This window comes from Narcine bancroftii, chromosome 2 (genome assembly GCF_036971445.1).
Source record: "Narcine bancroftii isolate sNarBan1 chromosome 2, sNarBan1.hap1, whole genome shotgun sequence".
Classification (NCBI taxonomy): domain Eukaryota; kingdom Metazoa; phylum Chordata; class Chondrichthyes; order Torpediniformes; family Narcinidae; genus Narcine; species Narcine bancroftii.
The window spans coordinates 145,624,734-145,768,912 of NC_091470.1; the positions used below are offsets into that span (position 1 = coordinate 145,624,734).

At 43.7% G+C, this 144,179-nt stretch overlaps 1 protein-coding gene and 6 long non-coding RNA genes across 15 annotated transcripts in view; 5 read left to right on the forward strand and 2 right to left on the reverse strand.

Moving 5' to 3' along the window:
* Window positions 1-35,115: 35,115 nt before the first annotated feature.
* On the forward strand, window positions 35,116-50,950 carry LOC138754316 (uncharacterized). Its single transcript, XR_011351648.1, has 4 exons — window positions 35,116-35,210; window positions 36,766-36,960; window positions 38,344-38,495; window positions 50,346-50,950. It is a non-coding gene; the product is annotated as an uncharacterized lncRNA (long non-coding RNA).
* A 103-nt stretch (window positions 50,951-51,053) lies between these two features.
* LOC138754318 (uncharacterized) lies at window positions 51,054-62,321 on the forward strand. Of its 2 annotated transcripts, none has more exons than XR_011351653.1 (3): window positions 51,054-51,685; window positions 54,206-60,793; window positions 60,911-62,321. It is a non-coding gene; the product is annotated as an uncharacterized lncRNA (long non-coding RNA). The 2 variants fall into 2 exon arrangements; XR_011351654.1 differs by having other exon boundaries at window positions 60,736-60,793.
* Window positions 61,949-68,606, reverse strand: LOC138754317 (uncharacterized). 4 transcript variants are annotated; one of them, XR_011351651.1, is made up of 4 exons: window positions 68,518-68,606; window positions 67,225-68,123; window positions 66,030-66,183; window positions 61,949-63,064 (listed from the first exon to the last, which is right to left on the reverse strand). It is a non-coding gene; the product is annotated as an uncharacterized lncRNA (long non-coding RNA). The 4 variants fall into 4 exon arrangements; XR_011351650.1 differs by having other exon boundaries at window positions 68,437-68,554; XR_011351652.1 differs by having other exon boundaries at window positions 67,225-67,328; window positions 68,427-68,554.
* Window positions 68,607-70,915: 2,309 nt separating this feature from the next.
* On the forward strand, window positions 70,916-78,357 carry LOC138754320 (uncharacterized). The gene is made up of 3 exons (XR_011351656.1): window positions 70,916-71,261; window positions 73,610-73,760; window positions 73,885-78,357. It is a non-coding gene; the product is annotated as an uncharacterized lncRNA (long non-coding RNA).
* On the reverse strand, window positions 77,206-81,415 carry LOC138754319 (uncharacterized). Its single transcript, XR_011351655.1, has 3 exons — window positions 80,872-81,415; window positions 78,759-79,641; window positions 77,206-77,771 (listed from the first exon to the last, which is right to left on the reverse strand). It is a non-coding gene; the product is annotated as an uncharacterized lncRNA (long non-coding RNA).
* An 8,434-nt stretch (window positions 81,416-89,849) lies between these two features.
* Window positions 89,850-116,967, forward strand: LOC138754322 (uncharacterized). Of its 5 annotated transcripts, XR_011351658.1 has the most exons (7): window positions 89,850-90,146; window positions 91,802-91,865; window positions 95,659-95,924; window positions 96,009-96,103; window positions 101,668-101,864; window positions 112,773-112,991; window positions 113,835-116,967. It is a non-coding gene; the product is annotated as an uncharacterized lncRNA (long non-coding RNA). The 5 variants fall into 5 exon arrangements; XR_011351659.1 differs by lacking the exon at window positions 96,009-96,103; XR_011351661.1 differs by lacking the exon at window positions 91,802-91,865.
* A 17,972-nt stretch (window positions 116,968-134,939) lies between these two features.
* The window catches only part of slc25a33 (solute carrier family 25 member 33), a 26,878-nt gene continuing 17,638 nt past the window's right edge, over window positions 134,940-144,179 (forward strand). Inside the window, exon 1 of the mRNA XM_069915561.1 lies at window positions 134,940-135,082. Within this exon, the coding sequence (XP_069771662.1) occupies window positions 135,042-135,082 (41 nt within the window). The 5' untranslated portion in view covers window positions 134,940-135,041. The remainder of the gene's footprint in view (window positions 135,083-144,179) is intronic.

Here is a 144,179-nt window from a genome sequence, read left to right on the forward strand (position 1 = left end):
ATTGTCTATTATTACTAAAATTAGAGGTGATTTCTCCAGGGTTTGGAGGGAAAGGTGGGCACTACCTGTACTGACTCCAAGTATGCTTTTGTTCTGGAATATACACCTTGGCCGATCAGGATCGGTCTTCCTTGCATGGGATTTTGCGCCGATTCCCCTGCCCCTGAGGTGAATGACCAATGTGTATCTGGATGTTTGCAGGGACTTTCCACTTCTTTATATGACTTAAAACAGAAGGGGTTATTAGCTCAAAACCCACCCCTGGACTATCCCATTCATTCCATTAAAGCTGGTGATTGGGTATATGTAAAAGCGCGGCAAGACCATAAACTAGAACCTATATGGGACGGCCCTTATTGTGTACTTTTGATTACAGACACTGCAGTACGAACAAAAGAAAAGGGATGGAGTCACGTACAACGCATTAAGCGCGCTAATCCCCAGACTAAAGACTTTGATAATATCCCCTCCACCTGGCATGCAGTTTCGCATCCTTCTGGTCTGAAAGTCACGCTCCACCAACAAAAATTGTTGTAATGTTATTTTTATTATTTGGGGTATTGTTTTCCTGCTGGTTCCCAATTTTTTGGGAAACCACCCAATTGTACACAATGTATTAAGTCCTCCTGGAATAGGGGCAGCAGAGGTGATAATTACTTTGAGGAATGGACAAGTTTACCTTTAGAATGCAGACGGGGCACAGGTATAAAGTGTATTCACAGTGGGGTACCTTATTTATTATGGTTTAATTTAGGATCCCAACATAGACCAGGGAAGCAGAACTGTCCTAGGAGAGTGGATTGGGATTGCGTCCCGGCCTCTACAGGTATTAAAAAGACAAGTGCCAAGAATATGGTACAAAGAAGATGGTGGGAGGATTATAAGCAAAATATTAGTCAGGGCTATACCTGGAGTAGGAATAAAGGGGATATATATGCTAATGCTCGCAGACAAGCTGCTACTCACTGGTTAGGTGACAATAAATGGGTAGATTTAAATCAGTGAACAGCTGACTTGCTGGGGCTGAAGAATTGTTTGATTTGCGGAGGGCCAACTAAAGATGGTACCTGGCCCTGGCAAGGTGAGCCTTTGGATATATGTGAACTATGCTTTAATGCTACAACAAATAAAATTGAACCCCCCCCCCCCCCCGCCACCCCCGCAAACTTGGCATCTTGTAAATCATCCATTGGGTCACGAATGCTAAAGGCCGTCACTATAAGGGGGATTCCAGTTGTAAACGGCTTAAGCAGCTCAAGAATACTACAGCTGTTTGGCATCCTGCATCCCCTACCTGGTATTTCTCTATGGAAAAATATTCGGATTGTGTGCTTTATGAGAGTATCAATGACACCGGTGACATATGGAACTGTTCAGGTAAAAATCCTTACTGGGGCATCCCCTCAGTTCGGCAGATCTGGAACCAGACTATCCCACATGGATATGCACCAGAGGGTTTATATTGGATTTGTGGGAATATGGCTTATACCTTTTTAGAACCTAATTCGAGCGGCACTTGTGATATTGGAATCATTCAACCTCAATTTGTCTTACTACCTTTGCATGCCGACCATCACCTTTCCACCAAGCTATATATGCGCCTAATCCCACAATCTCCTCAGGATACTCATCCAAAGAGAGAACTTAAAATTGGAAATTGGGGTGAAGATTGGCCCCCTGAACTTATTATTTCATATTATGGCCCTGCTACTTGAGCTCAGGATGGATCATGGGGATATCGAAGCCCCATTTATACACTAAATCGTTTGATCAGACTCCAGGCAGTTTTGGAAATTATCACCAATCAGACAGCGACGGCCTTCGATTTATTGGCTGAAGAACAGCGACAGATACGTGCTACAGCTTATCAAAATTGCCTGGCCCTCGATTTCTTGTTGCCTGTTGAGGGCGGCGTTTGTGGAAAATTGAACCTTACCAATTGTTGCTTGAAGATTGATGACAATGGCCAGGCGGTAAAAAAAATATTTCTTCAAGAATTCGAAAGCTTTCCCATGTCCCGGTCCAGACTTGGCATCCTTGGTCCGATGTATGGTGGACTAAAATTTTTACTGGTGACTGGAGCTGGATACATACGGCCCTTATAGCGGTTGGACTTTTTATTCTAGTCCTTATAATAATTCCCTGTTTAATGCCTTGTGTGCATTGTTTAATTTAATGGGCCCTTCGTCAGGTCACTGCAACCAAATGATGTATGCTTCCCAAACTCCGGTCGATGATGTTGAGGTCGCAGTTCATTTACTGACTCGCTGGGAAAAAGACCAAGCTTAAAATAATACTTCCCGATTGAGGGTTTACTAAGCGTAGCTAAAGAAAAATGGTGGATTGTGAGAGATAATGGAATGTGGGAAGTCAAGCAAGTGCTAAATAGGAATGAAGATGGGGGGAAGGGATAATGAAATATGGGAAGTCAAGCAAGTGCTAAATAGGAATGAATTATGATGGGTTGAATAAGGGTGGAGTAAGAATGGAATGTGAGGAAGGGTTAAGCAAGTATAAGTAGATAGATTTAGCAAGTCCTGGGGGTTGAGATTTGTGAATAAGAACCAAGACATGACACTTCCTGGTAAACAAGTTTACAAGAAAGGCACATACTGCATGTAGGCAGAATTACCTAATGCTAACCAATCCAGGAGGCAGAAGAATGTTAAGGGGGGAGGTACCTCTGTACTGAAATAGAATGTATAAAATAAGAAATATATGGGTTGGCACAACATTGAGGGCTAAAGGGCCTGTTCTGTACTGTTGTGTTCTATGAATGCTCTGGTTTCCTCCCACATCTCAGAAATGTGGGTTAATTAACCAATGAAAATTGCTCCAAGTGTGTGGGTGAGTGACGGAATGCAGGGAAAGTTGATGAAAATGTGCAGGGAATTTTTTAAAAAATGGATAAAGATGGGATGAGACTCAATGGGCTGAAAGGTCTGTTTCCATGCCACAGAAATGCAGCATTCTTTCCTGATGTTGACAGAATGTCTGCGAAGACTGTATTAACCAAGTCTCTGGAGTAAGGCTGGAACAGGCAGCCTGTCCAGGTCCAGCGAGGCAGGAGTGCTGGTGCTGAGGTGCTGTTTGGTGGAAGAGTGCTTTGTCAGGCAGTCTGGCGATAACTCCTGGCCATCTGCTCAACGCAATCGTTTCATAATTTGGGGAACTGATGGCCATTGGGAAAGTGAGTTTGGGGAACAAGCAGCAGAAAATATTTTTAAAATGTCATTGCTCCAAAGTGGGTTGAGGAAGTTCTCATGAATGCTGAGTCACCAAGGAAAACCACAGGCTGATTGAATTGGACAAATCATTGCCTGAAAACTCTGAGGGATGCTGCATGTTTTTGGGAAAGTTACCAGAATTTTATGTGCTTAAAGAAAGAAACAAACAAACAAAATGTCCAAGGGGTTGTAGGTCAATTGGGTGTAATTGCGCAGCATGGGCTCGTGGGCTGAAAGGTCCTGTTACCATGCTACATGTCAAAATTAAAACATTACAGGCCCTTCAGCCCTCAATGTTGTGTATTACAACCAAAAAAACCCTTCCTACCCAAAAACCCTCTATTTTACTTTCATCCATGATTTGAAGAGTCTCTCAAATGCCCCTCATGTTTCATTCTCCACCACCACACCCAGCACTCTGTGTGTCGAAAAAAGAACGTTCTTAACCCTTGATGTCTCCCGAAACTCCCTTCACTTTGTACAGATGTCGCCTGGTGTTTGCTTCTCCCACGCTGGGAAAAAAGTTCTGGCTGTCTATCTGCCTCTCAGAATCTTGTATTAATTCACCTCTCATCTTCTTCCTGCCAGAGAAGAAAGTTAAACTCTGCTCACCTTGCTTTATAAGACTTATTTTGCAATCCAAGCCACATCCTGGTATATCTCCTCTCCGCCCTCTCCACGTCCTTCCATAATGAGGTGACCAGAACAGAAAAGAATTTATGGAGCAACTCTGGCATCCAAGCAAAGAAGCACTGTGACTGAAAAACTGATCAAATGTTCCACGGTTCTCAAACACCAACTAAGTTCCTTTGAGAAAAAAAACCTTTACATTCAGGTGGTGAGATGTGGATATCTGCGATTAATGCTTGATCTGAAAGTTTCAAAATTCAGCATTCAATTATTGTCATGTCTCCAAGGTACTCAACACCTTTCCTTGGTCTGTCAGGGAGGGTATGGCAAAGAGGAGCAGATTGGAAGGATCAGAGGTGGATCAGAGAGGAGAGGTGGGGAGACGCAGGAGATGAGGGACACCTGAAACTGGAAGATTCAATGTTCATACCGCTGGGTTCTGGACTGCTGAGGCAAAATATGAGATGATGTTCCTCCAGTTTCTCTTGGGCATTCCCCTGATAGTGGAGAAGGCAATGGATGTGGGTGGGTGGGAATTGGAATGGGTGATAAAATAGCATGCACTCAGAGCCCGAGATGGTCATTGCTCCAACAACTCACCACTCCCTCATACACTACACAGATGTGATGGAGAAACTCAGCCGGTCATGGACGTTTCAGGCCTGGGCCCTTCGTTAAGGTATGAGCAAAAAAAAAAACAGACAGTGCCTGAAGAAAAAGGGAAGTAGGGGGTGGGGGAAAAAAGGGCAGGAAAAGGAAAGTGGGTTAGTAGGTGAGAGGTGGATGGGCTGACAGGCCATTTTACTCTTTGCCTGTGCTCCTTTCCTCCTCCGTCACCTTTCCAAACCCCCACCTTTCTATTCACGTGCCTGCCTGTTTTTCACTTTTAACCTGGATGAAAGGCTCAGGCCCAAATTGTTGGTTGTCCATTTGGTGATATGTAATCCCGGTGACCTTGTATATAAAGCAGTCCAGAGCTACAGTCTCACTTTTCAGGTTTGTCTTGCAGAGAGACAAGACCTCTTAGTGTACATGTTAGTTTATTAAAGCTGTCTTATACTCACACTGCTGTTGTGGTTACTGTCAGTACAATTTAATAAACTAATATGATAGCTACTAGGATGGAAGCTGCTTCAGCTCCAACGCGCATTCCCGACCACCTGGAGACTCTTCCTGGGGAATGGAATCCAGGGACGACTAGCACGCACATGCTTCCGAGGACAGAGACGGTGAGGAACCGCTGGACTGGAATTGTGCTTGTGAGAGGTAATGGAATATGGGAAGTCAACCAAATGCTAAGCAGGAATGAATTAGGATGGGGTGAATAAGGGTGGAGTAAGAATGGAATGTGAGGAAGGGTTAAGCAAGTATAAGTAGATAGATTTAACAAGTCCTGGGGGGTTGAGATTTATGAATAAGAACAAAGACATGATAAACAAGTTTACAGAAAGGCACATAAACTGCATGTAGGCAGAATTACCTAATGCTAAACCAATCCAGGAGGCAGAAGAATGTTAAGGGGGGAGGTACCTCTGTACTGAAATAGAATGTATAAAAAGTTGGGTAAGCCCCAGTATGTGTGTGTATTCCCAGGGTAAGGGGAAGCACCCAACTTTGCACTGTTGTAAAATAAATGTTCTTTGTTCTCAATTTTTGTCTCGAGTGAAATCTGTGAAGGCGCTTCTGCTTCTCACAACTTGGGGTCTCGTCCGGGATCGCACTCCCTCCACTGACAGAGCGCCTGACGACGGATTAGGTGCACCCCAGCTGAATCAGCTGGACTCCCAGACAACGGGTAGCTGGTCAGTGGACGAAGCGAGTGATATCCGAGAAGAGGCATTGAGAACAAACGACGGGAGGACGTTAAGGAAGCGTGCTAGGAATAGCTACTGGATTCCGCTAAGAGGAATTTTATTTTCTTGCCAATATGGGAGGAGGAAGTAGCAAGGGAAAAAGTCCTAAAGAAGGATGGGAGGATAAAATACCGAAACATATTCCGTTAGGACTAATGTTATCCATTTGTAGTGCAGGGAAAACCCGTGAGAAGGATAAGCAGACTATGGTCAGGTATTGTTGTCAGGAATGGGTTAAGAATCCGATAAAAGGGAATTCGGTATATTGGCCAAAGTTCGGATCTGACGAGGACTGGATGTGTCAGGCATTGAACACCTGGCTCTACCAAAATCAAGGAGACAATACTGGGAGTAGGGAATATGCAGCCTGTTGGCTTAGTGGATCATCTAATCAGATGATTTTGGATGAGAAGAAACTTACAAATAAGAAGGATGAGGAACCTTTTGCCCCCAAAATAAAGGGATGGGATGTGCTACATTCCCTTCCTCCACCTTATGTTTCCCTTGTGCCAGCTCCCATTCCCCTTTTTCCCCTATGTTTTACCCTTCTTTACCTTCCCCTCCTCCTCCACAGTTAAAGAAAGGAGAAAGTAGGAGTGGTATGAGGACTCGCTCACAGAGTGCAAGATTACCGCCTCAATCGACACGAGAGGGAGGAGACTTTGATTGTGAGGGTCATTCAGAAGAACAGTGTGAGGCCCTTCGGGAGGAAGGGGCTGGACTCTTTGATTTATCTCCCAGAGGGCAGGAATCTAACCATCATAGAAGAGGAGATAAGCCAGAAACTAACTGGATGAGACCTTTACGGGAGGTTCCCTTGGGAGGGGATGGAGGGGGTCTCGGATTCGTAAACGTGCCTCTGACTAGTACTGAGGTGTGCAATTTTAAAAAGGAAATGACCTCTCTGGGATGTGCAGAACAAATAGATCAATTTTTGGGGCCTAATATATATATACCTGGGATGAATTAATGTCTATAATAGACTACTAATGATGGTCGCACGCAAATGGATGAGTACAGGGTTAATCTAGGGGAGGGAATGAAGGAGTCTGTTCCAGGGGGACAGAGCTTTGAGAAGGGATTTGAGGTTCCCCAAGGTCCCGAGGAGACCCCCTCTGCATTTCTGACTAGATTACGTTCGGCCATACAGCAATATGAGGGGTTGGATATAGAATCCCAGCAGGTGAACAGTTGGTATTGACGGGGTTTGTTACTAATTTAGCTCCAGATATCAGGAAGAAATTACAAAAGATGGAGAATTGACATGAACAGGGACTATCACAGCTTTTGCAGATCGCACAAAGGGCATATGTCCAGAGGTCTGAAGAAAAAAAAACAAAGGAAAGGCTAAGATTTTGATGCAGGCAGTAAAGAAAGTTGTGGATGTAAAGCAAGGAAGTGTTAGGAACCGTGTGTCGGCTCCTGGATGTTGGGAGGAACGCCGGGAGTGGGGAAGTGGAGACCAGGACAGAGGTAAGGGTAGAGGAGGATTCCGGGGATGGCGACCGTTCCCGGGACCCCATGGAGACCCTGGCAGAAATTGGGAAACAGGAGCATTAGTATGCTAATATTGTAAAAAGGAGGGACACTTTAAGAGGGAATGCCTGATGCGGGCCAGGGAAATGCGATCTTGCGCATTGATGGAGGCAGATTATGAATGGGGGGGGGTTACAATTCTCAGCTGATGCATGCTGTGGGGCTGCACGGAGAACCATTGGTAGGTTTGGGCGTGGGTCCCCACGGTGACAGAATGACTTTTCTGGTGGATTCCGGGGCAGCCCGGTCTAATGTTTTGCGACGGCCCGGGGGTGTTGGAACAGAGGAGACGGAGATGATTTCGGGGGTGGGGAGGGAGAGATTTTGCAGTCCCCAAATTAAAGAGTGTAAAGATACAAATGGGAGGAGGGATAGTGACAGAGGATGTTTTGCGAGTTCCCCAACCTGGGGTTTGCTTGCTGGGACGTGATTTGCAGGACCAGTTGGCTGTCGGTGCCGGACCGCGGGGATCGGGTATCGGGGTTGAATTTTGTGTGCTGACGGAGGAGGATCGGGGACTGGTGGGTCCTGGGGAATGGGCGAGGGGAGGCAGTGGAGGAGGGCTGGATGTTCCTCCCCTGCAAGTTGCTCTGGAGGACCCCGACCAGGTAGCTCGACGAAAACAGTGTCCGATTCCTGTGGCTGGCCGAAGGAGTCTGCAGCCAGTGGTTGACCGGTTGGTGGAAGACGGTGTGCTCGAACCCTGCATGTCACCCTTTGGTGCTCCGGTTCTACCTGTCCAAGGGATAGGCGGCACATGTTGATTGGTGCGGGATTTAAGAGAGTTAAACAAAGTTGTTCTCACCCGTTGTCCGGTTGTGCCTGCCCTTGTGCGTTGATGGGTGGGATTGACCCCCATGGTGGGTGGTTTGGTGTGGTTGGTCTCGGGGATGCCTTCTGGACCTCCCCTTTGGCAGTGGACAGTGGGGACGTGTTTGCATTTGGGTAGGAGGGTCCCTTTACAGGACGGAAGGGTCGGTGCCGGTGGTTTTGCGGAGTCACCGAATTTGTTTGGCCGGGTTTTGGAACGGGTGTTAGATGAGGCCCCTCGGAGAGAGGATTGTCTATTATTACTAAAATTAGAGGTGATTTCTCCAGGGTTTGGAGGGAAAGTTGGGCACGGTCTGTACTGACTCCAAGTATGCTTTTGTTCTGGAATATACACCTTGGCCGATCAGGATCGGTCTTCCTTGCATGGGATTTTGCGCCGATTCCCCTGCCCCTGAGGTGAATGACCAATGTGTATCTGGATGTTTGCAGGGACTTTCCACTTCTTTATAAAACGGTCAACCAGTTTACCTATCTCGGCTGCACCATTTCATCAGATGCAAGGATCGACAATGAGATAGACAACAGACTCGCCAAGGCAAATAGCGCCTTTGGAAGACTACACAAAAGAGTCTGGAAAAACAACCAACTGAAAAACCTCACAAAGATAAGCGTATACAGAGCCGTTGTCATACCCACACTCCTGTTCGGCTCCGAATCATGGGTCCTCTACCGGCACCACCTACGGCTCCTAGAACGCTTCCACCAGCGTTGTCTCCGCTCCATCCTCAACATCCATTGGAGCGCTCACACCCCTAACGTCGAGGTACTCGAGATGGCAGAGGTCGACAGCATCGAGTCCACGCTGCTGAAGATCCAGCTGCGCTGGATGGGTCACGTCTCCAGAATGGAGGACCATCGCCTTCCCAAGATCGTATTATATGGCGAGCTCTCCACTGGCCACCGTGACAGAGGTGCACCAAAGAAAAGGTACAAGGACTGCCTAAAGAAATCTCTTGGTGCCTGCCACATTGACCACCGCCAGTGGGCTGATAACGCCTCAAACCGTGCATCTTGGCGCCTCACAGTTTGGCGGGCAGCAGCCTCCTTTGAAGAAGACCGCAGAGCCCACCTCACTGACAAAAGGCAAAGGAGGAAAAACCCAACACCCAACCCCAACCAACCAATTTTCCCTTGCAACCGCTGCAATCGTGTCTGCTTGTCCCGCATCGGACTGGTCAGCCACAAACGAGCCTGCAGCTGACGTGGACTTTTTACCCCCTCCATAAATCTTCGTCCGCGAAGCCAAGCCAAAGAAGAAAGAAAGATGACTTAAAACAGAAGGGGTTATTAGCTCAAAACCCACCCCTGGACTATCCCATTCATTCCATTAAAGCTGGTGATTGGGTATATGTAAAAGCGCAGCAAGACCATAAACTAGAACCTATATGGGACGGCCCTTATTGTGTACTTTTGATTACAGACACTGCAGTACGAACAAAAGAAAAGGGATGGAGTCACGTACAACGCATTAAGCGCGCTAATCCCCAGACTAAAGACTTTGATAATATCCCCTCCACCTGGCATGCAGTTTCGCATCCTTCTGGTCTGAAAGTCACGCTCCACCAACAAAAATTGTTGTAATGTTATTTTTATTATTTGGGGTATTGTTTTCCTGCTGGTTCCCAATTTTTGGGAAACCACCCAATTGTACACAATGTATTAAGTCCTCCTGGAATAGGGGCAGCAGAGGTGATAATTACTTTGAGGAATGGACAAGTTTACCTTTAGAATGCAGACGGGGCACAGGTATAAAGTGTATTCACAGTGGGGTACCTTATTTATTATGGTTTAATTTAGGATCCAAACATGGACCAGGGAAGCAGAACTGTCCTAGGAGAGTGGATTGGGATTGCGTCCCGGCCTCTACAGGTATTAAAAAGACAAGTGCCAAGAATATGGTACAAAGAAGATGGTGGGAGGATTATAAGCAAAATATTAGTCAGGGCTATACCTGGAGTAGGAATAAAGGGGATATATATGCTAATGCTCGCAGACAAGCTGCTACTCACTGGTTAGGTGACAATAAATGGGTAGATTTAAATCAGTGAACAGCTGACTTGCTGGGGCTGAAGAATTGTTTGATTTGCGGAGGGCCAACTAAAGATGGTACCTGGCCCTGGCAAGGTGAGCCTTTGGATATATGTGAACTACGCTTTAATGCTACAACAAATAAAATTGAACCCCCCCCCCCACCCCCCCGCCACCCCCGCAAACTTGGCATCTTGTAAATCATCCATTGGGTCACGAATGCTAAAGGCCGTCACTATAAGGGGGATTCCAGTTGTAAACGGCTTAAGCAGCTCAAGAATACTACAGCTGTTTGGCATCCTGCATCCCCTACCTGGTATTTCTCTATGGAAAAATATTCGGATTGTGTGCTTTGAGAGTATCAATGACACCAGTGACATATAGAACTGTTCAGGTAAAAATCCTTACTGGGGCATCCCCTTAGTTCGGCAGATCTGGAACCAGACTATCCCACATGGATATGCACCGGAGGGTTTATATTGGATTTGTGGGAATATGGCTTATACCTTTTTAGAACCTGATTGGAGTGGCACTTGTGATATTGGAATCATTCAACCTCAATTTGTCTTACTACCTTTGCATGCCGACCATCACCTTTCCACCAAGCTATATATGCGCCTAATCCCACAATCTCCTCAGGATACTAATATAAAGAGAGAACTTAAAATTGGAAATTGGGGTGAAGATTGGCCCCCTGAACTTATTATTTCATATTATGGCCCTGCTACTTGAGCTCAGGATGGATCATGGGGATATCGAAGCCCCATTTATACACTAAATCGTTTGATCAGACTCCAGGCAGTTTTGGAAATTATCACCAATCAGACAGCGACGGCCTTCGATTTATTGGCTGAAGAACAGCGACAGATACGTGCTACAGCTTATCAGAATCGCCTGGCCCTCGATATCTTGTTGCCTGTTGAGGGCGGCGTTTGTGGAAAATTGAACCTTACCAATTGTTGCTTGAAGATTGATGACAATGGCCAGGCGGTAAAAAAAATATTTCTTCAAGAATTCGAAAGCTTTCCCATGTCCCGGTCCAGACTTGGCATCCTTGGTCCGATGTATGGTGGACTAAAATTTTTACTGGTGACTGGAGCTGGATACATACGGCCCTTATAGCGGTTGGACTTTTTATTCTAGTCCTTATAATAATTCCCTGTTTAATGCCTTGTGTGCATTGTTTAATTTAATGGGCCCTTCGTCAGGTCACTGCAACCAAATGATGTATGCTTCCCAAACTCCGGTCGATGATGTTGAGGTCGCAGTTCATTTACTGACTCGCTGGGAAAAAGACCAAGCTTAAAATAATACTTCCCGATTGAGGGTTTACTAAGCGTAGCTAAAGAAAAATGGTGGATTGTGAGAGATAATGGAATGTGGGAAGTCAAGCAAGTGCTAAATAGGAATGAAGATGGGGGGAAGGGATAATGAAATATGGGAAGTCAAGCAAGTGCTAAATAGGAATGAATTATGATGGGTTGAATAAAGGTGGAGTAAGAATGGAATGTGAGGAAGGGTTAAGCAAGTATAAGTAGATAGATTTAGCAAGTCCTGGGGGTTGAGATTTGTGAATAAGAACCAAGACATGACACTTCCTGGTAAACAAGTTTACAAGAAAGGCACATACTGCATGTAGGCAGAATTACCTAATGCTAACCAATCCAGGAGGCAGAAGAATGTTAAGGGGGGAGGTACCTCTGTACTGAAATAGAATGTATAAAAAGTTGGGTCAGCCCCAGTATGTGTGTGTATTCCCAGGGTAAGGGGAAGCACCCAACTTTGCTCTGTTGTAAAATAAATGTTCTTCTCAATTTTTGTCTCGAGTGAAATCTGTGAAGGCAACTCTGCTTCTCACATGCTGGAATGAAGGGAAGACCACAGAAGTACGATAGGGCAGGTAAGAAATAGCCAAGAGTTCTGCCTGTCCGTGGGTTTGCCAGTACAGGCGCCGCCAACTCTGAACCCCGGTCTGATCAGAAAGGGGCCACTACAAGTGCGGGTGGAAGGATCTCCACAAGTCATGCTCCTGATCGCCACGTATGTGCAGAATTCCCAACCACTTCAGAGCCAGGGAAAGCAGACACGGCTACCCCAGCAGCAGTTTCCCCAGTACCACGGAGACCTAACGCTACTGCTGGGATCCCCCCTAAGACCCGCTGCAAATGTCCCAAAGCCAGAGACTCAGCCAATAGCCCCAAGTACCCAGGTTACTCCTCCAGCAGACACAAGCCCCACAGAGGCTCTACCAGCAGCTCCCAGTACTGCAGGGTCCACTCTGGCTACACCTAAGGGACCAAAGACTGCAGCTTAGCCATGTGCTGCAACCAGACAGGCTGGTGCTCGACCCCAGAAATCGATTGCTGGAGAAAGGAATGGTGGGGCTAGATGAGGCAGAGACTATTGCAGAAGCTTTAGAAAGCACCAGGCAAGAATTGGAGGAGTACTCACAGGACCCTGGGACTGGGACAAACGTCACACTGCTGGACTCTCGCCCCATGAAATTAAAGTACTGCCTCACAGGAATTCACAGCAGCAGCACACCTTGAGGGTCCCAAGTGTTTTTTCTGTGGACAAAGAAAGCACCCCAGAGCCCTTTGCCCTGCCAGAGAAAATGTCTGTTCCAACTGTGGAAAACGTGGGCATTATGCAAAAGTCCTCAACATTCATCGGAATGACTTCATCACCAACATCGAAGTACTCGAGCTGGCAGAGTCCGCAAGCATCAAATCCATGCTGTTGAAGACCCAACTGCGCTGGGTGGGTCACGTCTCCAGAATGGAGGACCATCGGTTTCCCAAGATCGTGTTCTATGGCGAGATCTCCACTGGCCACCGAGACAGAGGTGCACTAAAGAAGAGGTACAAGGACTGCTTAAAGAAATCTCTTGGTGCCTGCCACATTGACCACCGCCAGTGGGCTATTATCGCCTCCAACCATGCATCTTGGCGCCTCACAGTTCGGCGGGCAGCAACCTCCTTTGAAGAAGATCACAGAGCCAACCTCACTGACAAAAGACAAAGGAGGAAAAACCCAACACCCAACCCCAACCAACCAATTTTCCCTTGCAACCGCTGCCACCGTGCCTGCCTGTCCCGCATTGGACTTGTCAGTCACCAACGAGCCTGCAGCAGACGTGGACATACCCCTCCATAAATCTTCGTCCGCGAAGCCAAGCCAAAGAAGATGCAAAAGTCTGCAGAAGCCCGAAGGCCACAGCCAAGGCCCATTCTCATGCAAATGAGAGGCAGGAAAGCATTTCTTTCTCCTCAGACAAACAGAAGAAGAAGAATGCCATGTGCAGCCAGCCATCTTGGACAAATGCTATGAAGCAGAGGACACAGTCTTCAGGAGATGAATATGATGCCAAGGACTATTGGATGGAAGGACATGAAGGACATGCCAGACTTGCTTCCCGACGCATGAATCAGGCGAGTCCACACAATTTATCTGATGCCACTGTGTGCATCAAAATTAATGATGTGAAGGTAAATTGCTTAATAGATAGTGGAAGCACTGAAATTTTATTGACATGGGGTTAGTCAACCGCCTTGCCCTCCCCACACGCCCGAGTGAGCACCAGATCCTGTTAGCAGCCAACAGCCTTGGGGCTGAGGTAAAACAGTTTTGCAGGGTTACTCTAGAAATCCAAATACGAAGGGTTCAAATTACTAGTACTCCCTCACCTCTGTGCCCCGGTACTATTGGGGTTAGATTTTCAGTGCCAGTTAGAAAGTATTACAATAGTACACAACGGGCCTCATCCCTCCCCCACCCACTAAGCCATATGAATAAAACAACACTGCAGCCTGTCTGCCCTAAACATAGAACCCCCTCCACTGTTCACACACCTGACCCTAGAATGCACACCAATAGCCACAAAGAGCAGGAGGTACAGCCCGAGGGACAGAGCCTTCATTAGGACAAAGGTCCGCAGGCTACTACAGGAGGACATCATAGAGCAGAGCACCAGCCCCTGGAGAGCCCAGGTGGTTGTAGGAAAGTCAGGAGAAAAACTGCACATGGTAGTGGATTACAGCCAGGCAATCAACAAATTTACACAACTAGATGCCTACCCCCTGCCACGCATAGCAGACATGGTCAACAACATTACGCAGTATAAGGTGTTCTCCACCATAGACCTGAAGGCAGCATACCACCAACTGCCCATTAGAAACAGCAATCACATTTACACGGCATTTGAGGCAGACGGCAGGCTGTATCAATTTCTGTGACTTCCCTTCGGTGTCACCAATGGAGTGTCCCTGTTTCAGAGAGAAATGGACCGAATAGTAGATGAGTTCTAACTGAATGCGGTGTTCCCCTACTTGGACAACGTGACAATCTGTGGCCACACTCAGGAGGATCATGACACAAATTTAAAATGCTTCTTCCAGGCAGCCGAGGAAAGGAACCTAACGTACAACAGGGACAAATGCGTCTTTAGTGCCAGGAAGTTGCCAATCCTGGACTACATTGTGCAGAACGGGGAAATCAGCCCAGACCCAGTCCATATGCGCCCTCTCCTTGACCTCCCAGTGCCATACATGCTGAAAGCACTAAAAAGGTGTTTGGGGCTCATGAATGCAGCACCCCTGTCTGTATGTATGTAGTTCGGGTTCCCAAATATGCTGAAGATGGGTTAGAGGCATTTTATAACAGTGGCTACTGATACATCAGAACATGGGATTGTTAATAGTTCGCTTACTACGCCCAATGGGTCCCCAACTACGCCGAAAGGGCCCGCCCACTTATAAAAGCCTCATTTTTCCCACTGTGCCCAGCAGCCACCAGAGCATTCAGGGACATTAGAGACCATATTGCTAAAGCTACCATGCGGTCCATAAATGAGTCGATTCCGTTTCAAGTAGAAACGGATGCTTCCGATGTGGCTCTGACAGCCATCCTAAACCAAGATGGATGACCGGTGACCTTTTTCTCGCGAACCCTACAGGGGTCTGAAGTAAGACACTCAGCAGTAGATAAGGAGGCCCTAGCCATTGTGGAAGCAGTAAGGCACTGGTGACATTTTCTGGCGTGCAAACACTTCACCCTCGTCACAGACCGTTGGTCTGTGGCTTTTATGTTCAATAACCAGAACAGAGGGAGAATTAAGAACGACAAAATCCTGCGCTGGCGGATAGAATTGTCTACATTTTACTACAACATTCTATACCACCCCAGGAGACTCAACGAGTCCCCGGACGCGCTGTCCAGAGGCACTTGTGCCATCATTAACCACACATCCCAGTTGCAGAACTTGCACAATGAGCTGGGCCACCTGGAGGTCACTTCATTAAAACCCAAAACCTCCCATTTTCAGTCGAGGAAGTGAGGTCAGTGAACAAGAGCGGCCCCATCTGTACGGAATGCAAACCGCAATCTTACCAGCCAGACAAAGCCATCCTGAACACTTTTGAGCACCTCAGCTTTGATTTTAAAGACCCGCTCCCGTCCAATAATAGAAATATCTATTTCCTAAATGTAAGAGATGAATATTCCTATTTCCCCTTCGCAATCCCGTGTTCTGATGTATCAGCAGCCACTGTTATAAAATGCCTCCAACCCATCTTCAGCATATTTGGGAACCCGAGCTACACAGACACAGACAGGGGAGCTGCTCATGAGCACAGGAGTACAGAAGTACAGCAGTAGCTGCACAAGTGAGGGATTGCTACCAGCCACACTACAAGTTACAATCCCAGGGTGAATGGACAAGTCAAAAGGGAAAATGCCACTATCTGGAAAACGGTCCTCTTGACCTTAAAAGCAAAAGACCTAGATGGCAAGAAGTGTTGCCAGAAGCCCTACACTCTATACGTTCTTTGTTGTGAACTGCCACTAACATGACCCCCCATGACCGTATCTTTTCTTTCAGAAGGAAAGCCACGATGGACCCAGTGCTGCCTAAATGGATGATGACACCGGGACCTGTTCTCCTCCGGAAGCACTGCAGACCCCACAAAGTGGACCCGCTGGTGGATCAAGTGGAGTTGAGGCACGCGAACCCTCAGTACGCCTTAGTCACATTTCCAGATGGAAGAGAAGACTCGGTGGCCACCAGGGATCTCGCGCCGGCCGGATGTGTGAACTACATGGAGGAAACACAGATGTCTACGGATCAACAAGGAGCACAGCAGCAGTCACTAGAACAGTCGTCCATCGAGTCACCCCAGAGGACTCTACCACCCACCCCGGAAATCAGGACCCTGGGTATCCCCGCCCCACAAAATATCACCACCCTAGACTTGATGGCAGGACCTAATCCCAGACAAGAGGATCCCCAGCCCATACGGCCACATGTCCATCTAGAACTTGCCACTCCCATAGCTCCACCAAGAAAGGCCGAAAGGCAGACCGCACTCCCCCACCCCTATACCACTACCGAGGAGGTCCAGAAGGCAACTGAAGCCATGAAAAATTTTGGACATGAACTTACAAACAAGGGAAGGAGGACAGGGGTGGGTGGGTGGGGGAATAACTATTTTTTAAGGGGGGGGGTGAATGTGGTGATATGTAATTACACCACTAGGTCACCAGGGGTCATCCCAGTGACCTTGTATATAAAGCAGTCCAGAGCTACAGTCTCAACTTCCAGGTTTGTCTTGCAGAGAGACAAGACCTCTTAGTGTACATATTAGTTTATTAAAGCTGTTTTATACTCGCACTGCTGGTGTGGTTATTGTCAGTACAGTCCTTTTCTCCCGAATGATGCTGCATGGCCTGCAGAGTTTCTTCAACACTTCTGTGTGTTACACTCGACCCTCAGCATCTGCGGGCTTTTCTTGTTCCCCCCCCCCCCCCCCCCCGTCATGTCATAGAACCAGAGAACCAATGAACATTCCAGCACAGAGCCTTCTAGTCTGAGCCAAACTACAGAATTATTCTACCTCTTCTCACTGATCTGCACCCAGTCCATAACCCTCCATACCTCTCCCATCCATGAACCTGTCCAAATTTTAATTAAATGTTAAATTTGAGCCCGCTGGCAGAACGTTCCGCACTCCCATCACTCTCTGTGTTGTTCTGTCAGTCCTGAAGCAGGGTCATCAACTGAAAACATGGGCTCTCGTTCCTTTTCTGCAGAAGCTGCCTAGCCCGCTGAATAGATCGAACATCTTCTGTTATTATTTTAACTTTACAAAGTCTTGTTTCACTGGTTTTTGACAGCTTGAAATAGATTAAATTTTAAAAAATTACTCTTAAAAATACGAAGTTTATTTATTTTAAAATGATCATGAATTAAACTTGAGGAGTTTCTCATGAAATAAACTAACTTGAATTTATCTACCAGGATCATTGTCTGAAGAGCGTGCATGAAATCATTGAGGACCCTTTCCACCCCGCACACAGCATCTTTCAGCTGCTCCCATCGGGGAAGAGATACAGGAGGATCAGAGCCAGCACCACCAGGCTGAGGAACAGCTTCTTCCCATGGGAGGTGAAAATGCGGAACGACAAAGGAACTGCTCACACTGACCCTCTGAGACTCATACATACAAAACAATATTTATTTGTATGTATGAATACTTGTCCTGTATATGTATTGTTTGTCTGTTTGTGTGTAATGTCTGGTTGTGTGCCTGCATGTTTTGCACTGAGGACCGGGGAACGCTGTTTTGTTGGGTTGTTCTTGTACAATCAGATGACAATTAACGACCATTTTGTTACCAGCACACGGTGCATCAGTTCACACTTCCAGCACATGTGAAGGGTTGGAACTCCCACACCGTGTTCTTTTACTCAGCAAGTCTGATCATGAAGGTTTATGAAGAGTGGGGAAATCAAGTAGGTGAAAACCCATTGCCTTTTGTTCTCATATTTTACTGGAAGCTTGGCTGTTTGATTCTGTGGTCGATGTCATCACCTTGTTTCTGGAAGCTTTTAAGTACTGCAGACAAGAGAGATGATGCAATGAGATTTACTTGAATATAGATTCTAATTTAGGATGAAGCAAAGGTTTATCTAATCTCTTGCAGAGTTTAATTGTTCACTTGCCTGAATTTCTCCCTTAATATTTTTTCCTTGTCATCTCTTTCTCTCATGTAGAATTCACCGGACATTCAGGAACAGGCAATCTCCCTTCCATTACATGCAAGGGTGACACTGTTAACGTGCTGTTACAGCACCAATGACTTGGGTTTGAATCTGCCGCTGTCTGAAAGGAGTTTGTACGCTGTCCCTTCGTGGGTTTCCTCTTGGCTCTCCAGTTTCCTCCCACCTTTCAAAACGTGGGTTGTTGGTTCATTGGGTATAATTGGGCAGCACCGGCATGTGGGCCGGAGGGGCCTGTTACCATGTTGTATGGCTAAATTTAAAATACCTGTTTATCCCTGACTCAAAGATTTAAACCAAAATCTATCCAGTGGCTTCATCACAGAAAAAAAAGGGACAACAATGGGAGCAGGGGGAGGCCATTTGACCCCCTGCACCCATCCTACCATTCAGTATGACCATGATGTGATTTGTCCCAACCATCCACTCTTTTTTCTGCACCTGATCCCAAAATCCCCACCATTTCAAAAATGTATCCACCAGAAATGTGCAACAAGATGCTTCATAAAACCATGAACAATCACGAGAAGTGAGCCAGGTCAAAATATTGAGCTCAAAGGTCATGGAGTCATGCAGCAGGAAATCCCCTTCTGCCTATTGTGGTCTCATCGAATTTTTGCTTGTATGAGGATTGTATCTATGTCAGAGATATCTCTTGGCGAATTACCCGAGGAAATTTGATCCTTGCTCCAGCTCAACAACCTTTCACTGGTTGCTTTTTGGAGGGAGTGTGGATGGTGCAATTGTTAGAAATTAAAGTACCTTTAAAGAAATTGCTCGAGACAAAAATTGAGAACAAAGAACATTTATTACTACAACAATGCAAAGTTGGGTGCTTCCCCTTACCCTGGGAATACACACATACACTGGGGCTCACCCAACTTTTATACAGTTGATTTCAGTATAGGAATACCCTCCCCCTTACATTCTTCTGCCTCCTGCTGGAGAGGTTTGGCATTAGGCAATCCTGCCTGCCTACGTGCAATTTCAGTATACTTGGAGGACCAGGGGGTATCCTGTCGGTGTCCCTTCATGTTATTGTCCTTATTCACACCTTCCTGATTCTCGGGGCTACAATCTCTTGATATGCAGAGTTGGCTCATCCTGTCTAGGGTTGGCTAATTTAATATGTATAAATCTGTGTAAGGTTAGCTAATTAGATATGTAGGACTTGGCCCCCCAGAAGTCTGGAAGGCTGGCGGCAAAACTCTGCATGCCAAACTGCATGAGTTTTTCAAGCTTTGTTGGGACCAAGGTAAACTGCCTCAGGATCTTCGTGATGCCACCATCATCACCCTGTACAAAAACAAAGGCGAGAAATCAGACTGCTCAAACTACAGGGGAATCACGTTGCTCTCCATTGCAGGCAAAATCTTCGCTAGGATTCTACTAAATAGAATAATACCTAGTGTCGCTGAGAATATTCTCCCAGAATCACAGTGCGGCTTTCGCGCAAACAGAGGAACCACTGACATGGTCTTTGCCCTCAGACAGCTCCAAGAAAAGTGCAGAGAACAAAACAAAGGACTCTACATCACCTTTGTTGACCTCACCAAAGCCTTCGACACCGTGAGCAGGAAAGGGCTTTGGCAAATACTAGAGCGCATCGGATGTCCCCCAAAGTTCCTCAACATGATTATCCAACTGCACGAAAACCAACAAGGTCGGGTCAGATACAGCAATGAGCTCTCTGAACCCTTCTCCATTAACAATGGCGTGAAGCAAGGCTGTGTTCTCGCACCAACCCTCTTTTCAATCTTCTTCAGCATGATGCTGAACCAAGCCATGAAAGACCCCAACAATGAAGACGCTGTTTACATCCGGTACCGCACGGATGGCAGTCTCTTCAATCTGAGGCGCCTGCAAGCTCACACCAAGACACAAGAGAAACTTGTCCGTGAACTACTCTTTGCAGATGATGCCGCTTTAGTTGCCCATTCAGAGCCAGCTCTTCAGCGCTTGATGTCCTGCTTTGCGGAAACTGCCAAAATGTTTGGCCTGGAAGTCAGCCTGAAGAAAACTGAGGTCCTCCATCAGCCAGCTCCCCACCATGACTACCAGCCCCCCCACATCTCCATCGGGCACACAAAACTCAAAACGGTCAACCAGTTTACCTATCTCGGCTGCACCATTTCATCAGATGCAAGGATCGACAATGAGATAGACAACAGACTCGCCAAGGCAAATAGCGCCTTTGGAAGACTACACAAAAGAGTCTGGAAAAACAACCAACTGAAAAACCTCACAAAGATAAGCGTATACAGAGCCGTTGTCATACCCACACTCCTGTTCGGCTCCGAATCATGGGTCCTCTACCGGCACCACCTACGGCTCCTAGAACGCTTCCACCAGCGTTGTCTCCGCTCCATCCTCAACATCCATTGGAGCGCTCACACCCCTAACGTCGAGGTACTCGAGATGGCAGAGGTCGACAGCATCGAGTCCACGCTGCTGAAGATCCAGCTGCGCTGGATGGGTCACGTCTCCAGAATGGAGGACCATCGCCTTCCCAAGATCGTATTATATGGCGAGCTCTCCACTGGCCACCGTGACAGAGGTGCACCAAAGAAAAGGTACAAGGACTGCCTAAAGAAATCTCTTGGTGCCTGCCACATTGACCACCGCCAGTGGGCTGATAACGCCTCAAACCGTGCATCTTGGCGCCTCACAGTTTGGCGGGCAGCAGCCTCCTTTGAAGAAGACCGCAGAGCCCACCTCACTGACAAAAGGCAAAGGAGGAAAAACCCAACACCCAACCCCAACCAACCAATTTTCCCTTGCAACCGCTGCAATCGTGTCTGCCTGTCCCGCATCGGACTGGTCAGCCACAAACGAGCCTGCAGCTGACGTGGACTTTTTACCCCCTCCATAAATCTTCGTCCGCGAAGCCAAGCCAAAGAAGAAAGAAGACTTGGTACTTCTATCCAGGGCTAGGAGACCCTTATCTGATCCAGACTACCTCAACTTCCTACATTCTATTGTTCCTTATCACTCCTTATCTTAGTCTTATGGTCTTGTCACAAAGACTAGAAGATTCTTATGTTAATCGTGCTGACTCTGCTTTCCTGCATCCTAACCCCCAAGCTTATCCTGTTTGTACTGGTTGCAGCCATTTACTGATGAACTTTAGTTTCTTCCATGTTCATAATTTTAGATCAATTTTCCCATCTCTCACACAATGATTGACACCCCTTTCCATTTCCAGGATGATTTTGGTTTAAAAACATAGAAACATAGAAAATAGGTGCAGGAGTAGGCCATTTGGCCCTTCAAACCTTCACCGCCATTCAGTATGATCATGGCTGATCAGTACCCGGTTCCTGCCTTCTCCCCATACCCCCTGATCCCCTTTGCCACAAGGGCCAAATCTAACCTATTCTTAAATATTGACAAGGAACCGGCCTCAATGACTTCCTGTGGCAAAGAATTCCACAGATCCACCACTCTCTGAAAGAAGAACATTTTCCTCATCTCGGTCCTTAAAAACTTCCCCCTTATCCTTAAACTATGACCCCCCTGGTTCTAGTTTTTCCCAGCATTGGAAACAATCTTTCTGTGTCTAGTCTGTCCAAATCCTTCGGTTGCAATGTTGGGTCAGCAGTCTTAATGACTCCCTGTGGAACGGGACACTGTTGGCATTCTCGTATCCAGAGAGGGGAGATTTCAGAGCAGGTGGTGATACGGGCTGGTTGAGGAGTGATTCCATTTTGAGTCGCAGTCAGGCACCAGAGGATAATTGTTCTGACTTTATTTACTCCTCTGACTGATCTGAACTCCTGGTTCATTGGTTTCCACAACATGTATTTTGGCAACAATAGATTCATGGCATCAGCGACATATCCAAAAGCATATGGGTCGCTCTCCTGGTCAGAAATTGTGATCCTGCCTCCTTAAAGTGGACACCAGAGAAAGCAGAGTCGAACATTGGAAAAGCAGAGTCGAACATTGGAAAAGCAGAGTCGAACATTGGAAAAGCAGAGTCGAACATTGGAAAAGCAGAGTCGAACATTGGAAAAGCATGGTCTGTTCACTTGGATGCAACTTGCCTCACAACTGTCCACTGTGAAGCCCTGATCTCTGCAGTGCCCTACTGGTCATTTCCTCTGCTCTGGGAACAATTGATCTGAGTTGGTGAAGCATAATGAAGCCCATACAGGTATTTACTTATCCTGATGATAAAAATCTACGTATTTTGATTCATTGGTGCGATTTTTTTCATATTGACACTGATAAAGCTTAAAACAAATCTAGTGTTTCTGACTGTAAAATGATCTATGCAACCTCCCTCCCTCCCTCCCCTCTCTCTCTCTCTCTCTCTCTCTCTCTCTCTCTCTCTCTCTCTCTCTCTCTCTCCCTACTCAATGAAGTCGTTCTTCTGCATCCAAAGAATTGCTGGAGGAACTCAGCAGGTCAGAGACCTTATCCACAGGTAGAAGTGGTCAGTCAATATTTCGGTAATGGTGTTGGAGATTCCTCAGATGCTGCTCGAGCCAATGAGTTCCTCCAGCAGATTGTGTTGAGCTGCAGATTCCAGCGTCTGCAGTCCCTTGTGTGTCTCTGGTCTTAACCAAATCTCCCCACTCATTCAGAACTGAATAATCCTTGGGGTGAGGGGTGGGATGGTGATTTGAAACACCCCAGTGCTTTGGCAAACAAAGATTATTGGCCCATTGCTGCACTTAGCCAGACACACATTTCCCTCCATGAGAGAGAAAGAGCAGTTGATTGGTGAAAGCAGGGTGTGAGATCCAATCAGAATGCAGCCTGCTTGGATAATTGTTTTCCAAAGACTGTAACTCACTAGCACTAATGAGCCTCTGGGATCTCCAACCAGCCCAAAGTCTCCTCACAGGGAGCACAGCAAGTTCATGGATCCAATGCTGGACTCAAAAATGTATTGCTAAATTCTTCTTGTCTTGATTGGTGCTTTGTAAATGCAAGTCTTATCTTTCCTTTGATGTGACCACTGAGTTTCTTTTGTGGGAGAGAGAAGTGGTATCATGAGGTCAAATCAGGCAGTGTGCAAGATGCAAGGTACCCTGTAGCTTTGATGAGCTTTACTGCTCTGAGGTCCGGTTTAACCCCAACCTCCAGTGCAGTCTGTGCAGATTTTGCACCTTCTCTGCATGACCCTGGCGCTTTGATTTCCTCCCACAGCCCAAAGCCGTGCGGGATGGTGAATGGGCTATTGCAAAGCAAGGTACCTCAGTGAAGGTGAACAGTGAGAGGAATCGATGGGGAGTTGATGGGGGTGTGAGCAAGAACAAGTTGTAGAGGTGGAGGAGAAAAAGGAGGAGGAATATTAAGTGAAACATAAAAATCTGTAGACCACAAAGCTGGAGAAACCAATGATAAAACAGTGTCCTTTTGGACAGCAAAGGTACAAATACAAAACGGACGATTTAGGCTTGATCAAGGTATGGAAAATTGTCGGCAGGTGTCCAAGTAAAAGAGTGGGGGGTGGGATGGGGTGGCTGCAAAGGAGAAGGGATGGAGAGGACAGTAGTAAGCAAGGGAAGGAGGGGTGGTTAGGTGAATAGAACTGGAAGGGGGCAGGGGAGAGAAGAGCAGGTTAGCAGAAACCAGAGAAGTTCATGTTAATGCCATCTGGCTGTACGGTGCCCAGATGGAAAATCGGGTGTTGTTCCTTCAATTTACCAGTGGTCTTGGTGGGAAAGTACATCTGGTCACGGGCAGATGCAGGCAGAGCCAAGGTGCTCAGTGAAGCGATCTCCCAATCTGCAATGGAGAGAAGGCCACAAAGGGAGCACCGGAGTGGAGGGGGGGAAATATAACTGGGATTGTTTCCTCAGAGCTGGCATCGAACCAATGGGATGAATGGCCTCTTGTGTTGCTATAAAGCGCAATGTTTAAAGAAATGTAACACTGCTTTACCTTCACTGTGATTGGCCTTCCTCAAGGGATGGAAGCAGATGGCCAACAGCACAAAGTGGAGACAGTGGGGATCTCTGAGGACAAGATGTGTGATGTATCCAATGTTCATCCCACTCTGCTAGCCTCTGGCTCCAGTCTGTGGCATGCGTTCTCTGAGTCCAAGTCGATGTGCCTTTGCAAAATTTACACAAACACATTCCGACCCAGTTTTGAAGGGTAGTTTTTATGTGGATTTTGTTATCCTTTGGAAACTCCCAGAGTACTTTCTAAAGAATATTCTTCAAGTGCTGTCATTTTTGTCACACAAGAAATTACTTGCAGTGGGGGAGAGCAAGCAGCGGTGGAGGGGGTTTTGAAAAGATGAATCACAGAAAATGTTGTTCTGCTTCAAGTAGAATCCGGGAGAGGATAAATCAGGCAAACTCTCTGGATCTCAGCTGAGACGGGTGCCAGGAATTAAAACATTTTCTTTCAAACAGATCTGGGTTACAATTTACACATTGGCAAAACGGAGAACAAATCCTTGTTTAAAACCAGTTAAACCAGTGGAGCAGACAGCAGTAACCAATCAGGTAGAACAGTCGACATCTGCACCTGACATTGACAAGCCATTAAAAATTTGGGTCAAACTCTTCTGAGAATAATACAGCCCAGTACAGGGCCTTTGCCTCACAAAGTTGGGCCAACCGAAACCCTCCTGACCTCCATAACCCTCTATTTTTCTTTCATCCATGGGTTGGTTGAAGAGTCTCTGAAATGCCCTGAGCGATTCACCCTCCACCACCGCGCCTGGTAATGCATTCCAGGCACCCACAACTCTCAGGGTATATATTGAAAAAACATAGTGAGCCCTGTTGCCTCCCCTGAACTTTCCTCCCTTCACTTTGTCCTGACCTGCGAAAAGGCATCACTCAAAATGGAGGAGGGGCCCGTGGGATGCCACTGAAGGAACTGGCTCAAATTATCTCTTGTTTCCTTTTGTTTCCTCCTCTCTGATAATCAACATGGGCACACCTCAAGGATGCGTGCTTCGCCCACTGTTCGACTCCACGCTGGTCAGGAGAATCATGGATGGCAAAGAGGAAACCTACAGGAGTGTGATGAGCTGGTTGAGTGGGGTCGTCACAATCATCTTGCACTCTACAGCAGCAAAACTAAGGATCAGGAGGGGGAAATCAGAAGAAGACGAAACAGTCCTCAGAGTGGTCCGCAGTCAAAAGGGTGAAGAATTCCAATTCCTGGGTGTTGTCTTCGCTAAAGATCTATCCTGGGCGTCGATGCAATCACAAAGCTTGCCAGCAGCGAAACTGAAGGGGCTTGGTATTTTGCAAATTTCTACAGGTGTACCGTGGAAAACATTGGATCACTGCCTGGTATGGAGCTGCCAATGCACAGGACTGTAAAAGGCTACAGAGAGTCATGAACTCAGCCAGCACCATTAATGACATCTTTTGGAAACGGTGAGACAAGAAATCAGCCTCTATCCTCAGGGACCCTCACCACCCAGGCCATGCTCTCTTCACCCTGCTACCATCAGGAAGGAGGTGCTGGAGCCTGAAGACGAGCACCCAGCGGCACAAGGACAGCTTCTTCCCCTCTGCCATCAGATTTCTACATGAACAATGAACCATAGGAGGAGTCACGTGATGGAGTAGTGGCCGGACGGTGAACTCCAGCCCTCTCCAGAAAAGTCGGAAAAAACAAAGGAAAACACAAAGGCACAGAAATAAAAGTTAAAGAAAAGTGAGTATAAAGGTGGAAAGAAGATGGCGAAAAAAAAAGAAAAATCAAAATCAACGATAAGAAGAGAGGAAGAGAAGACAACGGAGGAAGAAGGAGAAGGCCTTACCTGTTCGAAGAGGCCCGCTGTGGAGAGAGAAACCCGCTTCCTCAGGTCGGTAGAAATTGGACTACAAAAATGGCTCGCTGAGCCGAGTAAAAGTGCGCAACCGCGCATGAAAAAAAACACACCGACGGGAGGGGGGACCAGCTGGGGAGTCGATCTCCACAGCCGGCAACGACAGCTGCAGAACACCTGCAGCAAGAAGAGAACACAGAAGACAATGGAAACAAGAAAGAAGAGAAGAAAAGGGCAACAAAGAAACAACAGATGGCCAACCCAGAGGAAGAAGAAGAGGAAGAGTACAGTGAAATAGAAGAAGAAGGGAAAGGCAAGATAAAAGATATACTTTCTCTTGTTAGAGGATACATGGAGACATTTAAAGAATGGCAGACACAGGAATTTAATGATTTAAGAAGAAGAATAAATAACACAGAAGAGAAAATGAACAAAATAGATATGACCTTAACAGAAATGGGAAAGAAAATGGACAAGATGGAAGAGCGGGCAGTAGCAGCAGAAATGGAGGTAGAGGACTTAAAAAAGAAATTAGAGGAATCTAATAAAAAAGCTATAGAGACACAAGAACTGTTAGCTCAGAAAATAGATATAATGGAAAATTATAACAGAAGAAATAACATAAAGATAGTGGGCCTTAAGGAAGATGAAGAAGGCAAGAATATGAGGGAGTTTATAAAAGATTGGATCCCTAGGATCCTAGGATGTCCAGAACTACAGCAAGAAATGGAAATAGAAATGGCACATAGAGCATTGGCCTTTAAACCACAACCACAACAAAAACCAAGATCTATTGTAGTAAAATTCCTAAGATATACTACAAGAGAAAAGATACTGGAGAAGACAATGGAAAAAGTAAGAGAGGGCAACAAGCCACTGGAGTATAAAGGGCAAAAAATCTTCATTTATCCAGATATAAGTTTTGAACTCCTAAAGAAGAGAAAGGAGTTCAATACAGCAAAGGCGATTTTATGGAAGAAAGGGTATAAATTTATACTAAAGCATCCAGCGGTATTGAAAATATTTATTCCAGGAAAACAAAACAGACTATTCTCGGATCCAGAAGAAGCACGAAAATTTGCAGAACAACTACAAAATAGACGGAGAGATAAAGACGTGTAATGAGAGTAAAAATGATCACGATTGATATGTATGTGGGTAAAGAGGTATAAGAGTGTATAGGTATAATGTGCATACGTGAATGTATCGGTACTTAGAGGAAAATATAGATAGTATAGACAAGAATTAATAAGGGAAGGTAATGGAATAGAGAGAATAAGGAGGGAATTAAAAGAGTGACCTTTGTTACATATGAAAAGTGAAATCTTTTCTGGGGGGGGCTGGGTGGGGGGGAATAGCAGTCACTGCAAAATCAGTTGATGCTTGCGAGTGAATTCGCAAACCCAAATGGAGAGGGGAGATGTGGTTGTCCGACAAGGGATAAAGGACAACTCAGGAGGGGAAGGGGAGATTGGGGATAAAGAAGATATAAATAGGAGAATAAGGAAAATGTTTGATGTTTTAGGAATGTTGTCTTATAAAGGGTTTAAAATAAGAAAACAGAAATGGAAAAGGAGGAAAGGTAATGATGGAAAAACGGAAAGGGAAGATAAACAAAGTATAAAATGGCTACGTTGAACTATATGACTTTAAATATTAATGGAATACATAACCAAATTAAAAGGAAGAAACTGCTAAATTTACTGAAAAAAGAAAAAATTGATATAGCATTTGTCCAAGAAACACACTTAACTGAATTGGAGCACAAGAAATTAAAGAGAGATTGGGTAGGACATGTAACAGCAGCATCGTATAATTCAAAAGCAAGAGGAGTGGCTATATTAATTAGTAAAAATGTGCCATTTAAAATAGAAGAGGAAATAATAGATCCAGCAGGGAGATATGTAATGATAAAATGTCAGATATATTCGGAGTTTTGGAATCTACTTAATGTATATTCACCTAACGAAGAAGATCAAAAGTTTATGCAAGATATCTTTTTGAAGGTAGCTAATACGCAAGGGAACATACTAATAGGAGGGGATTTCAACCTGAATTTGGATTCAAATATGGATAAAACTGGGAAAAAAATTAACAGAAAGAACAAAGTAACCAAATTCATAATTAAATCAATGCAAGAAATGCAACTTTTGGATATATGGAGGAAACAAAACCCAAATGAAAAGGAATATTCATATTACTCGGCTAGACATAAAACATACTCAAGAATAGACCTATTTTTGTTATCAGCTAGTATGCAAGATAGAGTAAGAAAAACAGAATATAAAGCTAGAATACTATCGAGCCATTCACCCTTAATATTGACAGTAAAGCAAGAGGACATCCCTCCAAGAATGTATAGATGGAGATTAAACCCCATGCTACTTAAAAGGCAGGATTTTAGAGAATTTATAGAAAAACAATTAAAAATGTATTTTGAAATAAATACGGAATCAGTGGAAGATAAGTTTATACTATGGGATGCAATGAAAGCATTCATTAGAGGGCAAATAATAAGTTATGTAACCAAGATGAAGAAGGACTATAATCAGGAAACAGAGCAGTTGGAAAGGGAAATAGTAAATATAGAAAAAAAATTAGCAATGAAGGAAGATACAACTAAAAGAAGAGAATTGGCGGATAAAAAAATAAAATATGAAACATTACAAACATATAAGGTAGAGAAGAATATAATGAAGACAAAACAGAAATATTATGAACTGGGTGAAAAAACGCACAAAATCCTAGCATGGCAGCTTAAGACAGAACAAGCTAAGAAATGGTATTGGCATCAAGGAAAAAAGACAAACAAATTACATATAATCCAAAAGAAATTAAGGAAAACTTTAGAGAATTCTATGAACAATTATACCGAACTGAAAACGAAGGGAAAGAAGGGAAAATAGATGAATTTTTGACTAAAATTGAACTACCAAAACTACAAATAGAGGAACAAAATAAATTAACAGAACCATTTGGAACAGTAGAAATACAAGAGATAATAAAAAAATTACCAAATAATAAGACACCAGGAGAGGATGGACTCCCAATAGAATTCTACAAAACATTTAAAGACTTATTAATTCCGCCCCTCCTGGATGTAATCAACCAGATTAATGAAACACAAAGCTTACCAGATTCATGTAAAACAGCAATAATTACAGTAATACTAAAACAAGGGAAAGATCCACTCTCACCAGCGTCATATAGACCAATATCTTTACTAAACACAGATTATAAGATAATAGCTAAACTATTAGCAAACAGATTAGCAGAGCAGGTACCGAAAATGGTAAATTTAGACCAAACTGGATTTATCAAAAAAAGACGCACAACAGACAATATTTGTAAATTTATTAACTTAATTCATGCTGTAGAAGGAAATAAAGCACCTGCAGTAGCAGTTGCTTTAGACGCAGAGAAGGCCTTCGACAGAGTAGAATGGAATTATTTGTTCAAAGTATTGCAAAAATTCAGTTTACCGGAGAAGTATATTAATTGGATTAAAGCATTATATAAGGGACCGTGAGCGAAAGTGACAGTAAATGGACATGTATCAAAACAATTTAACTTAAGCAGGTCAACGCGGCAGGGATGCCCACTATCACCTTTATTGTTTGCGTTAGCTATAGAACCACTAGCAGAATTGATAAGAATAGATAATAATATAAAAGGAATAAAAATAAAAGACAAGGAATATAAAATCAGTCTATTTGCGGACGATGTTATAGTGTACTTAACAGAACCAGAACTATCAATAAAAGAATTATATAAGAAATTGAAGGAATATGGAGAAGTGTCTGGTTACAAGATAAACGTAAATAAAAGTGAAGCAATGCCTATGAATAATGCGGATTTCTCAAAATTTAAGAAGGAATCCCCATTTAGATGGCAAATGCAGGCAATAAGATACCTAGGTGTACAAATAAACAAAAATCTCGGCCAATTATACAAACTCAATTATTATCCACTAATGAAAAAATTACAGGACGATTTAGAGCATTGGAAAGATCTACCACTAACACTAATAGGAAGGATAAACTGTCTTAAAATGAACATTTTTCCAAGGATATTATACTTATTTCAGGCATTGCCAATACAACTGACAGAAAAATTCTTCAAAGAGTTAAAGAAAATAATAAGGAAATTTTTATGGAGAGGAGGGAAACCGAGGATAGCACTGGATAAATTAACAGAAGGGTTTCAACAAGGAGGTTTACAATTGCCAAACTTTAAAAATTATTATAGAGCCGCACAATTAAGATACCTATCAGATTTTTATCAAACAAGGGAAAAACCAGACTGGACGAGATTAGAATTAGATAAAATAGGGGAAAAGATACCTGAACACATATTAAATAAATAGGATGAAAAATTGGTACAACATAGAACTTCTCCAGTATTACATCATCTCCTCAATATTTGGAAGAAGATTCATGTAGAAAGAAATAAAACAAATTATCAATTACCAAAACTAATATTGACGCAAAACAAGTTACTCCCTTTTACAATAGATAACCTTTCCTTTAGAGAATGGGAAAAAAAAGGGATTAAAAGAATAGAGAACTGTTTTTCAGGAAGTAGATTCTTATCCTTTGAACAAATGAGAGATAAGTACAATATAACTGGAGATACAGCGCTGGCATATTACCAACTGAGATCCTACTTGAAAGATAAATTAGGAAGCAATTTGAGTTTGTCAGAGGGAAGTAACCTTGAATATGTGATTACAGATACAATGTTAATCAAAAGATTTATAACAAATATGTATATTAAACTGCAAGAAAAAGAGAATGAGGAAACAAATGGTAAAACTAAACAAAAATGGGAACAAGATTTAAATATAAAGATAAAAAAGGAAACATGGGAGAAATTATGTTCTGGAACGATGAGAAATGCAATAAATACGAGGCTACGTATGATTCAATATAACTGGCTACACAGACTATACATTACACCTCAAAAGTTAAATAAATGGGACCCAACAGTATCTGATAGATGTTTTCGATGTAAAAAAGAAATGGGAACAACAATTCATGCAATCTGGACATGTGAGAAAGTAGAAAAATTTTGGGAAGATCTCAATCAGATATTAAATAAAATAACAGAAAACAATATACCAAAGAATCCAGAGATCTTCCTCCTAAGTAACATAAAAAACAAAGAATTTGGAATTGATTTGGAGGATGCACAAAAAAGATTTGTTAAGATAGCCCTAGCCGTAGCAAAAAAATGTATTATGTCAACCTGGAAATTGGAAGATAATCTGAAAATACAACAATGGTATATAGAAATGAATAAATGTATTCCATTAGAAAAAATTACATATAGTTTAAGAAATAATATTGAAATATTCGAACAAATATGGGAGCCTTACATTAAATACAATAGCGAAAACCTACCGGGGACAATCATTACCTAAGTTGATGGAAGGAGAAGGAAAGAAAAGAATGGACTCAGTAGAATTTCTGGTGTATTTTTGTTGAATGACAACATTGTCTGACTGGTTTAATTTAACCTAGATTGTATACCTAAAATGGATGAGAGGGGGGGGGGTGGGGGCTGGCTTGGGAGGAGGGGGGTGGGAGAAAAAGTCACTGTATATGTGTGAAAAAGAAAAAGTGTGTAGCATGACTAATGTGATTTATGGTGTGAAAAATAAAAAATTAAAAAAAAACAAAAAAAACAATGAACCATAGACACTGCCTTATTTTCTATTCTTTTGCACCAGTTTATTTTGGTCTTTTCAATGTAAATTTTAGCAATATTTTTTTAAACACCTGTGACGCTGCTGCAAAACAATGAATTTTGTATCATGTTAATGAGAATAAATTCTGATTCAGGTGTTGCCTGGCTGGCCTACAATTGATTGTGAGTCTGTGCTTAGCTCTGTGTGAACTTGACTTCTGAAGGCAGCGGTTTCCAAACCACAGCCTGTCAGTTGATCGACTGCTTCTGTGGATCCCTACATGATATTCTGTTTGCCTTTTCCATGAAAACTTTCAAATTAGACCTGGTACAGAGAGAAGGGTTCTTCTGCGAGCAGTCTAACAGATTCACTGTAACATGGAGAGCACAATTTTACGGTATGGAGTTGGACATAATTTCTTCTTTGGCTTGGCTTCGCTGACGAAGATTTATGGAGGGGGTAAATGTCCATGTCATCTGCAGGCTCGTTTGTGGCTGACAAGTCCGATGCGGGACAGGCAGACACGGTTGCAGCGGTTGCAGGGGAAAATTGGTTGGTTGGGGTTGGGTGTTGGGTTTTTCCTCCTTTGCCTTTTGTCAGTGAGGTGGGCTCTGCGGTCTTCAAAGGAGGTTGCTGCCCGCCGAACTGTGAGGCGCCAAGATGCACGGTTTGAGGCGATATCAATGTGGCAGGCACCAAGAGATTTCTTTAGGCAGTCCTTGTACCTTTTCTTTGGTGCACCTCTGTCTCGGTGGCCAGTGGAGAGCTCGCCATATAACACGATCTTGGGAAGGCGATGGTCCTCCATTCTGGAGACATGACCCACCCAGCACAGCTGGATCTTCAGCAGCGTGGACTCAATGCTGTCGACCTCTGCCATCTCGAGTACTTCGACGTTAGGGATGAAAGCGCTCCAATGAATGTTGAGGATGGAGTGGAGACAACGCTAGTGGAAGCGTTCTAGGAGCCGTAGGTGATGCCGGTAGAGGACCCATGATTCGGAGCCGAACAGGAGTGTGGGTATGACATCGGCTCTGTATACGCTTATCTTTGTGAGGTTTTTCAGTTGGTTGTTTTTCCAGACTCTTTTGTGTAGTCTTCCAAAGGCGCTATTTGCCTTGGCGAGTCTGTTGTCTATCTCGTTGTCGATCCTTGCATCTGATGAAATGGTGCAGCCGAGATAGGTAAACTGGTTGACCGTTTTGAGTTTTGTGTGCACGATGGAGATGTGGGGGGGTTGGTAGTTATGGTGGGGAGCTGGCTGATGGAGGACCTCAGTTTTCTTCAGGCTGACTTCCAGGCCAAATATAGAGCAGGTGTAACAGCAGCACTGGTGTGGACTCGGGGACAGCAGGAATCGGAGTCTCTGTGCTCCCCTACCTACACAGTCCAACTGCCATCAGCTCCATTCGGCTTGAAACAGACTGTAAATGGACATCAGACAGCAACACCTATGATCAGCAACAGACTCGGGGTTGTAGTCTCCAGTGGAGCGAAGGTGTGGTGCGGAGGGCCAAAAAATGGGGAGAACACCACACCCCCCACCCCGTCCCCACCCAGTTTGAGAAGAAGGAGCCAAAGGGTCGACCCACAGGACAGTGACCACAGCGACAGACCTATCTGCGACTGAAGAAGCGTACAGGAGGCGGGCTGTTGGTGACCCGAGGCGAGGAACACAAACAGGCCGTGGCCTGCTAGTGACTGGGGTTGAGGGGTTTCCACCAGGCTGCTGGAGACTGGCTGAACTGGGATGTGAGAGGGTCCCAAGGGCACTGAGCGTGTTGGAGCTTTGGATCCGAAGTTTGGGCTGCTGATGGTTTGGACTGGACTCTGTGTGGCTGTGGAAACACCAGAGGTGAATCTGTGGACACTCAGTGGCTCTGAGGGGATTCTCTTATGCTTCTCTTTCTCTGACTGGAAGGAGCGCTTCAGGAAATTTCTGCTGATGGTGAATCGATCTGTCTGACAGCAGATGAAAGCAAATTTCATGTCCTATTGCAGTCTTTTTATTACATGGCAATAAATTTAATTTTGAACAATAAACAGACCAGTTACAAAGTAAGGGATGAGAGCATTAAAAACTCAGAAATGCTGGAGCAACTTAGTCTTTGGACGCTGCGAGACTTGTTGAGTTCCTCCAGCATTTGAGTTTTTCCTTCAGTCACAGCATCTGCTTCACACTGTGAGAACACTGCTGTGAGGTTCGTTCCAGAGCTCACTGGAAACTGTCTTGAAGCCTGTCGGTGCACAGTTTCTCACTTTTGAGCCTTCTCCCCGATGGGAGGTGGGACAAGGGAGTGTGTCTGGGGTGTGACATAGAAAATAGGTGTAGGAGTAGGCCATTTGGCCCTTCAAGCCTACACCGCCATTCATTATGATCATGGCTGATCAGTACCCGGTTCCTGCTTTCTCCCCATACCCCCGAATCCCCTTGGCCACAAGGGCCAAATCTTACCTACACTTAAATATTGACAGGGAACTGGCCTTGACTACTTCCTGTGGCAAAGAATTCCACACATTTACCAACACTCTCTGAGAGAAGAAATTTTTCCTCAACTCAGTCCTAAAAAACTTCCCCCTTATCCTTAAACTATGGCCCCTGGTTCTGGTTTTTCCCAGCATTGGAAACAATCTTTCTGGATCTAGTCTGTCTAAATCCTTAAGAATTTTATGTTTCTATAAGATTCCCCCCCCCCCCCCAATCTTCTAAATTCCAGAGAATACAAGCCTAGTCCATCCAACCTTTCTTCATGTGCAAGTCCTTCCATCCCTGGTATCAATCTAGTGAACCTTCTCTGCACCAAAGGCAAGGATATCCTTCCTCAGATAAGGTGACCAAAACTGCACGCAGTACTCCAGGTGTGGTCTCACCAAGGCCCTGTACAGGTGTAGCAGGATCTCCCTACTCCTGGACTCAAATCCTCTCACTATGAATGCCAACATACCCTTCGCTCTCCTCACCGCCTGCTGCACCTGCACGCCCACTTTCAATGACTGATGCACAGCAACCCCCAAGTCTCGCTGCATCTCCCCTTTTCCTAAACAGATACCATTCAAATAATAATCCTCTCCTGTTCTTACCTCCAAAGTGATGATTCCTTCATTATGTTGGCTGCCTTTCTCTACAGATGGAATCAAGGGATGGGGGGAGTGAGTTTGCATTAATCGACTGAGCTGTTTTCATCATGTTCTGCATCTTCTTCTGATCTTGAGCAGACCAGCCTGGTCCCGTGCAGAGATGCTTTCAATCGTGCAACTGTGGAAGCTGTTGATGAACAAGGGGAACATGCCAAACTTCCTTAGTGTTTGAAGAATTTTAACAGTGGATATACTTTAAAAGATTATTTAATTAAAATGTGCTTGGTAAATATTTGATGGTGCGGAAGTGAGTGATAGGGCAGAACATGAACCTGCATTGCATCACAATCAGGTCACAGATCATTCAATCATGACGTACTTCTGTAGAATCGGAAGGGTCAATTCAACAATGTTGGACCCACCGGGGCAGCAGGTGCTGAATGGGTTAAAGTTTACGTGTTTGTGTATTTCCTCCACCACCGTGCAACACTCACAGCGCATGCAACCCGGGTTTGAATCCGCCACTGTCTGTAAGTTGTTTGGACATTCTCCCTGTGTCTGCATGGGTTTCCTCTGGGTCAATGTTAAGGCCAACCAGTTGGAGGGTGCCCAGACGGAAGATGAGATGTTGTTCCTCAAACTTGTGGGTGGTCTCAGTCTGGCCATGCATGAGACCGTGGACAGACATGTCAGGAAGGGAATGGGATGGGGAGTTGAAATGGGTGGTCACTGGGAGATCCACGCTATTGTGGAGGACAGAGCCGAGGTGCTCAACAAAGCAATCTCCCAGTTTGTCCAGTCTCTACAATGTAGAGGAGACCACAATGGGAGTGCTGGATGCAGTAGAGGACCCCTATTGCTTCACTTGGAAGGACTGTTTGTGGCCCTGAATGGTGGTGAGGAAGAACCTTCTGCAGTCTCTGGAGTAGGCGCCAAGGGCATGATTGGTGGGGAGGGTGGAGTGGATGAGGGTGTCATGGAGGGACCATGTTTCAGGAGCATGGCATTCGGGTGAGGATGGTCATTTCCCAGGCGACCACTTGCCTTGCAAAATCTCTGACCATTGTACAAATGGCTAGAGATGTGTACGATCCCAATCAAGGCATTGTATCACTCCTGACACGGGTACAATACTGAAGCCAGAAAATATAGAGGTGTGGCCCATAGAACACTGAGCTGCAGATGTAGGTCTCAGTTGCAAGTAGGTTGAGAAATACTGGTTTAAAGGAAGTAGGTGTGTTTCATGGGCTCACCTGGAACTCTCCATAGGCAAGCACACAAAATCCTGCTCCATTTTTAACGCTCAAATCTATGCTTCAAATCTCTTGCATCAGATTTTTTCCTCTTTGAATCATTTTTATTCAAACATCTACTTTCAATTGACTGTTCTGTTGGCAAACGGAGGGGATCATCTGTGTACATTTTTGAGTAAAGTTTGAATCTGTGAGGAAAGTTGAACCCTCGTGTCCCATACCAGGAAAGTCACAAACTCCCTGCAAAAAGGATCGCGCTCTCTCTCTCTCTCTCTCTCTCTCTCTCTCTCTCTCTCTCTCTCTCTCTCTCTCTCTCTCTCTCTCTCTCTCTCTCGATAGGCCTTGACCAGTCTGTGATCTGTTCTCAAACTGTATGCTTGCTCTGCACACCTGGATTTCAAATTTTTATTTCAGAGAGGGATTTCTCACTTCCCAATTTTGCAGACGCAGAGAGTGAGGACAGCGGTTTGTATGTTACATCTGGAGGGCGATGGACACACGCCAAACATGAAACTGTTTTGTGTTGATCTGTGATATTTAACACAAGAGGCAGAAACTGGGGACCTGTTAACCTGTCAATATAATGTCAGCTGAGGGGAAGTATTAAACCGACCACAATGAGTGTTTGAACATGTGTGAATTTATTAAAGAAAGGCAGGCACAATCTGTGTGACTGAGATGTGTCCAACACAGATGATTTTGAGGAGATTAAATGATCGGAAAGGAATTTGGACACTGCTCTCTCTCTTCTCTCACAATGCTGCCTTTCCTCCTGAGTATTCCAAGCATTTTTTTTTTGTTTTTGTTTCAAATTTCAACTTTTTAATTTCAGAGTGTGGGGACAGCAATACTCTTGAGTATAAAGTCTTCTAAAAAGTAGTGGACACATCCCAGGACATCACAGGCAAAACCCTCCCCAACATCGAGAACATCTACAGGGACCGTTGTCGTCAGAGAGCAGCAGCAATCATCAGGGATCCACATCACCCAGCGCACCCTCTGTTGTCACTGCTACCATAGGAAAGAGGTATGGCCACCACCGTGTTAGAAACAGAATTTACCTTTAAAGAAATTGCTCGAGACAAAAATTGAGAACAAAGAACATTTATTATAACAACAATGCAAAGTTGGGTGCTTCCCCTTACCTTGGGAATACACACATACACTGGGACTCACCCAACTTTTATACAGTCAATTTCAGTATCAGAATACCCTCCCCCTTATATTCTTCTGCCCCCTGGATGGGTTTGGCATAGGCAATCCTTCCTGCTTACGTGCAGTTTCAGTATACTTGGAGGACCAGGGGGTATCCTGTCGGTGTCCCTTCATGTTATTGACCTTATTCACACCTTCCTGATTCTCGGGGCTACAGTCTCTTGGTATGTAGAGTTGGCTCATCCTATCTAGGGTTGGCTAATTTAATATGTATAAATCTGTGAAAGGTTAACTAATTAGATATGTAGGACTTGGTACTTCTGTCTAGGGCTAGGAGACCCTTATCTGATCCAGACTACCTCAACTTCCTACATTCTATTTTTCCTTACCACTCCTTATCTTAGTCTTATGTCTTATGGTGGCTTTTGTCACAAAGACTAGAAGATTCTTATGTTAATCATGCTGACTCTGCTTTCCTGCATCCTAGTTCTCAAGCTCATCCTGCTTGTACTGGTTACAGTCATTAACTGATGTATGAATTTTAGTTTCCTTCATGTTCATAATTTTAGATCAGTTTTCCCATCTCTCACAACTGGGTTCAGGAACAGCTGCTCCCCCTCCACCATCAGACTCCTCAACAACAAACTCAATCAGGGACTCGTTTAAGGACTCTTACTTTTGCATTTTATTGATTTTTTTTTCTCTCTGTATTGTACAGTCAGTTTGTTTACATTTCTTTATTTGTTTACGTGTATGTTGCATACAGTATTTTTTTTGCATTACCAATTAGTGCACCACGGTTGGAGTAATGATTAGCACAATGCCTTTACAGCACCAACAATCGGGACCGGGGTTCAAATCCTGCGCTGTCTGAAAGGAGTTTCTATGGTCTCCCCGTGTCTATGTGGGTTTTCTCCGGGGGGGGCTCTGATTTCTACCCACTGTTCAAAATATACTGGGGATTGTAGGTTAATTGGGTGGCATGGGCTCGTGGGCCAAAATGGCCTGTTACCGTGCTGTATGACTAAATATTTTTAAAAAAATTAAAAATACAAAAATTTAATTAAAAAAAAAGTAGTAATTCTGCTTTGCCCGCAGGAGAAAGAATCTCTGGGTTGTATGTGATATCATGTATGTACTCTGACAATAAATCTGAAATTTCCTGTAGGTTTTGCTCTTTGAAGAAAGCCTACAAATTGCATTTGAAATGACCTTCCATGATGTTGTAAAGTTATAATTTATCTGATATGTTTAGGAGAGTGAGAGGGAACTTGATTCAAATACGTGATCGACAGGTCTTGACAATGTGGATCTGGAGGGAGCATATCCCTCTTGAGCCCATCTGGAGCCAAGAATGATGGGTCGTTCTGTAAATTCGAAAGGTTGCCCGGTTCAGACCAACATGAGGTAAATTTCTTTCTCTCAAGTGGGTCTTTATGTGTTGGAAGCAAAGTTTGTGGATATTTTTAAGACAGATGTTTCATTGGGAGGAGCGATGCTGGAACCTGGAACAAAAAACAGGCTGCTGGAAGAATACAGCAGGTCGTGCAGCAACAGGGGGGAGACCAGGGGTTCGTCTGGCACATTTTTAAAATTCAATTAGCAAGTGGATGAAAGGTGTAGCAGAGAATTGGTGAAGACCTTATTAATTGTTATAATTTTACTGAATGGTGGAGTTGAATGACGTCTTATTGTTTGCAGTAAAATCACAAGGTTGCAGAAATTCAGCAGGTCAAACTATCTACTTTGTGTCGCAAAGATAAAGACGTAACCAATGTTTTGGGCTTGAGCCCTTCATCAAGGTGTGGACAAAATGTGGGCAGGTGCCTGGGTTGGTCAAATTCCCAACATCCGTGCATGATAAAGGCTTTCCCTCAAGCCCTCCTCCGTGACAAGGGAGAACTTTCTCTCGGCTGGGAGTAGCAGGTATAAAAAACACAGCATTCACGTGCCAGGACTTAGTTCAGACGCTTGTGAGGGAACCATTGGTGAGGTCGGATGACAACGGGTGGCCTGAATTTGTGCATTCTTGAAGACAACCTCTTACCACTGCGCAAAATATTGGTGGGACTGACTGTGGATAATGGTATAAAAGCAGAGAAATGCTGGAGAAACTCAGCAGTCTTGCAGCATCCAGAGGAGGGAAAGATATACAGCTAGAAGGAAAACACAAAGTCTGCAGACACTGGGGTTGAAGTAAAAACACAACACTGGAGCAACTCAGCAGGTCGAACAATGTCCTTTTTATAGCAAAGATATATAACGGGCTTGAGCCCTTCATCAAGGTATGAGCAAATGTAGGCAGGTGTTAGGAATTAAAGTACCTTTAAAGAAATTGCTCGAGACAAAAATTGAGAACAAAGAACATTTATTACTACAACAATGCAAAGTTGGGTGCTTCCCCTTACCCTGGGAATACACACACATACTGGGGCTCACCCAACTTTTATACAGTCAATTTCAGTATCAGAATGCCCTCCCCCTTACATTCTTCTGCCCCCTGGATGGGTTTGGCATAGGTAATTCTTCCTGCCTACGTGCAGTTTCAGTACACTTGGAGGACCAGGGGGTATCCTGTGGGTGCCCCATCATGTCATTGTCCTTATTCACACCTTCCTGATTCTCTGGGCTACAGTCTCTTAATATGCAGAGTTGACTCATTCTATCTAGGGTTGGCTAATTTCATATGTATAAATCTGTGTATGGTTAGCTAATTAGAAATGTATGACTTGGTACTTCTGTCCAGGGCTAGGAGACCCTTATCTGATCCAGACTACCTCAACTTCCTACATTCTATTGTACCTTACCATTCCTTATCTTAGTCCTATGGTCTTGTCACAAAGGATAGAAGATTCTTATGTTAATCGTGCTGACTCTGCTTTCCTGCATCCTAAGCCCCAAACTTATCCTGTTTGAACTGGTTTCAGCCATTTTACTGATGAACTTTAGTTTCTTCCATGTTCATAATTTTAGGTCAATTTTCCCATCTCTCACACAGGCATCCATTTTTCTCCATAAAGGATGTTGTTTGACCAGCTGAGATTCTCCAGCATTGTTTTTACTACAACCACGGTGTTTGCAGACATTCATGTTTTGCTCCAATTGTTTCCAACTTGTGATGTACTGTTATGCTACCAATCAACCACAATCAGACAGAGAATTGTGATTAATTGGCTTTAATCACCTTAAAGTATCAACACAGTTTGCATGTGGCTGGTCCAGTGCCAAGGCAGGTACTGAGGGCGGGGTTTGGGCGTAAGAGCCTTAATGGGGATATCTGGGAGGGAGGAGTCATAGGTTCAGGGGGTGGGCCAGCCCATACAGTACATACATCAATACATAGTGGTAGCACCACAATGGTTTGATCATAGGAACAGCGAGGGGAGAACTCACTGACGTGTTTCAATGAAGGTTTGTCAATTTTTTTTTTCCCTCTGGTGAACTGTTCCAGAACTACAAGAGTCATTCTTGGAGCTTCAGCTACAGTATTGAGAGACTTTATTTGATACAAAATGGAAATCCCCTCCCCCAACAAAGATGAACTAATGACTTTTCAAAGGGAATCAATAAAGACATCAAAGGGAGTGAAAAGGAATTGACCAGTGACCGGGTTCGAATCCAGCCCTGTCTTTAAGGAGTTTGTTTGTATTCCCCTGACCTTCATGGGTTTTTTCTGGGTGCACTGGTTTCCTCCCGCCTTCCAAAGTGCACGGGGCTAGTGGGTTAATTGGGGAGCACAGGTCTCATGGGCTGGAATGTCCTTCCACTGTGCTGTATGATTGAGTTGGTGGTGAAGTCGGCCAACGAGTTCCGTAATTGAGAAAAGACATGTTGGCCTTGGAGGGGATTCAGGGAAGATACCAGGAATTTAAGGGTTATTACTTGAGGAACAACTGTCAGTTCTTGGACTGTACTTTTTGGACTTTAGAAGGATGAGGGAGACCTCCTAGAAATATTTTGAATGTTGAAAGGGCTGGACAGAGTAGATGTCACAAGGATGTTTCCCATGGTTGGGGATATTGGGACAAGAGGGCATAATTTCAGAACAATTTAAAACTGAGGGGCAGAAAAATGTCTTTAGTCAGAGGGTCATGAGTCTGTGGAACTTGTTGCCACAGGTGGCTGTGGAAGTGAGGTCATTGGGTTTATTTAAGGCAGAGATTTGATTAGGGTTAGGGTTAGGGTTAGGGTTAGTCAGGGCATCAAAGGTTACAAGGAAAAAGCCAGGGAGTGGGGCTCAGTGAGTGGATGGATCAGCTCATGATTAGAATGGTGGAGCAGACTTGATGTTCGTATAGATTGTGGTCTTGTGATGAATAGAAGTAAAATCAGCCAGCATCTGACTAATGGCAGAACATGCTTTGAAAGGTGGGCAGGGACCTACAAAATCTGGTTGGTTTCTAAATAAGTTTGGGTCATTCAGGATTTAACAGTGATTTGGTTTCACTTGAAGTGGTCACACTTGTTTCAATTAGTCGACTGGAGGCAGCTTCTGTGAGATGAATGTGGTTCTTTGGCTCATGTGACAGACACTGAGATGAATAAGGCACATATGCACACAATTGCATTAGAATTGCAAAGTCCTCCAGCGAGAGAATGATTCAGCACATGTGACCAACTTTGCCACACAGAGTGCTGTGTGCATGAGCTCCACACATGCCTGTGTATCATTATGGCAAGTTTCCACAGGGAAACTGGTAAATTGAAAAAATGTGCAATAGCTTTGTGCAAACTAGCATCATAAAAATGTAATTACAGAGAGGAATTGTTCAGTTTCTGATCATTATTGCGCTTGACAGTGCAGGAAATAAGACTGGCTTGAACAGTGTATGTCTTACGATCTAACAGGATCTGCACTCCCTTATTCCCCCTTGTCTGAAGCTCAAAGTTGCGTAATGAAGTTATCAATGGATTTATTCTGAAGGTGAAAGGCCCAGACTTCAACTACTTTTTTCTGACAGGCCTATTGTTTTGGGACAAGAATCTCCCTCGAAGTGACTGTTGTCAGACTCTGGCTTTACCTTACTCTTAATTTAGTCTATGTGTAGTCTGAGTCCAGCGTGTCCTTTGAATGAAGTGATAGGAGAAGGTATTCGGTTCAACAGTCAATTTATTACACAGCACAAGAATAAAACTTAACAGAGCTCTGGGTCACTCATTAGTTCATAGGTCACCTGCACAGTGAACTACTCCCCAAGACTGACCCCTATTGTCCAGTTGGTTCAGTTTATATAGGTCAACCTTATCATACAGAACAAAAGTTGGCTTCCTTTGCTAGATTTCATTATCATACAGAACAAAAGTTGTCTTCCTTTGCTAGATCTTTTTGCATAAGGGTTATCACAAGTCATCTCCTGTTTTGCAGATATCTGGGGTGTAGCACTCCCATCTTAATCCTCCAGGCCAGACTATCCTGTTGTGTTGATCAGAAATTAATTCATCCCCAGATATTTCTAATCACCATTCTGTTCTTGTCTGGCCAATTTCTGCTGTTCTCTTTAACACCTCCTCCTGCCTTAATCTTCCTCCTAGACTGGTTTTCCATTCCCTTTGTTTCTTGCAGGCCATTCTTTGTTCTGATCTGGCCTGTGTCTCCTGTGCTACTCACCACCTCCTTTAGTTTGAGCATTCCTCCTAAATCGTTTTATGCATTTCCTCTCCCTGTATTTTGGAGAGACAATTTTGCTCAGCCAACTTTGTTCCATGCTGTGATTGCCACTTAATCACATTCCTTTTTCCCTGAACCATGCAGTAAATATACACTGATTAATTAATCATTTATTTCATACTGTTTTAACCCCTAGATTCCAACACTGTCAGCCATTGTGCAAACTTCACATTGTTAACTCGATAATCCTCATACGACACTGTGTTGCCCTCTCCAGGCTCCCGACTTAAAAAGTCAAGAAAGTCAAGGTGACTGAGTGGTGAAGACAGGAAGATCTAAAAAGCTACTTTGGAATTGGTGTAATCTCACTTCAGAGGGACTTTTGCTGGCAGATTTGTTTCAACCAAATGTTCCTGTGCTTCTGTTTTGAAATCTCCTTTCTTGTTCCCATTCTTCCCCCTTCATCTCGAGTCTTGAATTAAGATGCCTGCCTGCATTTTGCTTATACCTTGAAGAAGGGTTTAGGTTCGAAACGTCGGTCATATATGATGGACGTGTGAGAAACAGAAGTACCTTCACAGATTTCGCTCGAGACAAAAATTGAGAACAAAGAACATTTATTGTACAACAGTGCAAAGTTGGGTGCTTCTTCTTACCATGGGAATACACACACATACTGGGGCTCACCCAACTTTTATACAGTTCATTTCAGTGTAGAGATACCCCCACCCCCCCCCCCCCCCACCCCCTTAACATTCTTCTGCCTCCTGGATTGGTTTGGCATTTGGTAATTCTGTCTGCCTACATGCAGTTTCTGTAAACTTGAAAGACCATGGGGTATCCTGTCTGGTTCCCATCATGTCATTGTCCTTATTCATGAATATGCCTTTGTCCTTATTCACACATCTCAACCCCCACTATAAGACCTTTCTTCTATTGTACTTGCCTAACCCTTCCTCACACTCTTATCTCAGAATTCATCCCTATTCAGCACTTACTTAACTTCCTCTAGTCTAGTCTATTATTCTTTATTTTATTCATACTAACTTTACTTCCTATAATCTTTTATCTCTCACAGATGCTTCGAGACTGGCTGAGTCCCTCCAGCATTTCTGTGTGTTTTTACCATCTCAACATCTGGAGCTTTTGATATTTCACTCAAATCCGCCCCCAGTCTTCACTTCTTTATCTTCCTGTTCCCTCTTCAACTTTTCATTCTCTTTCCCTTTTTCTCTAAATGATCTTTGTGTTTACCTTTTTTTGACCATTTTCCCTTCCCCTCTCCCTCTCTGATCTCTACATCCTCGAAATTTCCCTCGTTTGCCTTCATCTTTTGAACTCTGAAAATCTTTCGCTTCAAGTCTCCAACTCCTTCTCTCTCTCTCTCTCTCTCTCTCTCTCTCTCTCTCTCTCTCTCTCTCTCTCTCTCTCTCCTCTGCTTTTAGATTCTATGGGGAATCTTCTTCTCTGGGCAGGGTCGGCCCCAAAGAGGCATCCGCAGGCATTGTCCCCATCCCACCCCCAAACAAGGAGCTGTGCCCCTCATTTGGTCACTACTATTGCTCACTGTCAGACCCACGTCCCACCCCCTCTGGCATCACTAGTGTCTAGCTTTTTTTTGTAAATTGTTTATTTCTTTTCTTTGGCTTGGCTTCGCGGACGAAGATTTAAGGAGGGGGTAAAAGTCCACGTCAGCTGCAGGCTCGTTTGTGGCTGACAAGTCCGATGCGGGACAGGCAGACACGGTTGCAGTGGCTGCAGGGGAAAATTGGTTGGTTGGGGTTGGGAGTTGGGTTTTTCCTCCTTTGCCTTTTGTCAGTGAGATGGGCTCTGCGGTCTTCTTCAAAGGAGGTTGCTGCCCGCCAAACTGTGAGGCGCCAAGATGCACGGTTTGAGGCGATATCAGCCCACTGGCGGTGGTCAATGTGGCAGGCACCAAGAGATTTCTTTAGGCAGTCCTTGTACCTTTTCTTTGGTGCACCTCTGTCACGGTGGCCAGTGGAGAGCTCGCCATATAACACGATCTTGGGAAGGCGATGGTCCTCCATTCTGGAGACGTGACCCATCCAGCGCAGCTGGATCTTCAGCAGCGTGGACTCGATGCTGTCGACCTCTGCCATCTCAAGTACTTCGACGTTAGGGATGAAAGCGCTCCAATGGATGTTGAGGATGGAGCGGAGACAACGCTGGTGGAAGCGTTCTAGGAGCCGTAGGTGATGCCGGTAGAGGACCCATGATTCGGAGCCGAACAGGAGTGTGGGTATGACAACGGCTCTGTATACGCTTATCTTTGTGAGGTTTTTCAGTTGGTTGTTTTTCCAGACTCTTTTGTGTAGTCTACCAAAGGCGCTATTTGCCTTGGCGAGTCTGTTGTCTATCTCATTGTCGATCCTTGCATCTGATGAAATGGTGCAGCCGAGATAGGTAAACTGGTTGACCATTTTGAGTTTTGTGTGCCCGATGGAGATGTGGGGGGGCTGGTAGTCATGGTGGGGAGCTGGCTGATGGATGGATGGAGTCAGCCAAATTCTTTATTTATTGCACTATGAACCATATCAACCAATATATTTACAGATGCATCTCTTTAAATATTCACAGTGACATTTGCTCTTTTTTTTCCTCCCTTCCCACCCCCCTCCAAAAACAGTAAATATTGGACATATAAAATACAATAAAACAATATCTTGATACAAAAGGAATACAAACAAAAAAGATGTATCATCTACTTATTCACATTAAATCTGATCGTGTTTATCTTCTTATCATTTTAGGTGGTGGTGGTCCGAGGCCTGCTCTTACTGTTATGTTCTATATACGGTTCCCAGGTTTTTAAAAACATTGTAACTTTGTCTTTTAAATTATATGTGATTTTATTTTTTTCCAATGGATTTAACTTAAACTTGGTTATATATTCCATCAATGTTTATAGTCACATAGTCCAACGTGGCCATCTTACATCTTTATTTTCACTTCATTTCTGCCTCTTTACCACCTCCATCCCTTTTTTCCCATTACTGTTTTTTTAAGTTTTCCTTTTTAATCTCAATATATGACAATGCATTTAAGACATGAAATACCCCAACAATCCTACAAGCAATAACCCTTTACCCAAAATGAACCTCCCCTCCTTGGATTGCCCCTTGACGGCAACCACAACTCCCCTTTCCATTTGGTTTGCGAACTTGCTCGCAAGCGTCAACCAATTTCGCAGTGACCATTATTCTCCAACCCCCAGCCCACCCCAGAGAACACTATTTTCCAATACTTATAAGCTCTCTTTTTTTTCCATCCTTTCCCCTTCTCTTATCCATCTTTAAATCTTTATTATACATTATCTTTACTTTATATTTTTACATATTTTTGTATATTTTCTTGCCGGTCATCCTTCTTTTCACTCCTCCTCCTCTCTTTTCATGTCCTGCAAGTGTTCAGCAAATTCTTGGGCTTTCTTTGGGTCTGAGAACAGTCTACTCCGTTCCCCAGGAATAAATACTTTGAGTACTGCTGGATGTCTTAATATAAAGTTGTAACCTTTCTTCCATAAGGTTGTTTTTGCCATGTTGAATTCCTTCCTCTTTAAAAGTTTAAGCTTATATGTCTTTTCCCTGTTTCAGTCATAACCAACTCTAAGCTTTGCATTCTGTCTTCAACTCTTTTCATTTTTCTTTTGATTGAACTAATGATAGCCATTCTTTTAATGACCTCATTTGTTCTTCAAAAAAAGCTTTATCGGGAGGAGTCACGTGATGGAGTAGTGGCCGGACGGTGAACTCCAGCCCTCTCCAGAAAAGTCGGGAAAAACAAAGGAAAACACAAAGGCACAGAAATAAAAGTTACAGAAAAGTGAGTATAAAGGTGGAAAGAAGATGGCGACAAAAAAAGAAAAATCGAAAGCAACGGTAAGAAGAGAGGAAGAGAAGACAAAGGAGGAAAAAGGTGAAGGCCTTACCTGTCCGAAGAGGCCCGATGCGGAGAGAGAAACCCGCTCCCTCAGGTCGGTAAATAATGGACTACAAAAATGGCTCGCTGAGCCGAGTAAAAGTGCGCAACCGCGCATGAAAAAAAACACACCGACGGGAGGGGGGACCAGCTGGGGAGTCGATCTCCACAGACGGCAACGACAGCTGCAGAACACCTGCAGCAAGAAGAGAACACAGAAGACAATAGAAACAAGAAGGAAGAGAAGAAAAGGGCAACAAAGAAACAACAGATGGCCAACCCAGAGGAAGAAGAAGAGGAAGAGGAAGAGTACAGTGAAATAGAAGAAGAAAAGAAAGGCAAGATAAAGGAGGTACTTTCTCTTATTAAAGGATACATGGAGTCATTTAAAGAATGGCAAACACAGGAATTTAAGGATTTAAGAAAAAGAATAAACAACACAGAAGAGAAAATGAATAAAATAGAGATGACCTTAACAGAAATGGGAAAGAAAATGGACAAGATGGAAGAGCGGGCAGTAGCAGCAGAAATGGAGGTAGAAGACTTAAAAAAGAAATTGGAGGAATCTAATAAAAAAACTAAAGAGACACAAGAACTACTAGCTCAAAAAATAGATACAATGGAAAATTATAACAGAAGAGATAACATAAAGATAGTGGGCCTTAAGGAAGATGAAGAAGGCAAGAATATGAAGGAGTTTATAAAAGAGTGGATCCCTAAGACCCTAGGATGTCCAGAACTACAGCAAGAAATGGAAATAGAAAGGGCACATAGAGTATTGGCCTCTAAACCACAACCACAACAAAAACCAAGATCTATTGTAGTAAAATTCCTAAGATATACTACAAGAGAAAAGGTACTGGAGAAGACAATGGAAAAAGTAAGAGAGGGCAACAAACCACTGGAGTATAAAGGGCAAAAAATCTTCATTTATCCAGATATAAGTTTTGAACTCCTAAAGAAGAGAAAAGAGTTCAATACAGCAAAGGCGATTTTATGGAAGAAAGGGTATAAATTTATACTAAAGCATCCAGCGGTATTGAAAATATTTATTCCAGGACAACAAAACAGACTATTCTCGGATCCAGAAGAAGCACAAAAATTTGCAGAACAATTACAAAAATAGACTGAGGGAGGAAGACGGGTAATGAGAGTAAAAATGATCACGATTGATATGTATGTGGGTAGAGACAAAAATAGACTGAGGGATGAAGACGGGTAATGAGAGTAAAAATGATCACGATTGATATGTATGCGGGTAAAGAGGTATAAGAGTGAATAGAGACAACGTGCATACGTGAATGTATCTGTACTTAGAGGAAAATATAGATAGTATAGACAAGAATTAATAAGGGAAGGTAATGGAATAGAGAGAATAAGGAGGGAATTAAAAGAGTGACCTTTGTGACATATGAAAAGTGAAATCTTTTCTGGGGGGGGCGGGGTGGGGGGAAATAGCGGTCACTGCAAAATCAGTTGACACTTGCGAGTGGATTCGCAAATCCAAATGGCGAGGGGAGATGTGGTTGTCCGACAAGGGATAAAGGACAACTCAGGAGGGGAAGGGGAGATTGGGGATAAATAAGATAGAAATAGGAGAATAAGGAAAATGTTGGATGTTGTAGGAATGTTGTCTTATAAAGAGTTGAAAATAAGAAAACAGAAATGGAAAAGGAGGAAAGGTAATGATGGAAAAACGGAAAGAGAAGATAAACAAAATATAAAAGGGCTACGCTGAACTATATGACTTTAAATATTAATGGAATACATAACCAAATTAAAAGTAAGAAACTACTAAATTTAAATGAATAAATGTATTCCATTAGAAAAAATAACATATAGGTTAAGAAATAATATTGAAATATTCGAACAAGTATGGGAGCCTTACATTAAATACAATAGCGAAAACCTACCGGGGACAAACATTACCTAAGTTGATGGAAGGAGAAGGAAAGAAAAGAATGGACTCAGTAGAATTTCTGGTGTATTTTTGTTGAATGACAACATTGTCTGACTGGCTTAATGCAAGCTAGATTGTATACCTAAAATGGATGAGAGGGGGTGGGGGTGGGGGGTGGCTTGGGAGGAGGGGGGGGGGGGGGAGAAAAAGTCACTGTATATGTGTGAAAAAGAAATAGTGTATATCATGGCTAATGTGATTTATGGTGTGAAAAATAAAAAATTTAAAAAAAAAGAAAAAAGCTTTATCTAAACTTTGTCCTTCTGTTTACCTTCTTCTTTCCTTTGAAATTCTTGGTCTTCTTCCACCTCTTCTTCTGTGTCTGTATCTATATCTGTGTTGTCTTCTTCTCTTCTCTGTATCTGTGTATCTTCATCCTTCTCTGGTGAGCTGCTTCTGTATCCATCTGCTGTGTCTCCTGTTGTTGGGCCTCCCGCCGCAGGTCAATCCGCCGCTGGGCCTGCCGCCGCAGGTTGTTCCCCCTGCCAGTCGCCCCATTGCCGCTCACCCTCTTCCAGCCCTTCATTCTCTTTCGCTTTCTTGCTTACTTTCCCCTGCCGAATGCCCCGATACTGGGTGTCTCTCAGCCGGCCGCTCCTCAGCTTAGTCTCCCTCCTGCCGGCGTTAACCTTTCCTTTTACTTGCGCACTGCGCATGCGCACCTCTTCTTGGCTCTGAGAGCCATTTTTGAAGTCCGCCGGTCGGGAGGACACCGCTCCTCTGGGGACTCACCAACACTGGAGATCGGCCGCTCCTCTCCATGGTGGCTCTCTGCTCCGACGTGCAGGTAAGACCTTCTTCTTTATTCTCCAGTGATTTTCCTTCTTCCCTTTTCTCTGTTATTTTTTACTTTTTCTCTTTTGGGTGCCATCTTCTGTCTCTTCTCTGTAACTTTATCCTGTATTTTATGTTTATTGAGCTCTGTTTTTTCACACTTTTTTAATCTTTTCTCTGGAGAGGGCTGGTTCCACTCGACCAGCCACTACTCCATTACGTGACTCCTGTTCCTTGCGTCTAGCTTGACGCACACCAGTGACTCTCCACCCACCTCAGGCAGCGTTACTCACTTAATAAAAGCAGCACTTTCATTACCTACATCGGAGGGGTGGATGATGTTAACTGCACCACCCTCCCCTCTGCTGAGCAAGTTTATGAGCCTTGCACTGTGCCCCCCTCTAACACATTAATGCCCCAATCTCACATTTGTTCTGGTGCCGACACTGTTTCTTGGAACCTTTTGGGTCACTTTTCAGAATTTAACAGACCATTTTGGCCCACAGTCCATGCCACCCAATTACACCCAATTAACTTAAACCCTTGGTACCGTTTCAAACAGGGACTTGGGGACAGTTTGGTTTGGTCACCCTCTTGTGACAGACTTGGAATGGTTTAATTTGATATGTCAGTTGTCTGTCTTGAATCTTCCTGTAGTGTGTATCTTGGAGAGTTGAGTGACAGGGACAGCTGCTTAGAATAGATATGAAGTGAAATTTCTTCAGGCAGAGGGAGGTGAATTTGTGGAATTTGTTGCCACAGGCCGTTGTGGAGGCCAAGTCGTTGGGTGTATTTAAGAAAGAGATTGTAGGTGCTTGATTAGTCATGGCATCAAAGGTTATGGGGAGAAGGCTGGGATGGGGGGGTGGCAGTGGGACTGAGTGGGAACGTGGATCAGCCCGTGACAATTAGTGGGGCAGACTAGATGGACTGAATGGCCTGTTTCTGCTCTTTCTGTCTTATGGTCTTTTGATAGGTTTCAGAGGAAATAAAGATCTGGGAGCCAGCAGACATTCTATGCCTTAAGATACAGTGTCCATCATAGTATACGGACCAGGATGATTGCTGGAGAAAACACAGAACTGGAGGAACTAACTGTTATTCATCTCCTCCTATGGACACTGCAAGACCTTCTGAGTTTCTGTGTTGACACGACAACCACGGTGTCTGCAGACTTTCATGTTTCGTGGATTGAAGATGAGGCATCTGACACTGAGAGACCACTCGACTCCAGAGCAGAAAGGCAATATCTGAAGGAACACGTCAAGGAGCCAAAGGCTGCAGTTGTCCAGCTTCATCTGGGAAGCTGCATTCTCCCTCGACATCCCACCGCTGGCTCACTGACCACACTCGGCCTTCAAAGTTCATGGAACAAAACCACCGTCCCTGCTACCAAATGCATAAAACTCTCAGAAGCCTCCAAAATATTGCACCCAGTTGCAAGAGGTTCCTATGATTTCCAGAATGCACCGTGTGGTTGAGAACAGGAAGTCAGGCACTTGAGGTCTCGTTTGTACTTGGCATAAAGGAGCACATTTTGTAGTAACAGTGAGGAAATAGAAATACGGCACAAAGATGTTTCACAGATAAGTTGTGTTAATATTAACCACCAGTTTATTGCTAAACGATATCAATGTACAAATGGAATCACTAAATCAATATTGGAACTGGGAAAATCTCAGTATACATATGAAAGTTTATTTAAGTGATTAAGTGCACATTGGCTTGTTTCCACATTGACCATTGGCACAGATATTCAATGTTTTTATTAACTTGCAGGATCTTGCCTCCAGAGACTTTGTAGGGAGGGAGCAGGTTAAAGAGAACAGGGGGAATATCTATGTTACGGTGGGGTCCACGATTGTCCAAGTCAAAAAAAAAAATAAGACTTCTGTTACCAACACAGAGAGAAATGGATTTGGCATGAAATGGGAAGAAATGTGGGTGAATTGTCCTTAGGTTTGATAGGGGTGCAGTTTGTTTCTGACGATCCGACACACTTGGGACCGGAAGTTTTTTGGTTGACTGGATTTTTTGGATAACTGAGGAATTGCTTTAAGCAGCCCGGTAGCATCAGCAGAATTCTTATATCAGTGGCAAAACAAGAAAAAACAATGGAAGGGTTTTCAAGCATAAAAAAACCTTTTAATTCTCACCAAAAAACATGATTTCTGCTTACAAAATGAGATAAATGTATAAAATGGTCTTTTTTTTAACTTTCAAAATTTCGGACAACTGAGAATTTCGGTTCAGTGGATTTTGGATGATCAGAAACGTACTGTAGACAAAATTGTGAGGAGTCTCGACAGAGTAAATGTAAGTAGTCTTTTTCCGATGAGATACAGAGAACATAGGCTTGGTATGAAAGGGGGAATTTGGAATTTCTTCACACAGGGCGGTGGGAGTGTGGGAATGAGCTGACGTGGTGAATGTGGGCTCAATTTTAACATTTGAGAAAAATTTGGACAGGTACATGGATGGAAAGGGTATGGAGGGCTGTGGACAGGGTGGGTCAAGACCAAAAGATAATCTTGCATAGAAGGGCCTATTTCTGTGCTGCAATGCTCTGTAGAAAGGGCAAATGAGACTGGAAAGGAACCTAAGGGGCAACTTTTCCACTGAGAAAATCGCCTACATCCGGAAAGGGCTGCCCGGCGTGCCTATGGAATGGGTACGGTTTCAACGGTGCAAAGAGCTGGACAGATGATGGATGGGAAGGGCTTTGAAGGATATGGACCAAATGCTGGCAAACGAGAGCAGACCAGAATCCGGACTTGGTCAGCAGGGATGATTCAGGCCTGTTCTGTGCTGTTTGACTCCAGATAGAAACTTGCAGTAAAAGTAATGAACTTGTTGAATTTTGGAGGAGTGCAGGAAATCGAGCAAATCCAGTGAGAGAACTGAGGGAGGAACTTTTCCACGTGAGCTCTTGTCCTTTCGGGCTTGTTAATTCAGTAGTTTCAGGGATGTGTTTTTGTCAGAGCCCTCTCTATGGTACTCCACCTGTACCACCAGCTCAGTTTTTCTCTTTTCTACCTGACCATTATTTATTTTATTAACTCATGTCAAGAGATTTTCAGCAAACTCCTTGGTGATCCATTGACTGTTGTCAGTCTGAACTACAAGTATGTTTATTATCATCTGACTGTACAAATACAACCTGACACAACAATGTCTCTCGACCACAGTACATAACACTCAACACATCTGATAATGATCAGATTTCAGATTTATTGTCAGAGAACAAACACAACCTCACATACAACCCTGAGATTCTTTCTCCTGCAGGCCCGGCAGAATTTTGAATGAACGATAGTGCAAAAAAACTACTCACAAAAAGATATGTATACAAAAGAGAGAAAGAAGTACTAACAAGGTGTCTAATACAGGAAATAAATATTAAATCACAAATAATATGGATAGTAGGTGTCCCTGATTGAGTTTGCCATTGAGAAGTCTAAAGGTGGAGGAGTAGCAGCTGTTCCTGAACCTGGTGGTGCGAGTCTTGTGGCACCGATACCTCTTTCCTGATGGCAGCAGCGAGAACAGAGCGTGTGCTGGGAGGTGTGGATCTTTGATGATTGCTGCTGCTCTCCGACGGCAGTGTTTCATGAAAATAGTCACAATGGTGAGGAGTAATATAGAGATAAGCATATGGATATAATTTTAAATAAATGTATATCAATATTTTGGAATGATTTACTTGGTTACAGGATACTGATCATCAATCACCCAGCCTGAGGAAAGAAGCTATTTCCCTGCCTGGCAGTCCTGAATTTGATGCTCTTGTATTAACACCTGGATGCTGCTTCCACACACGTCTTCCCCGAAATAGTTCCCTTAAGTCAAGACCTCAGAAGGTTCAGGCTTATTCGAGATAGAACAAGACATAGAAAGGGTAATAGATTGAATGCGAGCTGAGAATGGGAAAAATGTCGAGCTTGCAACATCTTGGAGCCAGGATTGGATGTGGGAGACATGGGGGAGTTCCAATCAGTACAGGATTTGGTCATGACGCCAGGAATGTTGTCTAGACAGGATGAAAATGACAAAAAAAAGGAGAAAAATAGGAAGTACAATGACAGCAGAATATTTCCAAAACTATAAATATTTATTGCTTGATAAAACACATTTCCCTTCCAACATGAATGTATTGTCTTTGTTCTACAAATGCACCCAGCATGTGCTCAGGTAAGACCTCACATGTAATACTGACCTTCCACATCACTCCTCAAGATAATTCTATTCAGTTTACAATGATTTGGTCCAAGTCTGCTTTCGTTGAAGATTCCAGATAATTATATTCCAAACAATGTCGTTTGGAATTGGCCCGTGTAATTTGGCATTCACTGAGTTCCAATTTTATTTTGAAAGTTCCTGCCCTTGTTTCCAAATCCATCAAGTTCAGCACAAACCTTTATCGCTGACGAAATCCTTCAGAAGTTCATGATTCGGACAAATGCAGGAGTCAGGTTGTGTGCAGGAAGATCCTGGGCGCAGAAGTGGGGGGGAAAATCCCCACATTGGAAGTGAAGAAAGACGCAGAGGAGGACAGTGTGAGACTGTGAGAGGCAGTTACATTGGAGAAGTGTGAAGTGATTCACCTTTGGCTGGAAGAATTAGGGTCGACAGTATTGACTGAGGCTCCTCAAGCTTGAAGACATCTTGAACCTCCCTGTCCTGCCCTGACCATAAACCACTCCACGACCAGAGATCAGGCTGCACTTTTGCAATGTCACACTTTTATTTCCACTCTCTGCAACTGTGAATATTTATCTCTCCTTTTATCTTCTTAAAAGACTATTATTTTTACATTTATTTTCTGCTTATTATCAGTGGTATCGTTCACTCTGCAGCAAGCAAGAATGTCCGTGGATTTGTGCATTGTACTTGCATATATGACAATAACTTCTCCTCATCACCTCTGGCAGTGCTAGAGGGTGCCGAAGAACAGAGGGACCTGGCAGTGGCTGTATGTAAATTTTTGTTAGTGCTGTGTTGAGAATGATTGGTGAAGCATCCAACGTGGTCCTTGATCAACGGAGGAAGACATTTGAAAATCAAGACCTACTAGGCAACCATGATGCCTGTCCTTCAGTACGTTTCTGAGTCTTGGTCGACCGGAAGCAAGTGTTTGAAAGATGGCACCGGCACCATCCTTGCAACATCATCCTAATCCACTGACAGAGATTCATGAATCAACAGCAGTGTCCTCTCTCGGGCCAACGGGCTCAGCAGTGAAATCCCAATTCCACCTCGAGGTGCTGTCTGGCCTGCTAAATTCCTCCAGCAATTCTTGGTTTGCTCCCAAATGCATGTGATTGGGTTCCCTTGGCATCCCAAAAGAAATGTATCACAAGAAAAGGTGAAAGTGGAGAATGGGAAAAATTCAAGGATGCAATTGGAAAAAAAAAACATCCCATTCCCACAGATTCTTGACACGAAGCCTCAGAAAGAGTAGAGGAAGAATTTGTGCTGGCAGTGAGAATGTCAAGCCATGCATCAGGAGCACAGAGCAATAAGTGGTCATTCTGCCTCGCCCGCAAGAAAAAGAATCAGGGTTGGATGTGATGTATGTACTCTGATAATGAATCTGAAACCTGAGCCTTGTGTAAATGGGACATCCAGTACAGCTGGGTGATCATCAGACTCTTGAGTCTGCTTGAAACCAGTTGCACGAGCAGCGCAGTGAGATGACTGTGAGGGAATATTGCTGACTGGCACCAAATGACCACAAGAATGAGACACACTGCAGGCAGCTGGACGATATGCTGTGGGACACGCTGTTCCCCCGGAACAGTTGATGCAAGACTTTTTTGGCAAAGAATCGCAGCCTTGTGCCATTGTGCATGTGGGCGTTGAGGGGCTGGGTCTGGTGGTTCACAGACACAAAATGAAACCATGTCGTCACTGTTAGAGAAGGAACACTAAGCAGACATGCAAATGTTCAGGCGAATGTGAATGATTTTCTTGGGATGACCACAGGGATAGTGGACCTCCCTCAGCATTGTCCCTCTCCAGTCCGAATGTGAATGTTCACCTTGCCCCTGTTTGTGGTTTGCACCAAACTATTTTTTGCCTGCAAAGTATTTTATCTTCTCCAAATGGTGTTGGAAACGTTGACAAGGCCTGGAGGAAATTTACACTGGAGGGAATTTTTTAAAAAGACATGAATTGTGACCAGGGCCAGTGTTCTTGCCCTCTCTGTGGGTGATGCATCAGTTCTAGTTTTTAGACTGCAGGAATTTGAGACAATCGAGGAATTTTGCCGCTACACAGGCAGTCTAAAAAGGAATGTGCAGGAATTTGGAGTCAATTCCTGCCCCGCGATTGATCCTGCAGGACTTTTTGGAGGAAGCCAGAGTCGTACAGGAAAATTAGTTGATAGTCACCCATTCGACTGCATGTCCATCCACCCCGGGACTGTTGAACTTGGGTACCTGCAGTCCAAAATTGTGGTCCGTGTGAATGACCACACAGGAAGGAATTATTTTAATTTTTTCAGGGTTCACCCCCCCCCCCCCCCCCCACCCCGACATTGCATCGAAAAAACATTACTGTGTACCAGCCAACCGTCTGCAGAGGGAGTCGGAATCCGGGGAGGTGGAGCCAGGTGCAGGAAGCTTTCTTTTCCTTTATATTTATATTTGCATTCTTCAAGTGTCTGATCCACATCCTGTTCTGCATGCCACTAAAACACACCAGCTGCAAATGTCAGTGGAAATGACCAAATGCACTACACAAATGCTGTCGCCAAAAAAGCAACCTTGAATGGCAAGTTTCCTCTGCTGGGCGAATGATATATTTCAGTGAAACACAAAAGTCTGCAGATGCAGTGATTGCAGTCAAAGTACAGAAATGACGGAGGAGCTCGGCAGGTCTCGCAGTGCCATCGGAGCTGAAGCTCGCCACACGAGGAAGGGCGTGGGCGCGAAACGTCAGTAATATAGACTGAACTGCAGATTCTGGGGAAGTGATTTTGTTCACTCTAAAAATACAATGTCCAGAGTTAAGTCATTGCACAAATGCAATTCTGTGCATGTGAGAGAATTATTCTGGTTGGTTGAACTCTGTGACGTTTATTCGGAAATGCAGATCAGTGGGATATAGCTTGACTTGCTCATGACCCTGACTCCCATTGCAGAAAAGCATTGGTTTTAAAATTCTCAATTTTCAAATCCCTTCACACTTGTATCCCTCCTGATTTCTCCAACCAACTCCAGCCTTATAATTCTCCATGATATATAGAGCAGGGAAGCAGGCCATTAAGCCAAACCTATCCATGAGCTGTCCCATTTACCTGTTTTGGTCTATGTCCCTCCAAATTTTTCCTCTCGACAACCAGTTTCCATTAATTGCCCTTCCCTCCCCCCCCCCCCCCCCCATCTTCCTCACCCTGTTTCCATTCCTCTGGATCTTTCTCTATTCCTTTTCCTTCCATCTCCTTTCACAGAGATAAAATCAATTCTCCTCTCTCCTCTTATCATATCCACCTTTTGTTGGCCTGGGCTCCACCCCCTCCCACTGTTAGCCTGGGCTCCTCCCCACTCCCACTGTTGGCCTATGCTCCTCCCCCTCCCACTGTTGGCCTGGGCTCCTCCCCCCTCCCACTGTTGGCCTGGGCTCCTCCCCTCCCACTGTTGGCCTGGGCTCCTCCCCTTCCCACTCTTGGCCTGGGCTCCTCCCCCTCCCATTCTTCCCCTTTTCCTGTATTTTTAAACTCCTAATTGAGAAGGGCTCAGGCCTGAAATGGGGGTAATTGATTGTTACCTGCTCTGGACACAGCGAGACTGGCTGAGTTCCTCCAGCATTTCTGTGTGTTTATAGATTTCAGAGTTAATAGATTTTGTCGATGTGAAGTTTATAGGTCTCTTGTTTATGATTTGTCATTACGGAGATGCCTTGACTTCCTGGAAAATGTTCATGATGCAAAATCTTGGAAATCAAAACTCTAGATAGCATGCATTTTCGTGCAGTGTACGCTGTGCTCTTCATTACTCCAAGAAATAACCTCGTAAATCATAAATCTGTAAATCACATGTTTATTTGTCAAGGGAATTCTCGGGCAAAAACTGAAATAGCAGAGGAAATGCCAGGGATCTGTGGACAGAGAAACCAAGTTAATATTTCAAGTTAAAGATCATCGGTCAGAGTTGGAGACTCTAAAATTCTCCATTATAGAAGCCCTTTTCTCCCAAACCCTCCCCAAAACCCTTTAAGAAAGTAGAGAAGGGTGATGGAAGGTTTGTTGTAAAGAATGATGGTGAACAACAATGTGAACCCTATGACAGTCAATTGCCATGTACAGTAGTGCCATGCACAGATGCATGGACATTCTCAATTTCAGCATCCATGCAGGTAAGTCAGCGGCAAGTGGGTCGCAATGGAACAGCTAATAGAGCTACAAGTCTACAGGAGGTGTCAGTAGTTACAACCGAAACAGAGGTAGCAACATTTGTCCAGGTCACATTTTAAAACTCTTGATCTGTGGCTGGGATTGGCTAAATTCCTATGGAGCGATGGCATGTTGCTCTTTTACCTTGAACCAAGCTTCACTGGGTCAGGGTCTGAGATTACCGTCAGGGCGGGACTGGGGAATTGATATGATGATCCACCAAGCTTGCGGACTGACTGGAGAGCAAGTGTCTCCAAAGTGATCACTCAACATTCGGTCTCCTGAGCACAGAGGAGCTCACTTCAAGAGGAAGGAATGTCGACATCAGGTTGGGAATAGGTTCAAGTGGCTGAATCCCCTGGAAGGAGATCTCTGATTTCTCGCATCTGCTGTGTTTTATCAAGGCTGCACTTTCTCCACAATTTGATAGATCCAGGTTTGAATGAATAAAAAAGTGAGAGTACTGGAAACTCTCTATTGGCCAGACAGCATCTGTGGAAGGAGAAATTCTGATATTTTGAGCTGGAGGCCCTTCCTCAGAACCTGGAGAGGAGAAGTTCCCAAGGTTGCAGAGATGTTGGGGATGAGGAAAGTGACAGAAGAAAGGAACAAGGTGAATCCAGGGTTGATGTGGGGAGAAGTCTCCGTCAGTGGGTTAATGGCAGCAGTTAATGCAAAACAAATAAGGGTCATTTGTTGCAAAATGAAGGGATTTTTGTCACAGTTTGTAGAATAGAGGGAGAGGAATTGAGGGAATTTCATTGACAAGGGAAGGCACCAGAGTGCAGTGGGTGACTGGAATGTATGGCTGTGGGTGGAGGAGGGGCATTTTAAAAGACATCGAGGGTGATGGGTTGTGATTGGGGAAAGGGTTCGATTGATGTGGAGTGGGGTGATGGAGGTCGGCACAACATTGTGGGCTGAAGGGCCTGTACTGGGTTGCACCCTTCTCTGACCATGAAAAAGGACTCAATTTATCTTTTCACCAGTGAAAACCAGAAGGCATTGATGCCAATCAAAACTTACCACCCAGCTTCACCCCAACAGCTGGGGTATATTCGGATTCACAGAGCCCATGACTGAGGCAGCCTCCCTCCTGTTTCAGATTTACTTACAAAAATCTGGGTCCGATGTTTAACAAAGTTTTCAAAGAGGCCACTGGTCCGTGCCCTGCTGAGCAGGCAGTGCTGCTGGGGGTGAAGATGAGGCAGTTGGATAATGGGTGCACACAGTCACCACACCCACTGCTGGGATCTCAACCACAGAAGATATAGGTCACATTTCTCCATTGCCATTTCCCTGTGAAGGCATCCTTCAGTCGTCACGGTTTAGTTGGCAGGACATCTCTCGACTCCAGACCATTTTGACAGATTTTTTAAAATTATATGCAGCAAAAGGTTTCTGTGCAAAATCAGAGTTCATTTGTGCAGATTCGTTTCAGAAAGTATTTCCGAGGAAAAACCAATAAAACGAAACAGCATTGTCTGCTTTTGGAAAGTTAATGAGGCCTCAATTGCCAATCGTTTCTGCAGGAGTGGCAGTTCATTCAACAACGCTGGTCATTTACGAGCACACTTTGGCTGATGTTGATATTTTTAGACAGCTTCTTGCAACAATGCTTTTCAGAATTAATTGTTATGAACAAAACAGACAGATAAAACTTGCCATCAGGAAGACGGGTTGAGAGTTGTGTAACATGAATCAGTTACACGGACACCTTTCCTGATCTGCAGGTATGATTCTCCAACTTCCACTGTTCCCAGAAACACACACGGAGTCAGACATCCAGAACTGCTGGAAGGCCATCGGCTTGGTGAAAGACCCACTTTCCTGAAAATTGGTCTTTCAGCACATGGTGCGGGAATACTGCTGACTGGCACATTCCAGGCTGCAGGAGAATGTGCTGAGGTTCACCACGGCCTATGGGGAAGGATCCCGGCCATTGACAGGTTGAGACTGAGGGGAAGCCCCTCAAACAATGGATGTGGGGGTGGGGGAGTGACAAGGTGCCATAGGGGTGGCAACAGTGTCAATACAAATGAATGAAACATAACATGATGGGAATGTATGGATATAAAACTAAGGGTGGGAAGAGAATTTGAACGGTTTTCCTTTTGTGGATAATTTATTGTTAAATAAATTTTTTTTGGGGTTAGCATGTTCAAAACCACTCACCTGGATTCCTTGATCAGTATCTCCCTTTCAACTGCAGAAGATGCACAAACTTGAAAACACAGACCTCCAGTTTTGATTCTTTTCCGCTGTTATCAGACACTTAAGTGGATCTCTCACCGGTAAACGATGATGTCCCTGCACTGGTTCTTTTAAACAACACTTTATCTGGACCTTGCAAGATGTTTTTATACTTTTCTCTCTCCACTGCATTGATTGGAACACTCCTCGCAAGATTGTTGTTTCATTTATTTGTATATTATTGCACATCCTGGATAGCAGGCAAAATGAAGCATTTTTCCTGTGTCTCAGCACACGCAACTTTAAACAATTCAATTCACGGTCCACAGCAGGAGAATTCAGGACGGCACTGAGAACCTTGAGTCCCTGTATTGGCAACAGATAAAAGCCCAAGTCCCACCTGCCGACGGACACACCCAGCCCTCCCAAGTCATCTGGGAGAGAGTCCGTGGGTCTCCAGATAACTTGAGCGGAAGCGAGTCCTCCTTCATTCCAAGGGACTCCCAAAGAAAAGTGTAAACCACTTCAATCCAGGGTTGGCAGTTGAAAGTCATTTCAGAGGTAAAATTACCTCTGTACTGGGGGTTGTAGGTTAATTGGGTGTAATTGGCCAGCTCAGGCTTGTGGCCTACAATAGCTTGCTGCTCTGCTGTCTATGTGAAGTTTTAAATTTTGCATTTGAATGAAAGTCAAGGGTGTGAATGAATGATAGTTCCCCAAGCATACAAAGACTTGCTGAACAAAAAAAAAGAGTAATCCTGCTTTCTCTGTTTGGCAGTGAACCAGGAATGGACCTTCCTCAAAAGTCGATTGATAAAAGAAATATTCAGTTTAGGGTGAGTGTTAACCCTCACATCGAAACCAATCTTTGACCCAACAATTTCACATATCTATCGCCTGCTGCCTCCAAAATCTCAGCTCCATTTCTGACATCCTGATGATCCACTTCACAGTCTCCCTATCGTTGGTACTCCTCTGTTCAGAAGAACTCGAGGACATAGCTTCAAGATTCGGGGGAGTCGACTTGGGACGGAGGTAAGGAGGTCTCTGAAGACGCCATCCTGGGGCACAAGGCAGCTGGCACTGACGAGTACTTGGTGTAAAACGGGGAAGTCTGCAGACGTTGGAATTGTAGCGCCACACACAAATGTGCTGGAGAAACTCAGCAGGTTGCACAGCATCCATAGGAAGAAAAGAATCAGGTTTATTTTCATGAACGTGTGTCACAAAAATTGTTGTTTTGCGACAGCAGTATTGTGCAGATCAACGTGCAAAATTACAATAAATTATAATCCTGCAAATACATAAATAATGTGGGTTTTTTAAAAAGTGAACTTTCTGTCTGGCAGAGGGGAAGAAGCTATTTCTGTCATGTTGGGTACATGTCGTCGGGCTCCTATACCTCCTTCCTGATGGGAGCAATGAGGAAAGGGCATGTTCTGGGTGGTGGGGGGTCATTGATGACGGAGGCTGCTTTCCTGAGGCACTGCCTCTGAATATTATCCCTAATGGGGTGAAGGCCAATGGCCAAGATGGTGCTGGCCGAGGTTCCAACACTTTGAAACCTGCTCCTGTCCTGGTTAACCAACGTTTCAGGCCTGAGCCCTTCATCAAGAGAGAGGCAAAAAAGCAGACGGGTGTCAAAATAAAAAGATGGAGGGAGAAAGGGGCTGGGAGAGCCTAGGCTAATGGATAATTGGCATCTCCCACCAAGTTGATGGGACACAGACCAGAGCATCATCGAAACAGGCCCTTCTGATCTGTGCCGACATGCCCACATTAACGAAAATCTCCACTTTTTACAGTACATGTGATTCCAATCCCTCAATTCCCTGTTCATTCACCAATCTAGAAACATCTTTTTTTTTAATTTTATTTTTCACACTATGAACCATATTGACCAAAATACACATAAACATTTCCCTCTTGAATATACACAGTGTCATTTTCTCCCCTTTTCCCCCTCCCTTCCCACCCCCCTCCCCACCCACTAAACGTTCAACATATACAATACATTAAACCCATTAAACAATGTCATCACACAATGAAAATAAACAAGAAAATTGTGTCATCTACTTTTACACACTGGGTCAGTTCATTTTGTCTTCTCATTCTGTCATTTTAGGTGGTGGAGGTCCGCGGTAGGACCTCTCTGTTGCGTTCCATGTACGGTTCCCAAATTTGCTCAAATACTGTGATGTTATTTCTTAAATTATATGTTATTTTTTCCAATGGAATACATTTATTCATTTCTATGTACCATTGCTGTATTCTCAGGCTATCTTCTGATTTCCAGGTTGACATTATACATTTTTTTGCCACAGCTAAGGCTATCATAATAAATCTTTTTTGTGCTTCATCCAATTTGAGGCCTAATTCTTTACTTCTTGTATTACTTAGAAGAAAATTCTCTGGTTTTTTGGTATGTTATTTTTTGTGATTTTATTTAATACCTGATTTAGATCTTCCCAAAACTTTTCCACTTTCTCACATGCCCAAATTGCATGTACTGTTGTTCCCGTTTCCTTCTTACAGCGAAAACATCTATCTGATACTGTTGGGTCCCATTTATTTAACTTTTGGGGCGTGGTGTATAGACTGTGTAACCAATTATATTGTATCATGCGTAACCTCATGTTTATTGTATTTCTCATAGTTCCAGAGCATAGCTTTTCCCATGTTTCATTCTTTATATTTAGATCTTATTCCCACTTTTGTTTGGGTTTACAGTTTATTTCCTTGTTCTCTTTCTCTTGCAGTTTGATGTACATGTCTGTAATCTTCTTTCTTTTTTGGCTTGGCTTCGTGGACGAAGATTTATGGAGGGGTATGTCCATGTCTGCTACAGGCTCGTTGGTGACTGACAAGTCCGATGCAGGACAGGCAGTCACGGTTGCAGCGGTTGCAAGGGAAAATTGGTTGGTTGGGGTTGGGTGTTGGGTTTTTCCTCCTTTGTCTTTTGTCAGTGAGGTTGGCTCTGCGGTCTTCTTCAAAGGAGGTTGCTGCCCGCCGAACTGTGAGGTGCCAAGATGCACGGTTAAAGGCGATATCGGCCCACTGGCGGTGGTCGATGTGGCAGGCACCAAGAGTAATCTAGAATCTGTAATCTAGAAACATTTTGAAGGATACTATCATGTCTGCTTCCACCATGACAACAGGCAGCCTCTTCCAAGGACCTGCCACTCTCTGTGTAAAGAAGAAACTTTTCCTGCATAGCTCCTTTAAACATTTCTCCTCTCAACTTAAAAGCATGAATGCTACATTTGACATTTTTACCCCAGGGGAAACAAACTCTGCCTGCCCAATCTATGCCTCTCTCAATTTTATAAACTTCCATCAGTTCACTGCCTCAGATTTTGACTCTCCAGGGTTAACAGCCCAAATTTGTCCAATCTCTCTCAATAACTCATACCCTTTAATCCAGGCAACATTCTGGTAAATCTTTCCCCTTTCCAAAACTTCCACATCCTTCCAGTCATTGGGACTAGGATTGCTCGAAATGCTCCCAAGTGCAACTGAACCCATATTTTATATTGCTGCGGTGTGAGCTTCTTTCATACTCAGTACCTCGCTCTTGAAGCCATGTGCCTTCTTTACCAACCACCTCATCGACTTGAGTGGCCACTTTCAAGGATCTATGAAATCACAGGTCCCTCCAGGTGACATATCCCTCGAGGATAGTGTAGCAGTTAGTCCAACACTAATACAATACCAGTGACCCGGGTTCAAATCTGACACTGTCTGTAAGGAATTTGTAAGTTCTCTCTGGAATCAGCTTTTACCATGCTGCAAATAAATTTTTAAATTAAAAAACATGGCTGATTTGCGTGGAAGCCCTGGTCCTTGATGGTTTGAAATGGCTGAGTGGCACTGAGAACCTTTTACATGGGAGTGGGCAAACTCAGGGAAAATGACAGGTCACCATGTCCTGCAACAACCTCTGGCCACCCGACTGCATGCCCTATGGCAACTTCCCACCTGCCGATGCATCAGTGGTTCCCGACTTGGTCTCAACAGCCACATCAAAGCCCACAAAACAAATCGTTGTGGTCAACCTAAAATAAAGGGACTCCGTTCAATATTCAATTGAATGTGAGTCCAATGCTCTGAAGGTTTTGGAAATTTGTCAAATTTCTTTAGAATGTTGGTAACATCATGGTTGGAGGATTATAGAGAAAGGAGCTGAGATATGAGTGGAAAGGGTGGAGGGTAACTCTCTGAGAGAAGGAGGAAGGGAACAGGGTCGGGAGCTGGGGGAAGGGAGGCTTAGGGGCTGGCTCGTAAAAGTCTTTAGCACCAGGCCTCAACGTGATTAGTTGCTGTTCATTGTTGATTTTTTGTGGAGTGCTCTGAAGCTGGTTAAATTTAAATTTAGACATACAGCACGGTGACAGGCCATTTTGGGTCTTGAGCCCATGCTGCCCAATTATACCCAATTTGACCTTCTGACATGCAGTAAATAACTCGAGAGTCTGCATCACTGATCTTCAGGCTTTTATTCACAATGGTCCACAATGGTCAGGAACCTCATCCTGTGCCATGACCCAGGCTTTCTGGGGAAGGGTCAAGGTGTTAGAGGCTTTAAACAAGGTCAAAGTGGGAGGAGCCACACCTACAACCCTGATGCATTTCGAATGGTGAGAGGAAATTAGAGACTCCATGGAAAATCCATGCAGAAACGGGCAGAACGTACAAACTCCTTACGTGGGATTTGAACCCTGGTCCTGATCGCTGGCGCTGTAACAGGGTTGCGGTAACCGCTACACTAACCCTGTTGGATCTATTAGCATTTTTACGTATAAACTTTTGAATTATTCAAAAAAAAAAATGAGCATACTAATCTCCTGATGTGGCTGTTTAAAACGAGCACTTTTACACAACCTTCCTGTGTTGCGGAGTTTGTTGGAGGGGGAGAATCATATTCATTAGGCTTGTTCCTTATAGAGTGGCTGCGGTCAATTTGCACTGCAGCTGCTCCGTAAAAACTTGCAGGGGTCCCAGTCGAAAAATTATGGGGTGGAATTTACAGAATAAATTCCGTCTCGACATTTTTACACTGCCACAGGAGCAGGAAATTCCCTGAAATGTTCTTCTCTTCAGCAGCTGTGTAAAAATGCCCATTGTTCCCAGAGAAGGAACACCTCAGGGTGTCCTTCAGTGATGTGCCAGACAGCTTTGTGGAATATAATCAGTCTCCCAGACAATGTTGTTTGGAAACTAAACCGGACACACAAACCATTGGTTTTTGAGCCAAAATGGGCATTGCATACTTACAAGATTCAGGATTTTTACAGTAATTGTCTTTGGTTGAACTGCAGGTCAATGTTTTTTTTAAGTCTTTCCTTTGAAGACATTAATTTTAACCAGTAGCGAGGTTGTTCAGAGTAAATGAGGTTTGTTTCTTGCTGCAAACATTTTTGAAAAATAATAATATCCATTTTTTTTTAAAAGCAAAGTTTTGGATTTCTACAGGACCCCCCAGGATATTCCAAAGCTATTTTTTGTCCTTTCCTGTGACATTGAAGGAAACTATTTAGTTTGTTGAGTTATGCTCTTTCATGGTACAATTTTGTTCTAGCACTTATTCTCCCTCGAACTCTGTTCCATATTTCCATCAAATGTCCCCCAGGTTTACCATGCACCAGGGACAATGTTCCAGAGAGTGAAACACGAAAGTCTGCAGATGCTGTGATTGCAGGGAAAAAACAGAAATGTTGGAGGAACTCAGAAGGTCTCCTAGCGACCAGAGGAGGTATAATTAACATTTCATTTCAGCGGCCAATTAACCTCCCAGTGGCCACCCATTTCAATTCTCTGCCCTGTTCCCTTGCTGACATATCTGTCCATGCATAGCCTGACTGAGACCACCCACAAACTGGAGGAACAACACCTCATCTTCCATTTGGAAACCCTCCAACTGAATGCTATTAACATTGACTTCTTTGGTTTCTGTTCGAACTCCCCCCTCCCCTCCCCCACATCATCTTCCCTCTGTCTCCTTTACTCCAGCTCTGTCCCTCTCTCTTCCCTTTTCCCTCTGTCTCCTTTCACAGACTCAAAATCATTTCTCACATTTACTTTGATATCCAATTAATGCCTATTGCTTGTTGGTCTGGACTCCACAGATGCTGTGTTTCTTCACACTTGAGGAAGGCCCAGAATGTCAGTCACATATCTCTACCTCCGATACACGCTGCGAGACCAGCTGAGTTTCATCCAGTCGGCCCTGCACACACAGGACATAAAGGTTTAATTTCCAAGATATTCAACATCAACTCTCAGAAGTATGTTTAAATCAATTGGTTATTGGCATGGATCCAATGGATTTGAGTACATCTGAATTCCAGATTGGAGGCACCATCAGTGAATTCAGATTTGTTCTGATTGGAGCACAACAGCCTGTTCCAGTCAGGATTGGAAATGGGGAGGAGCCAACTTGACCTCTGAGATTTAGTTTGAAACCCTTCTCCTTCCTGTGTTGTGAGATGGCATGATTGGATGTAACAATGCTGGGTCGGAGTGCAGTGGGATTGGAAGGAGAAACTGCGGAGGTCCAAAGTCTGCTGATGGACCAGATAAAATACACATGGAAAAGGCTCTTCAAAGGTTCAATTTATATTTAGACATACAGCGTGGTAACAGGCCCTTCCGGCCCACAAGCCAGTGCCTCACAATTAAGCCCAATTGAACCACAACCCCCCAGTACGTTTTGAAGGATGGGAGGAAACCCACACAGACACGGGGAGAACGTACAAACTCCTAACAGGCAGTGCTGGATTCAAACCCGGTTCGCTGCTGCTGTATCAGTGTTGTGCTAACTGCTACGCGAAACTTCAGGGTTTTCTTGGTGAGTGAGCTCAAAGCTCTGGAATGACTTGCCTCCTATTTCTTTATGAAGCTCACTCAAGCCTGTCTGAAGTTCCTGACTCCCTCATTTGATTTAGTGCTTTGTTTCAATAATGCCAGAATATCAAAGGCTATGGAGAGAAGGCCGGACAGTGGGGATGAGTGGGAAAATAGCCTTAATGGGCTGAATATTTCTGCTCCTATGTCTTATGGTCTTAATATTAATCGGAGGGCTATTGTTTATTGCTTGATTCAAAATGCCTTCAGACAATGGTGATGAGCTTTTTGAAAGACTGTTGCACAGGGAGTTTCAGGATTTCGACCCACAGGCCGTGACGACAAGCGAAGACTCTGCAATCATCCACTGACACACAAATCCTCTACATTTTTATCCCTTTGGAAGTTTAATGGACATCCTCACCTTCCTGTTTCAAGCTCTCCCATTTTTGCAGCTCTAAGGTTGTTCCATGTTACTTGCCTCGACGTGGTGAAGTATCTTGCATCAGTCTGAACCCCACACCTTGACTTTGTGAGAGACAATAGAATATAGGAAGTAAAGCTAGTATGAATGAAATAAGGAATAACTAGATTAGATTAGAGGAAGTTAAGTAAGTGCTGAGTAGGGATGAATTCCGATAAGGATGAATTCCGATAAGATGTGAGGAAGGATTTTGCAAGTATAATAGAATAAGGGGATAGAAAGAATTAGCAAGTTCTGCATACTGGACTTACAAGGACTTACTGGGGGTTGAGATGTGTGAATAAGGACAAAGGCAGATTCATGAATAAGGAAAATGACATGATGGGACCCAGATAGGATACCCCATGGTCTTTCAAGTTTACAGAAACTGCACGTTGGCAGACAGAATTACCAAATGCCAAACCAATCCAGGAGGCAGAAGAATGTTAAGGGGGTGGGGGGGGGGGGGTGGTTATCTCTACACTGAAATGAACTGTATAAAAGTTGGGTGAGCCCCAGTATGTGTGTGTATTCCCATGGTAAGGGGAAGCACCCAACTTTGCACTGTTGTACAATAAATGTTCTTTGTTCTCAATTTTTGTCTCGAGCGAAATCTGTGAAGGTACTTCTGTTTCTCACACCACTGAGCTTTGATACTAATGTCATTGAGTCGTACCCCAGTAGTCCGCTGCACGAACAAGTGAAGTGAAACATTTCATTGGGGTGGGGTGGAATCTCAGGGGAGGTTTTGAGACGCATCGAGCCCATGCCAGATCTCTGCACACTTCTCCTTTTCCTTGGGTGCCTGTCCACCAAGACTCGAAAGGCCTGGATTATTCCATTTCCACATCACATCCACTCTGCATAAAAAGGAAATTAAAAACGAGAGTTTCCAAACACTGAAGTCAAAACACAATGCTGGAGAAATGGTCAAACAGTGTCCTTTATATAGCAAAGGCACATCACCAACATTTTGGACTTGAGCCCTTCATTAAGGTGTGAGTAAAATGTCGGCAGGCGCCCAAGTTTTGCTCATTCCTTGTTGAAGGACTCATGCCCAAAATGTTGGTGACGTATATTTATCTTTGCTGTATCAAGAACACTGTTTGACCTGCTGAGTTTCTCCAGCAGTGTGTTTTGACTGCATAAAAAGGAATTCCCACCTCAATCTACCTCCCCGTTCTCCAAATGTTTTGCCCGTTTCTTAGAACTTGCATCCCCAGATCCACGGTGCGTGTCCCTCTCTCCAGTCACCTGAACAGTAAAGCAGGTCATTCATCGAGCAGTAACTTTGTTCTAGGCACAGCTGATTCCACTTAAAACAGCAACAACCAACCTCCGTCATTCTGGTATGCAACAGATGAGTCACCTTGGGCATTTTAGGCAATGAACTCCAGACTTTACTTACACGCCAAAGCATTTCCACTTGATCTTTAACCAGCAAGTATAATTTTGTGTTTATTTGCATCTTGTTAATTCGTCCATTTCCAGATCATTAACATTTCTTTTTTCCACTACACAAATAAATCCATTGGGGAATTCTGGAGAAAGTTCTTTGCAGGGAGGATGGTTTGAGCATGGAGCTTGTTACCTCACAGTGAGAACAGTGACCTCCATAATTTGTCAAAGACATTTTTTCCTTTATTTACCCCTGTGCTCCACAGTTTTAAATTTGTAATTAAACAATTCATGTGATTAAAGTGCTCATTCCAGATTTGATTCAAGGTTATTTGTCTTCATTTCCTTTTGACCATGTAGAAATTGCAGCACTTTTTATACATAGTCCTTCCATTTCAGGGCACCATGGTATTTGAGACATAGCAGTGTTCTGTATATAAAAATAGCCATGTTGGATATCACTTGCATACAAAGACTCTTTGAAGTCTATGGACACTACAAGATGCTGAGTATCTTCTCTGGTGATACTCTGCCAGGCCTCCACTGGAGTCCTCTTCAGCTCCTGCTTATTTCAGGGCTTGTCTCTTTAAGTTTTCTCTGAGCATCTGGAAGGCATGGTCAATTGGATTTGGATCAGGGGACTGATGAGCATGGAAGGATTTTCCAGTGTTTAGCTCCTTTGCAGCTTCTGCAGATTGGTGTCAGATGAAGCTAGAGTTTGGAGGCATTTGTGCAAATTTGAGCAGATGTTTCTGTTGACCTCAGAATTAATTTTGTTACTGCCATCAGCAGTTGGACATAATGTTTGGGACATTTGGCTTCACAGGTGTTTGTGAGTCTTCAGGGATGTTTAATTGCTTCATTGGTCCAGGTATAAGGGAGCTAGGCTTGCTTCTCAGCTTTCGATCACATTTGGAGTCTGCAGTTGCCATTTTACTACATGAGGACCCAAGTTGTGCCAACAAAAGTCAAAGAAGCCATAAAGTGACATTCCCCAAACCTGAGGATGACAAAAATCAACTGTTTGGTGACCTCAGTAATCGAAGGAAAACCCCCATTGCTGATGACAGAAGAATTCTCATCATAATGAAGAAAAATCCCCAAATGTCTGTCCAAAAGATCAGAAACTCTCTTCAGGAGACCGTTGTGGATACATCAATGACGAATGTCTGCAAAAGACATCATGACAGAAATATAGAGGCGACACTGCAAGATGAAAATCATGGCAAAGGTGGTATGCTTTGGACCTTGGGCCATTCCTTTATGCCTCTACACTTTGCTCTTGCCATCACTTTTAATCTCATATGTCCATAAGACCCTTTTCCAGATGCAAACAAACACAAAATTATATTTGCTGGTTCAAGGTCAAGTGTAAATACATTGACGTGTCAGCGAAATATGGAGAACGTTGTCTGAAATGCTCAAGGTGACTCATCTGTTGCAAACCAGAACTATGAAGATTGGCCATTGCTGTTTTAAATTGGACACCTGGCTACATTTTGCTCAGACCATGATGAAGGGCTCAAGCCCAAAATCTGGGTTATGTGTCATTATCTTTGTTTTGACCTGCTGAGTTTCTCCAGCATTGTGTTTTTGCTTTATTCACAGTGTCTGCAGACATTTGTGTTTTACTCCTGTCAGTACTTCAGATTTGATTTCTCTCTCCCAGTACAATTATACCATCCTCCTTCAACTACATATGTCATTCAATCCCCCTCTGCCCTCCACCTATCCCGACCATCCCTTTGGGCCTCTAAGTTCTTCCACCCATTCTTTGTAGTGAAGACTCAAATCTCAATTCTGATTACATTGGGTATCAACATCTTTAAGGATCTGTCCTTGAGCCTCCATGTTGATGCAATCATGAAGAAGGGTTGCCAGCCGCTGTACTTTGTGAAGAGTTGAAGGAAATTCAATAAGTCACCAAAGACTCTCGAAAACTTCTACAGGTGTACCATGGATAGCATTCTAGCCGGTTGCATCAGTGTCTGGTACGGAGGTGCCAATGCACGGGACAAGAAAAAAAACTCCAGAGTTGTTAACTCGACCCGCAATATCACAGGGACCAGCCTTCATGCCATCGAGGACACCAACAAGAGGCAGTGTCTTAAGAAAGCAGCCTCTATCCTCAAAGACCTCCCCAAAGCCCAGGCCATACCCTCTTCACTCTGCTACTGTTGGGAAAAAGTTACAGGAGCCAAAAGGGGAGCATTCAGCGGCACAAGGTCAGCTTCTTCCCCTCCACCATCAGATTCCTGAATTGACAATGAACCCCAGACACTACCTCGCTTTCTCTTTTTTGCACTATTTTTATTTATTTGGTCAAGTAGTTTATATAAAGTTTACATGATGATGCTGCTGTAAAACAGCTAATTTTGTGACAAGTATGACAAAAAATTTCTCATTCTGACAGAAAACATGAACTTTTGTTTCTCTTTCCACAGATGCTGCCCGACCAGCTGAGTATTTCCAGCTGCTTACTTCTGAATTCCTGCACAGTTTGATTGACCAGAGGCTTGGGAGCGGTACAAGAAGCTGTTGGGCCAATGGCATGTCTGCGCAGCCATTCTGCCCCTTTCTCAACAATGTCATCGTCCAAGGTGCAAGTCCATGAGACAAGTGGGAGTAATCATTCATCATCTGAGCTGTTGTGTCCTATTGATAATCCTTTACACCGATAGTTTGTGGAAACCTTCTCATCTCCAAAAATTGTCCAATTTCTGTTGAACGTTCTTAGCCGTTTGAATCACTTCAACCCACTTTAATGGAGAATTCCAAAGTTTTGCCAACATCGGGAAATATTTCTCTCATGCCTTTCTTGAAGAGCAAAGCCATTTTTCTGAGGCGATGATCCTGTTTCAAGACACCCAACCTTCAGAAACATCTTCCTGACACCCATCCTGTCAAAACCTGAAGGAATTGTGTTTACTTAATTTCCTTTGTGACATGTCCAATATTTGCTCATTGATCTTTCTTTTCATTACTGTTCCATACTCAGTAAATTGTGCTCTTTTTCACATCGATATGAATGTTAGAAATAACCTGTTCGCCTGCTCAAAGAAGAAACTTTCTCACTGTATCAGGTACTTTGTAATAAATCAACGGGAACCTACCAGCAGCACATCATTAGGATGTGGAAGAAACTGGAGTATCTGGGCGGGGCCCTTATTGTCACAAGGAGAATGTGCAAACTCCACACAGACAACGCCAGAGGTCAAGATCAAACCTGGATCAATGTTCTATCCGAGATTTAAGATCCCTTTATTTTAATACTACAGAACATGTAATATTAAACAAAATTGCCTTCGAGCTGCTGTAGACAAAGGCTCACCATGAGTGTCGCCTGGCGCCCCTTACAGTAAGAGAAAAAGAAGCAAATGAGAGTCCCTTCAGAGTCATGAACTGTCCGCAGATTCACCACCAGCCCTCAGCCTCTGCAGCCGCACAGACTCCTGTACGATCCATCGGCCACCCCGAGCTCCAGATCCGACCAGGAGGCCTTCAGCGCCGAAGGCCCTTCGGGAGCCCTTCTTGCCCTCAGCACCCTTTCGAATCCCAGTTCCGATACCTGGTTCTTGTGAACCAGACTCCAGCAGCCCCCAGCCACAAGTTGCTGACAGCCCGTGCGGGTCCCTCAGCTGCTGAGCCCCTCACACTGACTGTGAAGCCAAAACTCTGCCTCACATAGAAGGGGGCTGTCTGTTGAGTCACAGATAAAAGGGGAGGGAGAGGGTGAGCAAATCACTGTGTACAAACATTGTTCCCACCTCAATGCACCCGAGAAGTAATGAGACCAGAGCAGAGTGAGGTCATTCAGCTCATCGAGTCTCCAACACCTTCAAATAGCTGATTTTCCCTTTCACCTTAACCCCCTGCTTTTCTCCCCATAACTTCACTCCTTTACTAATCAATCTCTGCTTTAAATATCCCCAGAGTGGAACATCCACTGTTGAAAGCTGCTGTATCCATTGATTGGCATTAACAAGCTCTGGCATCAGGGATCAATGACAAAACGGCATGCACCTATCATCTTATGACAGGCCTTGCTTCTCAGAGATGCAATGCCCAGCGTTGATTCTTCAAAGATGTTGCATCACATAACACTGTTGTAGTTCCAGCTACCACATCCTATGTGGTCACCCATCTCGTGTTGTCACCTCATCCTGTGTGATCACCCAGCTTGTGGCTATAAAAGAAATGACCTCAAAAGAAACACCTCACTTGTCAGGAAGGCACAACAGAGACTGCACTTTCTGAGAAGATCGAAGTGGGCAAGGCTACCAGCCATGATCATGTCAACCTCTCGATAGGACCTCTATCGAGAATGTCCTGGCTGGCTGCATCACAGAGCGGTACGGTTGTTGCAGAGAAATGGATCTGAGGTCAATCCACAGGACTATTAGAGTGGCAGAGTGGATCACTGGAGTCTCCCTCCACCCCGTCAATGTGTTTGAAGAGTGCGCGCAGAATTGTTGAGGACCCCTTCCACCTCGCACACAGCACCTTTCAGCTGCTCCTGTCGGGGAAGAGATACAGGATTACCAGAGCCAGCACCGCCAGGCTGAGGATCAGCTTCTTCTCACGGACAGTGAGAATGCTGAACGACTGATGAACTGCTCCCAATGACCATCTGAGACCCTCATATTAATAATAAACAATATTTATTTTTATATCTGTATTTATGTATATTTGTCCTGTCTATGTATTATTTGTCTGTTAATGTGTTACATCTGGTTGTGTGGCTGAGTGTTTTTGCACTGAGGACTGGAGAACGCTGTTTCGTCGGGTTGTACTTGTGCAATTAGATGTCCTTAAACTTGACTTGAAACTGTTCCAGCAGCAACATGAATTTTCAAAAACTGCCCACAGTCTTGCTCAGGGATCACAAAAAGAGATTGGTTTGCACATCAGACGATTAATTCTTCCCATATTATTTTCCCTTTGACAGATACAACATTACTTCAAAACCATTTCACCATCTTGGCAGCCTTGATGCAAGTTTATTAAAAGCATCATGGAAAAAAAAACATTGGAAGCAAAATCAAAGCAGATGAATAAAATGGAATTCTGGAATCAAAATTTATCCTGAAATGCACCAGGTAAAAGCTGCCTCATTCAATGTTCAAGATTGTTCATTTAAAGTAGAATTAAAGTGCAAAGTGTTGGACAAAGGGAAGGTTGATGGAATTTAAATTAAAACTTTAAATTTTAATTTTTTTTCAGACATACAGGCTGGTAACAGGCCCTTTCAGCCCACAAGCCCATGCTGCTCAATTGACCCACAACCTAGGTATGTTTTGAAGGGAGGGTGGAAGGAAACTGGAGCCCCCAGGGAAAACCCACGCAGACATGGGGAGAACGTACAGACAGTGCGGGATTCGAACCCTGGTCCCGATCGCTGGCACTGTAATGGCATTGCACTCACCGCTACGCAAACCATGCCGCACTCAAGTGCAGATAAGGGTAAAAGGAAGTTATTTTGGAAAGTTAAACCAGGTCAGGAGTGTAAACATTCGGTGACCTCGGCAATGTTGGTTCTGTGAAAGTGGTATCACAGGGAGACGAAGTGGTGAAGAAGGTGTGTGGCAGGTTTGCCTTCATTGGGCAGAGCATTGAGTGGAAGAGTTGGGTGTGGGAGGGGGTCATATTGCAGCTATATAGGATGTTGGTGAGATGGTGCCTGCCACATTGGGTGCAGTTCTGGCTGCTATTCTATCAGAATCATGAGATTAAACCAGAAAAGGAGCAAAAAATGTTCCCAAATACATTGCCAGGACTGGAGTGCTTGATTTATAAGGAGAGACGGAATAGACCAGAACTGTTTTCCCTCTGTTGCTGTCTTTATGAAGTTTGCATGCTCCCCTTTCATCAAATAGGGCTTTGTCCAGATGCTCCAGTTGCCTTCCATATCGGAACACTGGGCTGGTAGTATTTATTGCAAAGTACCTGGTATGGGGGCGAAAGTTTTTTCTGCGAGCAGGCGAACAGGTTATTTCTAACATTCAATCGATGTGAAAAAGAGCACAATTCACCGAGTATAGAACTGGGAATGAAAAAAGGATCAATGAGCAAATACTGGAGATGTCACAAAGGTAATTGTGTTAACCCTCTGCTGTGGTTCATTGATTGTTCAGGAATCTGATGGGAGCAGGAAAGGAGCTGTCCTTGTGCCGCTGAGTGCTCATCTTCAGGCTCCTGTACCTTTTCACCGATAGTAGCAGTGTGAAGAGAGCATGGCCTGGGTGGTGGGGGTCCTTGAGGATAGAGGCTGGTTTATTAAGACACCGCCTCAGACGACATCCTCGATGGAGTGAAGTCTGATGCCTGTGATGTTACAGACTGAGTTAACAACCCTCTGGAGCTTTTCCTTGTCAGTAAGTTTTAATGAGGGGGTGCAATTTCAGTGCCTGCCATAGGCACTATTTTGCCTTCCTTAACCCCAGCCGAAAGCCAGGGTGGGAGTTAATCCACCCTTGATTGGGGTGGATGAGTTGGGTCTCAGGGTTGGTTTCCGTGCCAGATAACTCTGTGCTCATGGGCCAGGCAGCCTTGAGAGCAACGTGGATTCATGTCTTTGTTCTGTCACCAAATTTGGCAGCTGGGAAATTTTAGAACAAAGCCACAATCAGAGGAGAGATTGACGAACTCAAAGAATGGCAGCGTGAGAAAACATAGAAAGAGATAAAGGATTTCTTCAGAGGAGGTGTAAGTGGATGTGTTTTCTGACTGCTGAGCCTGTGGGGAGGGAAACACTAGGGTCTGCAGGCGCTTAGGTTGTAGTAAAAACTCAGAAAGGCTAGGAACTCAGCTGATCTCGCAGCGACCACAGGCTTTAATAATGGTGGCTGTCGCAGACCCATGTAGCATGGGGAGCGGAGTCACAGTGCTCCTGTGGGGTACAACCACCTAGGCTGACTGCTGGTAGCTCTGTGTAGTGTTTAAGCAGCCTGTAAATGGAGCCAATGGTGGTTTTATTTAAAATACTGTGACCACGAGGTCTGCACTCAAGATGGCGCCACTGATGATCAGCAGCAATCACGAGGGGTGACCAAGTCCTGGGAAGCAGAGCTCTGGCTCCAGGGCACCAGAAAATGGGGAGACCACCTCATCTTTGAGAAGGAGAAGCAGGGGAAACAGCCCATGGAACGGTGGTCATCGCAGCGGACCAGTGAAGGGCTCCAAACACAGGCCGTGGGCTGTTCGTAACTTGAGGTGAGGAAACCATGCAGGCCGTGGGCCGCCAGTGACTGCCGTTGAGGGACTCACACCAGGCTGCAGTCTACCGGAGACTAGCTTGAAAATGGCTGAAGGGGGTACCAGGTATCAGAATTGGGATGTGAGAAGGTGCCAAGGGTGCTGAAGGGTCTCTGATCATGTCAGAGGTTCTGATCTGGAGCCTGGGCTGCTGATGGTTTGGACTGGCTGAGGGGGCTTCATGAGTGCTGGAGGCACTCGGTGACTCTGAAGGGACCCCCTTTGCTTCTCTTTCTCTAGCTGTAAGAGGCAGTTCTACCGATGGTGAGTCTTTATTTTCATGACAAAGAATTGAATTTTGAATCTTGAGGAAGTAAAGAAACTGACGTTTCAGGCCTGAGCCCTTAAACAAGGCATAAGAAAAGATCAGGAAGGCGTCAGAATAAAGACTGCATTTGGCAGGTGATGTCCACCTCATGAGAAAACCAGGTGCTGTCCCATGAACGTGCAGTGATCTCCATTGGAAGAACATGAGGAGTTGGACGATACTGAAGTCAAAAAACAGAAGTGAAATTCAGAATTTTAGTAATTGCAGAATTACTCCAACACATTCTGTTTTAATTCCAGAGTCCCAACTTGTGAATTGTGAAAGTATTGAACTGACAGAGTAAAACAATAAGAGTGTAACTTCCAAATCGGAACAGTGAATTTGTTCTTCTAGCAGGAATGTACTTGCTTATTTAACGTATTTTTTGATGCTTTACATTACTTCTTTCATTTTCTCCTCATCTGTTATTGACACTTTTTGTTTGGTTTGAAATGATTAATCATCTTTGTCAGTAAAATGTCACCCAGCCAGGGATCAGGTTTGCTGTGAACAATGATTCATACTGATAATGTTTTCGAAGGAAAATTACTAAACCAAACTATTATCGTTGCCATAATCACAAGCATTTCACTCGAGAAACTACCTGCTTGCAGTCAGCTTTGTTAGAATACTTTCAAATTTTTTTCATACAATGTGGGAGGCCATTCAGCTCATCTGATTGATGCTGCCTCTCAGAGGAATGCCATTCCTCACATTTCCATCGCTTTCTTCAAACCCCACCCCGCCCCCACCTATCCGAATATGTATCACCAAATTTAAGGACGATTTATATCCTGCTGCTTTCAGATTCCATCAGACATAGGAGCAGACACAGGCTATTCAGCCCATCGAGTCGACCCTGTCATTCAATCACGAGCTGATCCATTTTCGCACCCAGTCTCACTGTCTGCCCTTCTCCCCAGATTGTGCTATTCGTCAACAAAGATCAATGAAAACACAGGAACAATCTTTTAAACCAACAAGAGACTTTATTCAAAATAAATTGTTAACAAAAGGAAACCCATTCAAGTCACTTTCATCCTTAGTTTTGTTTCCATTGCTGTATATTGTTACATTAATTTCTACTTACACCATTACCACCCCTATGGCACCTTCTTTTAAAAACATATAGCAAGGTAACAGGCCCTTCCGGCCCAATTACACCCAATTAACTTATAACCCTTGTGAAGGGTGGGAGGAAACCAGAGCCCCCGTGGAAAACCCACCCATACACAGGGAGCACATACAACCCTCTTTCAGACTGTGCGGGATTTGAACCCCAATACCGATTGACGGGGCTGTAACAGCATTGCGATAACCCCTAGGCAAACCTTGTAGTTATTCCCCATTCTGTTGTTTGAGGGGCTTGCCCAGGAATGGATACTCAGTTACGGAAGGACTCGAGACACAGCGCCCTCACGTTGGCTCCACCAAGCCTCAGTGCATCCCTCGGCACATCCTCCTGCAGCCTGGAATGTGCCAGTGGTCTCTGTGTGCTGAAAGGCCAACAGGTTTCGGGCACTAACAGGAGCAATTGGTCAGACAGCACCTGTGTGAAGAGAGAAACAGAGATGTTTTTTCCACAGCCACTGCATTCCATGAAATGATGCCCAATTTTCCAGAGCGCAGTTTGTGTATAAAGATCGGAATGGGAATACGGACTCATTCCCATTCCAACATTCTACCTCCTCGACCCCTAGTTATTTTCACGCATCACCTGAGGTCTAAACAGAACTGCAAGCGATCTGTGAACAATGGGCTAATGAATAGGATGTCACTGACGATGCCACCGTAGTGGGTCTGTACGTCACCTGTATGTCATAGGACATGTTCCATGTCGACGCTATGGCATAGCGCATCCTTCATCACACATCCCTTCCGGAATTCTGTCTAAACTCACTGACAGATGTGGATATTTGGAGTTTTGGTTGTTCCTGTGTGAACGGCCTCTGGTGGAAGGTAGGGAGACACTTCAGAACGGAAAAATCACGCAAGGTCTGGGTAATAAAAACTATAAAAGTTCAAGCATCTCCGGTGCATTCTTGTCTACATTAAAAAAATTCTAGCACTTTGTATTTTTTCACTCCTTTGTTCAGAAATAAACAGCTTAACTCCTCTTTGCCGCTCTGTCTGCAGTTCTTTGTCTTTCATTTATCACACTGCTTGAATCTGCAGCTGCATTTCCTGCCAACAAAAGTTATGGTTCATAAACTTACTTAATTGACTGCAAAGAGCTTTCGGTGGGGGGGGGGGGGGTTCCTGAGAATGTGAAAAGGACCTTGTAAATGGGAGCTCTTTTTTTCCCTTTTACATTTGGTCAAGTATCAAGGTCAAGCAAGTCCCATAAAAGACAGAAGTAAAATTCAATTAAAGCAAGGAGAAAATTTGTCACAATTAACTGGCTCCTCTGGGAGATGTTAAGTATCATGTTAACAGACAATGGGAGACCCACACTTGTGGGCCTGAATGAGTGGTTTAAATGATCTTGTTTGATTTTAACTTATATGGATCACATGAACGAAGCAACAAAATTCACCTCCTGAGCTGACGCGTTCTCAATGTGCTGGATCGAATTTTAATGCCTCTGCTATCTATTCGTGCTCTTGATCTCTTTGCTGGTGATGAGCGAGCGAGGAACCCACGAAGACTGCTGGCTGTTGGTGACTCGAGGTCAAAGGACGCACATCAGGCTGCAGGCCGCTGGAGACTCATCAGCACAAAGTATCGGAAGTGGGATTCAAGAGAATGCTGACAGTCAGGAGAGCTCACAAAGGGCACTGAAAACTGGAGGGGGGGAGGGGGAGTTCACGCTCCTGGATTTCAAAAAATATTTTTGGACAACGCAATTGAAGTTTGCTACCAGAGGAGACAAGTCTTCATGAATAAAATTGGAGTTGCATAAGGTTGATAAAAGGAGAGCAGAAAACCTTGTATATAGATTAATATCTGACCCTAAACAAGCCCCCCCCCCCAAATAAAAGCATATAATTACAATATGGAATAAAATGAATGGTCAAATTGGGAACAAGGTGGGGGTGGGGGAGTCTTTTACCTCAAACACCCCTGGTGTTAATTCCATTAGTGAATGATAATAAAGTCCCAGAAAAGGGTCAAGTGTATTGAGGATTGTTATGAGCAGGGACCATTCATGACATTTGAGCAATCAGGAACAAATATGGAGTTTTAAATACAATTCTTTTCAGCTGTCTTCAGTTAAGATCTTATTTAAGGGACAAATTGGGTCCAACACTAACTTTACCACAGTGTATAAATAGAGTCTGGTTCGAAAGTGGAGCACAAAAAAATTTACTTCAAAAATGTATTCCTTACAGGAAATTCTAAATAAAAGCTCAATAAATCAAGACAAAGGTGGGAATCAGATTTGGGCACAGATATTATCCATTTTGCTGGTTCGACTTCTGTTGAGACAACATGATTAACACGATTAGTGTAAGGTATCGGCTGGTCCAATATAACTTCTTGTATCAACTATACCTCACTCCACAAAAAATTACAAATTTAAATCGGAAATATCAGACCAATTTTTTTGATGTGGTCAAGAAATAGGTATTTTCTTGTATTCAACCTGGTCATGCCCTAAAGTGAAGCTTTTCTGGGAAGATATGGGTAATCTCCTGGAATTTAATATCCTCAGGTACCTGAATTATTTTTATTGGGGAATTTAAAAGACATTAGACCTAAAATGAGGCTGTCAAAATATCAATTAAAATTCGTTAAGCTCACTTTAGCAGTGGCCAGGAAATGTATAGCAATTACTTAGAAATCTGATTCCCAACGAGGTTTAGCCGCTGGAAGATCGAAATGTATCATTGTGTTTCCTCTGGAGAAGATCACTTCAAACCTCAGAAACAGGTAGGACATATTTTCAAGAATATGGAATTCATACCTAAGGTACATTGGGATAAATCTTTAATGATTCTGATTTTTTTCCCCCCCTTCTGTCGCTTCCCCCCCCCCCCCGGTGCTCGCAGTGCCGAGACCCTCGATAGGTTAAGTTATTTGTCCCTTGATGGGAGTGGGGTTTATCTGGGGTGAAGCCAATCTTTTCTTTTCCTTATTATTTCTCTTTTCTAACTTTTTATTCTTTCTTATTGTTTCTTGTGGGAGAGGGGGGGGGGTCCCTTCTCTCTCTCATTTCTATTCTCTTTTACTCCCTTTGGTTCAACACGGACATTGAATTTGCATTTTTCTCATTTTCTTTAATATCGACCATGCAGATCAATCTTTGTATTAATTTGTTAATATTATGGACATCGATATTTTTCTTTTAGATTATTCTTTGTTTTGACTGCACGTTGATTGCAAATTCTCAAAGGAAAATATTCAAAGGGCGCTGAAGGCTTCCTCATTATGTCGGAAGTTGCCGATGGTCTGAATTGATCTGAAGTGTGGTTGCGGGAGCCCTGAAGGAGAATCGATGGACAGTTGGAGACTGTAAGTTCTCTCTTTTGATTTGTTTCTCAGACTGTCAGGGGCGCCAGGCAATGCTCATGGCGAATCTTTGTCTGATGGCAGAGACTAAAGGCAATTTTGTGGAAAATTACATTTCTGTTTTATTACATGACAATAAATAGAATCTGATCTGATCTGTCTCCAAATTTAATTGGGGCAGCAGAACATTCACTCACTGGAGTCTTGTGATCCAGAATCCTCTCCCTGAACTTCTCCTGTTGTCCACCTCCCTGTCTATCTTCAGGAAGGTCCTGATCAAGCTTTGATCACCTCCTCCAACTGAAACTTTTGTGGCTCAGACTCAGACATGGTGGACGAAGAGCCTGTTTCTTTGAGATCAGTGGGTTGGACTGTCAACTGTGGCGGAAGTGTCTGAGCGTTCATCAAGTCACGTTGAGTTTATTGTCATCTAATTGTAAAAGTGAAGGTTCCATTGTTGTCATGGAGACGACATTTAGAATGCAACAGACATGAAATTCTTTAACTTTTGTCGACCGTAAGGCAAACAGAGAGTTGCCACTTTATCCAGCGCCCCTCACCGAAACCTACAGTACTGGTGTTCCTCGGCAGTCACCATTCCAAGTACTGACCAGGCCTGATCCTGCTCATACAATCTCAGACATATTCAGGCTATGAGGTGCTGCACAAGTCCAACCCGACAAAACAGCGTTCTCCGGTCCTTGGTGCAAAGCATGCAGACACACAACCAGACATAACACACATACAGACAAACAATACATATGCAGGAAAAATATTTTATCTATACAAATTGATAAATAAATATAGTTTCATGAATATGAAAGTCTCAGATGGTTAGTGAGAGCAGTTCCTTTGGTCGTTCAGCATTCTTACTGCCTGTGGGAAGAAGCTGTTCCTCAGCCTGGTGGGGCTGGCTCTGATCCTCCTGTCTTGTTATACTGTTAAACAAGAACATCTGCTTACACTGAGCTTGAGTGCAGGGCACAAAATTGCTGGAGAAACTCAGCAGGTCGTGCAGCATCCATCAGAAGTAAAATTCAACCAAGGTTTCAGGCCTGAGCCCTTGGTCAGGAATCAGGGTTCAGGCCCAAAGTGTTGGTTAAATTTTACTTCCTATGAGCGCTGCTTAACCTGCTAAGTTTCTTCAGCAATTTTGTGCATGGCCTTTAGTTACGCTCCTCTCTCCACAGATGCTGACTGGCCAAACAATGCTGGCAACGCTCAGCAGGTCACGACCCAAAATGTTGGCTGACCATTTCTACCCATGGATGTCACCCGTTCGGCTGAGTCCCTCTGGCAGCTCATCGTTTGCCTCAGTTTAAAGATCCTTCCTCAGCATCCGTCTTTTTGATTTTCAAGCCGAACTCGTAACAAAATTGCAGGAATAAAATCCACAGCTACGGTATAAACCCACTGCACTTAATTGCCCTGTGTGATTCACTGGTTCAGAATCAATTCACTCAGTCATTCGGGACCTATCCCTGCTCTGTAAGAAGTAAAATATTTGACAGTCAATTTATAGCAAAAGAAATATTCTATGTGTATGAAGTGTTTCCAAAGTGCCACACCAAATTGCAGTGTAATGTATACTTTGAACAAGGGATGCAATTAGCAGCAGGAGAGAGATGGTAAAAGCCTGATTGAATCAACAGGATGTGGCTTGGAACACTGAAGGCAAAGGTGGAAGAATAGCAGTGAGATCACAACCTGTTAGAGAATTGTCATGAAGTCATGTGGCAGATTAATCAGTCAGTGAATCACTTTGGGACTAACATTGACTTTACAGGTGTCTTTGGATGTAAACTCCAATTATTGTAAACCGCAGAGGCATACATCACAGAAGAAAACCCTTCAGCCCCTTGTAACCATGCTTGCAATCAACCACACCACACTTTTTGTTCCTCCCATCAGCTCCCCCCCCCCCCCCCCCCCCCCAGATTCCACCACTCACCTGCACACAGGGGGCAGCTCATAACGATCAATTAACCGAGTAGTCAATGTACAGGGAGCTTCAGGCTTCTGTACCTTCTGGTACGCAAGGCAACACCAAAGCAACAGGGTCCAGGAATAAGGGATCATTTCAAAGACAGATTTGAGATCCTCTTGTGAATTGCAAAGGATTATTGGCAAGAGAATATTTTGGCAACAAATTGATTAAAAGGCAGGGTGGAGGAATTTTTCCACCCAGGTTGAGCGATTAATCCACTGTCACAAACTATTCCCAATAAAGTCTTTTAAAGTGGAGTGAGGCAGTTGCTTGAAGTGAAGATGTTATCAAGGCATCTTTCACCAATGGGTGAGACAGTTTAGACACCGCCTGGTCTGTTGAGTATCCCCATCACTTTTTGATTTTATTTTAGCTATATAGTGATATTGAGCTAATGTCTGGGAGAACAGAGGAGGGGAAGAAGATTTTGACCTCAGGTGCAGGGATCTTAGATTCTCAGTGCATGAAGTATAGTTGAGAGGTTGCAGCCTCTCAATGGCCCCAGCCATTAAACTCTGCACTAACCATAAATCCATCCTGTGCACTACACTAATCTCACTTTCAACACCATCCACCAACTCCCTCCAGATTTTATCACCCATTTTCCAGGCAAAAAAAATGGTTCTGCACAGATTAGAAGGCCAAAATACTGCAATGTTCTATGGTTCACACAAGGGGCAGGTTTCAATGGCCGCTTTACTGACTGGGAGAAAAACTGGGTGGCCAAAGGGAGAACATACAACCCTGGTCTGGTGTGGAGAGGCAGAGGTTCTCCCAGATACACCATTACAGCCCAAAGAGGGAAGAATGGGGTCCCATCAGACAGCTTCACCCAGAATCGGGAACTGAAGAGGATCGCGGAACACGAACAGTCCAGCAATGGGTCAAGAGGACAGCTCCAGGGCAGTGTTTCTGGCCTGAGCCCTTCCTCACAGTATGACTGAAATAGAGACACAGGCATCTGGAAAAAGGAAGGGGAAAATGGGAAAATTGGAAGGGGGAGACCAGCACACCAAAGGTGTTAATTGGCTATGTTAAGAGGACAGGAAAGAGAAAGTATGTATTAATTATGGCTCCATGAAATGAAATAGGGGGAGAAGGGAAGAGAGAGATCAAGGGCATCACAGGCACCAGTCTCCTCTCCAATCAAGGACACCAGCAAGAGGCGGTGTCTTAAGAAAGCAGCATTTATCCTCAAGGACCTTCACCACCTAGGCCACGTCCTCTTCGCTCTGCTACCGTCGGGAAAAAGGTACAGGGGCCTGAAGGCGAACACTCAGCGGCACAAGGACAGCTTCTTCTCCGCTGCCATCAGATTCCTGAATGGACAATGAATGAAAGACACTGCCTTACTTTCTTTAACTTCTTGTGGACTATTTTTATTTATTTTTGTAAGGCAGTTTATATGTATGTTTGCACTGTGCCAAAAACAAAGACGGGAGGTAGGGGGTTTCCAATGGAAACCGGAGAAGTCGGAAGATGAGATGTTGTTCCTCCAATCTGCAGGTGGTCTTAGTCTGGCTGTTCACGAGACCATAGACGGATATGTCAGCAAGGGAATTGAAATGAGTGGCCACTGGGAGATCATCGCTATCACCGCAAACAGAGCTGAATTGCTCAACAAAAGTATCTCCCAGTCTGTACCCAGTTTCTCGATGTGGAGGAGACCACAGCTGAGCACTGGAACGCAGTAAATGTTGACCTTACCAGCAATACCCATGCACCCAATGATTAAAGACAACTTTAAAAAATAAGAAAGGTCAAGGTTAATACCTTCCCTGAAATCAATTTAGGAATCAAGTAGATTTTACAATAATTCCCATTTGATTTTATTATTCCAGAATTTTGATTGACTTACTCTATTTAAATTTAAATTTATGATTTGAACTCATGACCTTTAGCCCAGGACGAGCCCTCCCAAATTAATCTGCTTCTGTTTTACCGTCCCATGTTCCCTCTGCCTCAACGGCAACACTCCCTTGTTCGTAGAACCACAGATATCTGGGGATTATATCCAGACCCAATCCACCTCCTTTGGAGATCAAGAAACCAGCAGCAAAACAGGACACATACTCGCATACAGAGAAACAAGCCATACACTCACACCATGCACGCAGAGACACGTGCGCACATACAGATGCATGCACACACAGACATGCACAAACCATAGACACGCCCATCATGCACACACAACACACCATACACACATGCACAGGCACATACAGATGCATGCGCGCGCACACACACACACACACACACATGCACAAACCATAGACACTCCCATACACACATAACACACCATACATGCACGCACATGCACAGGCACATACAGATGCATGCATACACACACACACACATACACACACACACACACACATGCACAAATCATAGACACTCCCATACACACATAACACACCATACATGCACACACATGCACAGGCACATACAGATGCATGCACACACACACACACACACACACACACACAAACCATAGACACTCCCATCATACACACACACAACACCATCCACGCACGCACACAGACGCGCGCACACACACTGAGACATGAACAAACCGTACGCTCACATCATACACACACACACACACACACACACACACACACACACACACACACAATCCATACAGTCACACCATACATGCACACACAGACACACGCACACATACACAGACACATATAGATGCACACACACACAGACAGATTTACACAAACCACATCCACACTCGCGCGCACGGATACGCGCACATTAAATACAGGTACTATGGAGATCAGCTAACACCAATAAACGATCCAGAATGTCTGATATCATCTGTTTCCCTCGATTGATTTTGCTGTCTTGTCACACCATGCAAGATCATTCTTCTTCCTCATCCCTCCTCCTCTTGCCAGAACAAGTGTTGGTACCGGGTGTATTCCAAAGGGACGTACAAGTGTCCAGCTTGGCACCTGAAGCTTTGGCCTCAATCAGTCACACCCCAATGTCTGCAAAGCTGATCATTTCAGGGAGCAATTGCAGTGCAGCAAAAGCACGTTAACTTCATCTGCCTCCATCTGCAAAGAGCAGGCTGAAAGAAAATGCTGTCACTGGAGGTGCATTGGGAATTATTCTCGGAAACAGCTGAAACCAAGTCCAAGGAATGCACAAGAAAGGTAAAAATCCTCAATTGTCTGGAATAAACTAGGGTTTCCATGGATACAGTTGCCACAGAAGTAAAAGAAACAGTATCAGCTTCCAAAACAGCGACCCTTCTGATTCCTATCCATTGGCAGTGTGCGTACATTTGCTGGATTTCTTCATGTTGAGGAGGTCTTGGCAAGGATATCTGGATTAATGTTAGAAGGAATGGCATGGCAGATTTTTGGAGCACGATCACTTACTGTAGGTTTGAAGCCTTCCCAGGGAGGCACAGTGTGAAAGCAAACACATTCTTAACTCCCAGACAGCAGTCCGAGAAACAAAACAACTTCTTGCTCTGATTCGGACTGACCCTTTTGCATTTGGATGGAGACAGTTGTCGAGCTGCATTCAGACAGAATTTTCCAGGGGCTGCACCGTGCCTGAGCTACATTCACATGAGCTCCAGCCTGCCCTGTCTTTATTCTGAGCAATCCTTTTCTTTGTTGATTCCTTGAAAAAGGGCTCAGGCCTGAAATGCCAGCAATACTTCTTTGTCTCTTCTGGATGTTGCAAGGCCAGCTGAATTCCTCCAGCATTTTGGGGCAGTACAACGACCATCACAGTGTCCGCAGACTTTCATGTTTCACTCAACAAGCACATTCCCTTGGATCACATGGGGTCACAGAACATTGCAAGTCACACTGAAGTTTCTGAAAGTGCTGGTTAATTTTTTTTGCATTTGAAGACAGATTTCTGGATCATCGATCCAGAGAATTCAGTGCAAATTAATTTTCATGATCTGGAAGGGTGGTTCGATGAGGAATGGTTGTTCATCGAGGAAGGGTTGAGCAAGCTGGGACTCATTGGAGCTTCGAAGAATGAGAGGTGATCTTATTAAAGCAGACAAGATTCATCGGGGCCCAGACCTTGTCAATGCCGAGATGACTTCTTCTCATGAGAGAGTGGAGTACCAAGAAACCTGGTCTCAGAATAAATTGGGAAAAAGGAGGAGGGCACTGAGCCTGTGCCACAGGCAGCTGTGGGTGGATGGTCGTTGGGTATATTTAAGATTGAGATGAACATTCTTCTAACCATCTTGAGGCCATTAAAAAGGCTGCACGTAAAGAATTGAATTAAATTCCCTTTTGTCATGTAGAATGGTCCAGCAGGTTGTCCCAGAATAAGGAAGTCTTTCTCCGAGTGGCTACATCTCATGGTTGCGTTTTAAGCAAACACTGTGATTGGTTGGTTTGCTGTGAAGTCACAGGAAATGGCAGTACATATCCTTTCTCAGCAAATCATTGGTTTGTCAAGGAGGTATTCAAGGGGAAAAGTTTTGGATTTTGTTCACAAAAGCCTCAAGTTGCATCTCAAGTGGAAAACAATAAATGAGTGTCGATGGGCAATAGCCAGGGTCTTTTCTAGCATCTGAAGGCTTTCTTCTTTAACTCCAAGTGGCACCTCAACATTGAATGAAGGTTATTAATGACAGTTTCGACTGAAGATATTCAGATGAATCCTCGTTCACCCTATCCCCCCCCCCCCCCCACTTCACTCTGTCAGAGACCACACACTCACACACTCACAGCCCAGGCAGTTTAAAGCATTCCAAGCACCTTTTCACAAATTTACACAAATGTTTTGCAACCAGTGTGGCCACTGTTTTTTAATGTTGGCTACACCATGGCCACCTTGACACAGCAAGCTCCAATAGGTTGGATTGCCTGCCTGTGATTCAACAATGCTGCATTATATATACTTTACAATTTTTAAGGACCCTTCCACCCTGCACACACCATCTTTCAGATGCTCCCATTGTGGAAGAGATATAGGAGGATCAGAGCCAGCACCACCAGGCTGAGGAACAGCTTCTTCTCACAGGCACTAAGAATGCTGAATGACCAAAGGAACTGCTCACACAAACCCTCTGAGACTGTGCTATTTATTAGACAATATTTTATTTATATATGTCGATAGGTGTATGCACTGCAAATATCTGTGTTATGTCTGGTTGTGTGTCTGCGTGTTTTGCACTGAGGACTAGAGAGCGCTGTTTGGTCAGGTTGTACGTACAATCAGATGATAATAAACGACCCTGGACTCAATGTTCCTGGAAAAGCATCCTGATCTCCTGGCTGAGGTTGATTGAGCTAGGGGTAGACGCTGCTTGTTGATCATTGCTGACTGGGGAAATTCTGCACCCACCACTCAATCTGGTCAGCCTCCCCCACCCCCCTCAGACTGGTCAGGTCCTCCCTACCCCCCCCTCACCCAATTCCTCCCAGTCAGCACCTCCCGTCAAATCATATGTGGGGGCAGCGGAGAAGCATCGCTGTGGGCTTACATACCTGAAGGAAAGGGCATGCTGAGAAAACGTTTTAAAAATTAATCTTGCGATCTGACAAAATTCATCAATGGTCCCCTCTCCCTTCTTCAATCCAAAGCTGAGCATCATTCTCCTTAAACCGAACTGAACACCCAAACTCCCCTCCACTCCCGGGCCATCCATCCCCAGCAAGGCTTCCTCTCATTGCATTCGGCCCAAAACTGGGGAGACTCCCCTGATCCATCCATCCCAGGTCCTCAACTTTGGTCACAGGAAGAGGATGCCGACTGCTGCCCAACAGTGAGGCACCTCATTTGCTGGCAGGTGGGAGGTGGAAAGTTGAGGAGGTCAGTGGTGCAGAGGTCACTGAGGGACTCTGCCAATGGGATGAATTTCTGGGAAGAATGAATGCATGATGTGGACCTGTTGATCAGGTCTGACTATCTGAACTGACCATAATTTGGGTTTAAGGGGACAAATATTGAGCAGAGGGGAATCCCTCTGCTCTTTGTTGAAATGGTGCCGAGGGTTTCCTATTCATTGCCAGCATCTGCCTCGCTCCACTCTCACTCCTGGTCCAGATCTGAATGATTTCTGCCCCACTCTTCAGAACAGGATCTGGATTGCCACCTTGTGACTCCTCCTGCAGAGATATTGCTTACATTTGAGTTTAGTCAGTAGCGGGGAAGTCAGCGATTGCAACATCAACCACATTGGACCTGCAATGCATCACTAAGGGGGCAAATGATGACCCTCTGCCTGAATTTCTTGTGGAAGGCAACACATTATTAAAGCTGATCAAGCTCAATCCAGACCTGCAGTGCTGACTGTGTGGATTTTGCCAGTTCTCCCTCGGGCCAGGTGGGTTCCCCCCCCCCCCCCACCCCTCACCCCTGCAGGGGCTTCACTTTCTTTCTGTCCCCAAAAAGACGTGCAGTGTGCAGATGAGTGGCAGAATGAAGGGGGAGCTGCTGAGAATGGGATTAATGTCAGATTAGAGTAAAAGGGTCATTGATGGTGGGTTTGGGCCCAAGAGCTTGTTTCCATGTTGCATCTTTCAATGGTTATCATTTTGTTAATATCTCATCCAATTCACCAAGGCTCAAGTTCAAGTTTATTGTCATCTCATTGTACAAGCACAACCCGATGAAACAGTGTTCTCCGGGTCTCAGAGCAAAACACACACCAGACATAACACACATCCAGCCAAGCAGTACGCATGTACAGATGTAAAAGCAAACAAATATTGTTAAATAAATAGTAGGATCTCAGAGGGTTAGTACGAGCAGTTCATTCAGTCAGCTACTGGAAAATTGGTTTGTAAACTCTGTGTGACATGTCGTCTCTGTCGATCCGTGCTTTGCTGCAGCTCTCTCTTCCAGAAATAAAGAATTAACTTTTATTCCTTTCCTGCTGTAAACAAAAAGCTGGTGGACGGGTGGGTGAAGGTCTTTCGCAAATACTCAGCCTCCACCGAGTTAACACATCGACAATGTGCAAACACCAAACAGAACGTGAACTTTAGTGAAAAGGCCATGTTGACATGAAGTTTCTGTGATTCACAAAGACTGGTGACTCCTGACTTTGGATTCCAAATCCAAAATCCACCCAGCAGAAACAAATAACTATGAGAACAACATGTTCCAGAAATTTCTAAAGCTCTTGGACACGAGGTTGTTTCTCTTCCCTGTGAATGGGCAGCCTTCCACATTGCTGCTCAAACAGACCTCTGCCAATTAATGTCCTTCTCTGGGATATGAGGAAGAAACAAGAGAATATAACATTTAACTTGATGTTGGAGCTTTGAATGAGCAAAGGAGAGGGCTGGGCTTGGCATAGTCAGAGAGGGAAACAGCAGTGCCTCGTCTGGAAAATAAATTCCTTCAAAGTCAATGAGAAAAGGGGTTTTGAAAAGTACATTCTCCGCGGCCACCTTCAAATCATGAATCTGGAGAAACAAGCTTAACTCGTGAAATCCATTAGAGTCTTGCGTCCGTAAGACTCGCACCACTTGGGAGGCTTGGGTAAGCAAGACGTCTGCAGAGGCTGGGGTCCAGTGTGGTACACAAAGGGTGCTAGAGAAACTCAGCCATTCACGCAGCATTCATGGAAAGCAAAAGATGGTCGACTTTAGGCGCCAGCCGCCTTGAGCTCAACTCCGAGCAGCTCTGGCATGCACCCGTTCTGAAGCTACCCTGAGAAATATCATGACCTCATGTATCCCTGTATCCTGGCACTGTGCTCCTGGTTCAGGAGTTGAGGACAGACTTGCAATATTAGAATAGAAGGCATAAAATATCGTGGTCTGTGTGCATCTGGGCCTCTTTGTCAGTATTTTTTTATGGAACTGACACAATAACAAAGCTCTCAGAGTAGGTTGTTCAGCTCCAGTCTGTGAGTTCAGTCCCAGCCTCCAGTGCCATCTGTGTGGTGTTTGTGCATGAGGGTTCCTGAAGATATGCAGGTAGGTCAATTCATCGACTGCTGTGAGTTGCCCCTGGGATGCAACTTGGATTGGGAATGAAGTGGCTTGGATTGGGAATGAAGTGACAGGAGCAGGAAGGGGAGGATTGGAATGGAGAGAGAACAAATTGGGAAAGTGGAAATGGGTGCCAGATGGTCAGCCCAGGGTCAGTGGGCAATCCTCATGCATGAATACCACTCGCGTGCAGGTGACCCAGAGGCTATCCATCTTACTGAATTGACGACAATTTCCAAAGTAAATCAGGAGACACCATTTTGGCCAAGGGAGGTGAAATCCACTCCGTCGATTTCCAGAGGAATTTCAGACACACGGACAAGGGTGGTGTGAGTTCTTGAGAAGAGGTTGCATTCTTCAGACACTGTCTCTTGTAGGTGTCCTCGATGGAGTGAAGATCAATGCCTGTGTTGTCGGAGGCCAAGTTAACAACCCTCTAGATTTTTCTCCTGTCCCGAGTGTTGGCACCTCTGGACCAGACTGTGATCAACCAGCAAGGATGGTTGAACATACCCATTGCACTTATTCACTTTTTACACTGATTTATTTTCAAGAAATAGACAAGCCTAGATTTATTTTTGCTGTGTTCTGGAGTCACATCTCAGACACAGCAGCAGATTTCCTTCCCTGAGCAACGCTAGTGAATCAGATGGAAAAAAAAAACAATATTTCTGTTGCTAAGTTTTTCTCAAGATTTCAGATTTTACTTGAAACTAAATTCCCCACTTAGCTGGCTGAGATTCGATGTTCCAGAACCCTGGCCTCCAATCCAACAACATAACCACAGTGCTCCCGCATCACGCACTGAAAATCGGTGCACAAGGTCTGTGTGGAAGCTCTGGAACTGGACTGAGAGGGTGCATAGTCACAAGTACAGATCTAATTTTAAACTGAAGCTTCAGCTACCCCTTTCAAGATCCCTTGTGCCTTCGTTAAAGCTCTCCCCACTCTCCTGTCCATCCTGCATTGCCCTACCCACAGATTATCTGGCCATGAGCGCCTTCGTGGTGGTGGGAGATGCTGGATGGAACAATGTCTGACTCTGCTGCATTCCAACGGAGAGCACGTGTCAAAATAGTTCATTGAATGCAAAGGATTTGCGCCACCTTGAAAGAATCACAAAAGGTGCTACCAAAATCCAATTCTTTTTTTTGACTTGCGATTCAAAATCTTATTTTCTTTCTTCTGGTGGGGTTGCAGAACTGTGATTGAAGATTTAAGCATAAGTGGGAGCAATCACAATACCAGAGGACATCTGTTCAAGGTGAGTGGAGGAACATTTAGGGGAGATGCCAGGGGTTTTTTGCACAGAGAGTGGTGTGTGCCTGGAATGCATTACCCGGGGTGGTGGTGGAGGCTGGGAAAATAAGGGCATTGAGACAAATAGAGTGTCATGGGTATGAGGCAGGGAAGGATCAGATTGCTGAGGAGTAGGTTTGCATAGGTCAGGACAACATCGCGGGTTGTTCGATGTTCAGTTCTGGTCACCTCATTGTGGGAGAGATGTGGAAGCTGTGGAGAGGGTGCAGAGGGGATTCACCTAGATGTGGCTTGGATTGGGAATGAAGTATTTTAAAATTATTATTTTATCTAAGAATTTAAAAACCACATCAATGTATACATATTCAATAAAGCTACAAGAGAAAAATTATCACACATACACACTCCCCTTCCATCCCTTCCTTCTCCCTCCACCATCCCCATCAGAATATACCAAAAGAAAAGAAAAAGAAGTAAGAAAATTTGGAGAATGGAAAAAAACCCATAAAATCTCAATACTAATAATAATGGAGCTGGGGGTTTCTAACAAGATGGGATTTCAGAGTGTCCTTCAAATATTCAAACCGACGTATTATAAGTATGGGCTCCATATTTTCCAAAACAAAATTATATTTATTATGTTAAATTATGTTATCTTCTCAAGTGGAATACAACTACTCAATTCTGCATGCCGTCTCTCCATCCCTAAATTTGTATCTGATTTCCAAGAAATGGGTACGCTCTTCCTAGAAACAGCAGAAGTAAGTCGTAAAAATTCAATTTGATACATAGTCAACCTTAATTTAAGTCTAATCACTCTAATAGAACCCAACAAAAATATCCTCGGATCTTGTGGGAGTTTAACTCCTAATATTTAATCCAAAAACAAGTCTTATGAGGCAAGGTTAGCAGAGCTGGGACTTTTCTCTTTGGAGCGCAGAAGGATGAGAAGAGATTTGATGATGAGAGGCATAGACAGGGTGGACAGTCAACATCTGTTTCCTAGGGCAGGATCTGCAAACACCAGAGAAAATCTGTACAAAGTGGAGGGAGGGAGGTTTAAGGGGGACATTAGGGGTATGTTTTTTTACACAGAGAGTTGTGGGGGCCTGGAATACCTCACCAGGGGTGATGGTGGAGACTGGAATATTGGGGGCATTTACGAGTCCCTTAGATAGACACACCTCACTGACAAAAGACAAAGGAGGAAAAACCCAACCCCAACCAACCAATTTTTCCTTGCAACCGCTGCACCCATGCCTGCCTGTCCCGCATTGGACTTGTCAGTCACCAAGAGCCTGCACCAGACGTGGACATACCCCTCCATAAATCTTCATCCGCGAAGCCAAGCCAAAGAAGAAAGAAGAAGATAGACACATGGATGGAAGAAAAATAGAGGGTTATTGAGTAGGGAGGGTTTAGTGTACTTTTTTAAGGAAGGGATATCTGGGTCGGCACAACATCGAGGGCCAAAGGGCCTGTTCTGTGCTGTAATGTTCTGTGTTCTTCCTTTGTGATGGATTAATTGGCTTCCTTTGAGCATGTGAATGGTGGAATCTAGAGGATAAATAGTGGTTGATATTCAGCAGAGCCTGTTGGACTGAGAGCCTATACTGAGCTGTGACTTGCTTGCTTTCTAAATGTCGCTTCTGGAGCCACAAATCAAAGACGAGGTTCAAATAGATAGCCCAGGCCAATGTAAGAGTGAAGCACGAAAGTCTGCAGACACTGTGATTTAAAGTAAAGAGAAACTCAGCAGATCAGGATACTTTATAAAGATGCATCACCACCATTTTGGGCTTGAGCCCTTCATCACAGTGTGAGCAAGATGTAGGCAGGTGCCCGAACAAAATGGTGGAGGGGAGGAGCACAGCCCCACAGGAAGTAGGTAATAGGTGGATAAGGGAGAGAGCAAACAGGGAAGGGGGTGGGGGTTGGCTCTGTGAATGAAGAGGGAAGGAAAGGAGATGATGGGGAAGAGAGGGAGAATGGTCTAGTAGAAAGTGGGGGCATTGATGTTAATGCCATTCGGTTGGAGAGTGCCCAGATGGAATCTGTGGTGTTGCTCCCTCTCTTATGGAGGGGTATGTCCACGTCTGCTGCAGGCTCGTTGGTGACTGACAAGTCCGATGCGGGACAGGCAGGCACGGGTGCAGCGGTTGCAAGGGAAAATTGGTTGGTTGGGGTTGGGTTTTTCCTCCTTTGTCTTTTGTCAGTGAGGTGTGTCTATCTATTTCTTCCTGCCTGTGGGACTCTGTGTTGTGTTTTCACTCCACACCAATGAAATCCAACTCTACATTATTAATCCTGGTTTTAAAAATAAAGGTATTCTTCCTCTTCATCAGCCATTCTCAATGGGGGGAGGTGGGGGAGACAGCACATTTAAGTCAGAGCCTTGCTTTCTTTTCACCTCACATAACATCAATACTTTTTATGACTTTTATGCAGTCGGTAGGAGAGAAGTACAGAAGAAACCAAAACTCGACTGTTTCACAGGGCAGGGGGCCCAATCCCATAAACTTTAAGCAGAGTCCTAAGGAGGCCAGAGCTGAGAAGAGGTTGCGAATGGTTGATATCCATCATGTCGAAACAGCTGTGTGAATGGTGTTAACAGGCAAGAGAGACAGTAGAACCAACCCCCGCTTCAATGTCTTCTGTTCTTTGACGGCCAGTATCAGTTTGAGCACTTACAGCTTCCCAGATGCTGTCAAATGGGCTCTTGGTTGAATAGCTTTGTGAGTTTTACCCAGACGCAAACTGTTTGGTGGTTGCTGGGTGAATGTTTACCCATGACAACCATCAGCGGGGAACCACAAGAGAAAAGGAAGAAGGGATTATAAATCAAAAAGGAATAATGGTCAAAAACACAAAAGATGGGGTGTCAAATTTACAAGGTGACATAATGCTGCAATAATTGGAAGCATGTGTTGCTCAGAGTGAACAGTGTAAGCTTTCCAGAGTTATACAAAGCCACCTGCTTATGAAGGACGTGTTCAACAGGACTGGGATTTTTCAGAAATTGGTTAAATTACTTGAACTTCATTTCTGTTCAATTAGAAAGTCCTGGAGTAAAGCTGAATGGATTCATTTTCAAATTTCTCTTTTCTTTAAAAAAAACTGAAATAATTCTAAAAAAGAACGTTTGTCAAACTAAAAGCTAATAGTGGTGATTTTAAAGTGTAGATTCTGGTCTGGGACTCAGCTCCCCCCTGCAATGAACTGGAAGGCCAAGGAAAGTTCTTGAACAAGAAAAAAAAATTCAAGGAGATAAAGGTGACTTTTAAAGCCAGAATTTATGCTAGTTTATAATATGTCTTCTTGTTTTTTCAGTTTCAAAGTATCTATGAGTACAATTCTTACATTAGGGGTCAGAGAGTAGCAATTACAGCATATCAGCAAGCCCCAAGATCCTTAAACAGTTGGGTTTAATGTATGGGAACACCAACACCCCTGAGCGTAAAGACCTGCAAATCGTGGTGGACACAACTTTCCCCACCACTGAGAACATCTACGTCAGTGGTTTGCAAACTGCCCCCCTAAACTCACATTCCACCTGAAGTAATCCCTATGCCATTGGTGCTCTGTGATTAGTCAGGAATTGCTTCAGGTGGGATGTGAGTGGGAAGGGAAAGTTGAGATTCACTGCTCCAGACCCAATTGTTACTGAAATATTTTGCTTGAGAAAAATTGTCATTGGCCCATTTCCTTTAGAGTTATGAAACTCTGCACATAAAGAGTCAAGTACGATTAAAACAGTGTTGTCAAACTTTTTCTTTCCACTCACATCCCTCCTGAAGCAATCCCTTACTAATCCCAGAGCACCAATGGCCTTGGGATAGCTTAAGATGGAATGGGAGTTTCGGGGGGCAGTTTGAAAACTACTCATCTACAGGAACACAGCAATGATCATCAAGGACACTCATCACCCAGCATGCACTCTGTTCTCGCTGCTGCTATCAGGAAAGAGATATCAGTGCCACAAGACTCGCACCACCAGGTTCAGATACAGCTGCTACCCCTCCATCATCAGACTCCTCAACGACAAACTCAAGCAGACACCCATGTAAGGACTCTTATTTTTGCACTTTATTTTTGTTCTCTCTGTATTGCACAGTCAGTTTGTTTACATTTATTCATTTGTTTACAGATGTACGTTGTGTGCCTTTTTTTTTGCACTGCCAATTAGTGATACTTCTGCCTCGCCTGCAGGAAAAAGAAGCTCGGGGTTGGATGTGATGCTATGTATGTACTCTGGCAATAAATCGGAAATATATTATCGAGCGCTGAGGCATTTAAAAAAAAAGGCCATTTACCCAAACAATCCTCGTTTCCCTTTCTGTTCCATGTCAGCCTCATCTCAATCTGTCAATTTCTCAACCCTGTTGCCTTTTTCCTTCCAAAGACTTCCCTTCAATGTATCTGTGGTATTCTCTGTGGATCTGACTACCATGCTCTCACCATGCTGTGGGGAGTTCCCCACTCATCTGTAGGTGCACAGGGTTAATGCTCCCCATGTTGAGAAGTTCCAGCACCCACAGGCCTTCCTGCCTTTCCCTTACCCACCTCAGTGATACATAAATGAACAGTGGTTTAATGTTAATTTGCTGAATTTGCGAATTTGTTGGATTGGAAAACACCTTGGAAGTGTAGCAGTAAATCTCCATTGAACCATGGGATAAGCTCCTAATCAGTTGTTAGTTGAGTCAGTGTTGTTGCACTGTTGATCTACGGTTCATAACACAGAGATAATCTGCCTATTGATTCCACTGGACTGACCTCTGAGCTCATCCCAAGAACCAATGTGTCAATTATGATGTACGACATTTAGCACCACAAAAACAAGACATTCTGATACGCTGATGTTTTCTGTATCAAACATGCAATGGGAACTCACTCCCAGTGTTACTACTGTCAGTAGATCTCAAAGACGAAGAGTTTTTATTTAATCACAACACGTGGGCCATCTTGGGCAAAGTCAGCATTTATTTTCAAGTGCTAATTTCTCAAAACTCCAGCCATTTCAGGTCAACCAGATCTGGAGACACATTGGGACACTGGTTTCCCTCTCAGAAGAAACAGTTCTTCCCACGGGCAGTGAGAAAGCTGAATGTCTCTCATCCTTCCACAACAATATTTATTTATTTTCATGTAGGAATACTTGTCCTGTATGTGCATTGTTTGACCGTATGGGTGTTATGTCCAGCTGTCATCGAATTGTACTTGTTCAATCAGATGATAAAAAACTTGGATTGTGTCACAAAGGGAGGTTCGAGAACCTGATAGCTGTTGGGAAGAAGCTGTTCTTGAATCGAGAGGAGCTGGTCTTCTGTCCAAAGGGAGCAGTGAGGAGGTCCTTTATGATGTTGGCTCCTGACCTGAGGCAGCGCCTCACATAGATGACTGCAATGATGGGAAGTCAGCGCCTATGTTGTTTTGTATAAAATAAAACCTCTCAATAACCATCACTCACACTGCACTGATTTCAGTGTTAAAATTTCAGCTGGTGACTCTGCATTAAACTCCCAGACTTTAGAATATAACACAAGCACACTAACCACTATAAACAGGATTGATGGGAATGCAAGGACTTCCAGCAGGAAGTCATTAAGCACCAATGACTGAATTGTCTCCCAATAACATTCACGGTTGGAAAATAACTCCCTCGGAGGTTGCTTTGTTTTTACAGTGGCCCAACGTTAGTTCCCTGCACCAAATAAATGTGAATGCTGATTCAATTGCACTTAATAGAGCAGGAGAAAGTAGAAGAAAGACTGTAACGTAACATGAGTGTTTGCATGGCATTTCCATCCTGCACGCTAAACCCCAGAGAATGCACCAGCCTGGATCCAAGCTGCCAAAGCAATTCGGCCTCCCTCACAAAGCAGGGCAATGCACGAACCAAACCCAATCTTTTTATGACTGAATTTTCCATCCATCCCCAAAGCCAGATTACAGCACAGGATCATTGCAGCTGCGGCTGGAGTGAATCACAACTCTATGCTTGATTGCACCAGTGATGTTTATTTCCTCTTTCCGGCCTTGAAGCCCAGTCCTTGCAAAACTCACTTCAATGTTAAAAGCAGTTCCAAAATAGCCAGGCTTCACTGCTTCTCGACATTGGCTTTTGTGCTAATAAACCTCTCGATCCAACATTTGAACTGAACATGTCAGGCAATGCCAAGTATCTGAGCCATTTTGTTGGAATGTTGCTTGCACAGTTAGTGCAGCCATCACTCTTAACAAATGCTCCCAGTGGGGGCTGCAGCGCCACTAACTTCTTGGTCAAACATATTATCCGATTCTGAAATCTCTTTCTTTCACTTCTGTGTGTGATACTTAATCATGTGTATATGTGTGTCTATATTTGTATCTCTTTCTTTCTATTTATCTATCCATCCATCTAACTATCTTTGCCATGGTGTGTATTTATATTGCATATATCTGGGAATACACACACACACACACACACACACACACACACACACACACACACACACAAATATATATCTGGGAATGGAAACACACACAAACACACACACACACATCTGGGAATGGAAACACACACACACACACCTGGGAATGGAAACACACACACACACACACACACACACACACACATAAATATATATCTGGGAATGGAAACACACATACACACACACACATTTATATACAGGAAATCCCCTGGTCAATCCCTTCCTCCTTTTCCACCAAAATAATGAAAAAATAATTTTAAAAAAGGAAAGCCCCTGGTATCCAGAATCTATGGGGATTGGAGGATGCCAGACAAGTGTATTTTCCAGTTGGTTGAGACTTGCCTTACAATGCCTGCATTAAGAATAAAAGGTTTAAAAGTCAAAAAACCAAAAATAATACACCTGACTTCCCATTACAAATGGATCTTCAGGGCCTGGTTCTGCATTCCCTTTCACCAGTGTAAACCGTAAAGTACATTGAAAAAAAATGTCCTGCAAAATGGATCTGTTTGTTTCCGATGGTCACAAGGTAGGAACTGGTTGCAGGTGTCGTCTGGTGCGTGAGTGGTGGAATGGCGAACATCAGTGAGGCAAACCAATTATAAACTTACCTATTTTTTACCAATGATTTTATTCTTATTTATTTTAATTTTTATTTATTTTTTGCCATTTGCTTGAATTCCAGATACCAGGGGCTAGTGTGTGTGGGAGGGTGTTGTCGAAGGTCTCGGGCCTGAAACACTGTTTCTATCTCTTTGCCTCTTATAATTGCTGCAGGACCTGCTGAGTTTCTCCAGCACTTTTGTATATTTTCGACAATCACAGTGTCTGCAGCCTTTCTTGTTTCACTCGGAAGCTTTTTGCGTTTCAGAGCACAAAGACTCCAAAACAAAATCAAGCAGTCTTAGCTTCTAAAAAATAATGTTCAGTCAGTGACTACATTCCTGGTCAGATTCTGAGCCAGCCCTTTAGATGTTCAGTGGCGAATCTTGTGCACTTTACAATTCTGACAATGTGCTTTGCATTAGGGGCTGCTCACCAGTGAAAGGCTTTTATCAAGGAAGGAAATGTTTTGTCGGCAGGTCCTGGACTGAGTTCCATGTATTCCAAAGACATAAAACAGAATTGGTGCCTCATGATCCACTGCTGACTTGATAATTGACTCTGCTCTCCTGTAATGATCACCTAGCACCTGAAACTTCAATGCTAAGGCCCCCCAATATTGGAGAAAGAATGTTGAGCCTTCTGGTGATATTTATGCACAGTGTATGATTTTATGTGAGGATGTTATAGACCACAGTCATAATAGGCATGGTTGTACATGAGTAATGCATCACATTTCATGGGGTGTTTCCATAAACTATGGGTATTAAAGACATCCAAAGCAATCATAAAAGGAATAAAACTCACCGCAGAGAAGACTGAGAGTAAATTTTGAATTAACTCATGGGATGCCACATGGATAATTTAACATTTATCATTTTAATTCCCGAGGCTGTGCCACCAAAATATCCCAATTAACTTATGACCTCAGTACATGTTGAAGGGAGGGAGGAAACCAGAGCACCCAGAGGAAGCCCATTGCAGACATGGGGAGAACGTAGAAACTCCTTATAGACAGCGCCAGATTTGAACCTGTTTCTCTGGTTCTGTAATCGTGTTGCCCTCACCGCAGTTAAGTGCTGGAGCTTCAACTGCATATGATCTACTCTACTGACTGGGATAAAGGCACTGGGTGACACCAAGACAAGTGGATTCACTTGAAGGAGAGAACCAAGAGGTGTAAAGCATATGGATAGGGAAAGTGAGAAAGATGATCAGAAATTATTGTCATGAAGTTGTGTATTTTGTGGCGCCGGCACAATATCACCACCATCTTGCAACATTACTATAAAAAAAGGCAGCGTCTGCGGTTCATTGTTCATTCAGGAATCTGTTGGCAGCGGGGAGAAGCTGTCCTTGTGTCGCTAAGTGGCTGTCTTCAGGCTCTTGTACCTTTTCCCAGATGGAAAGCAAAATGAAGAAGGCATGGCCTGGGTGGTGGGGATCCTTGAGGATAGAGGCTGCTTTTTTAAGACACCATCTCTTGTAGATGTCCTCGATGGAGTGAAGTCTGGTGTCTGTGATGTCCCTGGCCGAGTTCACAACTTTATTCTTGTCCTGAGAGTTGATGGAGGAGTTGGATGGAGGTGGATGTACCCTGAAACTGTCTTACTTTGCTAGAAGGTTATAAAAACAGTGTGTGAGGAGATAATAGGACTGACGAACATCACTGCTCAAAGAGAAAGGATTCAAGGAGGAAAGAAAGGCAGAAAGATTGGAAAAGGTTTAGGAAAGAGCCAAGAGAATTTTTAAAAAGTGGATCATTATTTCCCCTGGGAAATATTTCAACATTCTAAGTTTCTAAAATCTTAGAACCACATCATCAAGTTTGCTGCATATGACCTTGGTGGGCTTTATTAGTAGGAATGATGAGTTAATGCACAGAGATGAGGTGCAGTCGCTAATGAACTGGTGCAGAGCCAACATCCTGTATCTGAATGTTAATAAAACAAAAGAGATGGTTGTTGACTTCAGGACGCCCCGGGGAGGACCACGGTACACTGATCATTGACGGCTCCAGCATTGAGGTCATCAAGAGTATCCTTGGGGTGCACTTGGTGGATAATCTCACCTGGTCCCTTAACACCAGCTCCATAGTCAAGAAAGCCCAGCATTGCCTCTACTTCCTGCAAAGGCTGAGGAAAGTTCATGTCTCATCTTCCATCCTCACTACATTCTACAGAGAATGTACTGAGAGCTTCCTGTGCACCTGCCTCACCACCTGGTTTGGAAGCTGTAGCACCTCAGACCACAAGACCCTCCAGAGGAGAGTGAAGTCAGCAGAAAAGATCATTGGGGGCTCTCTTCCTACCATGACGGACATGTACAACACTCGCTGCAGGAGAAAAGAAATAAACATTATGAAGGACTCCACATGCCCCTCACGTAAACTGTTCTCCCTTCTGCCAATGGGTTGGAGGTACCGCAGCTCTTGGGCCCAGATTGGGTAAGAGGCCATCAGGCTCCTGAATTCCCAGAACATGGGTGCATGGAGAACCTCGGTACTGGGGTCTCTGACAATATATAGCTTAATATTTAATATTTATGTGTTTAACTTCTATCTTAACTTATATTTATTAAATCTGCTCCATGGCAATCTTGTTTTTACCATCCGAGCATGGAATGAACGATAAATAAAGGTGATGACAACTTGAAAGAATTACGATGATAAAATATCTGATATTTCACCTTCTGTTCGTGTTTCAGTCTCTCTTTGTTTTTTTTTTAAAGTTTCATTTGTCAAATGAAAGTTATTGATTTCTCCTCCTGCTCTGCTGCCGATGAGAATGCTGGTTGGCTGCTCAGCTGGTGTGAAGGTGTGACCATTGCTGGATGCTGGAACACCCCCGCCGGCCAACACCTGACACCAATTTGATCAGATTGGATGACTGCTTTGCTGGAATCTCAGCCACAACTTCAACCTCAAGGTTAGTGCAGAGGTTAATATTCTTGTTTCATTCTCCAGAGAATTGCGGGATTAAATCTATCTGTGGAAGCGAGGCCATTGTGTGTATTTAAGGCAGAGATTGGCAGGTGTTTGATTGGTCAGGGCATCAAGGATTACGGGGAGAAAGCCAGGGAGTGGGGGCTGAGTGGGTGGATGGATCAGCTCAGGATTAGAATGGTGGAGCAGACTCGATGGGCCGACTCCCGTGTCTATATCTAATGATCTTGTCATTCTCCAGAGATTTGAGCTGAAAACTGGGATGAGTCCCTGGTTCTGTGGTGGGGCTTCATGGACAAAAGAACTCTCATTGGCTGAGTCATTACAGTGAGGCCTTTCTTTCCTGTTGTTATCAGACACTTAAGTGCACCTCATAAATTGGAAAAAGATGAGCCCAAGAACTGTTTCAAACCATCTAAATTTCAGATGGTTAACACAAGCTAGAAGGTAAAAGCACTGTAGACCCTAAACTCGAGACCAGCCATTCTTCATTGGGGCCCCAAGTCGTTCCCTTCTCCCCCCCCACCCATCCCCCTCAGGCGCCACAGCACATTGTGATTATAAATAAAACACACTGAAATGCTAGAGGAACTCAGCCTGTCTTACAGGGTCCATAGGAGGTAAAGATTTATTGCCGACGTTTTGAGACCTCAGACCAAAATGATGGTAATATATCTTTACCTTCTATTGATGCTGTGAGACCAACCTGGTTCCTCCAGCATTTCTGTGTGTTTTAGATTTAAGTAAAAGCCTTGTTTTATTTTTTCAATTTCTAATGTAGATGGTCGAAGAGAAGTACGGAAGAAACCAAAACTTGACTGCTTCACAGAGAATGGGGCCCATAAACTCTAGAGTCCTCCAGGGACCAGAGCCCTAGCTCCACCTTCCTAACTTGCCCACAGTCCAGACCCACAGTGTTCCCAGCTCTGGCTCTGGATCTGTCCCAGCCAACTTTTCTGAATCCTGCAGTTTATGAACCTGATCTTAACGCCAACTCCATCCATACAATTGCACTTAGATGACTCAGCGAAGACCCAGCGCAATGAAGGGTAAACCAATGGGCAGCAAAGACTTTGTGACAATGATGTTCATGGGTTCATTTTCATGCACCTTGTCCTATATACATTGGCACTGTAATTCTTACCTGCTGCAGCCAACATGTTCCTGGTTTAAAAACAACTACACCATACATCAAATTAAATTAAAGAAAGATAATAAATAGAAAAGATAGTTTATAAATATTCACACTTACCATATTGCAAGGAATAAAAGGCATTACAATAGTGCAGAGTGTCTTTTTGTGGCGTCAGTGCAGTCCATGATAAGTGTATTAAGTGAAGATTCAAGTGTCTGATAGCTGTTGGAAAGAAATTGTTCTTAAGAGTTGTTTTTCAAGAGTCTGTACTAACTTTCCGCACAAAGTTAGCAGGGAGAAGAGGATGTGATCATGGTGATGGGGTTCTTTTATGATGTCAGCTGCCTTCTCAAGGCAGCACTTCAGGTGGATGTTAGTGGACGGGAGGATGGAGCTTGTGATGGACATGGTTGCAATCTTCTATGTTTGTCAGCAACCACTTTTCATCGTACACCAGCAGAAGTTTGACTGTACATGTGACAAATCTCCTCAGACTTCTTAGAAGTAAGGCATTGGTGGGCCCCAATGTGCTGACCCCAGCAGAGGTCTTCTGGAATATGAACTCCCAGGAACTTGAAGGAGCTGGCCCTTTCCATCTCTTCCCCATTGATGTGGACAGGTGCCTGGCCCCTCAACCTCGCCTTCTGTTTAGTGAGCATCAAACTCCTGGATCCTGGTGATGCTGAGAGCAAGGTTGTTGATCTGGCACCACTGAACCGGATTCCTGATCTCCATCTTGCATTCTGACTCATCATTTCCCTTCATTTAACCAATGTCATCAGTGAGTCTATAGATTTTATTGGAGCTGCAGAGAGAGATGGAAAATTCAGCATTTCTCTGGAAACAGGCCACCACCTCTGTCCTAAATGAACACAAAACAGCCACAAAACTGACGACTGTCGATACAAAGCAGCAAATGATGAAAGAAATGAAGCTTATGGAGATAGTTTCCGACTGGGATCAGATACTTCACAAGTCCTTAATTTGGGAGATTGAGTGAAAGGAGCTCATGACTTCATTATTATTGGTTGGATCCAAACCAAGGCCTGAGAAGTAAATATCCCAGTGAAAGCGGATTTGGGAGTGGCTGACCCAGACTAATTTGGGTGCCAACCTGCTTAAGAGAACAGCTGAAGCCTGCCCTTTCTGACAGAGTCAGTTCTCAGCCCAATGGAAGGTCACAGGGCAGAGTCCAGACAATTTCCTACATAGAATGAAGCCGGTGAATCATTTGTGTCTCCAGACTGAGACTCATGCTCTGCACATCTGCAGATGAAAACACGCACACTCTCCAGGAACTTGAGGTTCTGACCCTCTCCACCTCCGTCTCGTCAACACAGACAGGTGCGTGGTCTCTGTCTGTGTTCCAAGTCCCAAGTTCCGAGCTCTGTACTGTTCAATTCTATGACACACGGCTGTAACTTACAATCCTCTCTGTCACTGTCTCCATCTGGAATCCTTTTTTGATCTCTGGGTAAAACCTCAGTCTGCAATGGGAGGTAAACTTCAATAGATTTTGAATGGTTTGGGCGGCATGGTTAACTTAGTGGTTGAAGCAATACTGTAACAGCACCAGGGAACAAGGGTTTGAATCCCACGCTGGCTGTAAGGAATTTGAACATTCTTCCGTGTCTGCGTGGGTTTCCTTCGGGGGCTCTGGTTTCCTTCCACTGTTCAAAATGTACGTCAATTGGGTGTAATTGGGTAGCATGGGCTCCTGGGCCGAAAGGGCCTGTTACCGTGCAGTATGTCTAAATTCTAAATTTAAAATTTTTAAAAACAATTTTTAAATTTCTGTTCCTTTGTTTTCTGATGTCATTTGATGAAAAGTGAGGAAAGTGACGGCAACTGTTTAACAGTGAGGAAACAGCTGTTGTTCAGTAGCCTTTGTCCTTGGCAACAACTGCATGGATGTGGCTGCCAAGATTGGTGTGTGTGGCCCAGCCCCGACTGCCTTTGATCTGTGTGGTCATTTCACAGGGCAATTCAAATCTGGAGTCACTGGGAGGCCTCTCTGGAGCATTTCCTTTTCCTCGAGACATTTGTAATCTGGATGTGCTTTTCCAACACCAATGAAGTGTTGCGACTTGAAATGCCAACTGTTCTTCTCCTCCCGCTCATGCTGCTTGAATTCCTCTAACACGTTGTATCCAGTCCCTGTCACTCTCACTCACATTTTAATTCCAGATTTAGTTAATGAACAGAGTTTAGACTCTTCTGCTGTCAATGGCAATGCAAATTCATCAACAAAGACCAACTTGCTTCCGAACTGCCGATGTTGCCATTGCCCTGGACCAAGTCTGAATTCTTTACTGTATTTTACTTGCTGTACTATGTTTGGTATACCTGGCTGAACTGCTCATCAAGCAAACTTTCTCACCACACCTTGGTACACGTGACAATAAACTTGAACGAAACTGAGCTTGAACTTGTCAAATCTGCAGGTTAACTTTCAGTGATATGTCAAGAAAGGCATCCAGGTCCCTCTGACATGAACAACCTTTGGGTTCTCTCACCATGCAGAATGGATGGGATGGGACTGGTTTCCCAGAAGCAAAGGAGTTGAGAGATGATCTCAAAGAGGTTTATAAAGTTCTGAGAGGCATTGACAGGGTAAATAGTCATAGTCCTTTCCCAGGACTGGAGAATCTAAAAATAGAGGGTATAGATTTCAAATTTAGACATACAGCACAGAAACAGGCCATATTGGCCCACAATTCCATGCTGCCCATTTTGCACCCAATTGACTGAACGATGGGAGGAAACCGGAGCCCACACACACACACAAGGGTCAGAACATACAAACTCCTGACAGACAACATGGTATTCGAATCCTGGTCCTGATTTCTGGTACTGTAGCAGTTTAAATGGAGGAGGGAAAGATTAGAGGGATAGGGTCATTCACAGGCAAATGGGTAAGCATTTTGGTTGGCATGAATGAGTTAGGCTGAATGGCCTGTTTCCATGCTGTACAACTCTCCATGAATCCATGTGACTAAAGATTCTGATTTCCTTTGTTTTAAGACTAAGAGACATAGGAGCAGAAATAGGTTATTCAGCCCTTCAAATCTGCTCCACTTTTTAATCATGAGTTGATCCATTTTCCCCACTCAGCCCCACTGGTTGGCCTTCTCCCCATAACCTTTGATGCCCTGGCTAATCAAGAACCTATCAATCTCTGCCTTAAATATACTGAATGATCCAGTTTCTATATCAGTGGTTAACCTGGCTTCTTTCCACATTATATTTATGGACAACAGGAAGGTTGTTTAAATTTAAAGTTTAAAAATTTAGACATACAACACGGTAACAGGCCATTCCAGCCCACAAGTCCACGCCACCCAATTTACACCCCATTAATCTGCACCCCCGGTACTTTTTTTGAAGGGTGGGAGGAAACAGGAGCCCCCGGAGAAAATCCACACAGACACAGGGGGAGCGTACAAACTCCTCACTGACAGCGCAGGATTTGAACCCCAGTCCCGATCGCTGGCACTGTAAACCGTTATGCCAACAAATAGCTCATGAGGTCAGTTTCCCAGCAGAACAGATCCTATCCCATCCTCTTTTTTTCTGTCGCCTTGCCAATTATTTTCTCTCGGATCCCCTTTGAGTCTTTTGCCATGCACCCACATTTATAATAAACCTTACAGCACAGCTTTCAGATGTCTGTGGGGGTGGGGGGGGGGGGAGAAACAAGAGGACCTGACTGCAGTCAGCACAGTCATGTGGACCACATGCAAACTCCACAGAGCTGCCACCCAAGTTCGGTATCAAATGTGAGTTCTTGGAGTGAGAGTCAGCAGTGTGACCAACCAAGCCACCTTCTTATTTCCCATCTACCCTTTCCCTTAACATGTCTCTCTTTCCCCAAGGCCTCTCTGTGTCCCACACCACTATTTATCTTTTATTCATCCATCGGTTGATCCTTGAGAGTACTATACAGTCACTCTGATTCGTATCTCTTTGTTTGTCTTTTGGCTCTGATCCCCTTCCCCAACTGGTTCCACTTGCCCATCATCTCTCCCTTATCTAGTTCCACTTATCACCTTATGACTGACCAGATGATTTGCATGGGTCAGCACAACATTGTGGGCTGAAGGGCCTGTCCAGGGCTGTAATGTTCTTTGTTCTATTCCTTCATCTCAATGTCTCCCCTTATCACCTTTTGTCTCGACCTCCGCACTCCCCTCCGCCCCACCAAGGTCCATCTATCTCCACGTCACCCTCCAGCCGCACTCCTTCACCTTCACCCCTCTGCCTCCCTCATCTACCTTCTCATGATTCCACCTCTCCCCTGCCAGCCCCTGCCTTATCCCTCCCTGCCACCTTGGTATACTGGCTGCCTCACAATCCTGATACAGGGTCCCGACGTGAAATGTCAACTCTCCATCTTCCAGCATCTGTTGTCTCCCTCTTGCATCATCTGATTAGAATCATGATTCCACAGAGTCCATGCAAGTAGAGATATTAAGACAGGAGTTCAAACATGATGCTGGAGAAACTCAGCAGGTCTCACAGCACACTTTAGATATCAAAGATAAAGAGAGGAGGGTCACAGATTACCCTCAAGTTGACCATTCTTGTGCATAGGCTTCTGAGAGGAGAATGATTTAAAAGGGAACGGAGGGGCAAACTCTTCACCCAGGTGGTCCATACCTGGAATGAGCTTTCAGAAGTGGGTGCAATCATTTGTAAATTTTAAGTTTCAACGTACAGCATGGTAACAGGCCCTCTCAGCCCACGAACCCATGCTGCCCAATTGCACCCAATTGATCTCCAACCTCAGTACGTTTTGAATGGTGGGAGGAAACTGGAGCATCCAGAGGAAACCCACACAGACACAGGGAGAATGTACAAATTCCTGACAGACAGCGTGGGATTCAAACCCCGGTCTCGATCGCTGGCGCTGTAACAGCATTGCTCTAACTGCTACATTAACCGTGCTGTTCAAGGGACTTTTAGACAGATATATAGATAGGAAGAATTTAGACAGACTAAATGCAGGGAAGTCTGATGACCCTGAAAGCCAGCTTGGACAGCATGGATAAGTTGGGCCGAAGGTCCTGTTCTGTGCTGATACCCTATGACACAGAGGTTCTCCATTGGGGGATAGAGACTGGTAAAGAGAATGGGTGTTGATAAAGCAAGTGAAGTGTCATGTGGAACAATAAGAGATGATCCTCTTTGGTTAAAAAAAATAGGATAGCCTACATTCCAGAGATGTATGTGGTTAGTTGATTCACCTGGACAGCACAGGATCATGGGCTGGAAGGGCATGTTACCGTACAATATCTCTAAGTTAAATTAAATTTGGGAGGTGTTTGTGTTCAGAGATTACAGTTAACATGCAGAAAAAGCCAGCAATTAGGTAATCTCCAGGATTTGAACAAGAGTAAAGATATTTTTTCTGAAATTACATGAGGTCGCATCTGTAATATTGTGTGCAGCACTCATCTCCCGACCTTAGGGAAGATAAAATTGCATTGTGCAATTCTCCTGATTCATTTCTTGGAGGGTTTGTCGTGGGGAGAGATGAGGTAGTCTGGGCTAGAATCACGAGAGTTGAGAGGAATACGAGATGATCTTGTACATATACACAAAATTCTCAGGGGCCTTGACAGGAGAGATGTTTCTCCCTTTGGGTTGTCGAGTAGCAGAGGTCAACGTCAATATAAGGGGTTGTTCAATCAGGAATGAGAAAGGAAGATACTTCTTCACCCAGAGCGTCATGAATCCATGGAGTTTTCTACTGAAGAGAGCTGGTGCTGAAAATATCTAAGGAAGCGGTTGATAGGTTTTGGATCGTAAAGGAATCAAGGGATAAGAGGTTAGTGCAGGAAAGTGGCACTGAGGTCAAAGATCAGCCAGGCTCGACTGAAGGTGCTGGAGGAGTGAGGAGCCGAATGTTCTATTCCTGCTTCGACTCCATATGTCTGAGGCCTCTCATAATTTCATGGCCTTAATTAATCTCTCCTCCATATCTCTGTTCCAAGAAGATGAACTTCACCTCATTAGGTGACGTAGGATTTGTCTCCACACAAACGAAGCACCAGCCACTTCATTTCAGGATTCAGGGTCGGTTTCATATTCTGAATATCTCCAGCTGATTCCGCAAAACCTCAACGATGATGACTCGAACCGCTTTGGTCAAAACTCCACAAAATTCAGCAAGTGAACCATTTATAAATGATAACTGGAATGTTACTCGAGGGATTTTCCTTTCAAATTTGAATATTCCTATCTGAGCCGTTGGTAATTTTATTTCTGATGTCAGGTTTCATTTCTGTTTCAGCAGCACCCTCTACTGTTCTCTGTCGGTACACCTTCCAAGCAGTGCTTCTGCAACCCGACGAAACAGCCTCCTCTGGTCCTCGGTGCAAAACACGCAGACACACAACCAGACATGACAAGTATACAAACAAACAATACGTCCACAGGACAAGTATTTCATCTACACAAATTCTTTGGCTTGGCTTCGCGGACGAAGATTTATGGAGGGGTAATGTCCACGTCTGCTGCAGGCTCGTTGGTGACTGACAAGTCCGATGCGGGACAGGCAGGCATGGTTGCAGCGGTTGCAAGGGAAAATTGGTGGGTTGGGGTTTTTCCTCCTTTGTCTTTTGTCAGTGAGGTGGGCTCTGTGGTCTTCTTCAAAGGAGGTTGCTGCCCGCCGAACTGTGAGGCGCCAAGATGCACGGTTGGAAGCGAGATCAGCCCACTGGCGGTGGTCAATGTGGCAGGCACCAAGAGCTTTCTTTAAGCAGTCCTTGTACACACATAAGTTAATAAATATTGTTTCATGAATATGGGAGTCAGAATCAGGATTTATTGTCATGAACAAGTCATGAAATTTGGTGTTTTACAGCCTCCTTGTGCAAACATCACAGATTATCACCGACTTCTTCTTCTGCTGGCGGTGTATAAAAAGGCTCGTCTCTGCCCTCTCTCTCACTGCTTTTCTCCAATCTGCAGCGTATAATGGACTTGTATCGATGATGTTCTCAGATACAGCGAATAATATGAAAAAAAAGATGTTGTAACCAAGGAACTTTTTCCACTCAGGGAGTGGTCCATTTCTGGAACAAGCTACCAGAAGAAGCTCTGGAAACAGGAACAACTTCAACATTCAATGGCCATATATGTGGAGAGGAAGTTATTGGACCTAATGTGAGCAAACAGGACTAGCCCAGAATGCCAACTTGGTCAGCAGGGAGGAGTTGGGCCAAAGGGCCTGTTTGGCGCTGGCTGTCTCGATGGCTCCAAATCACTGTGTGATGTAAAATATTTTACAGTGTAATTATTTTGTATAACAGCCACAAAACTGACAGAATAAACTTGAATCATTGATTTTTTTTTAACTCATGGTTTTTGTTCCCTCTAATTTTTCGTAGTCAGTGTGTGCAAAAATCATGTGTCGTCCGTAAATCGTATGTCGTGCATGTAGCGGCAGCGACACTGCTCCTGCAATAACACACACAACCAGATGGGTTGAGCTCAGTGAGCAGACGAGTTTATTGCAGGCTGCTGAGCTGCACTTATACTCCCAGGCTGGACCTGGCTGAGAACAGCGCTGGAGGGCGCTGACGTCACCCAGGCGTGTGGCTTACAAGTGGGGTCGGTTCGCCTGCCTAGTGGTGAGCTGCCACATGCAAATGTTTTTCCTGTGACAGAGGTATATTGAATGCTTGTGCAATGTAAACTTGAAATTGTTTCAAGATCATTTGGGCCCTGACTCTCTCTCATGGCTAATAAAACTGTATTGGCCATTTTTAATAAAATACAAATATGATTGCATTCTACGAAGTGATGGATTTTGTTTAGATTTTATTCTAAACTTTGAACCACTTTGTTCAGTTTGTTGTTCCATCAATGAGTATTTCTTATTTTTACGTAATGTTGAAATACATTAATAACAATAACTCATCAATTCATAGTTGCTGGAAATGGTTAAATTAAAACTCATTCAATTACAAAGCTAGTTGACAAACTATCCAGATGCTGAATGTGAAAATCTTCACCCATAGCACAGTTTATGCAGGTTTACAAAATATTTGACATAAAACTGCACAGAATACCATACATATTTAAGTCACGGTTTGATAAACCGACTAACTAGTTAACAGAAACAGGTAGGAACATAGGAAGTAGGAACAGGAGTAGGCCAAAAATGGCCCATCGAGCCTGCTCGAGGTAGCTCAGAGATTATTTTCAATAAGTGTAATTATTTGAGGTCATTCCCCCTTCTGCGCACTGGCTGCAAAACGTGAGTGTGCGCGCGCACACACGCACAGCTTAGCAGGCCCAGGGCCGTCATGGCCAGACGCACTTGCTGAATCAGCTCATAATCCTCTCACCCTTCCCATCCATGCATGATTAAACCTTCAGTATTTTGGTTTCTGAGACAATAGGAATGCCTCGGATTCTATGTTTGATGAAATAACATTGCCCCCTCATTCCTAGCCACCTCATCCTGCTTGGTGATGGCTCTCCTGTAAGGTTTTTGTTGTCCAGTGAAGAGGCTGCATTGCCGTTTGCCTGTGGTCACACAACAGGCGCGATTCATCCCGAGTTTTCTTGCGCTGATAACTTTGAGGTGAGGAGTGAAACACCAAAGTCTGCAGATGCTATGATTGTAAAAACACAAGAATGCTGGAGGATCTCAGTCAGTCTCGCAGTGTCCATCAGAGGTAAAGATATCATACTGACTCCCCAGTCTTTAATTTGGAAACTTGACCACTCTTTTGGCTTGCACCTTGAAGAAGGGCTCAGGTCAGAAATGTCGGTTTTCTCTTTACATTGTATGGGCGCTGCAAGACAGCTGAGTTCCTCCAGCATTTCTGTGTTCTTAATGCTAGTTTTGTAATCCATCCCAATGCTGGCACATCAGAGTTTGAAAGGGTTTTGTTGAGCATGAGAGGAAAAATCCATGAGAGACGTTCCAAAACAACCGAAGCAGTTGTTGCATTTTCTATAAAGATATTTTGATAGTTCTGCGTCAGAAGCCATCAGTTACTCCAGGCTGGATGCTCTCTCTTGACAAGGAGTGTTGACTTGTTGGCTAATTGCCAGGCTCATCGTGTCTCAATCTCTTGACGCAGGCATAGACAAAATTGATCACAAACTGCAAACAAAGAGAGAATGAAAACATTTCAAAACACACTGAGCTGCAAACTCTGCTCTGTTTCAGGATAGGCAACCCTCAGGTCCGTGCAAGTGTAATTAACTTGTTACTTTGCAATTAGTGTGCGAGTTTACCTGCATGTGTGCGTGTGGTGTACGTGTGTTTGGGTGTATGTAATTGATCTTTGTTATTGCTGTTTGGAGTGGAAATGGAACAGAACAAGCAAGAAATAGCAGGACCAGGAGGGATTCTCCCACCACCTGAAAGCACAATGTCATGAGCTCATCTATTGTGCTGAGGTTCTTGCCTTTCTAACTCAAGCTGATAAAGGCAGCAACAGGCACACCCAGTGCAATACACAACCTTACACACACACTCATACACAGAGGGAGATAGACACACAGAAGTGCTCACAGACCATACACACACACACACAAACACTCTCACACACAATTTCACTCCAGTGAACAGAAATTGACACAAACAATATGTTCACACATGCACACAAACATAGAAACACACCAACGTGTGCACACACAATGTGTTCTGAAATGTTAACTCTATTTCTGTTCCCATAGATACCGCCTGACCTGCAGACAATTTCCAGCATTTTTTATTTTATTTAATTTTAGGTTCCCCAGAGTCTTCCATGCTCAAAGAAAATCTCCTCATGTTCCTCACACTCTGATGAGTCAGCCCCTCCTGCTGAACCGCAGACATTGATACCTTCAGCTAAGAGACAGCAAAACCAACCTTGGCTTCCAATGTAAATATTGAAATGAAGAATGAATGCATAACTGGACTTGAGGTGTGATCTCACCTGCAAAACCATGGGATCAAGTTCAAGAACCGTGAGTTGATGTTACAGCTATACAATATGTTGGAATTTCTGGCCACCTCATTGCAGGAAAGGTGTGGATGTTCCAGAGATAGTGCAAGGTGATTTACGAGGATGTTGCCTGAATAGGAGAGCAGGCCTTTTGATGAGAGGTTGAGTGAACTTGGTCTTTTCTCCTTGGTGCAACGGAGGATGAAGGCTGAACTGATCGAGGTGTACTAGATGATGCCAGACAATGATTGTGTGGACAGCCAGAGCCTTTTTCAAGGGCTGAAATGGCTAACACGAGGGAGTATAGTTTTAAGGTGTTTGGGAATAAGAAGAGTGGGCGGGGGGGGGGGGATGTAAGAGGTATTCTTCACACAGAGAGTGGTGGGTGCATGGAATGAGAAAAAAAAAAAGAATGAGCTGCTTACAATGGTGGTGGAGGCAGGGACAAAATTATCTTTTGAGAGACTCTTAGGTGAATGAAACAGAGGGTTATGCAGGAGGGCAATTCTAAGCAGTGGTTGGAGTAGGTTATTAGGTCAGCGCAATATTGTGGGCTGAAGGGCCTGTAGCTTGCTTAGACATCTCTATTCTAAGTTGCATGACGAAATGGACAATGGTCTAAATAGCTGACTTTTATATTTGGGGGTTTCCTCACTATGTCCCAGTTTATTTAATTGCTCCATGAGGTGGAAGGAGATTTGTATTTTAAATGTTCATAAATTTATATTTTCTACCATGCAAGGTTAAATAATTGAAATGTCTGCATAGAATATACAGTTAATTGGTCATCGATTACCTGAAAAATATTTGCATGGGGCCACTGATTATGATATTAAACAAAATTAAAGTTTAACTTTTCTTACAGGAGCAAAGAATCAAGTCACGTAGCATGGAAGCAGGCCCTTTGGCCCAACTTGCCCATGCTGACCATATTGTCCTCCCAATACTACTCCCACCTGCCTGGCTTTGCACCATATCCCTCTAAACCAGCCTGTCCATGCATCCCTCCAATGTTTCTTAAACATTGCAATAACACCTGCCTTCACCCCCTCCACCAGCCCATTCCATCCACCCACCGCTCTCTGTGTAAAAACGTTCCTGTTGAATCTCTCCCTTCACTTAAAATCGATGTCCTCTGGTTACTGATTCTCCTCCTCTGGGCAAAAGACTCTCCGTATACATCTGATCAATTCCTTTCAGAATTTTGAATACCTCTACAAATTCACCCCTCTCCTCCTGCACTCCAAGGAATACAACCCCTCTCCCTGTAGCTCGAGTTCCCAAGTCCTGCCAACATCCTTGCAAATTTTCTCTGCACCCTCTCCACCTTGATAACAGATATCCTGCAGCACAACGACAAAAACTGAACATATTATTCCAAATGGGGCCTCACCAACTTTTTTATACAACTGCAACATGACCTTCTAACTTCCATACTCAATACTTTAACTGATGAAGGCCAAGGTGCCGAAAGCCTTTTTGACCACCCCATTGACCTGTGATCCCATTGTTAAGGTACTATGTACTTGTACTCCAAGATCCCTCTGCTCTACAACACTCCCAAGATCTTACAATTCACTGTGAAGGTCCAAGCCATGTCCCACTTCCCAAAGTGCAACCCCTCACATTTCTCTGTATCAGTTCCATCAATCAAGATAAACCATAATGGAAGAGGGAATGTTGCAGCTCTGTAAAACTCTGGTTGGACCACACTGAACTAATATATTCAGTCTTGGCCGCCTCATCACCAGGATGTGGGAGCTATGGAGAGCAGATTTACCAGGATGTTGTCCAGATTGGAGAACATGTCAATTTAGGCAAAGTGGACAGATCTTTCTTTTTGTAATGAAGAAGTGACTTAATAGAAATCTACAAGATTATGAGAAGCATAGATAGGATGGACAGCCAGCACCTTTATCCTGGAGTGGGAATAGCAAACACCAGAGGACATCTGTGACAAGTGAGGGGACGAAAGGTTAGGGGAGATGTCAAGAGTACGTTTTTGACATAGAGAATTGTGGCTGTCTGGAATGCATTGCCAGGACTGGTGGTGGTGACTGATACAATTGGGGCACTTTAAAGATTTTTCGACAGGCACAAGGATGAAAGAAAAACGAAGGGTTATGAAGTAGGGGTGCTTTACTTTTTGAGTAGGTTTACATCGGTCAGCACAACATCGTGGGCTGAAGGGCCTGTACTGTGCGGTAATGTTCTATATTCTATAACCATTTCAAAGGCCACATGTCCAACCAATTCAGATCTTGTTGCAGTCTTTGGCAACTGTCTTCATTATCTGCAATAACAGACCTTGCAGTGTTGTCCACAAACTTGCTGATTATGTCATGAATGTTTTTATCTAAATCAAACATTCTCATCCTTTTTTTCGGCTATGCTTCGCCTTTGGACTCGCTCAAAGTTTATGGGCCCATTTCCCTGTGAAGCAGTCACATTGGTTTCTTCCATTCTACCAACGACATAAAAACATAATAAATATTATATGATTTCAGTTTCTGGTCCCCTTGAAGTGTGCTATGGTCCGTGCTGAGAATGACGGACCAAAACCATTGATATAGATGCCAAGCAGCAAATAGCCCAGCACCAAATCCTGTGGCACTCCACGTTCCAGCCCAAAAACCTTCCCCCATCACCCTCTGCCTTCTTCCATGAAGTTCATTTTCTCTCCATTGGGTTACGCGGAATTTGACTTTCCAGACCAGCCTACCGTGTGGAACTTTATTGAATACCTCCCTGAAATCCATATGCACCACATCGATAGTTCTGCCCTCATCAATCTTCTTGGTTACATCTTCAAAAAACTTGATCGTATTTGTGAGACAGGTCCAAAGTAAAACATGTAAATCTGCAGACACTGTGGTTGAAGTAAAAATACACAAAGCTGGTCGAGCACTGTCCTTTATAGAATAACGGTCATTAACACATTACCCATGAACACACCTGGAGGGCCAATGGGGCTGTGATGCAACCAGAAGAGTTTCAAGTGCCAATGTACCAGTGCTTTGAAGGTTAATGGCAACTATTGGGGATCCATCTTGGTTTGGAGATCATTATGGCCTCTGTGACCCTGGTAACTAAGATGGTCCTTGGCTTGAGTAATGAATTCTTCTGAGACTTAGTTTCTTCACCTCGAGCATTGAGAACTCAACATCAATCTTCCTTTCCCTCTTGCATGTGAATGGAGTCCTATTTGGAATAAAAGTCACAATGGAATTTTTGCTGTGAGTGTGGGGTGAGTGGTTTGTGTTTCCACAGAGGCAGGGTGAAGACTGTGAGTGGTGTCCCACAAGTTACAGAGGATGAAGTGAACTAAGGTGTCCTTTCTTTTATCACAGTCCAAAATCCACCCCTCCCCCAAAGAGGACGATGAGAGTTGAAATGGTCTTTTTGACATAATTGGTGAACACAGAGACTCAGGATTGCTCTTGATGTCATTCCAATCTTTTGTAGCTTTAGCTGGAGGCCAGCAAACACCTGGGAGTGACAACAAAAGTGCCTGTTTCCCTTTGAGCTGCCAATATAAGGGAATTCTGCACTCACGACTCCAGAGAATCCCTTTGGAATTTCCATGACCAGACTCAAATTTCAAGTAGATTCTTTTGATTCTCAGAAATATTGAAGTTCAAGTTTATGTGTCATCTGATTGTCCCAATATAACCAACAAAACAGTGTTCTCCAGTCCACGGTACAGAACAGTTCAAAACACACATGCAGACATAACACATAAATCCAGCATATACAGGTGTACTCTGCTTTACAAAAGTAGAGCGTTCCCATGAATACTTTCATAAGCCAGAATGAGTCATCACTATATTGAAAGTTATTTTTATAAAAACAAAAACCCATTCAAATTTATTTTGGATAGCGAAAACAGGTTTCTTTGTAAAAAGCGAATTTGCGTAAAACAAGTATATGTCGAACGGATATACCTGTACATACGTCGTGTGTACATATACTAAAATAAATATTCTTAATAAATAGTAGTCATGGAGTCTCATTGTCCATGGGAAGAAACTATTCCTCTATCTGGTATTCTGGCTCTGATACTTCTGCATCATTTTCCCGATGGGAGTAGCTACCACCTACACTCCTACCACCTACCACTCCTACCACCTACACTCCTCCATTCCCACAACATGCAGCAAACTTTAATGCTCTCAAATAACTTTGACGTGCATTAGATGGGCAACTGAAGCAAGTTTTCCATATCCTGGAATGTTTTGTGCAAATAATAGAACGACTGGGAGATCACATGATGATTACTATAAAGTTAACGGAGCTTGAAGTGCCAAGGACAAAGTCCTGGATTCTTTTCCTCATGATTTTACCCTGCACTCATTAACTCCCTTCACAATGTGCAGTTGCTTCATCTCCTCTGTGGTTTTTGAAGGCTCAGCACTGGATTCCGATGAAAAGTCGTTGACCTGAAACATAATACTGTATTCCTCTTTGAAGAAGTTGCCTGATGTTTTGGAGATAGCTGGGATAATTCATTTTTGTTTCAACTTTCCATATTCCACAACATTTTAATGATGTTATGTACTTCCTGAAAATTCTGCAGATTTGTGTAGCTCCCCTGATTTACAAAGATTGCTGCAGTTTTGGTAGCTTGCAATGCCCAATTGGGTCACTCAATTGAAACTAATATTTACAGAAACTTTACAGAAAAAGAGGAGCAGGCCATTTAGCAACATTGTGGGTCAAAGGGCCTGGATTATACCTTAATATTCTCGTTCCATGTTCTATTTCAGAAAATCTATACAGATTTTTTTCTTCTCCCTGATTAAGAGCCAAGGCCCAAAACTCTGTTTACGTCTTCCTCCAATTAATGCTGGATGACCTACTTACAGGATTAATTCTGTCATCATCGATGTCACAGAATCAGAACAGGACATGTCAAATACATTTGCTTCCAGCGCTTTCAGTTAGAAGAATTATAAGCAAATTGAAAAGGAAGTTTTAACCATTCATTCTTTTAACACCCTGGACACACTCTCTTCTCCCACTGGGGAGAAGGTTCAAGAGTGTGAAACTGTGCACTGACAGCGTAAAGATAGTTTCTTCCCTGCAGCCATCAGGCTCCTGAATGAACCCACAAAAACGCAGTCAAACTGCTCACACTTGATGTTAATTAATCCTATTCCCTGCAACTTGTGGACTATACAGGGCTGTATGAAAGTTAGAGATAGCCTGATCGACTGCTCACCGAAGAATTCTTCTCGATGTATGCGGTATAAAGTGACAAATAAACTCAATGCAGTTTCCAAAAAGGTTTGGATGGCACTCTGGTCATGGGGCAGAACTGGGCACCAGAAAACAGGGAGACCACCCCCGTTTGAGAAGGAGAAGCAGAGGAGATGAGTCATGTAGCAGTGAACCAGCAAGGGACTGTGAGGCTGAAGAATACACAGGCTGTTGGTAACTCGAGACAAGGAACTGTTGTTCTGGTTCGTGTGGATCCCACAGGTTAAGAACCAGACCAAAGTTGTGGTACAAAGCACATGTTTATTTTGGGGATGCAAATGGGGCAATGGGATCAAAGCACGAAACAAACCTATACACACAAACAATCTTTCTTCTTTGGCTTGGCTTCGCGGACGAAGATTTATGGAGGGGGTAAAAAGTCCACGTCAGCTGCAGGCTCGTTTGTGGCTGACCAGTCCGATGCGGGACAGGCAGACACGATTGCAGCGGTTGCAAGGGAAAATTGGTTGGTTGGGGTTGGGTGTTGGGTTTTTCCTCCTTTGCCTTTTGTCAGTGAGGTAGGCTCTGCGGTCTTCTTCAAAGGAGGCTGCTGCCCGCCAAACTGTGAGGCGCCAAGATGCACGGTTTGAGGCGTTATCAGCCCACTGGCGGTGGTCAATGTGGCAGGCACCAAGAGATTTCTTTAGGCAGTCCTTGTACCTTTTCTTTGGTGCACCTCTGTCACGGTGGCCAGTGGAGAGCTCGCCATATAATACGATCTTGGGAAGGCGATGGTCCTCCATTCTGGAGACGTGACCCATCCAGCGCAGCTGGATCTTCAGCAGCGTGGACTCGATGCTGTCGACCTCTGCCAAACAATACGCAAGGGGTAAATGTACACTTCAGATAATGAGGGAGAAACCAACAAAAACTGGGGGAATTACTTAAATGCAGACATTCAACAGCCCCCACCCCTTGACCGGTACGGACACAGCTCTTGCTACCTAACCTCAGGATTCACCCCACTCCTTGACCGGTACGGACACAGCTCTTGTTACCTAACCTCAGGATTCACCCCACCCCAGTGCGGAAGGTACTATTTATGTGCCACAAGGAGCCCAAAGAGTCAGAACAAAGGGGCACATGGCCCTTTATAGTTCTGCAGGCAGTACTGGGGCAGGCTGGGCCCCGTTGGCTGCTGAGGCCATTGGCTCAAAACCAAGTGCAGGGGCTCAGCAAGGGTCAGCCAAGGTGAATCACCTGGGCCAATTGGGCAAAGGTCAGGGCTGAGTCAGGGCAGGATGTCTGGGCCAATCGCAAGGGTCACCTTGATAGCTTGAGGTGAGTCTTGACCTTGATTGACATGCAATGTGTCTTCCGAGTAGGGAGTGCGGCATCACCACCCCATGGTAGCTTCAACCTCTCCATTACAGGAACCCACACAGGCTGTGGGCTGCCAACAACTGTGGTCAAGGTGCTCTCACCAGGTTGCAGACTGCTGGAGACTGGCTGAAGGGGTACCAGGTATTGGAACCGGGATGTGAGAGGGTGCCGAGGTGCTGAGGGCTTTGTGATTGTGTCAGGTTTAGATCTGGAGCTCAGATTGCTGATGGTTTGGACTGAAGGTTATGTGGATGTAGGATCAATAGAGACGAATCCATGAACACTCAGTGACGCTGGGGTGTCTCTCTTTTCCTTCTCTCTCTCTAACTGTCAGAGACGCCGGGCAATTTCTGCTGATGGAGAGTTTTGTCTGCCTTATGGTTGACTAAAGTGAGTTTTTTTTTAAATTTTTTATTTTTCACACCATAAACCACATTAACCATGATACATACTTTTTCCTTTTCAAATATATACAGTGCCATTTTCTCCCCCCCCTCCCTACTCCTATCCCACCCTCCCTACCTCCACCCCCCCCCCCCGTCAATTTAAAGTACAAAATCTAGGATACATTAAACCAGTCAAACAATGTTGTCATTCAATAAAAATAAACAAGAAATTCCACTGAGTCAATTCTTTTCATTTCCTTCTTCTTTCGTTAATTTAGGTAGTGAATGTCCCCGGTAGGTTTTCTCTATTGTGTTTCATGTAAGGCTCCCATATTTGTTCAAATATTTCAATATTATTTCTTAAACTATATGTTATTTTTTCTAATGGAATACATTTATTCATTTCTATATACCATTGTTGTATTTTCAAATTATCTTCCAATTTCCAGGTTGACACAATACATTTTTTTGCTACGGCTAGAGCTATCTTAACAAATCTTTTTTGTGCATCATCCAAATCAATTCCAAATTCTTTGTTTTTTATGTTACTTAGGAGGAAGATCTCTGGATTCTTTGGTATATTGTTTTCTGTAATTTTATTTAATATTTGGTTTAGATCTTCCCAAAATTTTTCTACTTTCTCACATGTCCAGATTGCATGAATTGTTGTTCCCATTTCTTTTTTACATCGAAAACATCTATCCGATAAAGTTGAGTCCCATTTATTTAACTTTTGAGGTGTAATGTATAGCCTGTGTATCCAGTTATATTGTATCATACGTAACCTCGTATTTATTGTATTTCTCATCGTTCCAGAACATAACTTCTCCCATGTTTCCTTTTTTATCTTTATATTTAATTCTTGTTCCCATTTTTGTTTAGTTTTACCATTTGTTTCCTCATTCTCCTTTTCTTGCAGTTTAATATACATATTTGTTATAAATCATTTGATTATCATTGTATCTGTAATCACATATTCAAAGTTACTTCCCTCTGGTAAACTCAGACTGCTTCCTAATTTGTCCTTCAAGTAGGATCTCAATTGGTAATATGCCAGCACTGTGTCTTGAGTTATTTTGTATTTATCTTTCATTTGTTCAAAGGATAATAATCTATTTCCTGAAAAACAATTTTCTATTCTTTTGATCCCTTTTTTCTCCCATTCTCTAAAGGAAAGGTTATCTATTGTAAAAGGGAGTAACTTATTTTGCGTCAATATTAGTTTTGGTAATTGATAATTTGTTTTATTTCTTTCTACATGAATCTTCTTCCAAATATTGAGTAGATGATGTAATACTGGAGAACTTCTATGTTGTACCAATTTTTCATCCCATTTATATAATATGTGTTCAGGTATCTTTTCCCCTATTTTATCTAATTCTAATCTAGTCCAATCTGGCTTTTCCCCTTGTTTGATAAAAATCTGATAGGTATCTTAATTGTGCGGCTCTATAATAATTTTTTAAAGTTTGGCAGTTGTAAGCCTCCTTGTTTATACCATTCTGTTAATTTATCTAGTGCTATCCTCGGTTTCCCCCCTTTCCATAAAAATTTCCTTATTATTTTCTTTAACTCCTTGAAGAATTTCTCTGTCAAGAGTATTGGCAATGCCTGAAATAGGTATAATATCCTTGGGAAAATGTTCATTTTAAGACAGTTTATCCTTCCTATTAGTGTTAGTGGTAAATCTTTCCAATGCTCTAAATCGTCCTGTAATTTTTTCATTAGTGGATAATAATTGAGTTTATATAGTTGGCCGAGATTTTTATTTATTTGTATAACTAGGTATCTTATTGGTTGCATTTGCCATCTGAATGGTGATTCCTTCTTAAATTTTGAGAAATCCGCATTATTCATAGGCATTGCTTCACTTTTATTTACGTTAATCTTGTAACCCGACACTTCTCCATATTCCTTCAATTTCTTATATAATTCTTTTATTGATAGTTCTGGTTCTGTTAAGTATACTATAACATCATCCGCAAATAAACTGATTTTATATTCCTTGTCTTTTATTTTTATCCCTTTTATATTATTTTCTGTTCTTATCAATTCTGCTAGTGGTTCTATAGCTAACGCGAACAATAAGGGTGATAGTGGGCATCCCTGCCGTGTTGACCTGCTTAAGTTAAATTGCTTTGATATATATCCATTTACTGTCACTTTCGCCAATGGTCCCTTATATAATGCTTTAATCCAATTAATATACTTCTCTGGTAAACTGAATTTTTGCAATACTTTGAATAAATAATTCCATTCTACTCTGTCAAAGGCCTTCTCTGCGTCTAAAGCAACTGCTACTGTTGGCGCTTTACTCCCTTCTACTGCATGAATTAAGTTAATAAATTTACAAATATTGTCTGTTGTGAGTCTTTTTTTAATAAATCCAGTTTGGTCTAGATTTACCATTTTCGGTACATACTCTGCTAATCTGTTTGCTAATAGTTTATCTATTATCTTATAATCTGTGTTAAGTAATGATATTAGTCTATATGACGCTGGTGCGAGTGGATCTTTCCCTTGCTTTAGTATTACTGTAATTATTGCTGTTTTACATGAATCTGGTAAGCTTTGTGTTTTATCAATCTGGTTGATTACTTCCAGGAAGGGAGGAATTAATAAATCTTTAAATGTTTTATAGAATTCTATTGGGAATCCATCCTCTCCTGGTGTTTTATTATATGGTAATTTTTTTATTATCTCTTGTATTTCTACTATTTCAAATGGTTCTGTTAATTTATTTTGTTCCTCTATTTGTAGTTTTGGTAGTTCAATTTTAGTTAGAAATTCATCTATTTTCCCTTCTTTCCCTTCATTTTCAGTTTGGTATAATTGTTCATAGAATTCTCTAAAGTTTTCCTTGATCTCCTTTGGATTATATGTGATTTGTTTGTCTTTTTTCCTTGATGCCAATACCATTTTCTTAGCTTGTTCTGTCTTAAGCTGCCATGCTAGAATTTTATGCGTTTTTTCCCCTAGTTCATAATATTTCTGTTTTGTCTTCATTATATTCTTCTCCACCTTATATGTTTGTAGTGTTTCATATTTTATTTTTTTATCTGCCAATTCTCTTCTTTTAGTTGTATCTTCCTTCATTGCTAATTCTTTTTCTATATTTACTATTTCCCTTTCCAACTGCTCTGTTTCCTGATTATAGTCCTTCTTCATCTTGGTTACATAACTTATTATTTGCCCTCTAATGAACGCTTTCATTGCATCCCATAGTATAAACTTATCTTTCACTGATTCCGTATTTATTTCAAAATACATTTTAATTTGTCTTTCAATGAATTCTCTAAAATCCTGCCTTTTGAGTAACATGGAGTTTAATCTCCATCTATACATTTTTGGAGGGATGTCCTCTAACTTTATTGTCAATATTAAGGGTGAATGGTCCGATAATATTCTAGCTTTATATTCTGTTTTTCTTACTCTATCTTGCATACGAGCTGATAACAAAAATAGGTCTATTCTTGAGTATGTTTTATGTCTAGCCGAATAATATGAATATTCCTTTTCCTTTGGGTGTTGTTTCCTCCATATATCCAAAAGTTGCATTTCTTCCATCGATTTAATTATAAATTTGGTTACTTTGTTCTTTCTGTTAATTTTTTTCCCAGTTTTGTCCATATTTGAATCCAAATTCAGGTTGAAATCCCCTCCTATTAATATGTTCCCTTGCGTATCTGTTATCTTCAAAAAAATATCTTGCATAAACTTTTGATCTTCTTCGTTAGGTGAATATACATTGAGTAGATTCCAAAACTCCGAATATATCTGACATTTTATCATTACATATCTCCCTGCTGGATCTATTATTTCCTCTTCTATTTTAATTGGCACATTTTTACTAATTAATATAGCTACTCCTCTTGCTTTTGTATTATATGACGCTGCTGTGACGTGTCCTACCCAATCTCTCTTTAATTTCTTGTGCTCCAATTCAGTTAAATGTGTTTCTTGCACAAATGCTATATCAATTTTTTCTTTTTTCAGTAAATTTAGCAGTTTCTTCCTTTTAATTTGGTTATGTATTCCATTAATATTTAAAGTCATATAGTTCAGCGTAGCCATTTTATACTTTGTTTATCTTCCCTTTCTGTTTCTCCATCATTACCTTTCCTTCTTATCCATTTCTGCTTTCTTGTTTTGAGCACTTTATAAGAAAACATTTCTAAAACATCAAACATTTTCCTTATTCTCCTATTTAAAACTTCTTTAACCCCATTCTCCCCTCCCCCTCCTGAGTTGTCCTTTATCCCTTGTCGGACAACCACATCTCCCCTCTCCATTTGGATTTGCGAATTCACTTGAAAACGTCAGCTGATTTTGCAGTGACCGTAACTCCTCCCCACCCAGCCCGCCCCCAGAAAAGATTTAAATTTTCATATGTAACAAAGGTCATTCTTTTAATTCCCTCCTTATTCCCTCTATTCCATTTCCCTCCCTTATTAATTCTTGTCTATACTCTATATATTTTCCTCTAAATACGGATACATTCATGTATGCACACTATATATATACACACATATACCCCTTTACACACATACATATAGATCGTGGTCATTTTTACTCTTATTACATGTCTTCATCTCTCTACTTGTTTTGTAGTTGTTCTGAAAATTTCCTTGCTTCCTCTGGATCCGAGAATAGTCTGTTTTGTTGCCCTGGAATAATTATTTTAAGTACCGCTGGGTACCTTAACATAAACTTGTATCTTTTTTTCCATAAGATCGTTTTCGCTGTATTGAACTCCTTCCTCTTCTTCAGGAGTTCAAAACTTATGTCTGGATAGAAAAAAATTTTTTGACCTTTATATTCCAGTGGCTTTTTGTCCTCTCTTACTTTCTTCATTGCTTTCTCCAATATATTTTCTCTTGTTGTATATCTTAAGAATTTTACTAAAATGGATCTTGGTTTTTGCTGCGGTTGTGGTTTTGGGGCTAAAGTTCTATGTGCCCTCTCTATTTCCATTTCTTCCTGTAATTCTGGTCTTCCCAGGACCCTGGGGATCCAATCTTTTATAAATTCTCTCATATTCTTGCCTTCTTCATCTTCCTTAAGACCCACTATCTTTATATTATTTCTTCTATTATAGTTTTCTATTATATCTATCTTCTGAGCTAACAGCTCCTCTGCCTCTTTAGCTTTTTTTATTAGATTCTTCTAATTTCTTTTTTAAGTCTTCTACTTCCATATCTACAAATGTTTCTCATTTTTCCATATTTTCCACTCTTTTTGCCAATTCTGATATGGCCACTTCCATTTTATTCATTTTTTCTTCTGCATTCTTAATTCTTCTTTTTATCTCATCAAATTCTTGTAATTGCCATTCTTTCATTGATTCCATATATTCTTTAAAAAAGGATACATCCATTGTCTTGCTTTTCTCTTCTTCTTCCACTTCTTTCTGTTCTTCTTCTTCTTCTTCCTCTGGATTGACCATCTGTTGTTTCCTTGTTTTCCTTTTACCCTCTTCTTTCTTGTTGTCGTTATTGTCTGTGTTCTGCACCTGCTGCTGTGCTTCAGGTGTCTCTCTCAGCTGTGGAGATCGATTCCGCAGCTGTACCCCCCTCCCGTCAGTGTGTTTTTTTTCATGCGCATGGCGCATGCGTGAGGAGTCGCGCACGCGCGGTTGCGCACTTTTACTCGGCTCTGCGAGCCATTTTTGTAGTCCCGAGCCCGGGACTTCCACTGACCTGTGGGAGCGGGCTTCTCTCTCCGCGGCGGGCCTCTTCGGACAGGTAAGGCCTTCACCTTCTTCTTCCGACGTCTTTCCTTCTTCTTTTCTTCCCGTTGTTTTTGGTTTTTCTTTCTTCGCTGCCATTTTCTCTACACTTTTACTTTCACTTTGTTTTGGTTTTTAAGTTTGTGCCTTTGCTTTTTCTCTATCTTTTTTTAACTTTTCTGGAGAGGGCTGGAGTTCCCCTACCGGCCACTACTCCATCACGTGACTCCTCCGACTAAAGTGAGTTTCATGTGATATTACATTTTCTGTTTTATTACACATTAACTACAAATCAAAATCACAAGGTTTTAACCTTTACAATGAAAGATCGGGCTGGTTAGGATTTGGCGAAACCTGTGTGATTGCCAACTGTCAACTGCCAGAGAACCACAGCGTCTCAGCGGTATACGGCACAAGAACAGGTCCTTCACCCCACCATTTCTGCACCTACCATTGCACATGTTTGTATAAGCTTCATATGCTCACATTTGGTCCTTCTTTGTCTTGACACTTCAAATGTTTCTTAAACATTTTGAGAACTTCAAATTCCTGGGTGTCATCATCTCCACGAATCTGTCCTGGAGCTTCCATGTTGATGCAATCATGAAGAAGGCTCACCAGTGGCGATACTTTGTGAGGTGTTCGAGGGGATACGGCATCTCACCAGGGACTCTCGACAAATTCTACAGGTGTTTCTTGGAGAGTATTCTGGCTGGTTGCATCACTGTCTGGTATGGAGGAGCCAATGCTCAGGACAAGAATAAACTCCAGAGGGTTGTTAACTCAGCCTGTCACATCACAGGCTCCAGACTTCACTCCATCGAGGACATCTACGTCTTAAGAAAGCAGCCTCTATCTTCAAAGACCCCCACCACCCACACCATGCCCTCTTCACTCTGCTAAAGTCGGGAAGAAGGGACAGGAGCCTAAAGACAAGCACTCAGCAGCACAGGGACAGCTTCTTCACCTTCTGTCATCAGATTCCTAAATGATCAATGAACCAAAGGCATTGTTTTCCTTTAACTTTTTATAAACTTTTTATAAACTGGTTTATAATTGCACTGTGAAGCTGAAGCAAAACAACCAATTTCGTGACTTTTTCACGACAATAAATTCTTATTCTAAGATTTTCTGCCTCCACCATCTCCTTAGGTAATGCATTTCAGAATCCAAGCACAGGTTGTGTGAAACTCAGATCTCCCTCGGATCCCCTCTGAACCCTAGTCCAAATGTGGTAATGGGTGGCTTGGACCTTCCATCAAGTTCACATAGACTTCTTTGAGCTGGAGTTCAATGGTTTTCCTTTTCCTTGTTGACCTTCAGTCTTCATTCACTCACATGGACAGAAGAAGTGCCCATGTGAATGATGTTCCCCTGCACAACAGACCATGGAGGTCGGGTTTCACAACACTCGGCCTCCTGAAGGAACTGATTTCTGATCACAGTTCATAGCTGAGGTCAACACAGTTTGTCACATTCCTCTGCTTTTCTGTGTCATCTGGCATTAAGAGAAGAACAAACTGTCTGCTTGGGGAGGAGCGACAGTAAAGAGGCAACAGTTTTCGGAAAAAGGGGTCAAAGTGACACATGAGCCCATTGGCTGGCCTCGATTCTGATTATTTCACTAATGCAAAATATTTCCCAGCCAAGATCCTGATGCCAGTGAATTGGATAGAAACTAGCCTGGATGGATGAGCAGAAGAATGGGAGTTGGAAAGGGATTGATGTCATGAGTTTAGAAGAGATGTTTTCAAGTGAGGGACATCATAAAAATACACTGAATGTCCGACCATGAAGAAATGTCAATGTGGAGCCCTGAGCAAATGCATGATGGGATAAAATGAATAATAGCTACTGGAAGATGCATGTCGATCAGTTGGTTCGTGCATAAGGTTTTCAGGAGGATTGGGTTGGGAATATTATGCACAGAATGGGATTGACATTGAGTCAGTTCTCTGGTGCAACCATTCCTGTCAGAAGGCACCAGACACATAAAATCAGGTAGATGGGATATAATCCACAGGAGATTACTTTTAATCAAGGATAAACATCCCAAAAGTAACAATAGCCCATACGAAGTTGAGAATATCAGAGGTTAAGAAAACTGCTGTTTGTCAAGTCAAGTCAAGATTATTGACATCTGATTGTACAAGAACCTCCTGATGAAACATCGTTCTCCAGTCCTCGGTGCAAAACATACAGACACACAACCAGACATAGCACACATACAGACAAACAACACGTGTGCAGGACAAGTATTTCTTCTATATAAATAAATAAATAAATTTTGCTTTGTACATATGAGAGTCTCAGGTGGTTAGCGTGAGCTGTTCCTTTGGTCGTTCAGCATTCTCACTGCCTGTGGGAAGAAGCTGTTCCTCAGCCTGGTGGTGCTGGCTCTGATACTCCTGTATCTCTTACCTGATGCGAGTAGCTGGAAGATGCTGTGTGTAGGGTGGAAAGGGGGTCCTCAATGATTTTGTGCACACTCTTCAGAGAACGTTCCCAGCAGATCACATCAAATGGGTGGGGAGAGGGGGCAGGGGGAGGGAGACTCCAGTGATCCTCTCTGCCAGTCTTACAGTCCTGTGGATTGACCTCCAATCCATTTCTCTGCAGTAACCGTCCTGCACTGAGATGCAGCAGGCCAGGATGCTCTCGATAGAGCTCCTATAGAATGTTGGCATGATGATGGCCAGTCACCTTGCCCGCTTCAGTCTTCTCAGGAAGTGCAGTCGCTGTTGCGCCTCCCTGACAAGTGAAATATGTGCCCATGATAGGTCACAAGATAAGTGGACTCCAAGCAACTTGGTGGTCTCTACTCTCTCCACTACAGAGTTATTAATGGGTAGAGGATATATTTATAGCTGTTAGCTGATTGATTTATATCTGATTGATATATATTCACATATGTGTGACTGATCAATCAATGATGTAATGGACAGTTCTTACAAATATCACTTCCTTAAAGTAGAGAGTATGTAATATATATATATATATATATATATTTAAGAAACATGAGGTATTATATTGTTGTAACAAATCCTACAGTTAGTTGAATGCAATTTGCTTACAATAAAGGATGTTTGCTTAAACCAGATTTTTTATTTCCCTTACTGGGAGCAGAACCTACAAATATGACAGAATGTTGTCACCTCCTCTGTGAGGAAAACAGTGTCATATGATATTGACATCTGGAAAGCATGTGCTGCACCAGAGCTATTTTTATAAATGTATGTAATAGCAGCAACGTCTGCTCCCCTGGTAGGGCTCCATAAAGATCATTAGCGACTGGTCACATGGTTGTGAATAGTACATGTGAACCCATAGTGCACTAGTCCAACAAGTCATGGGATGGCAACAAACAACATTAAATGCATAAAGAACAAGGACAAGAACCTCATACATCCAGAGTCACACGAGAGGTGACAACGAATTGGAAGCAACAAATAATTCGCTGGAGGAATTCAGTGGGTCGATCTGGCTAAAGATCTAGAAAGATAAGAGAGAGCTAAGAGGAAATATTATGCAAAACAAGTCAGGTCAAGTTTATTGCTATCTGATTGCCCAAGTACAACCTGATTAACTCGCATTCTCTGGTCCTCAGTGCAAAAACATGCAGACATACAACCAGACATAACACACATACAGACAATCAGTGCACATGCAGGACAAGTATTTTATCAATACAAATTGAAAAATAAATATAGTTTCATGAATATGAGAGTCTCGGAGGGTCAGTGTGAGCAGTTCCTTCGGTCATTCACCATTCTCACTGCCCGTGAGAACAAGCTGTTCCTCAGCCTGGCGGTGCTAGCTCTGATCCTCCTGTATCTCTTCCCCAACGGGAGCAGCTGCAAGATTCTGTGTACAGGGTGGAAGGGGTCCTCAATTATTTTGCATGCCCTCTTCAGACAATGATCCCAGTAAATTATGACGATGGAGGGGAGGGATTTTGTCCCTGTTATGGTCCTGTGGATTGACCTCTGATCCATTTCTCTGCAGAAACCATCCCATACTGTGATGCAGCCGGCCAGGACACTCTCAATAGAGGTCCTGCAGAAGGTTGACAGGATGATGGCCGGTTAGCAACACAAAATATACAGATCAAGAAGAAGTAGGCCACTGGCATAAAATATTTTGTCTCCATAGGTTTGCTTCATACACAGGGGTGTCAATCGGATCTACTTATTTCAGAGCTGAATAAGCTCTTCTGGTGATATTTGCTTTTCCAATGAGTTTCATTGTGGAGTGTCTGCTACATGACTGGTGAAAGTGGTCTCCATCGATCTTCCTGGACTTGGCTTTCTTTTCAGGAAAACGATTGGCTCATGGAGAAAAATATTCCAACATCAACCTGAAGTATTTACAATTTTGGTCTCTACAGTTAACGGCTGACCTGCTCATCATATCGTGGAAATGAAATCACTCGTGGAAATGAAAATGATGAGAACTTTATTCTCCAATTTTGCTCTTGGTTAAACAAGTTTAAGTTTATTGTCATCTGATTGTACATCGACACATACAACCCGATGCAACAGCATATCTACGGACCACAGTGCGCATAGAACACTAACCCTAGACACACCGTACACCCTGAAAACAAATGATATATATACATAGCGATTCAAAGTAAAAATACAAGTATAAAAATAATTTACATGTTTCTCAGATTGTTCAACAGTCTCACCCGCCTGCGGGAAGAAGCTGTTTCCCAGCCCGGCAGTCCTGGTATTTATGTTCCAGTGCCTCTTCCTTGAAGGTAGTGTCTCAGAGATACTGCAGACTGGATGGTAATGATTCTCTGAGCTCTCTTTAAGCACCACTCCCAATAGAGGGTAGGAAGACCCTAGTGATCTCCTCAGCACTTTTAATCACCATCTGTACTGACCTCTGATCAGATGCTTTGCAGCTACCAAACTCCACTATAATGCAGCCAGCCAGGACACTCTCTATTGTGCTCCTCTTCGACTTTGTAAGGATGGTGGCCGGTAGCATTACCCTCCTCAGCCTCCTTCGGAATGTAGGCGCTGTCACGCCTTCCTGACTAATGAGAAGATGATGTAGGTCAAGGATAAGTCGTCCTTCAAACGGAAAGCTGTGCTCCCCACTTGCACTACAATGGAGCCACAAATATGTTGGGGAGTGGTCCTTCATCTTCCTGAAGTCCACAATCATCTAACTTGTCTTGTCCCTGTTGAGAGTCAGGTTGTTCCTCCTGCACCACTGCACAAGCCAACTCATCGTTATTGTCGATGAGGGCAACTTGATGATTCTGGTCGTGCACTTAAACACATTCAACTTCAGCAAGGCAACGATTTCCCACCCAGTGACTGCTTTACTCAGGAATGGCCAGAGTTTATTCCGTTCATGAAATGAAAAGTTGGGTGTACCTTTATGTTCCCAGTTTTACTGAGTCAAAACCGAAAATAAATTCAATTTCAAAACACATGAACAGGACAAGACTGGGCTGCTTGTATTATTTTTAATAACACCGATTCTGAAAATGTCACAGTATGATATTTGACATGTTACTGTTAACTTATTATCAAAATAATAACTAGATTTCTGGAAGAGAGTGTTCCCATATCACAAAATGTGGCACGAAAAGGAAAAGCTTTAAATCATCTATTTTTTTGCCACACTTTTAAATCCAATGAACAGTATTTATTTAATAATTATGTCAGAATACTTGTTTATTTCTGACCCAGTGTTTCCATCACCTTGAATAGTTCGCAGTTGATACTGCCCATGGCATCAGTGCTGGCTCTCCACAAATCCACACTGGAATTCGGCCAAAGTCCTCAGTGCTCCTGAATGCAAACAATTGAGCCAATAGAAAATATCGAGTCTCAGAGAACGCTGAACAATTAAAGCACCCACTCTCATCCAATGCCTTCTCGTTTTGTGATGTCTCAACAATAAGCATTGGTTCATGTCACCACACTTGAAGAAGTTCTCTGTTCGCTGCTGAGATTTGAATCAGTCTCTTTCACCTTGTGGCATATTCCCTTTGTTCTATCCATCTCTCACCTCACCTCCTCCATAATGTAAATGATTCTGTTTTTCTCTCCTTTATCAGTTCTGCCAAAAGGCCTTTGACCTGTTCTCCTGCTGTTTCCTGACCTGCAGAGCATTACCAGCAGTTGGCTTTTTCAGCGTCCTTACCTCTGTTTTTTTGTTGTTTTGACCTGTCATTATCCGTTCAAGAGTGGGTGACTACCCCACATTTTGATGACGATATTAATGAGAGTTTATTATCCTAAACTCACAAGTACAACATACAAATGCAGCTGGCACAGGTGTATAAAATTCACTAACAAACAATAAATATAAATTAAATTACTACACAAGAGAAAAAAAAATAAAATACAGGATAAATAAATGAAGTTATTTATTTGGAGACTTCTATAAATCCTTTATCTTCTTGTATCACCACACAAATTACTCACATTTCAATGATACATTCAGAAATAAATCAACTTTAAAATATGTTAGGAATCTGCAACGAAGAAACACAAAAACTGCAGGGCTGGAATCTTGAGCAGACAAACAGTTGCTGGAGGAGCTCAGCAGGTCAGAGATCATCCAGAGCACAAAGTCAATATTTCGAGTCAAAACAAGTCAAAGATAAAAAGATAATACATATAAAGAGGAAAGAAGTCATGGAAGGGCTGAGAGGTGAGAGGAGAACAGACAGGTAGAAGGATAAACCATGGAGAAAGGAGGGAAAAACAGATGTAGGTCAAAGAGATAGAAACTGTGGAATCAGATGGGGTGGGGATTACCTAAAATTAGAAAGCACTGCTTCAACTTTATTTTCTTTTCACTGCCTTTCTGAATAATTTCCAATCTCTCGATTAGTTTGCAACTGACAAGGGTGATTTGTACCCCTTGAGAGGAAGTTGCACCCAGTCTGAATGAGACTATCCCTCTTGCTGATTTAATTGAAGGTGTGCACTTTCTCTGGGTGACAAATGAAGAACACTTCTTCAGCATGAGCAGTCCCTCTGGTTGTCTGCAACTCCTCCGTGTTGGGAATGTGTGCCGTCATTCAGATTTGCAGCCTGAGTGTGTGAAACCTCTCCAATGCCCGCAACTTCCCTGGGTCTTTGCAAATCCTCTGTGCCTCCAGGTTGTGTGGTTGCATGTGCAATTCAAAGTTCAGATTTATTGTCAGAGTACATACATGACATGAGATTCAAACCTGAGATTCTTTTTCCTGCGGACACGGCAGAACTTCCACTTACTGGCAGTGCAAAAAAACTGTGCTCAAGAAAAAGTACAGAAGAGAGAAATGAAAACAAAGAAAGAAATGCAAAGAAACTGACTGTGCAATGCAGAAAAAAATTCATTCATAAATAATGTGCAAGTAAGAGTCCTTAAATGAATCCCTGATTGAGTTTATTGTTGAGGAGTCTGATGGTGGAGGGGGTGCACCTGGTGGTGTGAGTCTTATGGTATCTGTACCTCTTTCCTGATGGCAGCAATGAGAACAGTGTGCGTAAAACATGAAAATCTGTAGACACTGTGATTGAAGACACACGAAATGCTGGAGAAACTCAGCACATCAAACAGTGTCCTTTATCTTCTTTGGCTTGGCTTCGCGGACGAAGATTTATGGAGGGGGTAAAAGTCCACGTCAGCTGCAGGCTCGTTTGTGGCTGACAAGTCCGATGCGGGACAGGCAAACACGGTTGCAGCGGCTGCAGGGGAAATTTGGTTGGTTGGGGTTGGGTGTTGGGTTTTTCCTCCTTTGCCTTTTGTCAGTGAGGTGGGCTCTGCGGCCTTCTTCAAAGGAGGTTGCTGCCCGCCAAACTGTGAGGCGCCAAGATGCACGGTTTGAGGCGATATCAGCCCACTGGCGGTGGTCAATGTGGCAGGCACCAAGAGATTTCTTTAGGCAGTCCTTGTACCTTTTCTTTGGTGCACCTCTGTCACGGTGGCCAGTGGAGAGCTCGCCATATAATACGATCTTGGGAAGGCGATGGTCCTCCATTCTGGAGACGTGACCCACCCAGCGCAGCTGGATCTTCAGCAGCGTGGACTCGATGCTGTCGACCTCTGCCATCTCGAGTACTTCGACGTTAGGGATGAAAGCGCTCCAATGGATGTTGAGGATGGAGCGGAGACAATGCTGGTGGAAGCGTTCTAGGAGCCGTAGGTGATGCCGGTAGAGGACCCATGATTCGGAGCCGAACAGGAGTGTGGGTATGACGACGGCTCTGTATACGCTTATCTTTGTGAGGTTTTTCAGTTGGTTGTATAACAAAGGTAAAAATACATAACCAAATCTTTGGGCTTCGTCAAGGTATGTTGGCAGGCATCCAAGCAAACAAGTTAGGGCAGGAGAAGGTGTGGTCACAAAGGCAGGAGGTGATGTGGAGAAGGGAGGGAGGAAGGGGAGGAGGAATGGCTCGATGAAGGGAAGGAGGGAGGGAGAAGAGGAGAGCAGATTAGCAGAGACCAGGAAAGTGAATGTTAATGCAATGTGGCTGGAAGAGTGCCCTGGGTGATGTGGATCCTTGATGATTGCTGCTGTTTGTCCAGGTGTTTGCAACAATTGAGTACCTGCAACTTAAAAATCAGAATTTATTGTCAGTCAATTGATTGTTTTGCACAAACATTTTAGGGTTCTGCAGCCTGCAGAAGTGGCATTTTGAAAAGTGCAAAGGTGATATTGACCACCTGACAAATCAAAACAAACCGAAATAGTGCAAGAAAAAGGTCAAAGGAGTCAGTGTCTGTGGTTCGTTTGCTCATTCAGGAATCTGATGGCAGCGGGGAAGAAGCTGTCCTTGTGCCGCCGGGTGCTTGTTTCCCGATGGGAGCAGAGTGAAGGGGGCACGGCCTGGGTGGTGGGGGTCCTGGAGGACAGAGGCTCCTTATTGAGGACACCGCCTGGATGGAGTGGAGTCTGTGGCCGGGATGGTGCAGGCCGAGTTAACAACCCTCTGGAGTTTCTGGGAGTTGGTGCCTCCAGACCAGGCAGTGGTGCCACCGGCGAGAATGCTCGCCACGCTCCAGCTGCACAAGCTGACGAGAGTCCCGGGGTGATTGCAAGCCCTGAGTGCCTGCAGGTGGAGTGGCTGAGAGTGCAGTTTGCCTGGGCCTTGGCAAGCCCACTCCCCCCGCCCGCGATGCCCGGCAGCTGCTCTGGCTGCCTGCCCACGCCACTCACCCAAACGGCCTCAGGCCGCGGCGGCGGCCAATGACCTGTTCGTTCCGTGTGACGTCAGGCCACCGCCCCCGCGGCGCCCCCGGACTGCCCACCTGACGTCATCGGCCGGGCCGAGCGCGCGTGCGCAGAGGCCGCCCTTGTTCCCGGCGTTGAGGAGGTGGGGTCGTCGGTCAGGCGGGTCATGTCGGCCTGAAGATGTCTCAGCGGGACACCATACTGCACCTCTTCGCCGGAGGGTGAGTGTGGCGGGCCGCTGGCTGTTGCCGGGTGGGGGTGGGGGAGTGAGTAAGTGAGTGAAGAGACCCGGTGGGCCCCTCTCCACCCTCCGCCCCCCCACCCCCCCCAGGAGGAGAGTTGGGGAAGGAGAGACTGGCCCAGAGAAGAGGAGGTGAGACCATCCCGCTGAATGGCGAGGCCTCCCCCTGCCTCTTGTGTCTCCTCCACCCGGCTTTCTCCGTGGCGAAGCAAGGCCGGCATGGCTCCAGCTTCACGGTTTATTTGCCTTTGTTGTGGAAGGATTTGACTGCCTTGTTGAGCTTGTGCCCAGTTTCCCGTCTCCTCCCTGCCATAGAAAGAGTGCAGACTGGCTGCTCGGTCGCCACATGACGGGATTATCGATTGGGGGGTTTATGGAAAGGGCTTTTGAGAGTCGAGATCCCCCCAGGACACTGCAACCGGCCGGGGGGGAGGGGGGGGGGGGGGTCACACTCCATTTACAAGGCAAGATGTCTTTATGCAGAGTGAGGGTGGTGATTCTCTGTCGCAGACAGCAGTGGAGGCTTCCTCATTTGTTTTTTAAAAATGGGGATTTTGAGGAAATTTTTTGATGACCAGGCTGGAATCCTTCCCCCTCCTCTTGCCCATCCTCAGTACTATTACTCAGCAACCATTGTAGAATATTCCAATAATTATTCATGTGGAAGAAAGGATCTACAAGGCTTTTTTTTGTGTGTGTTGTATCATATTTGCTGGCCTGGCTGGTTGAGAATTGAGGTGGATGCTGTTGTTAGATGACATAGTCTGATCAGTTTGCTGGTGTGGCCAGGTTCCCCAGAATAGCAAAGAGCTTTTGTTCTTGTGCCAAAAATCTCGTACAATACTGTAAATGAGATGTGATTGCAATGCCAAGACTTTGATCCGTAGCAGTCATTTGATTTTGCTTTTCAACTGCATGACTTCATTATATAATTAGTGATCTGTAATGATCAGCTTTGATAAGTAAAAATTGGTTTTATTTTAATGTAACTAGAACATGTTGTGTACGAATATTGTGCTGCAGGACTAAAACAGAGTATATAAGAACATGATTGGATTATCCTTGCATTTGTGATTATGTGCTGGTTGTTTTTGTCTCTCCTGCTTAAGCTTCCCAAGGACGTTGCTATTTCCATTTTACTTCTGGCCATTATAATAATTATGTTTTTGATTGAAGTCGGAAGATGTACCGTACAAGAGAAAGGGAGTGGTTCAATACTCAGAAGGATCTTTGGTCAGGCTGCACCAGGAATGCAGCACTCAGCTTTGTTTTAATAAATATATTTTAAATATCGGGTGGGGGGGGGGTGCAAGTGAAGAGTCATGGGTAGTAATGTGCACTACACTTTAGTGAATTCCTATTCCTCTCTCCCCCACCCCATTATTCCACCTGCTAATTGGTCTGGAGTCCTTTGACAAACAGGCTGGGGGAGGGGGGGGGGAATGTATTGTACAATGAACAGCTGAGGTGAGCCTCAACAGGGTTATTCCATGGACCCAGTTTGTATGATGAGCAACTAAGTTTCTGGAACACAATGCTATTCTTAACAGCTTTGAGGCTTGATTCTCCTTGCAGTGATCCAGTAAATACAACATAGGAAGTATTTTATTCCATTAGGAAAATCCTGATGGAGCCTGTGGCTGAACATGTATAAAAGGAAGTACAAAACTTGTTTTCACCCATAGACTATCTTAATTATTCCTTTGCTGGTGAGTTTTTGGCCCCTTCCCAGAATACCAAAAGTTTTGATACCTGATGAAGGGAAGGGTTCAAGCTTAAAACGCTGGTTCTGGATTTTTACCATGGCCATATTGTCCTGCAGAGTTTCTCCAGCATTGTTTTTAGAACAGCCATGGGGTCTACAGATTTTCCTGTTTCACTACCAGATAGTTTGATTTGATGGGAATTTTTTTGTGAATTTTCTATTTTCTTGACAAATTTGCAACCTCGTTTTCCATATTTTTTGTTTATTATAAAAGCAACATTTATCTTTGCTGTGGACCACAAATTGAGTACTGCTATAGAATGTAATAAATTTGATATAGAACACTAAAATTTTTGCTCAGAAAACAAACGTGACTTGCAATACAGAAAATGGTGAACATGAGGCGGCGGCGACACCTGCTCCTGAAAGAACACACACAACCAGACGGGTTGAGCACAGTGAGCAGAACTGATTTATTGCTGGCTGCTGGGCTGGAATTCTACTCCCAGCCCGGACCTGGCTGAGAACCACGCTGGGGGTCGCTGACGTCACCTGGGCATCATGTGGACCCCAGCACGGGCTTCTGAGCCTTGTGCTGAGAAGAAGGGGAAACCCCCCCTGACAGCGGCATTTTGGCTGGCTGCCTCGCCGTGTGGATTACAAACAGTTCCGGTTCGCCTGCTTAGTGGTGTGCCGCCACACAGCCCCCCCCCCCCCCCCCCGAACCGGCGCCAATGTCCTTTTTATCTGGGCAGCCTCGCTTCTTGGGCTGGGCCACAATCACTGGTTCGGTGGGGTCGAAGTGCGCTGGCTTCAGCCTGTCCACAGTAAATAGTTCCCGATGTCCAGTGTGAATGTAGACCCTGAATGCTGGACAGCCTTGTACGGTCTCTGCAGAGATGCCGCGGGCGGGCCCCGCCGAATAAAAACGTACTCTGCAGAAAGCAGTTCGCTGGGGACGTGAGATTGCTGTGTCTGGACGCCGGTGGGGGTGCGAAGGAGTCCAAGCGGGCCCGGAGGTGGGGAAGCAGCTTGTGCGGCTTCACCAGGAAGTGCCAGCGGTGCGCCGTAGACCAGCTTAGCTGATGACGCCTGCAGATCCTCCTTGGGCGAGGAGCGGGTGCCCAGGAACACCCGACGCAGGTCGTCCACGAGAACTTTCGTCGGCCGATCTGGAAGTGGACTGTCTTGTCTCCATACATCCGGATCTCTTGCATTGGCCGCATGGAGGGGAGGTCCTCAAGGTCGGTTCCTGGACTCAATGGCTGTGGCTGGGATGACGCTGATCTGGGCCCTGGTGTCGACAAGGAAACGCCAGCTGCTGACTGAGCCCCACAGGTAGTGGAGGCTGCGTCCTTGGCCAGCCGCCGCAGCCATTAACAGCCGCCGGCCTGGTCGTTTCCTTGGAACGAGCAGGGCTGACGACACTTGGCTTTGGCTCCCCAGCGCTAGTGGTAGAAGCAGAGGCCCAGAGCGGATGCCGTGCTCCTGGTTGTGCTCTTGGTGGCCCCTGCAGGGGCCGGATGCTCTACCACAACGATAGGGGCAGGCTTGGTATGGTCATGCCCGTGCTTCGTGACCTGCTGGGCCACCGAGCCCTCTGGGAATCGCTCGAGCCATAGCTCTTGGGCTTTCTGAGCGATCTTCCTCGGGTAAGTAAAGCTCACTTGGGCCAGTAATGGCCAGATGTCCTCGGGCAGATGGTTGAGGAAAATGCACTCAAAGAGTGGGCAGTTGGTGTGATAACCCATGAGTGCGAACATCTCGTCCATCGGGGACCTGTCCCCCAAGGCATCGAGGTGCAGCATCCAAGCGGCACGCTGATACCTGGATAGTCCGAGGGATCCGGTGAGCACTCGCTTGATGGTCCCATATTTGTCTTGAACGGGTGGGTGCTGAACGAGGTGCAGGACGCGTTTGGCGGTGGCCTGGTTCAAGGCGGTGACCACATGGAAGAATTTGGTCGTGTCAGATGAAATCTGGCGGAGGTGAAACTGAGCCTCCGCGTGGCTGAACCAGGTTTCCGGCTCCTGAACCCAGAAGTCAGGCAGCTTGACGGCTATAACACTGATCCCAGGTTTGCTCATGATAGGTTCAAAGACGTTTGAATCAGTCGGGGTCACCAATTATAGTGGCAGGCTGCACTGCTACTGAAAGAACACACAACCAGAAAAGCTCAGTGAACAGAACTGATTTATTGCAGGCTGCTGGGCTGGACTGATACTCCCAGCCCGGATCTGGCTGAGAACCACACTGGGGGGGGGGGGGCGTGGACATCACCTGGGTGTCATGTCCCCCAGCGCGTGCTTCTGAGCCCTGTGTTGAGAAGAAGGGGAAATCCCCGATGGTGCCATTTTGGCCGGCTGCCCCGCTGCGTGGATTACAAGCGGGGCTGGTTCGCCTGACTAGTTGTATGCCGCCTCAAACAACTATAAATGGTGGCACGGCTCGTGTTGTGGTTCTCACAATTCTATTACAGTGCCAGTGATTGAGATTTGGATCTGGTGCTATCTGGAAGGATTTTTACGTCCTTCCAATGTCTGAGTGGGTTTCTGAAAGGGGCTCCGGTTTTCTCCCAACATTTGAAATGTTCTGGAGTTGTAATTTAATTGGGTGGCATGGGCTCGTGGGCTGATGGAATGTTACTGTGCTGTATGTCTAAGCAAAATGAAGAGTAAGTAAATTTTTTAAAAAAGTTTGTTTTATTAGATTATGGTGCAGGATGCAAAATATTAATTACTGTGTGATCCTAAAATTTGTTATTAAGGAATGTTGTTGCATATTTTTATATGAATGACTATGGGAGGGCATGATTTTAATACTAGTTGGAAGAAGGAAAGAATTGCACCATGTGCTCTGTTGCCAAATATGAAGCAATCTACTGAAGGATATTTGGCAGCAACCTGCATCGTTTGCATTTACTGTACACCCCACCCGTAACTCTCAAGGACAAGTTTCATCAGCCAATATCAGGGGTATGCTGAGCACTTGTCAGGGCAGAAAATGATGGTGGCAGAGATGAATATTAAGCAACATTAAATGGAGAAAGAAAGCAGGAGAGGTTTAGAAAGGTAATACTGGAGTATTAGTTCTTGGCAGATGATTCCCTCCTTCTCCCACCACTATGACCAGGACTCATGACAAGACTTTGGTCTTTTTAAAAATTTTTCACACTATGAACCATATTAACCAAACTACACACAAACATTTCCCTCTTGAAAATACAGTGTCATTTTCTCCCCCTTTTTCCCCCCTCCTTTCCTTCCTTCCTTCCCAACCCCCTCCCCACCCACTAAACATTCAACATATACGATACATTAAACCCATTAAACAATGTCATCACACAATGAAAATAAACAAGAAAATTGTGTAATCTACTTTTACACACTGGGTCAGTTCATTTCGTCTTCTTCTCATTCTGTCATTTTAGGTGGTGGAGGTCCGCGGTAGGACTTATCTGCTGTGTTCCATGTACAGTTCCCAAATTTGTTCGAATGCAGTGACTTTATTTTTAAAATTATATGTTATTTTTTCCAATGGAATACATTTATTCATTTCTGTGTACCATTGCTGTACTCTCAGTCTATCTTCTGATTTCCAGGTTGACATTATACATTTTTTTGCTACAGCTAAGGCTATCATAATAAATACTTTTTGTGCTTCATCCATTTTGAGGCCTAGTTCTTTACTTCTTATGTTACTTAGAAGAAAGATCTCTGGATTTTTTGGTATGTTGCTTTTTGTGATTTTATTTAATACTTGATTTAGATCTTCCCAAAACTTTTCCACTTTCTCACATGCCCAAATTGCATGTAATGTTGTTCCCGTTTCCTTCTTACAGCGAAAACATCTATCTGATAATGTTGGGTCCCATTTATTTAACTTTTGGGTCGTGGTGTATAGCCTGTATAACCAATTATATTGTATCATGCGTAACCTCGTGTTTATTGTATTTCTCATAGTTCCGGAGCATAGCTTTTCCCATGTTTCATTCTTTATCTTAATGTTTAGATCTTGTTTCCACTTTTGTTTGGGTTTACAGCTTATTTCATCGTTCTCTTTCTCTTGCAGCTTGATGTACATGTTTGTTATAAATCTTTTAATTATCATTGTGTCTGTAATCACATATTCAAAGCTGCTTCCTTCTGGTAATCTCAGCCTGCTTCCCAATTTGTCCTTTAAGTAGGTTTTCAGTTGGTGTTATGCAAATATTGTATCATGAGTTAAACCATATTTGTACTTCATTTGTTCAAAAGACAGTAAATTATTTCCCGAAAAACAATTTTCTATTCTTTTGATCCCTTTTCTCTCCCATTCTCTCAAGGAAAGGTTATCTATTATGAAAGGGATTCGTTGATTTTCCGTCGATAATAATTTTGGTAGTTGGTAATTTGTTTTTTTCCTTTCTACGTGAATCTTCTTCCAAATGTTGAGCAGATGGTGCAGTACTGGTGAACTTGTATGTTGCACCAGCTTTTCATCCCACTTATAAAGTACATGTTCTGGTACCTTCTCCCCTATTTTATCTAACTCTAAACTGGTCCAATCTGGTTTTTCTCTTGTTTGATAAAAATCTGATAGATATCTTAATTGTGCTGGTCTATAATAATTCATAAAGTTTGGTAGCTGTAAGCCCCATTGTTTGTACCATTCTGTGAATTTATCTTGCGCTATCCTCGGTTTCCCCCCTTTCCATTATTTCCTTATTATTTTCTTTAGCTCATTGAAGAATTTCTCCGATAAGGGAATTGGTACGATTGAAATAGGTATTGTATCCTTGGGAAGATATTCATTTTAATGCAATTTACCCTTCCTATCAGTGTTAGTGGTAAATCTTTCCATTGTTCTAAGTCATTTGTAATTTCTGATAATTTAATTTGTATAGATGGCCTAGTCTAATACCTAGGTATCGGATTGCTTGTGTTTGCCATTTAAATGGTGATTCTTTCTTAAATTTTGTGAAATCCGCATTATTCATTGGCATCACTTCACTTTTATTTGCGTTAATCTTGTACCCCGATATTTCTCAGTATTCCTTCAATTTCTTATGTAATTCTTTTATTGATGTCTCTGGTTCTGTTAAGTGTACTATGATGTCATCTGCAAAGACTGATTTTATATTCCTTCTCTTTTATTTTTATCCCTTTTCTGTTCATATCAGTTCTGCCAAGGGTTCTATCGCTCAAGTAAACAGTGAGGGAGATAGTGGACATCCCTGCCTAGTTGACCTGCTTAATTTAAATCGGTTCGATACATATCCATTTACTGTCACCTTTGCCAATGGCCCCTTATATAATGCTTTAATCCAATTAATATATTTCTCTGGTAGGTTGAACCTCTGCAGTACTTTGAATAACAAGACTGGTCAATGTGGATCACTTGCTATATTTCAGGAACTGCTCCTTAATCTCTCCAGGTGCCAATATGAGTGAATTGTAGCCAATTCAAACTAGGCTTGAGGCACTGATGAGGTGCTGTGGCTATTGGAGTTGAGTCAAATTTATTTTCATCTGATTGTACAATTACAATCTGACAAAACAGCAATCTGCAGTTTTGCAATTGAAGGGATTGAAATCTGGAAAGTGAAACTTTGGAGGGAATAGTAGGTAACAAGAATGACAATTTAAGTCAAGACTTTGAGCAAGTGCTTTGTCTATTAGTGTGTCAAGAAAGACACAGCAGAGTTTGGATTGACCTCAAATTGACAGAGCAGGTAAAAATGAAGGCCAGATATGGAAGTAACAAAGGCTTGGATGAAAGTAACAGTAATGGATGAACTGAGACTGATAAATAAATCCCTATTGATATATTTTGATGAATAGTTTTAAATTTGTTCTGGTTTGGCTAGAGAAGAGGTGTAGCAGCATAGATTAATGGTGAAAGAATAGTATGGTGAATATGTAAACGATGTCTATGCTTTCTATTGTTTAAATTAATTGCAATAGGGTTCTTAGGTTTTGTCAACCAAATCAAAGTTGGGTGTTCATTAAGGGGGAAAAATGAATTGTTCAGAAACTTGGAGAACTGCAGGAAGAATTAGATGGAACTGGATATCGAAAGAGCAAAAATAATGGAAAAGAACCTGGGGAGAACAGAGCAAATGCTGTCAAGTGAATTTGCAGACTACAGATTGGTAATTGAATGGTTTTTAACCGAGTGGAATGGGGATACATTGAGGAAGCAAGGACAGTCCCAGAGGAACTGGACGCATAGACCACTACTACATATTGCTTAATGCAATTATTGACTATATTGTTCATAAAACTAGGAGGAACTTCAGTTAAAGTTTTGTTGAGTTATTGAGTTAGACAGGACAGAATCAGACCTTGTGGCCCAAACTGATAATGTCTACGTTGACAAGGACCCACAGGCTCGTAACGTTCTTTGAGGGCACAAATCTAATATCCAAAATTTAACTCGAGTCCTTGTTGATTTCATGAATTGTGAAATATCCAATAATGAGCAATTGGCACAGTGACATTACCAGGTTTTTAGTATGTTTGTAACTATATTTGATGTGTTACAGACTGGATTGCCTTTCTTTCATACTGCTTCTTAATTGTCACAGTTCAGCCCCAGCTATGCTGAGTGGTTGGTTGGCTGATCTGATGCTAGCTTTTTTGTTGTTTTCACGCCTGTTCCAAACTAATCCATTTGAAATTTACATGGTAATTATCTTCTTGTTATCCTTTTGTATTGGCTCCTTGAAGGGAGGTGTCTGCCTTTTCGATTTCATAGTTTTGGTTAAGATTGGAAACAGATGATATGAAAAATTATGAAGAAGTTCCACTTTGTGTGAATCATTGTTCAAACTGTTTATGTAAAATGTGATGATCGAAAGTATTGTCAGAATTAAGAATTAAACAAAAGTGAATATAATAAAGATTGCAAAGCAATCTTTCTATTCCCATTTCTGAAAAGTTCTTGCAGTTTTGGTCAATAATTTGAATATTGTGATATTTAAAAATTGCAATGTTAACCTGAAGCTGGTAGGAAGTAAAATAATTATTTTCTGCAAGAAAATTTGTTTTGTCTTTTAATCAAGTAGTAATGCTGATTTTAAAAAAAAAACTCCAGTACAGTATATTAAAACCTAAGAAGTGATAAAGTGGGGAACTGCTTTATTGCTGCAAGTTTACCCAAGCATTTCTTTCTTGTCCTTCTCTTCCCCCCCCCCCCCCCCCCCCACCTCAAGCCAACCCAGCACTCCAGTGTCTTTACTTCTGTTTCTGGATGCTGAGGTAAAAGGTTAGCCTGATTGTATTAAACAGCCATTGCAGGCAACAGGCATTGAATAGCCTTCTTCCACTGATCTTTTTTTCTAAATAATATTGCATACTTTATTTTTCTTTTTAAAATACTTGAATTATCT